The sequence below is a fragment of the Emydura macquarii genome, unplaced genomic scaffold (genome assembly GCF_026122565.2).
Source record: "Emydura macquarii macquarii isolate MOO-44397 ecotype Brisbane River unplaced genomic scaffold, CSIRO-AGI_Emac_v2 contig_2994, whole genome shotgun sequence".
Lineage (NCBI taxonomy): Eukaryota > Metazoa > Chordata > Testudines > Chelidae > Emydura > Emydura macquarii.
The window spans coordinates 4,086,009-4,213,622 of record NW_027133131.1 but is presented as its reverse complement, the minus strand read 5'-3'; the positions used below and the strand labels follow the sequence as shown (position 1 = coordinate 4,213,622).

General features: G+C 44.2%; 6 protein-coding genes across 6 annotated transcripts; all 6 read left to right on the top strand.

Annotated features, from left to right (window-relative positions):
- Nucleotides 1–10,513: 10,513 nt before the first annotated feature.
- On the top strand, nucleotides 10,514–17,782 carry LOC137141087 (keratin, type II cytoskeletal 4-like). Its single transcript, XM_067529924.1, has 9 exons — nucleotides 10,514–10,996; nucleotides 12,925–13,139; nucleotides 13,414–13,474; nucleotides 14,142–14,237; nucleotides 14,748–14,912; nucleotides 14,992–15,117; nucleotides 16,558–16,778; nucleotides 17,057–17,085; nucleotides 17,190–17,782. The coding sequence occupies exons 1-9, from the start codon at nucleotides 10,514–10,516 to the stop codon at nucleotides 17,780–17,782; spliced, it is 1,989 nt and encodes a 662-aa protein (XP_067386025.1).
- A 15,516-nt stretch (nucleotides 17,783–33,298) lies between these two features.
- Nucleotides 33,299–42,008, top strand: LOC137140997 (keratin, type II cytoskeletal 4-like). The gene is made up of 10 exons (XM_067529771.1): nucleotides 33,299–33,874; nucleotides 35,236–35,447; nucleotides 36,521–36,581; nucleotides 37,643–37,738; nucleotides 38,690–38,854; nucleotides 39,389–39,514; nucleotides 40,258–40,478; nucleotides 41,027–41,055; nucleotides 41,161–41,757; nucleotides 41,890–42,008. The coding sequence occupies exons 1-10, from the start codon at nucleotides 33,299–33,301 to the stop codon at nucleotides 42,006–42,008; spliced, it is 2,202 nt and encodes a 733-aa protein (XP_067385872.1).
- A 5,749-nt stretch (nucleotides 42,009–47,757) lies between these two features.
- Nucleotides 47,758–56,795, top strand: LOC137140841 (keratin, type II cytoskeletal cochleal-like). Its single transcript, XM_067529493.1, has 10 exons — nucleotides 47,758–48,025; nucleotides 48,065–48,330; nucleotides 49,397–49,617; nucleotides 50,979–51,039; nucleotides 51,622–51,717; nucleotides 52,581–52,745; nucleotides 52,932–53,057; nucleotides 54,497–54,717; nucleotides 56,069–56,103; nucleotides 56,503–56,795. The coding sequence occupies exons 1-10, from the start codon at nucleotides 47,758–47,760 to the stop codon at nucleotides 56,793–56,795; spliced, it is 1,752 nt and encodes a 583-aa protein (XP_067385594.1).
- Nucleotides 56,796–64,892: 8,097 nt separating this feature from the next.
- On the top strand, nucleotides 64,893–95,229 carry LOC137140887 (uncharacterized). The gene is made up of 20 exons (XM_067529574.1): nucleotides 64,893–65,492; nucleotides 66,172–66,386; nucleotides 68,189–68,249; nucleotides 69,450–69,545; nucleotides 70,430–70,594; nucleotides 71,286–71,411; nucleotides 73,127–73,347; nucleotides 74,668–74,702; nucleotides 74,804–75,137; nucleotides 79,100–79,236; nucleotides 79,382–79,455; nucleotides 89,609–90,157; nucleotides 91,180–91,394; nucleotides 92,061–92,121; nucleotides 92,526–92,621; nucleotides 92,855–93,019; nucleotides 93,249–93,374; nucleotides 94,004–94,224; nucleotides 94,746–94,780; nucleotides 94,892–95,229. The coding sequence occupies exons 1-20, from the start codon at nucleotides 64,893–64,895 to the stop codon at nucleotides 95,227–95,229; spliced, it is 3,870 nt and encodes a 1,289-aa protein (XP_067385675.1).
- A 7,458-nt stretch (nucleotides 95,230–102,687) lies between these two features.
- On the top strand, nucleotides 102,688–112,711 carry LOC137140965 (keratin, type II cytoskeletal 5-like). Its single transcript, XM_067529722.1, has 9 exons — nucleotides 102,688–103,152; nucleotides 104,262–104,470; nucleotides 106,357–106,417; nucleotides 107,365–107,460; nucleotides 107,726–107,890; nucleotides 108,982–109,107; nucleotides 109,890–110,110; nucleotides 111,175–111,209; nucleotides 112,473–112,711. The coding sequence occupies exons 1-9, from the start codon at nucleotides 102,688–102,690 to the stop codon at nucleotides 112,709–112,711; spliced, it is 1,617 nt and encodes a 538-aa protein (XP_067385823.1).
- A 4,313-nt stretch (nucleotides 112,712–117,024) lies between these two features.
- Nucleotides 117,025–125,180, top strand: LOC137140973 (keratin, type II cytoskeletal cochleal-like). Its single transcript, XM_067529732.1, has 9 exons — nucleotides 117,025–117,486; nucleotides 118,410–118,618; nucleotides 118,879–118,939; nucleotides 119,959–120,054; nucleotides 121,254–121,418; nucleotides 122,239–122,364; nucleotides 123,578–123,798; nucleotides 124,767–124,801; nucleotides 124,912–125,180. Exons 1-9 carry the CDS (start codon nucleotides 117,025–117,027, stop codon nucleotides 125,178–125,180), a joined length of 1,644 nt encoding a protein of 547 aa, XP_067385833.1.
- The last annotated feature ends 2,434 nt before the right edge of the window (nucleotides 125,181–127,614 follow it).

The window sequence follows — 127,614 nt, the reverse complement described above, 5'->3', positions numbered from 1 at the left end:
TTCATAAAATGTAACACCGTTGCCTTATTCTTTGCTCGTTGATAAAGGATCTGCGGCTTCTCACTCTGTGTATCACCAATAAACTGCATTGTGTTATTAATGTCATATGGCTGAGTTTTTAAACTAGGTCGTTCCATGAAACTGCTTGATGGGCTAGCCTTTTATTGCACTGGGGTAACTGAGAAGTAGGCTCACATTCTTTATGTACTAAGTTACACAGTCTTTGGCTGAACTTCCATTGTACTTCGCAGGTATTATTTTTGGCTTCTGTATGCACTAAAAACATATTGAGATAGATGTAAATAAATAGTCATAGAACCACAGGATTAGAAGGGACTGCAAGGGGGCATCCAATGTAACTCCCTGCCAAGATGCAGGATATGTTGTGTCTAAAAATGGATGATAGATTATTAACTAGAGCTGGGGGAAAAACATTTCCGAAACGTTTTTCTGAGGAAAATGTCAATTTTGGTGACACCATCACATTTTGCAAGTATGTGTTGGTTTCACCAAATTGTTTTGGTAACTACAAAGCTAAAATCCTTTTCCTTCTGACATTTTGGAAGCCAAACCTAGCACAACTAGCCTCTAGGTGTTTGTGTAATATAAATAATAATTAAAGACACGCTATGTTAATGTGGTCCACTGCTGACAGTACGTGTCAAGGCCATACCTATGCTTGATCCACAGAGGAGATAAGTTTGATATAGAAAGCTGCAGGCACTTATCTCTCTACCTCCAGAGGTCTCTGGTTTAATCCAACGGAGCAGCCTTGTATTAACAAGGCACAACTTTTTCAAAACAGGGGACCCAATTTCTCCTTTTGTGGCAGAACCATGCAGCAAAGCATCAGTGAGAAGGAGGTGCTCTGGGTGGATTGCATTAGAGTTAGAAGGCACAACGGTTAGGGATTTCAAAGTGGACGGGGCAATTCAGTCACACAACGCCCCCTGAAATCCCTTATTCGGCACTGAAAATCTCAGCCAGCATCTCAAGACAGAATGAGTGGGCTGTGACTCTGCATGGTGCACAGCCAATCCACACTTACTAGCTGGTGGGCCAGACCGCCCTGGCTTTCTCTCATGCTTTTCTTGAGCAGATTTGCTTTGTTAGCTTCAATGATTCATTTGTTTTGTGCCCATGTTGGCGCTGCCTCTAAATAAACATCGCCATCTAGTGCTTTCAGCTAGCTCTTGATTGTGGCTGGGTCTCTGGTTTGAGTTCTCTGGGTTGGTAGAGTTGAGTAAGGCGTGCAGGTCCGTGCATTGAAATTGCACTTGGAGGCAGGGTGTCGGCCCAGGAGCTCACCTCTTCACAAGCGCTGGAGGCGCCACGTGCCACGCATACCGCCGACTGGAGACGACTGGTTTTGTTGCCAGCAAACCGATGACAACACAAACAAAGCCAATACCCATCCCTACGAAACAGCTCAGCTATGCTTCAGCTAGCACCACCTGGTGGAGAAAGGGGAACTTGTGCAGTAGTGGCCAAAATGGAAGATCTGGAGGTGCTTATCTCTTCCCTAAGAAATGCAGATGAAAATGATTCCCTTCTGCGCCCTCGATCTTTCTCCTGGGCCTCTTTCCAAAACTCCTGACTTTAACGAGGAAGAATTCAGCAGAGACGATGATCTTTGCAGCCAAAACAATAAAAAAACAAAAACGGAGAGCTTGCTCAGGCATGTAAACAAAACTTTTCATCAGCTGAATACAAATAGATGGAGAAGATCGGGTGTGTTTAAATGCTAGAGAAACGATCCCCAGTATTAAACAGCACACGAAAAGAAGCTGGTTCTTGATCTATGTCTGGGGAGCCCTTGGGAGGGCAAAGTCACTCCAAGATGCCATACAGTTTAGGGCCAGAAGGGACCTCTGACTCATTCTTATGATTCCTTCATGCTCCCCTAATCTATGGCCTCTTCTGTGCCAAGATGGGCATCCACACCTACCACAGTGCAATTAAGAGCAGCCTCCGGGTGTCATCATTTGGTTGTGGCTCCAAGGAACCATCTGGGCAGCTCGTGTGTATCGGGGCATAGAGACTGCCCGCCCACACCTTTCTTTCCTTCACCACTGTATCTGAGTGTAATTTCCCGCAGCCTTGCCCGCTGAGCTGGCTGCCAATGTGGATGTGAGTTAGGACTTGCTGTGATTGCTCCACACCCGCAACTGCTCTGCACAAGAATCTGGATCTACTGGCTTTGTGACAGCGATGTCTCAGTGTAGCTGAGGAATCAGCACCGATTTTTAGCTGTGGTCGAGGAACACCCAGCTCATTTGAGGTGGGGAATAAGCCTTTATTTTCCTTCTGGGTTGTGAGCATTTAAGGTGCACATGACTCATGTTTTCAAGGTTTTACTCCACAATTATAAAGGCTAGAAATATACTTTAAAAAAAGGGAGTGAGAGATGAGTTTCTCATATGTTCACATAACTCCAGAAACTTTTAGGAAGGATTTAGGACAAACACCAGCTATCTCAAGACTCACAATAAAAGCCACAAGAGCTGGCCAGGCTGACGTCTACAGAAATCTCTGGAGTTACTCTGGACTGATAAAGACGTGACCGAGGTCAGAATCCAGCTCTCTTTTTTTCTGATTCCAATGCACAGCAGGTTCAACCGCCTTGGTAAGGGAGTCTGGTTTGTTTTCTACTCTTTGTACCCAGAGCCGTGCATTCTTCCCACGCCAGTTTTTAGATACGTCTCCTCCAAATATTTTTTTCATATTAACGTGATGTGTCAAAAATGCCAACCTCTGTCTCGGTTGCGTCAGTGAAGACAGAAGAGGCGTTTGTTCCTTCTGTTCACATGCATATTGTCAAGGCTGGATTTACACCTTATGCACCCCTAGGCACATCTTCAGCGCCCACCCCCCGCCCACAGCTGACAGGAATGAGTCCAAAGAGGAGAAAAGGCAGCTAAGTACCTCATTAGCACCTCATTAGCATGGTACATAAGCTCATCCAATTTACCCATTCACAATCCACACCACACACTTGCTCTCTTCTAGTGAGCCAGAGAGAGGGCGGAGGGTATGCAATGTATTCTATTCCCTCTAAGGTATGTCTACACTGCAATCAGTGCTGCACTTGCGGCCTGGGCTGGCACACTCACGCTAGCACAGCTAAAAAGAGCAACAGCCCGGGCTGGCGACGCGAGTGCATAGCCAGGGTCTCTGGCCTGTGTACACGGCCTGTGGTGTAGTCAAGCCTCCAAGTGCAGTGTGTGAAGACCATCCATGCTCAGCATTACTTATGCCCCCGGCCTAGCTTGCACTTGTTCTTCCAGCAGAGCACAGCCACCACCTTTCATATCCCGGGAAACACTTTGCAAGGGTTGCCAAGATGAGGACTTAAGACTGTGGAGCTATGGGTCAGGGTCTGTGTTGCGTGGGTAAAAGTTGCTTCAGTGCGGGCTCAAAATGTGTTGCTAAGTCCCTTAGAAGAAACTTAGGTGAGACTCTCAAGTGGCCAGCTCACCTGTGATGAGCTCGCTGAGCCCCAGCCCAGCTGCAGGCCCTCGTTGCTAACAATCAGTCTATTGATGTGTGTGGTCAGGTCTCCCACATGTGGGGAAATGGGTACACTTTACTGGGGCACGGAGGCCCTGGGGGTCCCAGCCCAGGCTACAGCATGAGGACAAAATTGAGGCTAAATTGTAGATCACGCCTGAGGATATTTATAGAAACTTTTTTCCCTGTATCTATGTATCTATTGTCCAAATCTTGTGAGATTTGCTGGAGCCGGGTGTGGAGCCAGTGCTGCTGCTTCTTCTGGTGGGATTTGCAGGCCCAAAATATATGTGAGTGTCTAAGTCACTGACAGTCACACACCCACCCCATACTGCCATGTCTGGTGGTGACATGTAAATACAAATTAGGCAGCCAGAAACGTAAGGATGTAAAAGAAAGGGACCTAAAAGAAGCTAAGGGACTAGCCCAGTGAGATGGAAGATTATAACCAATAAGATAAACTGTTCACTCCACTCTCAGTCAGACACACGCTGGAGTCCACGTGCTGATGCTCTCCGTCCACTCACAAAGCATCTTCCAGGTATTGTGGAAGCACTGGAATGTGCTCTTGAATTAAACATGACACGTGAAGCTCAATCACAAGTAGAAGCACTGGAAAGGTACTTCAGCTCTTTTTTAGGCCTTTTGATGGCTAGCATTTGGTACAAAGTTCTTTCAAGTATTAAGGACAGAAACAAGTTTTTACAAGCCGGAGGAATCTCTCTTGAATCAGAGGTAGCTCTCATTGCTGATACAATTGAAGAAATAAAACTCCCTTGATTTATTCCAATTCTGTATCATAGCATCATAGAAGATTAGGGTTGGAAGGGACCTCAGGAGGTCATCTATTCCAATGGTTCCCAACCCAGGGGACAGGACCCCCTTGAGGTGGCGCCAAAGATTCCAGGGGGTCCATGAGGCTTCAGTAATATTGAGATCATGTAGCCCCCTGAACTCCGCACGGGTCGTAGCAGCCTTGAGCTCCACGCCAGTCAGAGCGGAGGAGCAGCCCCTCCCACTCCCGCACCAATCAGGCACCTGGCCGGAGAGGAGCAGCCCCGTGATGGTGGGGGGCTGGAGCAGCCCACCTCCAATACCCTCAGTCCATGAGGGATGGGAAAAGGCGGGGCCACACGGGGCGTGCGGTGGCGGCTGCGCCAGAGAAGGTTGAGCTTCTTGGTTCTGACTTCTTTCTCTTCCTATTGCACCATGGGAAATGTTTCAGGAAGTGATGTAATTAACTCTCTGGGCCTGATTCTCCTGCCACTTTCACCGATGTCAATCAGAAGTAACTCTTCTGCAAATCAACGGAATTACACCACCGTGAAACTGGTGCAATGGGGATCAGAGTCGGCCCTGTAGGAATTGAATTTCTAGATCCTTTTTCGGTTGCCTTTGAGCAGTTCAGATATTCATCCCATAACGAGGGGAGCGAGTCATAAAAGTCTCATAAAACTGGTTAAAACATATTTCACTCTGTGTAATCGTCAGTGAGTATTTAATGCTGCTTCAGTGTAGCAAAGTATTCCTGACTGCATTCTTGCCGTGTTCTGCATGGCAGAGGCTGTGCTTTCTTATACATAAAATGTATCGCCATTGACTGTGCGTTGATGATTATCCAAAGTTTGACGCTTTCTTTACTGTAGCTCCAGAAAAATGCATGAAGAATGAATGTGTTACAAACTCAGTTGTCACTGAGTTTGTAACATTGCATGAGAGCACAAGAATATCTCAGTGCTAGCTTATGCAACCAGGCATGGGTTATCTCTATAGTGTTCAGAACTATCTGCTCAGCAGAGCTCATAATGCAGGAATAGGCAAAGATTTCAATCCTGTTCAGAGAACATGATATGAATCGGATCCTCAGCTCTGGTGCAAATTAGTATTGTTCCATTGAAGACCGTCGAGGTACACTGACTGATTTATACCAGTCAAGGATCTTGCCTGTGGTATTTAATGGATGTTTTAAGACTCACAAAGAGACTATTATAATCCAGTCTCTCAAGGTTTGTATATTACATCCGTCATGATGGTATGAGAGCGCCTGAGGCATACTATTGTATGAGTTAAAAGTTGACTGCAAAAAGGGTTCTGATGAAAATAAATTGGAAATACGATTGCTTGGTTATGTCACTGTGGTGTTGGAAATCCTGTGAAGGATAGTTCAGAATCTCAAAGCCGATCAAAGGGAGTGGGAGTAATTTTATTGTGTGCTTGAATGGATAAAAACAAATTGGCAGCAACACAAAGAGCTCATGTGGCTTGAGATTAAGTTGATAAGAACCAACTTGAACAGCAAAGAAATAAATCAAATCATATAGAACCTAGGAGGTGGCTTAAGTAGAGGAAGAATGTTTTTCAAGAAGGGAAGAAGGGATGCTTGACTCAGAAGGAAGATCTCCTTAAAGTTTGGAATATGCTGCAGGTCGTTACTGACTGTCTTCTGGACTACATTGACGGTATAACCAATTGTCACATATTCTGCTCTTTAGGGGCCTAATTCTTCCACATTTACTCAGGTTGCGTAGCCTCTTATCTGCTAAGTCGCCCCATTGATCTCAATGAAAATACTCCTGTAGCAAAGTATTACACCATGGCCAACATTTTCAAAAATGGCAGGGTGTGACTCTGGGTGCCTCCACTGCGGGGGACCCAACCGTGAACTCTTGAAAATGCCTGACTTTCCTACCGGCTGAAAATCAAGTCCCTTTAAGAGGTCTCAAGTTGGATATCCAAAAGTGAGGCACCACAAGCCACTAGTTCCTTGGCCAGCGTGAGTTAGAGGAGCAGAATCCAGCCCTAAAGCTTGGCAACAGTCTTAAATGGTCACAATAGGAAGTGTTTTTGAAGATAGTATTTGAGAAATGAAGGCCTGATTTGAACATCTAATGCACTGCTTCCTAGTAATTCATTTTACACTGAGAGCCTGAACCCTCAGTTATGCTAAGGTCTATTTGCATTACTCTGGCCGTGCAAATGGACATAAGCTATATTGACACCCACTTTAAGGCCACTTTACACAGTCAGGGTAGTTAAAGCAATCTTAGGGTATTTCTACACTGCAATCAGGGGCAGTCACACCTAGATGTACCCAAACTAGCTTGGATCTAGCTGTCTTGACTACCAATAGCAGGGAAGCCATAGCAGCACAAGCTATGTCTACACCTGCTGCAGTCACACCTGTCCCTGCGGTGTTGACATACCTTAAGTATAGCGGAGAATCATGTCGTAAGTGTCTATATCAGATAGTGTCTGAACACAGAGATACAACTGAAGATCTGCTTGCGTGGTAGTTAACGAGGAAACCACTTCCCGAGTGATAACATTTCCACATTAACTATAATAGCAGCCTTCGGCCTAATAAGGTGTTGATTTTCGAAATATGGAAAAATGATTTGCAAATAACTTCTTCCCATGATAAGAGTAAACAACTTTACTCTCACTTCACATGTAAACAATAGAAAAACAAGCTCCACCCTTAACGAAGAAAGCCATATAAGGAATATGACTCAGTATATAATTGAAAAGAGTAATTAAGCAATCATGATATGCTCATCTGGAGGTGTATGTGTGTCTCAGTTGAGAATGTCGTGTTGCCGTACAGTGGGGAAGGTGCTGCCACCTGTTACACAAAAGCGGAATAGCAGGGAATTGACAAAGAGTTTGTGGTTTCTTCCATTTCTAGGCTCTGATTCAACAGGACAGTTATGCATGTACTTAACTTTAAAGACTTGATTAGTCCTATGAAGGTCAATATCTTATGAAACAGTCAGCAGTCGCACCAATAAATCATAAAAATACAAAAGTAACATTAAAAGTAAGTGTAGGCGTCCATTTATTTCCTGCAATCCCAGCCAAAGGGAGAGCACAAACTTTGTCATTTGAACATACTCTGCACCAGGAACCAGTTGCAATGCCACTTTGACTTTTCTTTTTTGCAATGAAAAGACAAAATGTTCTGTGGAAATAAATATTAATTTTTCCAGGCAGCTTTAGCGCCTTCCCAACAGCCACCATTAAACAGTGAGGCATTGATTCAGAACTTGTGTACACCAGGATTCCAGTAGCATAGAACCTGTGTAAATGAGATTAGGAAAATCTGGAGCAGGTAAGCAGTGGACTACAGTGCTCAGATACAGACTTTAGTTCCTAAAGGATAGAGGAAGGATGGATACAGTTCTGGCAGTATCTAAGCCCTAGCTATATTTTAGAACTCTGATAATCCTGAACTGCAAATCAAGTGAGTCAGGGGTGTGATATAGTCATAATGAATCAATATTGAGATTACAATTTAGCAGTCCACCTATCACACTGGAGAAATTTAAGAATGCTCTTCTCCTAGAGAATCAGTTCTATTGTGGCACCAGCATTTTATGATCTCTCTTTGGCCTGCCTTTGTATATCATGTTTCGAACTATTACTCCAGATTTATATGGGTTTAAGCAAGACCTAGATGTGTTCACTAGTGTTTCTGTTTATGAAGGCTTTGATTTGTAGGTACTTTTACAGCCATGGATATAATATCTTAATCCAGTATTTGTGAGTCCCATAAAGCCACACATTTATTACCACTGTAGTTCTGTAGGGGGAAGGACAGCGTCTTGTGTAAGATCAAAGTACTCTTCTGCTTTGCTCTGGCATCACATTTACATGCTAATTACTATACACAGGTACATCATGTACACATCAGCTACTTTGCTTGTCTAACTTCATAGTGTGTGTGGGTGCATGTGTGTTTGTGTGCAGACTTTACACTGGGAATCACTAATTTTGTGTTCAGAATTTGAGATTCAAGCAATGTGAAACTAAGAATTGAACACAGGACTGGAAGACACCTTCTGGGTGGTTGAGTCCTGTCCTCTGTTATAAGTTGAAGAAATGAATCCCTTGAGAAATAATGAACTATGAAGAGCTTTGAGAAGTTTCCATGTTATGAGCAACTCACTCAGAAGACCTATGCACTAGTTAAGTCCCAACCGAAGCCCACTTTTGAGGATTGAACATGAAAGAAGTTAATATTTTAAGGCGTGCTTGATGGTTTCCCATTGTCTTTGTGAGTTGCGTGGTGGAAGATTCCCCTCAATGTCTCTTGGAAAATTTCTTCACAAAGGTTTAGCATGGTGAACACAATTGAAACCGGCCTATTTGAAAGACCACATCTCTCCAAATGCCATAGTGTCACAGCTGGGATAAGTCCCTTTATTACAAAGGGAGACAAGCTCAAGGGGTGAAAGCAGCTCGCAGGGTATTCGGTGAACTAGTTCATTTCTTTTGGAATGCCCGCCGAGGTCTGAAATAGCCATTTTTGTGTAACCTTCTGCCTATACTTGAAAACCCATCAGTCTAAGCAGACACTGAGAGAGGCTCAAAGCAGCAGAGAAAGTGGAGAGGAGTCATTTAGCTGGTGATTAAATGATGTGTTGGGGAGAGAAAGAAATGTTGCTGTTCTGCCGATTGCTCCTTCATTGTATCTCCTATGCTCCTGTGTTTTCAAATGTTTAGATGGGTATGTTTTGGTGTTGGGCGTTTGTATCTGACCAAAATCTAACTAAACAGCTGTACGGTTACATATTAACACGAGTGAGGAGTCTGAAATGGAATCTTGAGTTTGCCACTCTACTTCTCCGAGTTCTCAGTGTTCATCATGCCACAGGAGAAAGGAAAGATTTCTTGTGACAATGCAGCAGAGGTTCTTGCCAAGACACATTGGGAGAATGATGGCCTGAAGGGAACTTAGCTGTTGTCCATTTAGATGACAAGACGATACAGAACTTGTTAAAGCTGTAAGCCAGGTGACGCTTCTTCAAAAAGAAGGGAGGTACCCTGTTGACATCCTGCTCCCAATCTAGTTTCAATGTCAACACCTGAAAGTCTTCTGTAACGATGTCCCAAAAGCCAAGCAGAAAATGAAATTATATCTGAGTTTTCTCCTTTCAAGTTACTGGTGTCTTGTTCAGCTACTTAAGATTGGCTGGGGCTGCAGAAGCCAAACAACCTTTTTGAAGAGAATTTACTCATTAATTAACTTCATCACAAGAGCTAAGAGATAGGAACACTCTCCTCATTACCTGCATGGAGCACAGAAATGCTATGAACATGATGGTTTTACTGGGGGCTTGTCTTCACTACGCGGCCAGGTTGATGTAAGGTACACAAGTTACGTTACGTAAGTAACGTATCTGAAGTCAACATACCCTACGTCAAGTAGTCAAACTGTCTTCACTACACTATGTCGACGGGAGACGCTCTCAGGGAAATCACTGCGGAATGAAAAATAAAGTGTAGAATGTCTCATCTCAGCTTTTTCTTTCAGATTCTCTTTGCCTTCTTTTATTTGAGCTGTGATTTTTATAACGGATAGTACGTTTAATCCCAGTTAGTCACTGGCTCAGATGTGCAAAATTTGTCGTTATCACCTACAAAATGTTTCCTTGTTTGGTTTTGTCATGTGCATGTTTCCTTTCAAATGCATTGGTCACTCTTCTGTGTAAAGCACCCAACGTGAGCCCAACACGCTGACGAGAGGAGAAAGGACAGATCTTGAAACGACATCCTTAAAATGCAAATCTGCAGAATGTACTCTACTTATAAATCCCAAGGGACAGAATTAAAAAAACCCAACGTAACTGCAAACAAACCATGAAGACTCGCATGAATAAATGTGCTAGGCTATAATTAGTATAAAATGAGAATACTTTAAAGGAGAAGATCTTCTGAGCAAAGCTTGCAAGCAAAGCACTTTAAATACATTGTCATTTCATAAGCGGTTAGTGTTTACTATGAAGCATTGCACATTGCAAAGCGTTTACTGCTGCCAGGCAAACCAAACCCCTGAAAACTCGATATTAATTTTCTGACCCAACCAAGCCCAGCTTAACTATCATATATATATAAGGGGCAGTGTCAAGATGTCACATCAGTGGAGTCCTTTCTCCTTCACTTTTGTGCTGCTGTCCCGCATCGCAGCTCCCCTGACACTTATTACCACTTTAAATACGCTGTCATGAACAGACAGACGTTTTTTGCAAGGTCCTCCGTTGGACGAAAGGGCTTCAGTTCAGCTTCCGACGTCTGTGGTCTAAACCACCATAGGGCTTGTGCAGCCTCTGCAGGCCCACCTGCTGGAAGATGTGGAGTTGTTGGTTATGGCAGCAGAAGTGTCTGCCAACAGGGTGGAAGCACAAGAATTTCCTCTGCCGCAGGCTGCCCTAGTGGCGGCTTTGGTGCTGGATGCTACAGAGATTATGGCTGGGGTGGCGCAGGTTATGGCAGCTCTGGAGGTTTTAGCGGCAGGGTAGGTCTTTGTGGACCAAGAGGCTATGGAACTTTTGGCGCTTATGCTGATGGTATCCAAGGGGTGAGCGTCAATCAGAGTCTCCTGAAGCCTCTCTGCGTGGGAGTTGACCCTCAAGAACAACAGGCACGAGAACACGAGAGGGAGCAGATGAAGACCCTGAACGACCAATTTGCCTGCTTCATTGACAAGGTGAGAGCACAGATGTTTTCTATATTATTTGAATGAAACAAAGAGCATTAAAGGTCTAGAAAACGTGACCTATGAGGCAAGACTGAAAGAACTGGTCTTTGTTTAGCCTGGAGAAGAGAAGACTGAGAGGGGACATGAGAACAGTTTTCAAGTACATAAAAGATTGTTACAAGGAGGAGGGAGAAAAATTGTTCATCTTAAGCTCTGAGGACAGGACAAGAAGCAATGTGCTTAAACTGCAGTGAGGGAGGTTTAGGTTAGACATTAGGAAAAACTTCCTAACTATCAGGGTGGTTAATCACTGGAATAAATTGCCTAAGGAGTTTATGAAATCTCCATCATTGGAGATTTTTAAGAGCAGGTTAGACAAACACCTGTCAGGGGTGGTCTAGATATTACTTAGTCCTCTCGAGGTCCCTTCCAGCCCTATGATTCTATGTATTTCTAATCCAGAGCTGAATCCAGATCCAAATGTCCCCAAGTTCAGACTGTGACATTTGGAACAAGAACAACAGATTGGCCTTGGATTGGGGCCCAGTCAAATCCCTACTGAAATCAGTGGAAAGACACCCAAACTGACTTAACTGGAGTTGGATTATGCCCAGAAACAGAGCCACTGCTGTACTAAACCTTCGGAAAGCCTCCTTCACTTGAAGGCTTTAAATCAAGACCAGTTGACTTTCTAAAAGATCTGCTCTGTTGCAGCCAGTTGTCCTGGGTTTGATGCAGGAACTGTTGGGTGAAATTCTATGGCCTGTTAGGTCAGATCAGACTAGATGATTGTAGTGGTTCCTCTTGCCTTAACATCGACAAAGCTATTAAATAAATAATATGAAAGACAAAATATGCCTGGGCTATGGTCGTCTGCAGTCCCCCTTCAAGTCCGTTGTTTTCACATTCTCCAGGGAGGCCTACATTAAAGTTCTACTGCTTTTGTGAATGTTCTGTGCTAAGTGGAACAGAAACAACGTTGCTGTTATTTGCATGGAAGAATGGGGAAAGGTAGAGGCTTGGAGTCATTATTTAGTTTATTGAAAGGAATACAACTGATTCAATTTGCGCTGATTTAATTCACAAATATAAATTAAGAACAACTATAGTGAAGCCAATGGAACAATATGGGTATGAAAAGAATGTCAACCTTCTCGACTTGCTGTGCACTACATTGGCCATCACCACTCAACGACACTGAATGAGTTTGTGATGTTCTTTACTTTACATTCGGCATTACTGTAGTTCCAAACCCTTGGGATGAGGAGACATAGGCTGTGTCTACACTACCACAGACATGGTAGCAAATCTTATGCCGCTTGAGGTGTGAAAAAAACCACTCCCCTGAGTGACATAAGTTTTGTAGGCATTTGTGGTAGTGTGCGTAGCTACTGCCACTCATGGAAAAGGTTTTATTATGTCCCCAGGAGAGCTCTCTCCCATCAGCATAGAGCAGCTACACGAGCAACCTTCCAGCCACACAGATGCATCGGTTCAGTTGTGCTGCTGTTCGCTTGCTAGTGTAGACATGGCCACAGAGAGAGCTATAGACATAAATGTATTTCCTTGGCCTTTTGATGTTTATGTTTGACACTTAAAGAGATATCAGTGTTATTACTGGGCATTTCAATACCATGGTGACATGTGTAATATGAGGGTGAATGGAATACAGTATTTGTTAGTTTAACAAAGTGTATTCAATGATTGATGTATATTTATGGTTACTCAGAGGAGGGAGGAATTACTATTAAGTATCATTACCCAACTATCTGCTTCCTTTGGCCTTCCAATTGCCAAATATCCTATTCTTGTCTCTGGAATAACAAAGATAGTTCCTGAATCAAAGAGGACAATTTAACTAGGGTCCTGATTTATTTCTTTCAGTTCTTTGGTGGCAACTTTAGGGGATTTAAAAATTGCTGAATTTTGGTTTACAGGTTCGACACCTGGAGCAGCAGAACAAGGTGCTAGAGACCAAATGGAACCTCTTGCAGCAGTGTGTTCCCCCAGCCCCGAGGAAAAATCTTGAGCAGTGCTTTGAGAATTATATCTGCAGTCTGAAGAAGCAGCTTGAGGTTTTGTTAAGTGACAAGGAAGAACTGGCCTGTGAAGAGACTGCTTCAAGAAACCTCGTGGATGAATTCAAATGCAAGTAAGGGATGATCCATTATTTGTTTTCTTCTTTCTCTGCTCTATTTCTTGTGGTCTCCTTTAGCTACCATGGAAAATGAAAAGAACTGGCGTTTGATTCGCCACTAAATTACTCCAGACTACCTCTATTTAAATGGAATTTCGCGATTAGAAAACAAACCCAACATTTATTTCAAGTTGAAAGAGAAAAATATTGTCCGTCTGTGTTATGGCTGTTGCATAGGCTGACAAAAACAAGCACTAACCCCACCACACTCTCTTCTCTTTCTCCACAGGTATGAAGAGGAAATCAGCAGGCGCACAGCTGCGGAGACTGAGTTTGTGGTGGTCAAGAAGGTGAGTAACTTAGGTGGCTAAAAGTTGAAACATGGATCTGTAAATATAGCTATCCCCGTTTTGCATGGTCACTGAAGCAGTAGGAAGTTATTAGAAGGTATCTGATGATGGTGAAAAGGAACATCTTTGCACACATACGGGACAATGTGGAAAGAGGATATCAATGTGAATGGGAGAAAAAATTGAATAGTGTTAAAGCACCATTAGCTTTAAACCACAAGCGAAGTTGCTGTTCACGTCATAATTTATAAGTGAGGCCTGGTGGATAAAACAAAAAATGTTGTAACAGGACAACAATGGAATAGTAAAGACCCACTAGCACTGATATTTTAATCATTTAAAGAGGGGCATCTTAATTTTTCTTCCTTGCTAGATCCTTTGTATGTTGATCTCAGAAAATGAGAAATCCAACACTGAATACTTGGAGTTCATATTTAAATATTAATTAGTCAATACTGAGTTTTCCAACAAGTCCTAAGTAATGAATAGGACTTTTCCTTCCCATCAACTTTGAGGTTGTTTGATTTTTTCCTCTGGGAGACACTGGAGCACCTTGAGGAAGTTTCGCAAATTGAGAGATTTTGCTCTACAAGCCTGATTGAACCAGATGGCAGGCTTTGCCTCTGTCGCTAGTTTTTCAGTGTTTGGCCTGTGGCCTTTTTTTCAGGACGCAGACTGTGTATTGCTGCACAAGGAAGATCAAGAGGTGAATGTGAATTTGCTGAAGCGGAAGCTGGAATTTCTGAGATGTGTTTTTGAAGAGGTATGGATTCTTCCCATCCTATCTACATGGAAATTCAGTACCATGCGTCTCCTTGAAATCACTGTCCTTTTGCACATTCAAAATTCCTACAGGCAACAAGAACTCCATAGCTAGAAAATCCACTTGGGCAATTGCCTCTAAGAAACATGTACTAATCAACTCCTAAACAGGGGATTATGAAGCCTATATAATGTTACACCATAATGTATGAATCTTCACCATGGATCCATCTGGTGACAAACCAATATGTGTGGGAACAATGAGACCTGTCTTTCCCTCCCCAAATCGGGCAGTAATTAGACATGTTCTATCTACCTGGGTGCCATTCTTTCTTAAGAAAAGAGGAGAGAATTCTGTATTTCTCACCGGCAAAACCTTTACATTGGCCTTTAGTTGAAGGATCAGAATTAGCTCAGTGAAGAGAGCCCCTTTGTCCTTGAGTGAAACATCTTGGGTGTGTGGATAAGGGAGGAAGCTTTAAATGATAACTAAGACTTTATGCAATTGCAGGAGAGAGCTCAATTGGATGGACAGTTCTGTGACACCGCAGTTGTTGTGAAGATGGACAATAACAGAGACCTGGACACGGACTGCATAATCAAGAATGTCGAATGCTGGTATAAAGAGATTGCTCAGAGGAGCAAAGAAGAAGTTGATGCTTTGTACGAAACCAGGGTGAGTAGAAAACAACACAGGAAACGACACATTGCATGATGCAGGTGAAATTAACAGTCAACTTGTTTCTGGCTACCAGTTCCAGGAACTTCAGGACAAAAGGGGCAGATACTGTGACGATCTAGAGAGAAACAAGCATGAGATTGCAGAGCTAACCCGGCTGATCCAGAAGCTGCAGTATGAGACGGACCATGTAAAGAAACAGGTAGGAGTGGTTTTGATGTTTTGATTTTCTGGTGGATGTGCCATGTTTGGTGTATTTAGTATGGACTATATCTTTGAATACAATATGGCTGGGAACTATGCTCTGGCTCTGATTGATGCCTTGTGTTTGTGGCGTTAATGAAGACTGATCGGAGGTGGTTGCTAAGTTAGAATGAACAAAGCCAAGTGTTTAAAAAAAACCAAGACCACAATTTGAAGAATTATAGAAGATAGGGTTGCCAAACCCCCAGGATTATCCAGGAGTCTCCAGGAATTAAAGATTAATCTTTAATTAAAGATGATGTCATGTGATGTATACATCCAACCAAGATTGGCCACTCTGAAAGAAGATGGCTACAACAATGCTGGGTCCATCATCTGCCACAATTTAGCATCTGCTAGACGTAGTGAGAGAAATGTGCAAAGCAGCACCCATAGTTCTCTTTAAAAATAAAGATGTTCGGCCAATCAGAGCCCAGCAGGCTAGGATAAAAGTTGCTACAGGGCCTGAGCAGGTCTGTTCCAGGCTGGGACCAGATGAGTGAAGAAGGGGGCTGCTCTCTGGCCAAAGGAGCTCGGCATTTAGCCAGAGGTTATATCTGAACTTACATGATTGGGATTGCAGAGGGGGAAGAACCTAAGTACACTGGTCCTGAGGTAGAGCTGAATATAAAAGTGCCAGTAGGAAGAGGCTCAGGGAGTGTGGTAGGATTGAGGTAAGCAATACATGACTGCTGTGTAGGGTCCCTAGGTGGGAACCCCAGGTAATGGGCAGGCCCAGGTTTCCCTACTGGACACAAGTAAAGTGGAGTCAACCCCACAAAGGGGTCAGGACTCAGTTGGGAGCTCCCGAAAAAGAGCTGTATTTAAAGGGGCCCAGAGCCAGGACTGAAGGCCCTAGGAAGGGCAAATAGATTATTTATTTATCAGACTGTGTAGTACTCCGGAACGGGTTCATTTGAACTTGGTGTCTCAGCCAGAGGGCCAACCTGTTGAAGTCCCACCAAACCTGAAGGGGGCACCAGAGGTGAGAAAGGGACTGTGGTACCACACCCAGCCACTAAGAGATGCCCAAGAAGTGAATGTCCCAATAACAGAGACCTAAGGATATACCATATCATATTGGATAACTGGCCCATCAGGCCCAATAGCTGCCAATACTTCACATACTTGACAGACGTGCCAAAATTGTGCCATATGAATAAGTAATGTCTTCTGTCTTAAAAACAGGTAGACCTGATTACAGACATTTGGAATACCTTGAAAGAAGGCTATGGAACGAGGAATACAGTTTCCAAGATGTTAGGTTTTCCTCAGCCATGTCTCCATGCTTCTGAATTTGGAACTGAAAGATGCAAAGTGAATCGATAGGCGGATTGCTCAGAACTGCGGTAAAGACACAGAGGATGTCAGTAATGCATTCCATTTTCTCCCTTGACAGATTGCCTGTCTGCAAACAGCCATTTCTGACGCTGAGCAGCGCGGTGACTGTGCTCTTAAAGATGCTCGTGGGAAACATGTGGAACTTCAGAATGCTCTCCAGAAGGCCAAGGATGAGCTGGCCTGCATGCTACGTGATTACCAGCAGCTACTGAATGTCAAGCTGGCCCTGGATATTGAGATCACGACCTACAAGACACTGCTGGAAGGAGAAGAAAGCAGGTGGGTGCAAAATACCACAGAGCTCAACTATGGGACGATCGCTAAGTGAGTTTCCAGTGATGAAGATGAGTGACTAGGAAATCCAACCAGCTTTGAGAGCTCTATTGCACGAGATGATGTATTAGCAAGAGAGAGAATCTGTTCTAGACAGGATGCAATGGAAGGGATGGAGTGAGTTGGTTGGTAGGCGGAGGTGACAATAAAATTAACTTCAAGGTCCTAGAAGTAGAGCTAGTTGATGGGATAAAGTACTCATCTTTCTTTTCTTTCCCCAACAGGATATGTTCAGGGACCCCTGTGAGTGTATGTAAGTAATCTGAGGAGTCGCAGTTGGGATATTCCAAATGTTTGGCTTTTCTGTGAGAGTTCCGGCTTTCTGCTCAACTTACTGGGCCTTTGTTTTTCTTGCAGCTGTGGTCACCAACTCCTCCAATATAGCAGAAGACTGTGGTCCAGTGGTTGGAGTTGGAAATGGATGTGGTTACGGCTCTTTAGGTGGAGGCTACAGCTCAGGGCATGGAAGATTCAGCTCCCAAAGTGGAGGATTCAGCTACAAAAGTGTAGGAATCTGCCCTAGAAGTGTAGTCAGCGTTGCAGGTAGCCAAGGCATCCCGGAAGGTGCAGACTGCTGTCCACCTGCAGGGTTCAGCTCCAGAAGTGATGGTTGTAGCCATCACCTTCCTGGAGGTGTGCATTGGTGCCCACCTGGAGGGGTCATCTCCGGAGGTGGGGATTGCAGTTCTAAAGTTGTGACCAGCTCTGTAGGCCCAGGACAAGTCCCTGGAGGTGTAGCCTGCTGCCCAGGTGGAGGGTACACCACCATTGATGGATATCCTGGAAATGGCGTTTGCACCGTTGAAGCCGGAGGATTTGTCATCCAGTATTTAGGGAGCACTCCAATTGGCAGTCCCAGCACTGGAGCTATAGTGAGCTCTGGAGCCGGGTCATGCAACCCGGGAGTTCCGGGAAGTTGTGCAGTTGTGAGAGAAACCTGCGTAGCATAGGTGGATGTTACTCGGATCTGTAGCAGCACAGCCAGGAATACCACAGCACAAAGCGAAGCACAAAGCCACCCATTCCAAAATGATGTAAAACAAATTCTCCACCAGCAACACAAATTGCAAAATCCATGACTGACTATAAGTATTCATTAGAATAAGAGAGATGTCTCATGGAAGTTATATTTTCAGTAATCTCCTCATTCTGAATGTCCGTTCCTTGGAAGCTTTACTAACAGGTGTTCAAAACAATATTTCTTCCTTCAGCTCAGACTGTCTTTGTATTTCAGTGAGTCGCTGCGTCTAGGTATTTTTTATGCTGCTGAATCACCCTTTCGTGGTCCTGTTAATTTGTTCTCCGTTCTCTGGGTTTTCCTGCAACTGGCAGCTTTATGAATCATGCTATTTGTACATGGAAACATATTCTTCTGACAGCACCTTCCAAAGTGTATCGGGAAGTAGACCAATGATTCAACTTTCCCAGATGGTGTTGAAGAGAGCGTTTTTCTCTCTGTAAAATGAGGAACTTAGTTTCTGGAGCAGGTAATGATGTGTTTTCCAAAAAAGAAATGTCAAATTTTAATAAAAGAAATCTTAATTTCCAAAGCACATTTTGTTTACAGTAAAACAAAGTGTGTTTAATACTGCTTGCTTGCAGCTATATAGGTATCATCCTTATTTGCCTCTGTTGGTTGTGCCCTGGCAAGTAAAGACTGCTTTTCCTGGGCTTGATTTTCCAAAGTGGTCAGCACTAGAACTGGATTGAATAATTGATTTTTCAATTTGGTGCCTGACGTGAAAAATCAGAAAAAAAAATGGTTTCATTTTGAACAGAGACTGAATTTTTTGGGGTTTTTTCCTCACCAAAATGAAAACCCGGAAAACATTTCATTGAAGTCGAAACGACATGTTTTGAATGTCAGCCTGAAATTCCGTTTTCAAGACACAGTTGAATTGAACTGACGTTTTCTAACTGTAACGTGGAATCAAAATGACACTTTCAAATTGGTTAGTTTCGATTTTTTTTTCTAACTGAATCATTTCAACGTTTCTGAAATTTTTACGTAAAGGTTTTTTTTTTTTTCAGCTGATCCTGCCAAATTCAACCTAAATTCACGAATAGTTTTGGTGTCCTGAAAAATGCATTTTTGCTCAAATTTACTCTTTGCCAAAATTTTTTTCCCAAGATCTGTTCAGCACCTATGCCTCCCAGTGAAGTCTCAGGGGGCTATTGGTGCCTAATATCTCTGAGTATGATGCCCGGTTGTATTTGTATTAAACTGTAATGCTGGTGCGTTAGCTGTTGCTGATTGTCAAAGTTCTCTATTTTCCATCAATAAACTACACAGACAATCCATGTTATGTCACTTAGCTTTTAATCAACAACATTTCATGAAATTACAAGACAGATCAGTAATATCTCATTCCCACATTCTATATCAACTAATGGGCATCTTATGTAGTTTTGAGGGGTATCTGCCACTAAAATTCATAAGGAAGAAACAGGCTGAGGCTTCAATCTGCATTAGACAATATGATGCATAATGGAAGTCTTAAATTTGAGCAGAACATAAAGGTATTCAGGTTCTTATACTGTTCCCACCTCCAAGGGAGTGCCTGAGACACACTTTACCAGAGTTAAATGCTTATTGCTAATAGAGTCTGTGCAAAAATAAATCAGAATACACTTATCCGGGCTGTATTCCCATGATTTTGGAATATCTAGTGAATAGTATTTCAGAATTTCAGTATAGGTCAGAGGGAAAAATACAAGGATTAATTAATTGCATGTCTTGATGGGTTAAAACAACAACAACAAAACAATAATAAAAAAACACCCAACTCCCCCCCACCAGCAAATTGCAAATTCAGTCACAAAGACATAATGTGACTTCAGCTTGGGTCAGATCCATCCATCCAGAACTCAGTAATTAAGGGTATAGAAACAGAAATAGAAGGAAAAGGAAGAAAAGAAATTTGGAAGACAGATCTCCTTTAAGTGCACACTGTGAAGTAGATTGACCACCCTCGGAAATTCATTCGGCATATAGCTGAGAGATTTGATTTTGCTCCTTTGAATTTTCTGGAAAGGATATACAGTAACAGTATGTTCAAGGAAAGCATGTGAAGAATGAAGTTCTGATCTAAGAATGGACTCTCACTATCTCCTGCTCATTCATATTATATAAACAGTCCATATCAGAGAACATATGAATACAGCACTAAAACTGGATGAGTGTGTGCATGGTTGGTTAACCAAGAGATGACTTCGAGAAGAATGGAATGTTGATATTGACTTTAATGACTCTTAGCTGGGTTTAAATTAAAAAAAAAAAAAAAAACTCAAATCATTTCGGGAAATCCAAAACATTGTCTGAGGTTCACAAAGCTTCGAATTCCATGAAGTTTGCCAATTTTTAGTTGCATGCACGACTCATATACTATGTAGTAAAAAGACACATGGTCATGTGCTACACCTGTGCCAAAGAACTCTAGCAATAACAAATCGTCACTATTGCCATCGTCCTGGCCAAATGGTCTGATGGTCCCTATGAATTGGTGATTCATGCTGCCCTTTTTCCGGTTATAATTGTAGATTGTATAAACAAAACCCAGGTTTAGAGAGGAATAAATGTGAGGCCCTCCCCACACGCAATGGGATTATATGACAGCATTGCCTGATCAAGTGCCAGGACTTTGTTGACCCAGAAGGCTTCTTTCAGTCCTATATTCCTATGTCCCTAACTCAAACCATAAAAAGCAAGGAAATAAATTACAGGAGACCATACATCAAGACCCATACTATATGTTGCCCATGACAGGGACAGATTTTGTGTCATCACAAAGAACTTCCTTTTGCCTCCAACAGGTGGGGAATCACATGACATACACCATACGATAATGCAAAACTTTAGGCCTGGTCTACACTACAGAGTTAGCTGCCTTACGTCAACCTAACTCTGTAAGTGTCTACACTACAGTGTTGCTCCCAGAGCCCAAGCATCATTTTTTTTCAGGCCCAATACAAACTTGTAATAGGGGCCCCCCTCCCACACATACCACAGTCCCTCATCCCAGACATACAATCTCATGAGCCATGAAAATTTTTTCCTCATGGTAGTGTGGGTTGCAACCTGGGCCCTGGTAAAGTGTACCCTTTTTCCTCTCACACGTGGGGGCTCTGGTTGCTCCCACTGATGTAATTCGCCCACTACACTGATTTAATTACTCCACCTCCATGAAGCCTGCTCTACACTGCTGGTGAAATTCAGCCCAGGTTAAACCTACTTTTCCACAGACTTCTTGTGTAACCTTGGGCAGCCCAGTCAAGCACCTAAATAGCTTTTAAATCCCCTCATTAGAGTCTCCATCTCTCAACTCCCCCATCTGTAAAAGGGGATAATAGCACTTTCCTATTTCACAGGTGTGTTGCAAGGATAAACACATTAAAGATTCGGAGTTGCTTAGATACTATAGTAATCAGGGCCATGAAAGTACCTTAGATAGAGAGTTATATTAGCTCCTATTACTCTCCAAAGGCAACTGGAATGGGGTGTGCTGTTGCCAAGTTTCCACTCCTGGTCCCACTGCAAGTGCGCAGGGTCTCAGTTTCCACTCCCAGACACAGAAGGACAGACACCCCATCTCAAGCCTGGCTGGTTGCTTTTCCTCAGGCAGTCACTTTATTGTCCAATGGCAAAAACAAAGCAACCTTAAGTAGGCCTTTACCACCTCAAAGTTCCCCCCTTCACTCAGGGCTTGTGCTATAAATTGGCTCACTTTTTTCCCATATCTTTTGGAAGAGGCCTATCAAAATGTTGACTGTGTTCTTCAAGTCTGGCTTAAGACCGCCATTGAGATGTTGGCTGGACCTGATGTCTTTCCACTCTTTAACTGATTGACTGCCCTCTCTACTTCTGCTCTAGTGATAGGTCCTAGATCAATGCTCAGATCTTCTTCTTCCTGTGTGGAGTGGGGGGGGGGAGGGGAAGAGGTAGGTGTCTAAAGTACTGCCTCCATGTATTTAATTGTTCTGATGTCTAAGAGTTCCTCATTGTCTTGGAGTTTGTTTTGCTTCCTGACAAGAGTCTAGTGAAGTTGTACAGTGATAGGCCTCTTACAAAAGATATGGGAAGAAGAAAAAATACCAAACAAGTGGGGAAATGGTCATATTGCGACGTTACTAAAGGAAGGAGACTTCAGTCAGTGCAAAAATTGAAGGGGCATTCAATTGCTGTCCATCCCAAGGAAAGTACTTACACATGTGATCCCTCGGCAGAATAAAGAAAGCAGTACGTTCAAGGCTATGACAAGAACAGGCATGGATCAGGCAGGCGAAATCATACATGGATCAAATAATAACCCTGTATATCATCCCAGAACTGTTTATCGAATGCAGTCACATATCTTGGCAGCACTGTAAGCAAAACAGGGGGAACATACAAAGACATTAAAGCCAGAATAGCAAAAGCCAGACATGCCTTCATAACCCTAAAGCTGGCCTGGAAAATAGAGAAACCTTGCCCTCCAAACTAAACTTTGAATATTTAACCCCATTGCAAAGTCTAACTATACAGTGCTGAAACTTGGGCCTGGTCTACACTGCCACCGGTGGTAGACAGGAGATACGCAAGCTACATAATGTGGCTTGCGTATCTCCCATCAACTTACTTACGTTGTCGTACTGGGGCTTCTCCACTGCATTGTGTCGATGCCTCACCCACCTTGTCTCTCCAAGTCACAAAGCTGAAATTCCAGAATTTCTTGGACAGCTGACAGCATGTAGAACTGTAAATATTCCTACATATTAAAACAATGAGAACCAGAAACTGAAACTCAGGATTGGCACCTTCCTGTTTTGACAGGAGTTAGGGGTGTCATGCATTGAAGACGGCATTACGTAAGCCAGTGTTTTTTCATTTGTGGAACCCTAAAAAATTTCAAACAGAGGTGTGGACCCCTTTGGAAATCTTAGACATAGTCTGCAGACCCCAGGTTGAAAACCATTGGTCTATGGTAATGACAACGTTCTGTGGACCCCTTAGAAATAGTCTGAGAACCCCAAGGAGTCTGTGGAACACAGGCAGAAAATCACTGATGTGTAAACCAAGAAAGCAGAGACCTCTGCCAAGTTAAAATGGGATAATGGTATCCTAACCTGTCCTCCTCTCAGGGTTCCTCTACATGGCCCAGTAATGTTTACTGGAGGAATGTGAATTCTAAAGTGCTCAGCGTTCTGGCGCACTAACTGGACCCTGTTGGTGTGCTTTAAAATTCACATCCCTCTAGTGTGGATTGCAGTGCCATATAAACAAGCCCTTAGAGCTGAGGTTTTTCAAACTGTGGGATGTGCTTTCCTAGGGGAGCATCAAGGACTGTTTGAAGGGGGTGAGTGGTGACGCCAGGCAGCTCATGGGGGGCAGCCACACACGGTGGGGCCTGGGACAGCCTCCATGGGGGGCAGGGAGGGAGCGACACCTCCATCCCCTGGCTCACCTCAGCAAGCCACCACACCTGTGGTCAGTGTCAACATCTGCCATGGCTGCGCCGATTTCCACTCCCAGCAGCCTCCGCACTCAGTGCTGGATCTGCCCTCAGAGATCATCTCACGGGCATTCCCCTACCCTGAAAACCTGTGGGGGCAGGGGCAGAGGGGCAGGTAATGGCCCTGCCATAGCAGTGCAGCCTGACTGCAATGCAGATGTGGCACACTGCTGAGGAAGGCGTGGCTGGACCATTGGGAAGTGTCTGTGTATTTGAAATGTTCAGGTGGGTTAAGGTCTCTGTTAGGTTTATCAAGCACGCTTTTGCACATGTCTATTTTTGTCTGAGTTGGGGGGAAAAGGGGTGCAATGAAAAATTGTAACTAAAAGGAAGGGCTCAGCTAAAAAAACTTGAAAACCGCAGCCTTACATGATAGACTGATACAGTGTTTCTTACAGGAAAAAGACAGATTATGCTTCTGTTTCAAAACAAAGGTGGTACCATTTTTAAATGCTGTCCTCAGTCTAGTTTCAAAGTCAACACCCAAAAGGAACTTGGCAGCGATTACAGCAAACCCAAGCAGAAAGAAAAAATTATGCCTGCACTTTCCCCCTATTATTACCGACGAGTGAATTAGCTCTTAAAAGTGTGATAACATATGCAAAGCACCTTTATGAAGTGTATTTCCAACCATTAATTAGCCTTGTATCAGAAGATCTAAGACATTGAAAAACATCTCATTAGCTGAATGGGACATACAAATTACAGCTGGGTTAGATGGGAACCAGTTTTATTGTCCATCAAAAACTTTTGAGATGTCAAAAAAAGTTTTCCTGTCCTAAATTCAGATGAAAAGTCAAAATCTGAAAACATTTTGAGAACTGACAATCCTAAACATTCTTTTGCTTGAGGTCAATCAAAAACATTTTGTTTTGAACATTTCAAAATGTCTCATTTCAATGTCAATCATTTTTATTCATTAATTCTTTTTTTTTTTAATTACTATAATTAGCTTTGAAATGAAAAGTGGCTTAAACCGGAAAACGGGAATTTAGCATTCTGGAAATGTCAAAATGAAATGTTTAATTTAGTAACTTTTCTCGAAAAGAGGCACTATGCTAATACAATAAATAATAATAATAAAGTACAATGCATCCACCAAACTTCTAGAGCCTAAGCCAAAATTCACTGAAGTCAATGAGCAGATTCTATTGACTTCAATGCCGCATCGGATCAAGAGCCTATTGAGCAAGTTGCATGGCTAATTTTTCTGATTGTCCTGTTTTTTGTTTGGTGTTTCAGACTACACAGTACACAGACGATGGGAGAAGCAAAATATTTGCAATGTCTCATCTGTGATATATAGTTGGAATTTCTTTTGTCCTCTCATAGTCTGTAAGAGCCCATCTATTCATGGGCTCAGAAGATATGCACAGTTTGGCACCATCCAACCCACACTCAAACTTAGTGTGTGATGTATACTACACTGTAAGTGAGATGTGAACGTATGGATTGCTCACTTCATGGGATGGAAGAATCCGCTCCGAAATATTGTCCTGTTGCTTCTAGAGTGGGTATTTTCCTTTATCACATTACCCAGGCTTCTGTGCAAACTAAATAAGAAAAGAAACCAGTATATTGGCATCATAAAGAAGGAGAGTTTCTGAAACTACATCTTTAAAGTGCAATTCTGCAGAATGTGCTCTCACATTTCAAAACTGGAGAGATGGTAAAAAAAACACAGCACTCCGATCATGAACCACACTGGGATAAACATTCTAAACCATAAATATCATGAGTAGAATACATTAAAAACAAAGTATCTTCTTGCAAACTACGCATTTTTTTATTTGCTTATTATTTCTGAAGTGTTTGATATTTGTGTTTCTCATGTTGAAAGGCATTAACTGCTAACAGACAAACCCAGCCCTTGAAAACGTTAAGTTATTTCTCTGATCCAACTCAGCCCAACTTCTCAAACACATGTAAGGGGTAGATTCAAGGTATCACATCAAGGGGGATTCTTCTCAATCTGCTCTTCTCCCACAGCACCGTGTTCTTGATACTCTCCTGGCCCCACTTTGAAGAAGCCACAATGACCTGACTTATGTCCACTCAAGTCTATCAGTGGACAAAGAATCTTCACTTCTGCTTCTTCTGTTTTTGGTCTAGGCAGACCTAGAACCTATGCAGCCTCTGAATATCAGTCTTTCGGGAGAAGAGGTGGAACAGGTGGCTATGGCAGCAGAAGTCTTTATAATACGAGTGGAAGTAGGAGAATTTCCTATGACTAGGCTACCACTGTGGGGACTATGGAAGCTTTAGTGTTGGGCCCTGTGTCTATGGTGGTTCGTTAGGTTATGGTAACTATGGTGGCTTTTGTGGCAGGGTACGTCTTTCTGGCTTTAGAAGACATGGTACTTTTGATTGTCTTGGTGGCCTTGGTGGTTACGGAAAGCTTCATGCTTATGGCAAGTTTGGAGCTTTTTGTATGCCTGGAGTTTATGGTACTCTTGGAAGCTCTACTGAGTGCAGAAGTAATGATATCCGATGGGTGAGCCTCCTGCATCCCATCTGTATGGGAGCTGACCCAGAGGACAATCAAGTACTAGCAGAGGAGAAGGAGCAAATGAAGAAACTCAGCAATTTGCCTCCTTCGTTGCATAAAGTTGAGAGCCAGATTTGGATCCAGGTCTGAATTTCCCCAAGTTCATGGTGTTCTGATCCATGATTTCTCAGGTCCATGCGCTTTCCAATGACAAGTGAGCAAGGCTGAGATCCTGTTTGTGAAAAAGTATCAGCTAATAACAAATACATTTTCCAACCTTCTCTGACAAAGACCTCAAGGACCCAATCAGACTCCAGTGATATCAATGGAAAGGCTCCTGTTAACTGCAGTAGAGTTGAAATGAAATATTTCTGAATATTTCATTCATGAAAAATTCTGAGATTTTGAGTTTTTCTCTCAAATTGGGATGAAATCAAATTTTGAAATCTCAGAATTTCCTCAGGGATGGAAATTTGTTTTTGGAAAGCTATAAGTAAGAACATTTATTTTAACTGAAAGGGAAAAAAATGCAGTGTATTTTTTGTCTAGAATGGGTTAAAATAATTATTTTTAGATACACAGCTATGTTTGCTTAAAGATATACAAACCTGGGCCTGATTCTTCCAACCCTCTTATTCTATGAAAACCGCAGCTGTCGAATTTGTCTAGTAGTTAGATGAATTTCTAAATAAATTAGCTCTTTTCTAACGCAGCTCCTTAGTAACATAGTTGGTTTATGGGATAATTTGTTTCTTTCTTTCCCCCAACAGGATACGTTCAAGGAGCACCATAAGTGTAGGTCTGTAAACTGATGATTTACAATTGGGATTGTTTTCTTTTTTCTGCTAGAACTCCAGCTTTCTGCTCGAGATACTGAGCATGTGTGATCACCAACCCCTGCACTGTTGAAGATTTGTGATACAATCAAAACTGGGAGTGATTATGGCTCTTTAGGTAAAGGATACAACTCCGGATATGGGAAATACGGTTCCTTAAGTGGGGGAATCAGCTCCAGAAGTTTAGGAGTCTGCCTCAGAAGTGTTGTCAGCTATGTAGGTAGACATTACATCCCCGTAGGTGCAAACTGGTCTCCCCTCAGCTCCAGAATTTAGCTCCAGAAGTGGGAGTTACAGAGCCAGAGGTAGAATCAGCCCTGAACTTGATTAAAGCTAGTGCAGGTAAGTCTACCCGAGCTGCCATCACACGTGTGATTGCAGTGTAGATATACCCTGAGTCTGTTGCTGTCTATATAGGCATTGTCTGTGCTATTGAACCCCCTTCCTGTGGGCCTGCCGGGGATGACTCGTTGTCTCCGGGTTTTCTTACACTAGCAAGTTTATAGATCAATCTCTTTATATCAGGAAACTTCCCTTTCTTATAACACCTTCCCAAGCATTTTGGAAAGCGAAGCAATGTGGTGGAGATGGGATGGGATCGTGAAGAGCATCTCTCTCTTTGCTGATGTCACACTAGGAACATAGGTCTTTATCCTTAAAAGTATATAGACACCTAACCCCCTTTGATTTCTATGGAAATTAGGCGCCTAAATACTTTTGAGGATCTGGACCCTTGTTACTAAAGTTGTTTAAGATCTGTTTACCATACAAGGTGTAATAAGGGAAAAAGACCTCAACTATCCAGCCACATTTTGGTTATACCAATCTAACCAAAGAGTGCTTACTGTGGCTTCCTCGGTGTGAAACACCTCATTCTGTTGTCCCTCACTGTGTGTTGTATTTAATTTTTTTATGCATACAATTGGATTGTCATTTCGCTGGTTTTTAAAAGTTCCAAACTGCTGCTGTGCCTCCAATAAACTGCATGTATAATTTGTGCTTTGTCTCTGATTTTGTTTTTATCTGAACTTCTCAGAAGATTTCAAGATGATGTCCCTCATATCTACTCCCCAGACTTAAAAAGCTGCCATGACTGGTCTTTGTATGTGCTGTAAGGTTTTCAAAAGCACCTAAAGAAGTTAGGTATCCAACTCCCACTGAAATCCAGTGGCTGGACTACATCTCCCATGAAGCACCACGGTCTCTCCTGTTAAGGAGCTACAGCAGTGCATCATGGAAATCTCTGGATGTAATGCATTTTGGGAGAGGCAGTCCAGCTATGGAACTTTCTCCATAGAGGAGAAGAGGAAAGAAGCAGTCAAACTGTAAATTCACAGGTTCATAGATTACAAGGCCAGAAGGGACCATTGTGATCATTTAATCTGACCTCCTGTATAACACAGGCCAGAGAACTTCTCGAAATAATTCTTAGAGCAGATCTCGTAGAAAAACATCCAATCTTGATTGAAAATTTGTCATTGATGGAGTGGGTAAATTGTTCCAATGACTGATTACTCTCATCGTTAAAAATGTACACCTTCTTTCCAGTCTGAATTTATCTAGCTTCAATTTGCAGCCATTGGATCATGTTCTACCGTTCTCTGCTAAATTGAAGAGGCCGTCATTATTTGTTCCCCATGTGGATACTTATAGACGTGGATACTTATATAGTTCCCATGATGCACTGTTGCAGCATTTCCAAATTGAAATTTCTCAGGTTTTGGGTATGTTATGAAGAAAAGTTGACATTTTCCCCCAAAAAACAATATTGATGGAAAAGTCTTACCCAGCCCTAGCTGTGTGGTGGGTAACATTTCAAACTCCATGAGATTTTCTCATCTCTAAGTGCAACCTGCATTGCTATTCTTTGTATGGTTCTCTCCCATCTTGGCGCTAGCACGCAAATGCCATATGGTCACTTGGTAAACACTAGATAAAGCAGACAATGGATGTAGGCCTTGACCTGACCAAATGAGCCAAAAGGACCTTTCAAATTTCTGTGCACAAAAAGAACTCTGACAAAGAGAATGGAAGAATGAGTTCATTAATGGGGGCACTGTTTCAGAAAAATTTTGGGGGAGGTGGGGCAAAGTTGTGTCAGCATATAGAATATTATATGTTGTTAAGTTATATTCTGAAGTGGAAGATGTAATGGAATATACAATCCTTTGAAAAGTAGGAGAAGAGAGCAACAAACCAAGATCTGGAGGGGCAACTGCCCCCAGCACCCCACAGTAAATGATGTCCCGCTCATTAATATAAACTCAATTTACCTTGGGCAAAAAATAAAGGTAAATGACAACTAAAGATGGGTGCTTCTCTGTTTTGCTTTTGAGAAAATGATGTCATATTGTTGACTACATGGAGATTAAGTATCCAATTCTAAATCACTTTTGTCTTGTATCAAAGAGACTGGCACCTCCATCCAGAGCTGGGTGAATAACTGATTTGGCAGTGTGGTAGCAGCGCTGAAGAAATGAAAAAAAATGTTCAGGTTGAAATGAATCTGAGATTATTAGTGAATTGAGAAGGTCTGTTTCAGAGTGAGGTTTCGAACCTGGGTTTCTCACCTGCCAGCAAAGGATACTAATCAGTGGAGTAAGGGAAATAAGGGATCGTAGTAGTAGTACCAGTAGTTGTATCGCCACCACCATCTCTTCCCACTTCTCTGGTTTGGACTACATGAAACTGTTCGTGTCAAATTTGCAAATAGTTTCAGGTCAACCAAAACTTCATTTTTCGTTGAATAAACTATTTGTCCAAAATTTTTTGCCCACTCTACCTGCATATACTGTAGTCAGCGTGTCCTGAAAACACCTGAGAGTCATATAAGGGGACAGATTTTATTCAACACAGATTCTTATACTGCCATCCAAGTAACGCATTAAGCAACGTGACTAAGATCTGTCACATGTAGTTCGTTCTTGGGGTTAGTTCTCCCTTGGGGATAATTGTGTGGTTTTGGTCTGGCAGAGGTTGGTTTGATAGATCTCTGAAATGAGAAGATTGACAAGTTATGGGGCTTTGATGGGGAGATGAGATGGATTTGAGTCAGAGCTATTTAGTGCAAAGCAATCTTTGAAGCTGTGGCCTTCAGATTACTGATCATCAAATTAAGTAGGGGAGGACCAAAGGTTGCATTTCACAGAGACTTTGTATGACAATGTAATGGAAACTTTCTGTTCTCTTTCCAAAGGAACTGCTGAATCTGCCTTGCTTCAAAGCAGTGAGTGTTGCTCCAGAACCGCTGCATAGCAATAATATTAGTCAAGAAATGGCTGAGAATTCCTGAAGTAATATTTTTGGGGAGACGGTCACAACTGAAAAGGATTTTAATATTGGCATTCATAATATCTCGATTTATACCACTTACTTTGGTATGACTTACATCACTCATGGGTGTGAATAATCCACCCCCTCACACCCGTGAGAGACATAACTTACACTGACCTAAGTGTTGGTGTGGACAGCGCTATGTCGGCAGGAGAAAATCTCCCACCGACACAGCTACCATATCTTGAGGAGGTAGAGTTATAATGCCAATGGGAGAGCTCTCTCCTGTCAGCGTAAAGCGTCTTCTCCTGATGTGCTACAGCGGCACATCCCTCAGTGGGAATAATATTTAGGCTCCAATTCCGCAAAGCAAGTAGAGCATTTTCCAAATGTTAAGCAAATTCTTGAGTCCATCTCTATACAGACTTAAGCAAATATATATATCTCTATACAACACTTAAGCAAATGGCTTAACTCCTGTGGAAATCAATGTGACTCAAGCGCATGCCTTAAGTTGAGCATGTACTTAATTGTTTTGCTGAATAAAGATGGACTTAAGTAAATGCTTAAAAGCTTTGCTGAATCCAGACCAGTCTTACAGCCTGGCATTCACATCTCACCAGTGAGAGAAAAAGATCATACATGTAGTGTTGTTCTTCAAAGATGCTAGTCAGCAAGCATGGAAAACACACGGAAGCAAATCAGAAAGTACATTAAAGAAAAATTTGGCTTCTGAATTTTACTAGTTCTGTGAATGGGTGGAGGATAAATAAATAGATTAAAAAAACCTATTCATATATGGCATTTAAAAAAATGACTTTGCATAAACTTCAAAGGAGTAAATATTTCAAACAGTGCTCAGGGCTTGGATTACATAACTTGAAGATGACTTTTATGAGAAAGCAGTTAAAATCCAGAAGCGCTTCCTCCAAATGTTTCCTGTCATTCCAGCAGAGCAATCTAAAATCAGAGTCACTTGTTTAGCAAATGAGAAAGGAATCAAATGTTGAACTACATGCTTTGCACTTTCAGGTCAGAGTGCAAAATGTTACACGTGGAGGAAAACTATAACGAGGCTTGGAAGGATTCGATATTTATATCGGTAAATGTCAGTAAAGATTAATTTCACTGCATGCACGCAAACACGGACCAAAAATATTTCCATCAATAATAATGAAAATATACAGATAGGCGAGATGTTTGAGAACTTAGTAGAGTTTGATTTAAGGATCTTTACTTGGTATATTTTAACATGTGATGTTGACAGTTTGTGTTTTAACAGTTTATAAAGCATTAAGGTTTTGAATCTGTGGCTACGCTTATACTGACGGCGGCAAAATCACCACTGCCAGATCGATCTTTCTGGATCGAATGAGCGGTCAGTGAGACCCGCTCAATCGATCAGGAAGTCGACTGAATAAGTCCATCCCCTCAAGTAGCGTAGCGCTATGTCGACGGGACCGCTGTTCCCGTTGGCTCAGCACAGTGTGAACAGCGCGCAGAAAAGAAGCGGAGCAGTCAACATCAGTTATGCAAACTACTCTGCGTAGTTTGCGTAACTCCCGTCGACTGCCGCCGAATCGCACGGTCAGTGTGAACCAGCCCTCTGTCTACTGTCATTAAATAATTATTGACTGACCCCACCATTGTCAGGGCCTCCTCTTAATTTCCCACACTTCTGAACATTTAAATTGATAAAACTAGAAAAAAATGCTTAAAATCCATGTTTCACTCAACTGTGAAAATTTAAATTGATAAAAATCTGAAAAGGCTTAAAAACAAACATCCGATATTATCTGTTGAAATTATTAAAACCATAAAAATGGATTCTGCCAAGCCTAGATATGAGTTATGGTAGCAGACATCCCAGCTCACTGAAGGTAGGGAATTGTCTTCCAAAGGGAGCTGTTTTATCATTTCAGGTCAGTTTGATGGCATGATATAGAGCTTGTCAGAGATAAAGTCCAAATGATGTTTTGGATTTAAAACAAGGGTAGTACCAGTTCTACCTACTGCACTCAAGCTGTTTTCATTGTCAACACCCAAAAGTTCTCTGCAAAGATTGTGTCAAAACTCTAGTAAGAAAAACAAAGGTGTTTCTGATTTTTTCCCTTTCAAGTTACTGACCTGAGCTTCAGCTACTTAGGAATTCCCTTGATTATAATTACATACAATACTTTTGAAGTTAGTTTCATCTAGCTGATTAAGTTTATATAGTGAGATCTACAGGACTGGAGTAATAATTACCTAGATAGTCTGTACAAACATTCTGAGCATGGTTTTTCCTTAATAGTATGTCTTTGTTACCTATACACACGCCCATCGAAATGTTAAGAAAATTCAAAGTTCCTTTAAGGATTTTAATTTAATATACAAACCCTCTCATTAAAGAACCCACAATAATTTAATATCAAATGGGTGGGGGACACAGAGCAGAGCAAGGGGGGAAATTTAGTTTCAGATACAATTTTTCAACAAGTTGAAAACTTTTAATTCCATTTGTTTATAGAACTTCTTCAGAAATTACTTACTTGAATGCTAGGAGTGTGCCAGCCTAATTACACACAGTTATTGAGAATAGAAAGGCACAATTTCTCCCTTATTACTGCCACCCTTTCATGTAGTTTGACTACACATGCTTCACTGTGTCTGCCCAAGAATTTTTCACAAGCATCCTGTATTGCATCCATAGATGTGTAAAAGCATGCACACTTGGACAAATCCATTCAATACCTCCCACTACACTGCTTTGGTATGGATGTGCTCCTTCTCCCATGAGTTGATCATTGTTATGTGCCTACCAACAGAATCCAGCTGTTTGAGAGATCCGGAAAAATGGACCAGTAACATGGACCAGAACTCTGTTGTGGCAGCCACTGCATTTGTAGAGCACTTAGCACAATGGGGTCTTGGTCCATGACTGTGGCTCCTGAGAACTATAAAAACAAATAATAACGAGAACATTCTGCAGTGTGTTCTCGTATATAATTAAAAAAATAAAACCGTGGTGAAATTCAGTTGTAAACGAGGAGTCCCTTGATTTGTTGTGCTAAACTATAATTAGACTTTAAGGAAGCAGAATAATTAATTAAAATGTAAGTTCTGCAAGGGAAGCTTGCAAGCAAAGCATATATTTTAATTTCACATTATTTCATGTGTAATAGAATGTTTGCTCCGTTTAGCCCTTGTGGAAGCCATTTCTTGCTGCCAGGCAAACCAAACCCACAATATAATTTTATGCATCCCATGCAGCTCCTGAAACATATATAAGGAGAACTTCCTTAACTCAGTTCAAAGGAAAGCTCTTTCCTTCAGTCTTTGCTCTGCTCTTGCACCACTGCTTTGCTGATCCTGTTTCGGTCTCGCTTCAAACAAGCCACCATGAATCGAATGTGTTTCTCGTCTGGTTCGCTTGGCGGAAGAAGGGGTTTCTCTTCGGCTTCTGCTGTTTGCGACTTCAGCGGAAGTAGAGGCAGCTCAGGCTCCATGAGCTGGCCTGCTGGAAGAAGTGAAAGTGGTGGCTTTGGCAGCACAAGTCTCTTTGAGCTGGGTAGAAGCCCAAGAATTTCCTATGGTGGGGGCTATGGCATTGGACACTGTGGTGCATATGGTGCTGGGGGGTATGGTTATGGTTCAGGTTATGGCAGCGGTGCCGGCTTTGGCAGCCATTTTGGTGGCGGTGCAGGTTATGGTAGCTGTGTAGGCTTCAGCAGTGGCGGCTATAGAGGTTCCTCTGGCTTTGGAGGCTACTCCCCCTACCATTTCGGGAGCAGTGGACGTTATGGCGTCGGACATGCTGGCAGTGGAAGTGGCTTTGGTATCCAAGGGGTGTGCTTCCATCCCGAACTCCTGAAGCCCCTCTCTGTGGGGGTGGACCCAGAAGAACATAAAATACGAGCCCATGAGAAGGAGCAGATAAAATGTCTCAATGACCAGTTCGCCTGCTTCATTGACAAGGTGAGAGTATAAAGTTCCTCTCTTTTTCTTTGCTATAAAAAGGGAGAGAGAGAAGACAGAGCTTCGTTTAGGAGAGCCAAACTTAACTCATCCTCAGCTCGGATGGCCCATGAGGTGCAGGAAAAGTTGTTATTAGTTTGATAGGTTAATTTAGTTGATATTCCTTTCCCTCCTAGACACAAGAATGTCCAGGAAGCACCAGTGTCTCTTAATGGCTCTCCGCTGAGAAAGAATCCATATTAAAAAATGGAGATAGTGAACACCACTCAGACACTGTGGCGATGGGTAGCAGTATAAAATCCTAAAATAGAATAGGACCACTAGCAATTTCTATCAAAGTGCAGTATTTGATGGTTTCTAACTAGCCAATAGTTCTCGCAGACACTGGAGGCATTTTGTGCTCTTAAATAGCACACGGGCTATAATATATGGAAATACGCAGAGATTTAACTAAAACGAAGAGGTTCTTTTTCAACTTCTGTGACTCTCACCTCCCTTAAAGTGGATTTAATGTCGTTCTTTTGTGATTGGATACATTGCAAATTTCATATGCAATATTATTATTAAGGATAAAATCCGCTGTATTCAAGTAATTTGAAAAGGAGCAACTACAAAAAGGATTTGTGCCTTTTTGCTTCTTTGGGACATATGGAGAAGGCGGCCTGGGTTGTTGTGTTTGTCGCCTTCTTTTCTTTTCCACGATGAATGTCAAGTCTTCTCTTCACTGGGGTATTTCTGGAGCACTTTTTGAATGGCTCAGCAAAGGGTTAGAGGAGCTTCCTTGTTCCTATCATTGAAAATTGAGAGGTGACTCGATCACGGTTTATGAGAATCTTCACAGGGAGAAAATAATCTAGCAGAGAAAGGCCAAACAATAACCTATGGCTAGATGCTGACACCAGTCAAATTCAGATTAGGAATAAGGCACCAATTTTTAACAGCCAGGGTGGTTAACCTTTCGGGCAAACTAGCAGGGGGACATGGTGGATTCTCCATCTCTTGAGGTCTTTAAATCAAGACCAGTGTAGACAGCATTATGTTGGCAGGACAGTTTTTTCCATTGCCATAGCTACTGCCTCTCACGGAGGTGGATTAATTATGCTGATGGCAGGAGAAGGTCTCCCATTGACGTAGCACTTTAGCACTACAGTGGTGCAGCTGCATCGGTTTTAAGTGTAGACCTGCCCTCAGTTACCAAGTTTTAATCTGTGTCGTCATAATCCACCCATAGAGATTTCTAAGTGAAAGAGGGTTGCCGAAGACTTAAATTTCTAATGCTAAAGAAGAAGAAGCAAGGAAAAATAAAAGCTTTGATGGAGGCTGGATAAGAGTTAAAACAATATTGCATATTTGGCTTTCAGGTCCGATATCTTGAGCAGCAGAACAAGGTGCTGGCAACCAAATGGGATCTCTTGCAACAGCACGTTGTACCAGCAAAGAAAGACCTTGTACCTATTTTTGAGAATTACATCTGCAACCTGAAGAAACAGCTGGAAAGTTTGTTACATGACAGGGCAAGACTGGAAGATGAAGAGAAGGCTGTCCAGGATTTGGTCCATGACTACAAAAGCAAGTAAGTGAGACAGTAAAGTGGATGACAGCTGCATACAAGGGCTAACCGTAGGGCATGGACAAGGAGAGCTGCTCACCCAGGTTTCGGTCAAGAAAATATAAATCCCAAACCCTCCTTTCCTGTCATGTTTATGCATTCATCAGCTATTCTCCCGTATCAGATCTATGAGTTCAGCGATGTCCATCTCATCTTTAGATCTTTCACCAGGTTCTTAAAGTCATTCATGACTTGAACTTTCACGGCTGCGGTCAACCCCACAAAAACTTCAGCCTATGTAATTTCCCCAGTATGCCTTCCTCCTCCTTGTCACATCATTCATCTTGCCTCCTTCCTCCTTCATCATTCATCTTGCAGGTATCTAGGTTGCAGGTATTATTGTTATTGTTCTGGAGCTGTGTAGGAGTCCCAGGCCCCTATTGTGCTAGGTGCTGTACAACACAAAACAAAAAGATGGCTGCTGCCCCCCAGAGCTTACCATTGAGGTGTCTCAGCTCTAGTTGCTCGCTGCTGAGACAACAGTAAGGAACGCTAGGCTCTTTGACTTGTTTTGTGATAGTTCTTTTAGTCTTTGCTTCTCGGTCATTATGGGTGAAAATCACCCCTGTGCTAGCACAAACCCTGCATGTGATTTATATCTTGTTTAAGGCTGGGATTTTCAAAGAGGATTAAGGGGGTTAGGTCTTTGGAAATCCAATTTCAGTGCTCCCACTAAAATGTAAATGGAATTACCAGTAAAAACGTACATGGAAGTAGAAAGATAAAGAGACGCTCAAACCCATGACAGTGTGGGAGACTGCCTCACAGATTTATACAGCTTTCCATTTGTAAATGCTGGGCCTGATTCACCTCGGTGTCACTCTGGTTTTACATCATTGTAACTCCACTGAAATTAGACTATTGCGAAACTGTAGGGACATAATGAAGCAGGATCAGTATTTTGAGCAGAAACAAGAATATAAAAATATAGCAGGGTACAAAATTAATAGGGAAAGATTTTGTTTGTATTGCACTTCTTGTCTTTGCGAATTGCTTAGATGGTGTAGACAAACTTTGACTCTCTTTTCTTCTAATAGATATGAAGAGGAAATCAACAAACGCACGCATGCGGAGAATGAGTTTGTGGTGCTCAAGAAGGTACGTGAGGCTATGGAAGCATGAAAGAAAACAATGAGCTGTTGTGGGCATTTCACTTTAAACTCAGTTCTAGACCAGATTCTCCGCTAGAATTTGTTGTCTTTCAACTGAGTAACTGATCTGCAGTACTGAATGGAAAAGCTTTTTAAATCATTATACTTTAGGAAATGAATGGGCAAACCTTGCCTTAATGATCTCTTCTGAGCTTTGCTCACATTTCCATTTGATTTAGATTTTTGGAGAACAGTTGTAGCTTGGGTAAAAAAGGAAGCCAATTTTAACCAGAAAACTATTCGTTTTTCTTGCCTGCTTCCACTTTGGAATCAGCAGATGAAAAATCGTATTTCCAGCATTCGTTTTGGAGAATTGCTAGTCAGCATTGGGTTTCCATGTGATAGAGCTGGACTCTGGCCTTAAGTGGGTGACAGAGATTCCTCTTGAGGAGGGAAGCTCTTTGCTGCCATACATTCAGAGTAGGGAGCTTCTGTGTCACCTGTTCCCTCCCCACATCCTGGCATGAGGGCATGATGGGGGCAAGAAGACGGGGGTGGTAGAGCAGAACTGAAGTAGATAGATTCTCCCACAGTGGTGAATGCTGCAGCAATCAACAGGCTGTCTGTCCCACATGATGCAGTTTCGGGCGTCAGATAATCAGGTGCCATAACAACCCTCCGGTGGCATCCCTTGAGGAACTCAAATGCACGGAAGAAGACAGCCTGTAGAGCCGGGTTCTCATGTACACCAAAGACCCTTTACACCACTCTAAGAGTGTAAAAGGGCCAATTACATTTACACGCGCTATACGACCCCTTTATATTGACACTTTAGGCTAAAATGGCCTTCATGTGACCAGGCCAATACTGTTTGTAAAAGAAAAAATGCTACCATCTTTCCATTGATATGGAAGCAATTTCGTTTTTCCCCCATAAGACTCCAGAGGGTCTTGAGGAACTCTCACATCCTGCTCCAAAAGCCTGACAAGAAAAAGACTTTGCTACTGTTGCTATTTTTCTCACTGTTTGCATCTATACAATGTCTGATTGCCGGCGTCTCCTTTTCAGGATGTGGATTGTGTCTTTATGACCAAAGAGGAACTGGAGGCCAAATTGCTGCAGCTGCGGCAGCACTTCGAATTCCTGAAATGCGTCTTTGTTGAGGTAGGAATTCTGCCTCTTCTAGCCACTTGGATATTGGTCTGAAGGGAATATTAATCAATTACTTTTCTGAAGCCTCATTCAGAGTTGTTACAATCAATTATAATTTTCTTTGTACATTTTCTGCGGCCCCTCCTAGAAAACATTATAAATCTCTCTATAGACAAGATATTTATATAAAAAATGCTTTCAGACAAGCCTGGGGACAATGGGACAGACTGTCTTGCATACGTCGGGAAATCGGGTTTGTTTTTGCATGGAAAATTGTGACTTTTCATGAAAACAGTGAAAACCAGACCATGAAATGTTTTCAGCCAAAAACAGTCAAACAGAAAATGTTTTGCAAAAAAACTTCCAAAAACTTTCAGATTTTCAGTTTTCCAACAAATAGATGAGGAAAACAGCTACTTTCCGCTAAAGATGTTTGTTGAGCCGGAAACCCAGTTTTCCGTCAGAAAAACGTGTCGCCTAAAAATGTTCAACCAGCCCCAGTCTTGGACTTTTGGTCTTCATTTACCCTTGTGCATAGTGAGTTTGAATCATAAGGATATCATTTTACACCCAGTTTCCATTAATTTCAACTAAATGATGACATGGGGTGAGAGGTAGCAGAGTTTCAGGCCCAATGTCTCTGCCTCCCAGTCTAAAGAATGGCAAAATATATGGTACTCTAGAGTAGCAAAATTGTATTGTAGGGCTCTACAATTACCTCCTTCATTAGAAAGTCACATCGTGGCAAACAAGTTCTATCCACCAGTCCTCACACAGTGCAGTATCCTTCCTTCCGGGTTAAGGAGAAAACTCTTTTCTTTGCGGCTTTACTTGCAGGTTCTGAATTTGGCCAAATAAATCAGTGGCGTGCTTTTGGACAGAACGTGTGAGCATGCAGGTGAAGGCATCTGCATGAAGGGGCTCTAGCATTAATACTTGACTGAGACTTTATGCAATTTGCAGGAGCACGCTCAGCTGGACGGCATGCTCTGCGATACCGCTGTCGTCTTGGAAATGGACAACAGCCGACATCTGGACCTCAGTGGCATTATCCAGAGTGTTAAATGCTGTTACGAGGAGATCGCTCAAAAGAGCAAAGGAGAAGCTGAGGCTTTCTACCAAACTAGAGTGAGTAACCAGAAAGCTATCGCAAGCCATACTTTTATCACTCTAATTCTTCCACAAAATCATGAGCACAGGACAATTTCTCGCTCCTGAATGCATGCTGTACGCTGAAAACATCTTCACTCTGTTACACTGCAGTGACACATCTTCTGAAGATGTGATTCACACCGAACACCCTCCTTCTCCACAAGCTGCTTAATAGCTAGAAGTGGAATACTTATGAAAAATAATCCACAGCATCTATCATTTTAGTACAAAGCCGTGATGGATAATTAGGATGCTATTTCCCAACCTTGCTATATCATTCATTATTATTATTAGGTCCCAATTATGGATCAAGATAAAATAATCCCAGTCTTGAAGAGTTTACAGTCTAAGTAACTTAACTTTCCATATGATGTCCTGGCTTGCTTACAGTGATATCACAGCTGTGTATCTCTCCATGAGAAGATGTTTCTATGAGAGTCAAAACAACTGCCCCCTGAATTGGAATGGATTACATTAATTTCTAGCAATGATCTTGTTTCTGGGTATTAGCTAGAGGAGCTGAGCAGCAACCGAGGCAGATTCTGCGATGACCTGAAAAATGTCCAAGGTGAAATAACGGAGCTGAAACGGATGATCCACAAACTGCAAGGCGAGAGTGATAAAGTGAAGAAAGAGGTAGGACAGATGTGTATTTGTTTTGCTGGGCTCCTGGATTGATTGCTCTTGCCTGGGTGTAAAATTCACAGCTGTTCAGAGGAACAGCACAAGATCTACAGGCCAGTTAAGTGCCCGTTCAGACCTGAGTGGTGAATAACCCCTGATGGTTGGCTCTCTGCACAGGAGTGATTTTCAACTTTGGCAAGTCTATATGGGGCCGGTCATCACTAGCATAGATCAGCATCGCTCCATTGACGTTAGTGGAGTTAAACCCATTGACATGAGCAGAGGGTCTGTCCCATGCACCCTGGTCTCAAATTCAATAGCGATATGACTGGTGTACACTCACCTGCTCTGTTAGCTATTTGAAACCTGAGCTTTGACATTTACTGGTGATAGGTCAAGAGAATACACTGGGTGTTGTTTATTATTGGGATCTCAGAGGTGCCTAATTGGGACACCATTGTTTCAGGCAGTGTGCTTAGCATCTTCAAGTTTCTGGTGCTAATGCTCACAGAATGTGAACTTAAAGCCTGCTTGGCAGGAATGCTCAAGTTTGCAAGTTTAACATTTTCATTCATTGCTAGTAAAACTTGACCTCGCAAGAGTCTGCGGCAGACAGACAGACAGGCTGTGGAAGCCCATCTGCAATGGATCTATTTTAATATCCAAATGGGTATTTGGAGATGTTTGCAGTATTTTCTTAGCTCTGAGGAAGAGCTGCACCGTGACCCTTTGGTTTTTTTCCCTCCCCATTCAAGATCGCCTGTCTGCAGACAGCCATTGCTGATGCGGAGCAGCGTGGCGACTGCGCCCTAAAAGATGCTAGGGCGAAGCACATTGATTTGCAGAGCGCCTTGCAGAAGGCCAAGGATAAACTGGCATGCATGCTGCGGGATTACCACGAACTGCTGAATGTCAAGCTGGCTTTGGATATTGAGATAGCTACATACAGAACAATGCTGGAGGGAGAAGAAACCAGGTAAGTGCATAATATGCATTGTAGTATTGCAACAGGTCAAGTAGCCCCATTAATTGATGGGGACAAAATTAATATAATAAATAAGAAAGAAGTAATAATATTGAACCGCCAAATTCAGGACACTAATTGGTTTTTGAAGGAGGAGTTTATCTAATGGCAGGAGATGAGTTCCTTAAAGGTATTAGAGATAAATTTTCAAAAGCACCTACATGATTTAGAAGTTTCAGTCCCATTTTCAAAAGTGAGGTAGGCACTTACGCATCTCAGTCCCACTGACTTTCAGTGAATCTAAGGCTCATAAGGCTGGAATTTTCAAAGGATCTTAAAAGACTCAAGGCACCCAAATCCCATTGAATTTCAATGGGATTTTGGTGCCTAAATACCTTGAAGTCCTTTGAAAATCCCAATCTAGGTCATTTTTGAAAATAGGATTTAGGATTCCCAAATCATATAGGCGTGTTTGAAAATTTATCAGAGGTCTCCTTGGCTACAGGTTTCTATGTGACATATGGGACCGTTTATCTGTATTGTTTTTCTTTCCTTAACAGGATATGTACAGGGAACCCTACGAATGTAGGTAAGTAAACTAAGGATTTGCTTTGGTTTTGCAGAAGTCACGTAAGATTTCTTTAAGAGCTTAGAGGCTGCTCTTCAAGTTACTGAACATCTCTTTTTCTCACAGCTGTGTTCAGTGGTGGCCATACTATTGGGGATTGCAGAGTCGGATTTGGAAATCCTTGTGGACCACTAAGGGGAGGATTCCACCCAGGAATTGGAGTATTTTCTTCCAGTGAAGGATTCAGCTCCAGAAGTGCAGAAGGCATCCCCAGAATTGGAGGGGGCTACGGCACAAGAAGTGTAGTCAGCTCTTCGGGGAGGGTACATAGTTCTGGAGGAATGGGGAGCGGTGGAATTGGGTACAGCTTGGGAGGATTCAGTTCTGGAAGTGGGGGATACAGTTACAGACGTGTGCTCAGCTCCGGTTTTGCGAGTTCCGGGAGTGGGGGCAGCCACAGGGTTGGAGCTAGCAGCTCTGGGAGTGCAGTCACCGGAGGAGATGTGGGGTACCACTCCACAGGTGGAGTGTGCAGCTCTGGAGATGTAGCTTCCTCTGGAGATGCAGGAGGCAGCTCCGGAGGTTCCAACGTCCTTGCAAGTGGAGTTCATTCGTCAGGGGAACATTATAGCAGTGGAGGTGTAGGCAGCTCCAGTGGTGGTGTTTATAGCAGTGGAGGTGTAGGCAGCTCCAGTGGTGGTGTTTATAGCAGTGGAGGTGTAGGCAGCTCTGGTGGTGTAGGTAGCTCCAGTGGTGGTGTTTATAGCAGTGGAGGTGTGGGCAGCTCTGGTGGCGTAGGCAGTTCCAGTGGTGGTGTTTATAGCAGTGGAGGTGTAGGCAGCTCTGGTGGCGTAGGCAGCTCCAGTGGTGGTGTTTATAGCAGCGGAGGTATCAGCAGCAGTGGGCCAGGAGGAGCATACAGCTCAGGTATGCGCATGGTATCAATGAGCTCTTCCAGAAGGATCATCCGATAAAGTCCAAACACAAAGTCGCCGTTGGGGGAATGAAAAATATTTCCTGCCTTCTGACAGCCACGTGAATCGCAAAATCTCCTCCTGCCAATAACCCTCCATTAGAGAAACAGCTTTGCCCAATGCAATCCGTATGATCATAAACCACCCTCTCAGAGGAGCTTTGTACCCAGGTTCGCAAACCAGCCTCAATCCTAGTGTTTATACTATATTTTTAGTTCAGTGAGTCTCTGGCTGTCTATAGGTATTATCTTGGCTATTAAACCAGTCTCCTTTGCCTGATAATTTTGCCCTTCTAACCCTGGGTTTTCTTGCATTAGCTACACTTGGGATCACATAGCGTTAGGACCCAGAATTTTCTGCATCCTATGGTGCCTTGTGAAGCATTTCAGACAGGGAAGCGGTGCGTTAGCTATTCAAGATCGGACTGCAGATATCATTTCGCTTCTCTTATGACACCAGGAATCTGATTTTTGTGATGTCTAGCTGGTTTTGATCACTTTGCATAATCACTGCCATTATATTTGCTGCATCAACTCCATGAAATTTGCTAAAACCCATTTTAATTACACCAAAGGTGAACATTTCCATGGGGTTTATCTGCAGTGAAACGTATGCATTATTATTCCTGTGTGTGTACTGAATGGAAAGGGCGGGTGCTTTTTCTGTATATACAGTTGAAACCATTGAATATCCTTTGCTTGTTATTGAGAACCCTAAACTTTTTGCTGTCTCTCTAATAAACTGAATGCATAATTCAAACTTTGTTTCTCAAGGGTTGTTTTTTTCCTTCTGGAGGTTTCAAAATATGTTAATAGCTTCTCCTGGCCAAACAGGAAAACCTAAATTGATAGTTCTGTGACGAGGGGATAACATTTTCAGAAACTCCGATATCACGAAGGAGCGTGACTTTCAATGAGACTTTGGAGAAGATTTTCAAAGACACAAATGGAAGTTGGGTGCCCAACACTCATAAAAAGCTAATGGGAGTTAGATGCCAACTGCCATTTTTCCCTTAGAAAAATCTCTCCTGGGATCCTAAGGCCCAGATCCACAAAGGGACTTGGACATTGCAACATTGAGCATTGTAATGCCTAACTTTTAGGTGTCCAGAAAATCACTGGGCCAACGTGATCTCACAAAGCCTGAGTGATTGAGGTGCCCAGGCTTCCCTATCCATTGAATGAGATAGGCGCCTCATGGGAGCCAGAAAAGCCAGCACGCTGGGCAGGGTGTTGCCTAAACTGGCCAATGAGAGATGCCAACCAGAGGGATATGTCTCTCCGAGATAGGCATCTATGGACATGGATATGGACAAATTGGAAAGCATCCAGTGCAGGGCAATGAAAACCGATGAGGGGTCTGGGGCACATGACTTATGAGGAGAGGCTGAAGGAACTGGGCTTGTTTAGTCTGCAGAAGAGAAGAATAAGGGGGGATTTGATAGCAGCCTTTAACTAGCTGAAGGGAGGTTCCAGGGAGGATGGAGCTAGGCTGTTCTCAGTGGTGGCAGATGACAGAACAAGGAGCAATGCTCTCAAGTTGCAGTGGAGATATTAGGAAAAGCTTTTTCCCTAGGAGGGTGGTGAAGCACTGGAATGGGTTCCCTAGGGAGGTGATGGAATCTCCCTCCTTAGAGGTTTGTAAGGCCTGACTTGACAAAGCCCTGGCTGGGATGATTTAGTTGGGGTTGGCCCTGCTTTGAGCAGGATGTTGGACTAGATGATCTCCCCTCTCCTGCCTGATGAGGAGAAGGGTTTTGAGGCTAGATCTACTGCCTTTGAGATAGGCTAGGCTTCGGGATCTGGCCCCATACACATGGTGCACATTGAGAGCCAAATTCTGTTCTTCAGCACTCTGGATTCACACCCATAGTCATTCCATTGAATCCAACAGTGCAGGTCCAGATTGACAGAGGTGTGACCGAGAGCTGAATTTGGCCCTGGGTGGGCAGTTTGCTGTGTGGCCCATTCATAGCTGCCTCCTCTCCACACAGATGAACCAAATGAGGGACAGTCAAGGAAAGGAATCATGCTTTATTCCCAGCCCTTGCATTACCTGCATACCTCATGCACAAAAAGACTGAACGAGGGATAGTGTGGGAGCCTGAACCGAGAGTTTCCTCGCTTTTGTTGGGCCAAGTCACACCCTTAATCTCATTATATTTGTTCATATTTAACATCCGAGCTTGTTCATCTGCATTAAGGTAATTTGCCTTCACCGGGGTCAAGACATCATGAAAATGATCTGCCGCTCCCAGCGTTCTCGATTGTTGCATTTCTTATATTACCTCAACTAATCAATATGTTCAAGGTTTAGGAAGTTTTGGGCAAGACTTCAGGTGGCATAAATCTGGGCCCAAATTCCTTCAATGGACTTTTACATCAGCTGGGAATCCGGCTCTGCGACTAAAAGCTAGATTACTACAATCAAACTTTTGCTGTCCTAATTTGACTGACAGTTTTGGCGAGAATTTGTTCGCTGTACTTTATGCGGCTTCAAACCAGCAGTCCATCTACATTCAGCAAAGCGCTTAAGTATTGTATACGCTTACCTTTAAGCATGTATCTCCCATTGGTTTGAATAGGACTTAAGCATGCAGTTAAGTGCTTTTTCTGCATCCAGGCCTGCCAGAGAAACCAGATCAATGTGCATTTAGGCGCCAATCCTGCAAATACTTATGCAGAGACTTAACTTTCAGCACATGAAAAATGCCACTAACTTTGGTGGAACACTCACGTGCTTAACACTAAACACCCCCGTAAGTGCTTGTAGGATCAAGGCTTTAAAGATCAGCTTACTCAAAAGGAGATTTAAAATAGTATAGAGTTGGGGGGGTGAATCTTGTAAAAAAAAAAAAAGTTTGTGAAAATATGTTTGAATAAAAACAGCACATTCACAATGTCGATATGCACACGCCCCACCCCCTTTGATTTTTTTTTGTGTGGCACATTTTTGTGGGAGCAAAATATTGTTCACATAGAATCATAGAAAAGCAGGGCTGGAAGAGTCCTGAAGAAGTCATCTAGTCCATCCCCATTCTGTTTCTCAGTTTGTAAAATACTTTATATCGTTGTCAGAGTGAGGACAGATTCTCAGGTTACATCTTTGTTTTAAAATGCTGCAGCCGGTTCTCTCCCTGTGAAAAAACGAAGTTGGTGAGCCAGCTTTGGCGAACATGGGAATAATGTGAATGATTTCTATTTGCTGTAGAGAAGCTGGTCAGAAAGACAATTCGATGTCAGCTGAGTGAAACTCTGGAAAGCATTATTAAATAGGTGTGCCGCGTTTGTCATTGTTTAGCAGATTATAAAGAATGTCTCACATTGCTCTCAGGCAGACCAAACCCATCAAAGCACTCCGTTCACCTGTGGTTTCCCATGTAAACACAAAGGGCCCAGTGGATCCTTGGTGTCACTTTACTGAGCTCAACGGGCTGAACTGGGTCCATAGGGTATGTCTACACTGCATCTAGGAGCAAACCTTCCAGGCCAGGCCCACAGATTTGTTCTAGCTGGGCTTGTGGTAGCAGACTAAAAAATACCTGTGTAGACACTGCAACGTGGACTGGAGCTCAGGATCTCAGGCCCATCTCCCTTGCAGTCGTGATGTCAAAGCAGTGTCTATACGGGTATTTTTGGTGTGCTAGCGCAAGCCCTGCTAGAACAAGTCTGTGGACCCAGGCTGGGAGGTTCAGTCCCAGATGCAATGTAGACACACACAGAGTGCAAAGGGAAGGAGGCAGTTCTCACAGTCAGTCTGCTTAGATCTCTGCTTGTCTCCTGCCTCAGATCTTTGATGGTACTTATTTCCTCTCTGAACAAGTCACGTGGTCATGCAATTGCTCCATGCATGGAAGACAGAGGGGACTCTTAGTTTTCATTGGTCCTGATGAAACCGATCCAAACATCCACTCTCTTCATTGGCCAGTTCTACGCATGGAGCAATTGTGGGACCATGTGACCTGTTCAAAGGTGAAATAAAGAAAAAATATCAAACCTCCAGCCCAGAAGAAGAGCAGAGAGTTGCAGAAGTTGGCTCAGCGAGACTGTTGCATACACAAGCACTGCAGACTTTGGTAATTCTGTTTTATCAGGTGCTCACGTAAGAAAGATGCCCACAAACTAGATGTAGAACTGGTTGGAATATTTTTCCCTATGGAAAATTTCAGCTAGAACAAAAATGTCTGTTTCCATTGAAATTTTCCAGAGGAAAGTTTCAATTTTTGTCAAAAAAATGAAAACCCCAAACCTGAAAATTTTAGTCTGATGGACAACTTTTTTATTATTGTTATTTATCACCGTTATTACTTTATTTGATCATTACCATCTCTTAAAACTAATGTAAAGTCACATAGGGCTGATCAAAAAAATTTCCAACACAATTCTTTTTCAGTGGAAAATGCTTTTTAGAGCACACTGAATCATTTTCACAAAAAATTGCCATTTGGAAATTTTTCCAGAAAAAATGTTTCATTTCTTTTAAGTGGGGAAGAAAATGCCTATCAGATATTTACTTTCATGGGGGAAAAAATGTGTGGGGGAGAGGGTGGGGAGGGTAGGATCTTTTTGTTTTGTTTTTTTCTACTGAAGTGAAATTTTTCACTGAAAAATGAAAAATGTTGAGTCAAATTTCAAATGTTCATTTCTTTCTGACCTTTTCATGAACCAGGGGTGCTGCCAGGTCTTTACAAATTCTGAACTTAGAGAACTAAACTGTGATCCGATTAGGAGTTTGTATAAGCAAGTACTCAGTACCAAAAGAATAAGGGTTTCAGGATCTGGACCAAATGTTTCCCTTCACTGTATCGATGTTTATTTATTTATTTAATTAATTTATACTGCTGTAGTATCTAGGAAGCCCAGTCATAGACCAGGGACCCATTGCGCTAGGTGCTGTACAAACCCACAATCAAAAGACAGTCCCTTCCTCAAACAGCTTATCACCAGAGTATGAATGTAATAACAATGCCTCGCTTTCATACAGTGCTTTTCTTCAAAGTGCTTTGCAAAGGAGATCACTGTCATTATCCACATTTATTTTTACAACTGGGGAAACTGAGGCACGGAGCAGTGAAGTAACTTGGCCAAGGTCACCCAGCTGGCCAGTGGCCAAGCCAGGAATAGAATCCAGGCCTCCTGAGTGCCAATCTGGTGCTCTGACCATTAAGCCACACTACCGTAGGAGCAATCAGGATGAAGACTGCCCAAATCATGGTCCTAAAATAGACCTGCCCTTGTCAATGGATCATGCCAGGGCAGCAGTCAAACAGAGGCATAAGAGAAACCAATGTGCAACCGTAGCTCACTCAGATGTGAGTGCAAATTGGTTGTGAAATTGGTTCTCAAAACCTGGCTTATAGTTCGGCGGGGACCTCATATCGAAGCAGTAGGAAAATCAAATGGTTCGCCTCTGAAAGCAAAGTGCGTGAGCCGCGGCTGAGCGTTCGCTGCTGGAAAACGAGGCGTTAGATAACCGTGTTGTTGGGTCGAAGCCCAGGAGCGATACAGACTCACACCAGTTCCACAGGCGGTGTTTGAGTTCAGTGAGCGTCTAATGAGTTCATTTTGACACCTGGCGGCCAGGAATGTCAAAACCATTAAGGCACTAAACTGATCGCTTCACTTCCAGGCAACCAAGCCCAGATCCCCGAAAGGATAAAAGGGGCAAGATTCCCGTGGTGTGTTTGTCAGAGGACAACCCTCTCCAACTCCGCTCCTTCCCTGCACCCACGCTGATATCTCCCGCCACGATGAGCTGGCAATCCGGCAGCATCCGGACCGGAGGTGGAAGCAAGGGTTTCAGCACAGTCTCGGCTGTGGTTCCAAGTGGCAACAGAGCTGGTTTCAGTTCAGTTGCCGTATCAAGAGCTGGTGGTGGTTTTGGAAGGCTTGGAGGAAGCTTGGGCAGCAGGAGCCTCTATAACCTTGGCGGTACTAAGAGAATTTCCATTAGTGGCGGCAGCAGCACCCTCCGTCGTGGATCTGGGGGCGGCGCTGGAGGAGGCTTCAATCTTGGTAGTGGATTTAGCTTTGGTGGGGGAGCTGGTGGTGGCGGAGCTGCTGGCAGCGGGTTTGGCTTTGGTAGCGCTGGGCTTGGTTTTGGTGGCGGCGCGGTTGGTGGCGGGGGAGTAGGGGGCAGAAGTCTGGCAGGGTTTGGCGGCAGCAATGCCCCTGGCATTGGTACCATCCAAGAAGTGACCGTCAATCAAAGTCTCCTAGCGCCGTTGAACCTGGAGATCGACCCCAACATCCAACAGGTGCGAAAAGACGAGAAGGAGCAGATCAAGACTCTCAACAACAGATTCGCTTCGTTCATTGACAAGGTGAGACTTAATCAGAAACTGCGGTGGTGGGAGAGGTGGAAGAAGGTTGGTAGATGGAAAGGAGAAGGCGTATTTTCACGTCGACATCTACCAAAACATGAATTAATGCGTCTCTCCGGCAAATGTTTCCTATTTGCATGCATTGATTCAACTCTTCCAGTGAACGGATGTGCTTCTAAATAGCTACTAGAATCATGTTTTCTCAGGGTATGTCTATACTGACGGCGGCCCAGATCGATCTTTCTGGATCGATAGAGCGGTCAGTGTAGACCCGCTCAATCGATCAGGAAGTCGACTGCGTAAAACCACCCCCTCAAGTAGCGTAGCACTCTGCGTAGTTTGCGTAACTCCCGTCGACTGCTGCCGAATCCACAGGTAAGTGTAGACCCAGGGCTCAGTGGTTAATGCTGGAAACTGAATACATAGGGACTCTATTTGCTCTGTCCCACCATAAACATACACACAAAGAGGGGGAGGAGGAAATATGAAAACATATTGAAAAATTGTGATCATCTCTAATTGGGAAATCTCCTCTAACTCTTGCCTCTCTGCTAACTCTTGCCCAAATGCAGAGGTCTCCTATCAGTTTTCTCTCTGTCCCTATTTTGGTACAACTCCATTTTTTCGTACTGAAGTCCATACTTGGGTTCACTTAGGAAAATACCCTTAAATGGAGTATGCCTGAGTAAAGACTGAGCCCAAATGAAGGAAAAAATGGAGTGAACCACTGCTCAGCTACAAAGGAAGTTAAATATCATTACGATGGGGAAACTGAGGCACAGAAGTCACGCAGCAGGTCAGAGATAGGAATAAAACCCAGATCTCTTGAGTCCCAGTCTATTGTCCCAGCCTGCCTCAGAAATTGGTCTAGTCAATGGGAGATTTGCTTGGCTGAAGACTACGTTAATGTGAGACCCTGAGGATTTGGCCCATTGTTTTTGAGAAAATGTAAGGATTAATTTAATATTTCTTCTCTTGCCCCCTCAACCCCCAGTTTACTGAATCTCAGATGCCAGCACGTTTGTGAATATCTTCCATTAAATATCTTTTGCCTGTTGGGTTTCAGGTCCGCTTCCTGGAGCAGGAGAACAAGGTGCTTGAGACCAAGTGGACCCTGTTGCAGGAACAGGGTCAGAAAACCAATTCCAACAAGAATAACTTTGACCCCCTCTTTGAGACTTACATCAACAACCTGAGGAAGCAGCTGAGCAGCCTGTTAAATGAAAGAGGGCGGTTAGAGGGCGAGCTGAAGAACATGCAGGACCTGGTAGAGGATTTTAAGAACAAGTAAGTGACACAAGGACATTGGACTGATTGGAGCTGAAATATACACTATGCAATCGTTCCGTTTTAGAATGTGGGTGTCAGGTTCTTGGAAAAAAAAACAGATGGAACAGTTTTCTGCTGGAAAATGCAGTTTTGTTAAAGTCAAACAGTTTCATGGGAACACGTGATTTCAAGCATTCAAATGAATTGTTTCGGCTCACGTTTCATTCTGATAATGTGAAAATGTTTCATTTTAACGTTACTCTTTTGTTTCATTTCGTTTTGACTTTGATGGGATCGTATTAATTTTAATGAAGTATTTAAAATTTTACAGACACATATTTAATATCATATTATAATATTTTTACGTTATCCAAACAAAACAATCTGATATTACCGGAACATGACATTTCAATGTTTCAAATGAACGTTTTTCAGAAGTTCCATTCTGAGAAAAATGTCAAAATTTCAACTTTTTGTTCTGCGTCAGAAAGACAACGAATGTTGAGATGTCTGAATTTCCCCCGGGGGGAAATTCTGTTCTCCAACCAGCTCTAGTTGTGATATATTTTTTCATCCTTAAAACAGGCATTACCAATGTATATGGGCCAAATCTTAAGCCTGCACATGTGAATATGTTAATAGCAAAACAGCACGTTTGCTGAGCAGATGGGGACTTATATAGATCATCATGTGGGTCTAGTGGCTGGTGTACATAGAATGTTTTGAGTTTTCTACTGCTCCAAACAAACGCATGTGTTCCTTTAGTTTAATCAGCAGAGACTCATGCTTTAAGATTCAGGGTTCAATCCTTGCACATAATCCTCCAACAGAGTCTCTGCTATTGGAAGGGAAATTAAAACTTCCTGCAAGCTTTTACACAGCAGCTTTGCACAGTGGACTGCGGAAAGGGAGAGGAGGTGAGACCAGCACAGATGGAGCAGCCTCCAGATGTGAATCTGAGTTCTGTAGCTGGCTGCACCTTGGAAGTAGGGCATGCACCCCCAAATTTTAGAAAGGTTGAAAATATGGATCAGGTTGCGAAGCTGAATTTGAAGCAAAAGCCAATGGATAGCCTAGACTGCAGCTAATGAAGATAGTGGCTGGGAAGATTTCTCTTTTCTAAATCCTGTTTTGAAACCAAAAAGTTAAGTAGGACGAAGAATCAGCATGTCCAAAAGGAGTGCAATTTGTAAAAAGTATTACCCTAAATTTCAGTGGGAGAGATAATCATGCAACAAGAAAGGTTGCCAGATTAATCTTAGAAGCAGGGAGTTGCAAAGGTGAGCTCAGCCGAGAAATTCTTGCATTCCTGACTCTCCGATGTGTACTAATCCATTCCATTAACAAGATCCACTGACGCCTTCCCTCCATCCCTACAGATACGAAGATGAAATCAACCGACGCACAGCTGCGGAGAATGAGTTTGTGGTGCTCAAGAAGGTGAGCCAGGCAGAAAGTGACACGGATGCTAAGATCAATTAACATTTTCATAGTATTTTCAGTAGCGAAGACTGTGATTTTCAAAGGCACCTCAGAGATTTTGGTGCCCAAATCCCATTGAAATGCCTCAATTTCAGTTGTCCCACTAGATCTTCCAAGGGGGCTGGAGGTAGCATCTTTTCCCCATTCTCACCCCCTGACATATAGGGGGAACTGGCAGAACACCAGCATTTCTGAAGGCTAAGGGGGGTGGGGGGTGGATTTTGAGCCCAGCTGATAAAAGTGCACCCAGGACTTTACGCTCTCCCTAACTTTGGCCCATGAACAAACAGAATGCTTCAGAGCAACACCCGTATATGCTCTATGCACCCCTTAGGTGAGCTTTATAGGAGAGACAGGAAAGTCTGGCCTTTAAAAGCCAGCAACGCATGCAGCATCTAGATCAACTTCCCCAGCCCACGCAGAGGTGGAAAGGCAGCTTGAGTCTCACACCCAGTCAAAGCTGGGCTTCTTTTCTGAGTCGGCCAAGGAGAGAGACAATGCCACGGGGCTGCTGTTGTGACTGTGCTTGCTGTTTCTCAGGACGTGGATGTCGCCTACATGAACAAGGTAGAGCTGGAGGCCAAGACAGATGCCTTGATGGATGAGATCAGCTTCCTCAGAGCCCTCTACGATGCGGTATGGAGTCTTCTCATGGAGTCTTCTCTAGGAAATTAAATACAGCCTTTGTTCATGAATAGGTTTAATACGGGATGGAATCAAGAGAACCACAGGAGGCAGCTTGTCCAGGAGATGGGCAGTGGACTGGTAGACCAAGGTTCTGTTCCTAGCCACTTACCTGCTGTGTGATCTTCATTTCATTGCTGTTTTGTCTACTTATACCATAAGATCTTCGGGGCTGGGTCTATCTCATTATATGTTTATACGGTGCCCGATCCAATGGGGCCCTGATCTTGGCTGACACCTCTCCCTGCTATTGCAATATAAACAAAATATATGCCTTTTTATCTTGCATGAGAATAATCTTTAGGATTTCTAAATACATAACTACTGTATTGCTCAAGGTTACTGCAGTGGCTCCGTACTACTCAGATTTACCCTTCTCGAACTGCTAGACTATCAGAATTCACATCCCTTGAGTGTTTTCGAATAATACCCTCTTTCTAATGTGCTCCTGTCTCTGTGTTTGGCTTAAATAAAAATGCTAGAGGCCAGATTCTGATATCAGCTATCCCTTTGTAAATCTGGAGTAACCTCATGGACTTCTGTGGAGTCACTCTGGATTTATGCAGGTGTGGAGTCACTCTGGATTTACACAACCCTGGAATCTGGACCTAAAATTCTTCTAAAGATAGTGGATTAGATTTTGATCTGCTACACCGGTGTCAATCCAGAGTAGCTCCACTGACACAAATGGATTTTCTCCTGATTTGCACATGTGCACTTGAAAGGGAATCCGGTCCAACATTTTTAAAGGCAGGTGCCGGCTCTCAGGGCATTCCTGCAATAGAGGTGACTCAGACGCCCACGTATTTCTGCAGGAGTTGGCCCAGCTGAATGCCCAAGTGTCTGACACCTCTGTCATCCTGTCAATGGACAACAACCGAGACCTAGACCTTAGCAGCATTGTGACTGAAGTCAAAGCTCAGTACGAGGACATTGCTAACAGGAGCCGAGCGGAGTCTGAGTCCTGGTATCAGACCAAGGTGAGTGGATCTATAAACGGAGGAACCCCGGATGCTTCTGTTTTGCTCCTCTGGGTGTTCCATTCCTTTTAAACCGAGCGATGCAGTTATTCCCACACCACTGGGGTGCTGCCTAGTTTTAAAGTGCCTGGCTGGGCATTACTTTCTTTTCTTTTTTTTTTTTTTGCTCTTGTTTCTGAATATCAGTTCGAAGAGCTGCGCACCACTGCCGGGAAACACGGCGATGACCTGCGCAACACAAAAGGAGAAATCTCAGAGCTCAACCGGCTGATCCAGAGGTTACGGGCCGAGATCGAGAATGCAAGGAGCCAGGTAATGGCTCTCACAGGCACTAGAGAGGGGAGAACACAGAACTGCAGCCTCCTGCCTCGCCCCCCATCCCCCCAACTCTGTTCCCTGCAGCACTGTGATGACGTCTGGCCACACCAGCTGCAGTCAGCAGAGGGCGACAGGGAACACTTGACTAGTTTCATTCCGCCCAGCAGGGGCAATGGTGTGCACGCGTGCACACGCCCCTGCACCCCCATATCAATCTTCTCTGCATGCACTAAATCAGGGGTTCCCAACCTTTTTGGCTCGAGGGCCTTGAATATAATTTTTACAACCCTAAAGAGACCACCAGTCTCCACCAGCAGCCCCCCATCCCACCCCCAACTGCAGCCAGAGGGAAGGAGTTCACGGAGGAGGATCTCCGTCCCCCTGGCTGCAGCAGGGAAACGATGAGCCCCACCTGGGGCCCTAGGCTCCCCTCCCTCTGGCTTCAGCAGGGACCCAGCGCCTAGGGACCCAGGCGGAGCGCTTTGCCATGCTCCCTGCTACAGCCAAGGGGAGGGAGGCGCTGATCTCCCGTCCCCTGGGCTGCAGCAAGGAGCCTGCACCGGCAACGTGCTTCACCCGGGTACTTGGGCAGCCGCTCCCTTCTGCAGCCAGCGGGAGGGGAGCCGCGGGCCTCTCTGAAAGACTCGGCGGGCTGGGAACCACTGCGCTAAATCACTCTTGCTAAACCAGAGACTCAGCCCTCACAATAGTTTGTCTGCTGCTGAGATGGCTATAACTCAGAAGCCTCCAGCACAAGACTCATCAGCCGTAAATAGTACACCAGTCAATTCATTAAAACACTGGGCATTTTGTTCCTATTCCTTGTATTGGTTTCACAGGCAGCGGAGGGTTGAAAGAGCTCTCTGCCAGCACCCGCTGGGCCCTGTCCTCTCTTTTCCCTTCTTTACCGTTACCTGGGTGCAAAAGAGAGCCCAAGATGCACCTTCCTATAGTGTGCAGCGCTGCTTCAGGCGTGTGTCTCCTTGATGAACAATGCCTCCCAGAGCTCCCGTGGTCGGAGAGGAGCTACGCTGCCCTCTGACTGAATATTGTGCCGCAGGAGCATGTCCTGGGTTAGTGGTGATGATGATAATGATGCAGACAAATAGCTGTGATGACTAAATCCCCACAGAAATGCACAGGCCAGTCACACACACACACACTCTCCCCACCACCGGTGTTAATAGCAGCAAGGACAGATAGGAGCCAGCTCTCTGTCTGTGAATTCTGCACGGAGCTGTCTGGAGCAGAGCACCGGTAAATATTTTCAACCCCCCTGGAGTTTTTGTAGCATGTTGGGAGGGAGGGGGCAGAGGGCCTCCGGGAAATACTCTATGAGAATTTGAGCCCTGTACACAGCTAAAGGAGAGAGGAAAAACACACAGAGAGAAATGCCTGGCCAGTAAAAGGGTGCCAACTCCCTTCCCCTGCAGTGCGCCAACCTGGAGGCGGCCATCGCGGACTCCGAGGAGCGCGGCGAGCTGGCGGTCAAAGATGCTAGGATGAAGATTGCTGATCTGGAGGAGGCCCTGAATAAAGCCAAGCAGGACATGGCGCACCAGCTGCGGGAGCACCAGGAGCTGATGAACGTCAAGCTGGCCCTGGATATCGAGATCGCCACCTACAGGAAGCTGCTGGAGGGAGAGGAGGACAGGTGGGTGCAAGATATTCAGAGTGATAGTAATGCTTCTTATTCACTGAGACATAGCACCCTTCATCTCCAGCTCTCAAGGCACTTTACAATGGGGCAGGGGGGGAGTAAGTATCCTTATCCCTAGTCTACAGACAGGGAAACTGAGGCACCAAGAATTAAATTGAGGTACACATAGTGATGAGTCTAGTATAAATTCCTAGATAGATAGATGGGTATGTTGGGAGACGGATGGATAGATGTGCATGGGGATGAATGGATGATGGGATGGATGGATTGATAGCAATGTATGCACATAGAAAGAGAGAAAGTTATACATGCATATTGAGAGCAATTCAGCGTAAAGTAGACAGATAGAGCTGTGTATTTGGAGATTAGGTAGGTAGGTAGGTATGTGGATATCTAGATACTACCTTTCCCAAGGTTACACAGCCAGCCCATGGCAGAGACAGAACAGAACCCAAGTCACGGGATTACTTTTATTGAAGTCACACCTCGAGGCTCCAGTCAGTGACCAGGAGGCCATTGTGCTAGCTGGTGTACAGCCCCTGTCTCAAAGAGCTTACAAAGTCCCTGCATCGGAGAGGAGACGAGAGGTGGATACGACAAACACATGGGGGAGGGACCAGAGGGAGCAGCATCTCCTGACTCTCAGCCCAGCACCCTGGGCAGCTAATCTTTTGGAAAATGGCTGGGACTCTGTTGGGGGAAGGGTCCCCTATTCAGCTAGGAAGGATGGCACAGTGGTTTGTCGACTGGCCTGCAATTGAGGAGAACCAGGTCTGGTTCCCTGCTTCGCTGCACCCTTCCCCTGGGAGGGTGAGCAACTCACTTAGGGCCACATTTTTAAAGGTATTTAGGTTCCTAAAGATGAAGATTGGCACCTAGTGGGGTTTTCATCGGTGCCTAGGTGCTTAATCCCACTTGGTGCATACTTGGATCTCTAGGCGCTGAAATACCTTTTAAAACCTGGCCCTTGGTGTCTTTGTGCCTCAGTTCTCCATCTGTATAAAGGGGATAATAGCATTCCTTATCCCAAAGGATTGCTGCCTGTGCGGTTAAAGTTATCGGGTACCACGGTAATTGGGGCCATCTAAGTGACACAAACACTTAGATACAGAATAACCGTCTAGGAAAACATGAAAACTGATGGTCTTGATGGACTAGATGATCATGATGGTCCCCTCTGGCCTTAAAGTCTAGGAGTCTTTGAAGATCTTAGCACTGCAAGGTTGCGAACATGCTGGGAAAAGCAGCCGTGATAAACTCCATCACCTGTTCACAGCAGGTTGATCTGAAAAGCCTGACTGCTCCATTTGACTTTTATCTTCCTTTGGTCTGCCTTCCCCAACAGGCTGAGTGGAGACAGCATCACCCCCATCAACTACTGTGAGTATCTTGGGCATTTCCATCTCTCTCTCACTGGGGGCAGTGTCTGTGCTCACGGCACCCCTGCTAGGCGAGGGTGGGGATCTGCTCCCTCTATGACTGGCCCATGTTAACATTCATGGGTCTGCTCCGCTAGCTAGCTACAGGGCCAAGCCCCAGCGTCTCATTTACACACCTACCCTCGCTTGATTTCAATGGGAGTTGGGCACCTGAGTGGGAGTTCAGGCTTTGAGGCCTAGTCTTTTATCCCCAGTGCCAGAGGCCCAGGCTTTTGGTGCCAGAGGTCCCAAGTTCAATACCCAGCTGTGGGCCCAGTACCGCCAGTTTTGAGTCAGTGCTTCACTGGAACTTACCGCCTGATACCACAGGGCTCCTGACCATGCTGTGATTTTCTTGCAGCTGTGGTCAGCTCTAGCGCTGGAGTTGGTGGCGGAGCGGGTTTCGGAGGAGGATTTAGTGGATTCAGCCTAGGAGGAGGCGGTGGCGGCGGCGGCGGCGGCAGCGGAGGATTCAGCTATGGAGGCGGAAGTGGCTATGCCTTTGGAGGAGGCAGTGGCCTAGGCTATGGAGGTGGAAGCGGGCTGAGTGGGAATTTCAGCTCTGGAAGTGGAAAAGGCACCAGGGTGGGAACCAGCCAGGGCGTGAGAATTGTCGCCAAAACCTCTTCCAGCAAGAAGACCATAAAAAGTTAAAGCTTGAGGAATTCACCACAGCTCGAGTAATAGACACACACCCACACATGCCCACACATGATTGCCTCTTGATACTAGCCCCTGCTGCAAAAATCCATCACTCTGCCAAGAAACTCCCTGTAGTAAAACAGGTGCATCTTTAATTATTTCAGCCACCCCTTTTATAAGTCTAGTGTGAATGACATTGCATGCACTCATGTGATTGTTTCTTTGGCTTCCGGCATAGTAGTTCTTAAGCGCTTGGGTCCTAGTTCAGGAAAGTCGTTAAGCATGTGCTTAAGTGTTTTCTCAAAGGAACGTAAGCCCACATTTAAAAGTTAAGTACCTGTATAAGTGAACAAGGGCCTTTGTTGCATTTCTGTGTGGCCTGACAGGTTGCTGACATTTTGAAACTTGGCACCCAAACCTAAGAACCGAAGGGAGAAATTTTTGAAAGAGCTTAATGGATTTAGACTCATGAGTCCCACTGAAAGTCATTAGGACTCGTGCTCCTAAATCTCTTTAGCGCCTTAGACGATCTCTTCCAAAATCCATATTTAGGCTCCTAATATTCACAGGTGTTGAGCTGCTGCAACTGTTGCTGAAGTCAATGAAGCTGTGAGTGCTCAGCACCTGTGAAAATATCTCCACCTGGCCAGAAGTTTAATCTAAATTAAGGAAGATAAGTAAAGTCGTAAAACTGTCACTAGATAACTGTTTAAAGATGCTAGCTACAGTCACACTGACTAGAGTTACAAATGGCTTCTCAATTGCTAATCCTCCTGTTCTTTTATTGAAAGGGAAATTTACCCCATTATGATACATTTTCAAAAGTAAACCAAAGGCAAACATGAGATTTGCCACTGCTGTTTACATGTAGTCTTGTGGTATCAAAGTCTAGAAGTACAACTGATCAAATCTGGTTTTGTAAGAGCTCAGGTTTTGATTTACTGGGATTAAAAAAAAATGTAATCAGGGCACGGCTTAGTTTCCAAAAGAACAATTATTATTTACATTGGTGAAAGGCTCCAGTTACACTCAGTCCTGCCTTGTGCTAGGCACTGTGGATAACATTTTAAAAAGCGCCAGAGTGATTTGGGAGCCTAAGTCCTCATGGCTTTCCATGAGAATTAGGGCTTCTAAGTGATTAAGGTGCTTTTGACAAATGTAACCTGTATAGACATGTAAGACAAGGGTTGGGATTTTAAAAAGCTCCTAACTCGTTTAGGAGGCCAGGGTAAAATTTTCAAAAATGCCTAAGTGACTTAGGCATCTTCGTGAGATTTTCAAAAGTTATCTAAACATTTAGGGTCCAGATCCTCAAAGGCATGTAGGTGTCTAACGCCCATGGAAATCTATGGGAGTTAGGTGCCTAAATAAATACCTTTGAAGATCTGGTTTTAGGAGCCAATGCCTCAGTGAAAGTCAACGGCATGTAAGCTCCTAAATTCCTACGTCACTTTTTGAAATGGGACCCAGGCACCAGATTTTTAAGGGATTTAGGCACCTACAGATGCTCTTAGTGAGATTTTCAAAAATGTCTAAGTGCTTAACTGCCTATGGAGTTAGGCACTTTTGAAAATCTCATTTGGTGCTTAAATACGTTTAAGAATCTGGCTCCAATTCCTAACTCCCACAGGTGTCTTGAAAATGTTACCTGAAATCTCTGCCCCAGAGATTTTATAATGTTGAAAGAGAAATAGGAAAGTGGATTTGTGTTAAAAAATACCTTTAAGAACAGTTAAATTTTCAGGCAGGGCAATTTTAAGTCTCATTAATTTGATATTAAGAATGAATTAATGAAACTATAGTACAATTCTTAAAATGTTTATGTGGAAAATTCAAGCAATATATACAGCAGATCAGAAGAATATCTTTGTCCAAGGGAGTTAGACTCTGATGTAAATCACACTGATGTAAACCTTGAATATGTCTTTTGGTCTCAATAGAGTTACTCCATCTTTGTAACTGAAATTTGAATCAAGCCCAGAAGTGCTAGATAATTATATTTTATATTGCACTTCTTGTGAGTATATTCATCAGTAGCGATGGCACAGCACAAATCTCCAGAACTGTGTTCTATCAAAAATTAATCTGAACAAATTGTTTTCGTGTGCTATCCAGTTTATAAATGACAGGTCTGAAATTCCTTCATATTATTTTTATGAGTACACCACTAAAAAAGGTTAATTTTATACCTGTCTTCAGTAATAATGACAAACAATAATTATTCTATGTTTTACTCCCCTTGACTTCTTGGTATGTGTCCAATAAAACTGGATTGTAATTTATGACGTGTTACTGCCTATTTTTACCCAAGAGATGAGTTGATAGAACAAAATATTTCTGCACCTTCTTTCACAGTAGAGGGATGTTTTACTAACAAGGGAAATGGGATTTTTCTCATGGAAAATGCTTAATTCTTGTCAAAAACATGAAAATTTAAAGACTGAAGATTTGGGTGGAGGTGACTTTTTCTTTCTTTCTTTCTTTCTTTCTTTCTTTCTTTCTTTTTTCTTTTTGGCCAAATGTTTTCAGTTTTTGGCAACTGAAAGACAAAACATTTCAGCTGAAAATGGAAACAATTTTTGACTGAAAGCTGAAAAAAAAGTGGGTTTTCAGGTTTTTGGTTGTCTGATCAAAAATAAAAAATTGTCAAGGACAGCAGATACTTTCTATAAACCTTTGTATTCAGTTGAAAAACCACATTCCATCAAAACAGAGTGTGGACCTGCTCCGTGAACTAGCACAAATAATTTAGCTGAATTATTTCTGAGAAGGTCTATGACCTGATCACAGTGGCCCCTTATGACCTTGGAAACTGCAGATCTACTTTTCTATTTCTGCATTTCTTAAGGAGCAAAATCAGAAAGATACATTCACTGAGCTTTTTGGTAGATTTTTGGGACAATATCTTGAATTCAAGTTGTGCTGCAGTGGGGTCTTTTACTGGAACTGAGCATAAAGCAACTAGATGTGTTGGTAGACATAAAGGGTGGAATATTCTAGGGAACCTAAACCAAGTTCTTAATCCCAGATTTACACAACCTCATAATGTAGGGTTTTAAATGATAGCATTGTTAGAGTGCTTCATGAAGCAAGAAAACACATGCTTATAAAACTATTTTAGAAATGTTTCCTAATAACCATTCGCTGCCAGTTACAGAATGGATTGATGTTGCCCAATGTTATTTTAGGCTTATGTTAAAAGAAGCTCTTGCCTTTATTCGTTGATTTTCCTACTTAATTGTAATCATAACGATGAGAGTTTTAATCTTAGTCCCTTGGACTGGCGTGGCTTGAAGATGACGTGGATTAAGGACTGACTCAGTTTCAGTCTAATTGAAAACTGATCATTACCAAAATCACTGGTGTCAGGTGCTAATCTCAGTGACATCCATGTACATAAAATGTAACCTTATTATGATTTCAGTAGTTATCATGATCATTACAGTATGATGAGAGATCCCAGCTGAGTTCAGGGCTCCATTGTAATAGACCACACTATACAAACATAAAAGACAACAAGTCAGAGAGTAAACATAAGCAGAAAAATGGAAAGCAAAAGCCCAGGGCCACACAGCAGGTTTGTGGCAGCAAGAAGAATAAAACCAAGATCTCCTGGGTCCCAGTTCAATGCCCCTAGTTATTAAATCACAGTATCTCTTAACGATCCGGACCAAAGTCTTCCTGTCAATCGAGAAATCCTTATATTGGGCCAAATTCATCTCTGGTTTACACCAGTGCAAATCCAGATTAACTCATCTGAAATCAGTGCAACTGCTCCAGATTTAAACTGGTGACAGAAGCTGTCCCGTGATCCGGTGAATACACAATGTTGCGAGAACGCAGCAATGTTCGGAAGCAAAGAAGACAAGTTCACTCTGTGTACAGCCCCTTTGCAAAACAAGCTGCTTCTTTTGGGAAGAAATCATCTTGACATACAATAACAGTGAGAGAAGCCTGTATCCCAGCAGCACAAAAACCCCGCAGGGCTGGGAGATGCTGGAATTCACTTTCTTTCCAGGAGTGCTTTTCTCTGAACGTGGTGAGCAAGATCTCAGGCTGGGAGGAAATTCTACTGCAGCAGAAACCTGATCTGAACAACTGCATTTGGATGTTACAATGTTACAGAGGAAAAACCCCAGTCATTTTGCTCAGCCCAGAAATCTGAAAGGTAAGAAACCCCGCTGAGCATAGACAAAGTCTGAGATGTATTTGCATATAGAGGGGCTGCAGCATGAGACAAACAGAAAAGGACAAGGAGTTGGGAGTATGGTATGCCAGGATTCCAAAGCTCAACTGCCATTTCTTTGCCATATAGGGCAGGGCAGGGCACAACTGTGACGTGCCTCAGTTTCCCCACATGTAAAATGAAGATAACGATCCTGTACTTTGCAGAGGTGTGGCAAGGATTTCATTCCAGTTGTTAACATGTCCAGCCCTGACAGGCGCAGAGTATTTTTATCTCCCTTTATAGCTAACGGGCCAAAAACAAACAGTCACCTCCACCAAATCTTCAGTATTTAAGTTTTCACGTTTTTTTGTAAAGTGCTTTGTGGTCTGTAAACTTGGAAGGATTAGATTTTTATCAGGAAATGCCAGTAAAAGTTGAGTTCGTTGTGTACACACACCAACCGCCAAAACAATATTTTGATTGATAATAATCAGAATTTACAGATAGACGAAGTAAGAAACATGCTACTTGAGAACTTATTAGAGTTTGCTATAGGAATATTTGCTTTGCATATTTAACCATTGTAAAGCTTTAACTTTTTGAATCACAATGTCTACTGTCATGAAATAATTATTGTCACACCCTGACCACTGTCTGACCCCCATACAACTTCCCTCAGTTGTGAACATTTAAATAGATACACATTTAAAAAATGCTTAAAACCCATAATTTGGGGCAACTGAAAATTTAAATTGATACCAAAAAAATTAAAAATGCCTAAAAATAAATATCGATAACGGTCACATTTATAAAAAAAGAAATAAAGATCAAATTCTGCCAAGCCTAGCCATATAGAAGCTAGGTATTAGTAGTAGTGTTATGAGGCAAACAGACATTTTTCATCAATTGGTATCAATATGGTATCAATTTATGCGAATCAGCCTTGCTCATGAGAATGCAGATGATGGAAAGTGCGCCAAAGTTGACTGGACAAATCATGTTGGAAGGAAGGGTCCTACACTGTGTTCTTTGCTCATGCAAATTTCCCACGGCTGGGCCACACCCAACTCATGCTGGCAACCCAATTTACTTCAACAGGATTACCCACGAAAGTAAAAGAGAAGAGTTAGCCCTAAATCCATAAAAAATATTGCACGAGTGAGTACTCAATAGACATTAGTGTCTCATACCACCATTTTCTTTATATTTTGATGCTCTTCGTAACGGTCCAGTAAATGAACATCATTTGGGGCTACACCTATACATAGTTCCAGTGAAAGTCATTCATTCGTTAAAATAAAATATTAACATTTTTTACTTTTTAATTAAAATTCCACTGGAGTTAATGAGGCCAGATTCCCACCTGGTGCAAATTGATGCATCTCCACTGAAGTCAGTAGATGTATGTCAATTTACACCTGCTGAAAATGTGTCCCTTGCAGTTCTGGGAAGATTAAGTATCTATTAATCTAAGGTGCTTTTGGCTTGGTTCTCCTCTCACTTGCACCCAGCTCGTACATCGGTGTAGCTTCACTAACTGCAGTAGACTCCTGACTTGTGTTGGTGTCAACGAGAGGCGAATCAAAGATCTTGATATCTTCCATAAAGTCCAGGCATGTTGGATTGGACGACGGTGCTTTGTATAGCAATTTCTGGACAGATCACATGGGAGCTGATGTCATTTTCTTTGTCTTTGATAATGTTAACATTTCAAACGTACCCTCCAGAGATGTGAGCACCCAAGCTCACTCTAAACTCTACAATCCCGTGACTAGAGCACCCCCTTGCTACAACTCAGACATATCCCTACAACTGGAGGTTTAATTAAAACATCACTTCTAATCATTCATTTCCTGATTTCTTACCTGACTGAGCTTGGGGTGCTAATGACTCACATTTTTGGCAAGAAGTGGCAACAGGAATGCTTGGGGAACAGAATTAGTGCAAACATCAGGTTTTCTGAGTGCAATAAAAAAAATCAGTTTTGATTCAGGTTCCTTCAAGTTCTGAGGCAAAGGAAACACGTTTTGGAAACTTATCAACAGAGAACAAGCTACGATATGATGATGACGATGCCCTTAAGCCTCTAATTTTGGATTCAGTATCTGTGCTAGTTGCTCATGCACCCACCTCTGCAAAAATCCAGCTCGAGGCAGGGTCTGATCTGCCTGCTTTCCTCATACGGAGTAGTAGCTTACTTTGCAAGTAATCCCATTGAAGCCAATGGAACTAATTGGGCAATGAAATACCATTCAAGATGGACACAGTTGGCAGAATCTGGTGTATGAGTAATTCCCCTGGCCAAGATTTTTGAAAGCTTCTAGTGATTTTGTGGGGATTTAGTGAGACACCTTCAAGGGGACTGATTTTCAGAAACTGCGGAGCAACTGCACTCTGAGAATCAGACCCCCATTAAACTGTCTCAAGGTGGGCACCCAAAAACCAAGGTGACCAAAATCACTACTTCCTTTTGGAAATCTTGACCAGTGAGGTAATCCCAGTGAGATTATTTACTGCCCGAGTGAGGTTGTGCTGCCCTGGACCTAACACCAGAACTCTGTGATCTCCACCAGAGAGACAGCAGAATGTCGCCACTCTTCATTGATGACTTGGAAACCCACCGTTGAAAAATCATAACATTGCAGATCTGCAGGTGGAAAAGTAAGCACGATAAAAAATACAGCCTCACTCATTTACTTTAGAATGGACCCTGACTGAGAAGTCCAATAGAATGGAATAGGAAATGCTACCTTTTCTATAGGGAATTTTTAAAACCATCCTATAGAATTTAATAGATAACTCCATCCCTCTTGTAAAATTCCATAGTAGAGCTCAAACAGAGTGTAGAAATCTCATTGTGTACTGAATTCCATAGACCAGATCATCAAGTGGTGTGGCTCCATTGACTTCAAGACTGAAGATTCTTTTTGACTCTATAGAACTTGAGTAATTTCTATAGACCCCTGCTGATTTCTTTCCAGTTCAAATCTATAGTGTTTTTCCTTACAGGACAGTTGAGTCTGATAATGCTCCCTAACGTAATACAGAAATTTTTGGGAACAACAATATTCATAGAGATAAGCAGCCTCTACACAATTTTGCAATCAAGTCTGGCTTGAAATGTGGGGCTACGCTGATTTTCTTTTGGTGGCAGGATGAGCTGGCAGCTGTGTTTGCCATAGCTGAAAAAAAATGAATTAAAAATAAAAAAGCTTTCGGCTATGGTTTTCAAAGTTGCCTGGAGGATTTGCACACCCAACCGCCACTAAAATGACCAAGAGTTGGTCATATAAATTCCCAAGGAAATCTCTCTCCCATATACGCAGAGCAGTGCTTTAATAGTTTTCTAAGCAGATCGTGTATCATGTCCTCTGCCATAAGAACTTGTAGCCTCTTTGCAAAGTCAGACCCATGAGCCCAGCCCTGCAAAGACTGGGCATGGAAGTAACTTTACTGGTTCAAGTCGATTGTATTCATGAGAGTAGAGCAGCTCGTGTGGTCTTTTACAGATGCTGGCTCTGGAACAGTGACTGATCCAGCTGCTAGTCCTGACACACACGAGTAGCCACTGCGTGCCAAATCTCATGAGTCAGTGTTTCAGAATCAGGGCCACGATCTTGTTTAATTACAAAAAAAACCACCCTCCTGTGAAAGGAGGAGTTCGCTCCCTCCGTTACTTTCTTGCCTACAAACAATGCATTTTTCCTATCCAGGGTATCGCCTGGGTGTGTTTGACAAGGCAAGTTGCTGCAAGGTACGTCAAGCCCGCGAACGCAGCAAATCAGCCCAGCATCTCATGCCAAGTCCTCCAAGCAGATAAAAGAGGAGGCTCTCCGCTCTCCCATCAGAGGGGTTCCGTCTCCTTCACTCTCTGCTCTTCTCCTGCTTCTCGTCCTGCACTTTTCTCCCCACACTTTTTGTTTCTGATGGAACGAGCCAGCATGAGTCGGGTCTCGCTCAGCAAATCAACCGGCGGTGGGAGCAAGCGGTTCAGCTCAGGTTCCGCTGTTCTCGGGGGAGGTTTCGGTGGTGGCGGTGGCAGAAGCAGCTTCAGCTCGGTCTCTGTCTCTCGGGTCGGAGGAGGAAGAGCTGGTGGCTTTGGAGGCGGCGGCGGCGGCGGTGGCGGCTTTGGCAGCAGAAGTCTGTATAGCCTAGGTGGAAATAAAAGAATTTCCGTCACTGCCGGCGGCGGAGGTCTCCGGAGTGGATTTGGTGGTGGAGGATACGGTTTTGGTGGAGGAGCAGGCGGTGGTTTTGGTTACGGTGGTGGAGCAGGCGGTGGTTTTGCTCTCGGTGGAGCTGGTGGCTATGGCTTGGGTGGCGCTGGCGGTGGCTATGGCTTGGGTGGCCCTGGGTTTGGCGGAAGGGGTGGCCCCGGGTTTCCTGTTTGTCCACCCGGCGGCATCCACGAAGTGACCGTTAACCAGAGCCTCTTGGCCCCGCTTCACCTGGAGATCGACCCCGAGGTCCAGAAAGTGAAAGTGCACGAGCGGGAGCAGATCAAGACCCTCAACAATAAATTTGCCTCCTTCATCGATAAGGTGAGCGCCTGTCCTGAATCCGCAGGCTGCATCATATCTTCTCGGGCTTGTTCAGTGTCTTCAAGAAAAAAAAAATGTAATGGGATCCTGCTCCATGAGCAGGTGTTGTCTGAGCAATGTCTGTGTTCATCAGGTTTAAGCCACAGGTGGCAGATGAGGCGAAATCACTCATTAAAAGCCAGGAATTTGTCTTAAATTTCCTTTTCACATACACACGCTGGGGGGTGATGAATGGCTTTTTGAAACCCTTCTTGACATTTCGCTTGATAATAAACCCTCAGTTAGTGGAAGTCGCTGGAGCTCCATTGACCTCAATGGGGTTACATTGCTTTAAAGGAATTGTGGATCTGGGGGCTAGGTTTCCAAAGATATTTACACACGTAAATGCAGACACCTAGTGGGCTTTGTAAATGTACCCAAATAGGTAGGCGCCTAACCTTCTGCAGTGCTTTTGAAAATGCCACTTGGCAGCTACCTGCATCTTTAATTGCCTAAATGCCATTGAAAATCTGGCACTTGATCCCAAAATTTCTATATAAAAAGTACCTGTCATATCCTCCCTACCCCCATCTCTCTCTCTCTCTCTCTGCCCTGAACTGAACCATCAATCTCGTTCTTGGTTTTGTGGACAGTGTGAATGGGTTTAAGCACTGGCCTGTTGGTTGTGTTTTTTTCCCAGGTCCGATTCTTGGAGCAACAGAACAAAGTACTGGAGACCAAATGGACTCTGTTGCAAGAACAGGGTCAGACTACTATCAGACAGAATCTTGAACCTCTTTTTGATGCCTACATTAACAACCTCAGGAGGCAGTTTGATAGCCTTCTGGGGGAGAAAGGACGGCTAGACACAGAATTGAGAAACATGCAAGACATGGTGGAGGATTTTAAGAACAAGTAAGAAATTAAGTATTAAAATCTAGGCTATTGGTATGCATGAAAATCCAGGACAGGGATTGAATACTGTATTGAAGTCAGTGGAGTCGCCCTCGCGTAACTGAGATCGGAATTTGACCCACTGCCTTGTTAAAAATAAACCAGGTGAGGATTTAAAAATTCATGGTCCCAAGTGTAGCTGTTGTGCATGTTAGAAAAAAAGGCGCCCCTGAAACACGGATTGCAAAAGTTTCAAAAGCACCAAAGTGACTTAGGAGCTTACGTCCCATTTTCAAAAAGTGACCCAGCACTTAGGACGAAATCCCATTGACTTGTGTGTTCCAAAAGTGACAGTTACTTAGGCACCTGAATTCTATTGGCTTTCAGTGGGACTTAGGCGCTTTCGAACATTTTACCCCATATCTCAAATGCTGTCCCTCCATCCCTCATATTTTCAAGACAGTCTTAATCCTTGCATCCCATAAAGCATTAGAGCGCCGGGCTTGCAAAGTGCGGATCTGAAAAAATGACACTTGAGGATCAGAAAAGTTTAGATGTGTTCTTAGGAGTCTGCACGTGACATTGGCGTGGTGGTGTGGCATGAATTAGCTTCTAGTATTCGTTTGGGTTGCTTGTATTTGTGTATTTCATTAGCTTTCTTTAATGCCTTATAGAGGTACATATGGTCCAAAATAATATATGATCCGTTTTACTCACTATACTATGGCTCCTGGAGGATGTAAATACTGCATGGGAAACAGACCTTGTTTTATTTCACAGCCATGTAGGAAGCTCCCCGTTCATTGCCTCTTTTATCTCACCCCCATGCCAAAATCAGGCTCAGAGCTGGCAAAAACGGTCTGCAGACATCCAGATCCCCATTGCCACAGCACAGCCAATATAACGCTTCCTTTCTCCTAACTTGCCACTGCCCATCCTGCCTATTTGATTTTAGCCCTAAGCCATGAACTGTCACAGGAGCATATTTTTAACATGATGAGGTGCTTTCGCAAAACTCCAGCTAAAAGATCCTTGGAATAAATGTTACAGTTCATTAGTCTGACTGATTTCTTGTGTATTTACAGACATGTGCAGGGCAGGGGCATCTAAAGCAGTTAGTGCCTCTTGAGAATGGGTCCTGATCCTGCAAAGATTTTATCGGCATGTTTAACCAACCAGTAGCCGCCCTTGTATCTGGGGCTAGATTAGCACGCCCATGAAGGGGGGCAGTGCTTGTACCCCTTGTTAAAGATGGGGAATTGAGAGACCGAGCCATGAAGGGCAGCATTTTCCAGAGCTCCTGAGTGATTTAGGACCTGAAATCACATTAGTCCTTTTAAAATTGACACCAGAGGTGACGCCGTCAAAGTCACATGGGAAGTTTGTAGTACAGCAAGGATTTGAACGTGGGTTTCACCACTCACGTGCTGGACCATTGACCTATCAGGCAATTGCAGGTGAAATGCTGCCATTAGTCACTCCGCTATGTGGCTTCTGCTATCACAAGGCCTGATACCACTAGCTAAGCTTGGTGGTGAGATGTTCAAAGCCACAAGGCAGATCTAAGCACCCACCTCCTGTTGATTTTCAGTGGGAATTGGGCTCCTAAGTGCTTTGCCTTTGAAAATCTCCCCCGACGGTCACTGTAGTTTGGAACAGGAGCAGCTTGCATCATGGAAACGTAGGATGGGAAGGGACCTCTACAGGTCGTCTAGTGCAGTCACCCGCACGCAGGGCAGCATCCCTGCCTGCCTCTGCCTTCTCCGCTAGTCACTCGCGCTGACGGGTCCAGATCTAGCCCTCTCTCTCCTTTCTCCCCACAGATATGAAGATGAAATCAACCGGCGCACAGCTGCCGAGAATGACTTTGTGGTGCTCAAGAAGGTGAGTAGCGCAGCATCCCAGGGCTGAGTCCATGAAGAAGGGCAATCCAGCCCAAGCCAGGGGGAGTCGGGGACGCCCAGCCCCCGCCTGCTCCGGGCCTGGGTGAAAACCACAGCTCGATCTGGCTCTGGAATGCCTAGGAATGAATTGTGGGCGGGATTCTCAGCTGGAGTAAATTGGCGGAGCGTCATTCCCTTTGGAAATGAAATCGCCTCGGGGCTGGAAGGAAGAAGGCTTCCTCCGCATTAGTTGCATGCTTGTTACATGGAAAACAATGGCCGGTGGATATGCCTACTGGTAAATGCAGTAGCCCCACCCTTAGCCTCTTGCACCCTAAACCTTTGCCACCCCCCCCCAAATCCAGGGGCAGCAGAACCAGGGGTGCGGAGAGATCCAGCACCCCCACAGTGGAGATATTGGAGAGGCACAGCTGCGTTTCCGCCCTCGCAATGTTTTATGCCCCCACCATTCTCACCTCGGGAACTGGCAGTGTTCCCCACGCACACGCACGCCGGGGGGGGGACCCGGAGGAGGGGCTGGAGTGGCCATGGCAGCGCAGAAATCATGTTGGCCACCACGGAGCTGGCAGGATTCCCCAGCCAAGCCTGGTCCTACTTCCCAGCCACTGCAGGTCCTGGCAGAGACACCCTCCCCAGAGGAAGCGCAGGAGCTCATGTGCCAGTCACCAGGGTCTGGCAGGGGCCAAAACAGGGCACTGGCCCCGTAGCACGGAGCAGTGACACACAGAGTGGCCGCAGCAGAGAAGGGCTGGCACAAGGCACCTGGCACCAGCCGCCCAGCAACTGCTGGAACAACTACCAGGATGCCCCTTCCCAGCCTGAGAGCTGGCGGCCCCATCCCAGAAGCTCCCCTGACTTGCCCTCCTCTGCCTCCGCCCTCTGTCCCGTCCCAAGCATCACTGTGCCAATTGGAAAACCACCGTCCCTCCCGCACGAAGCGGTACCGCTTCAGTTTTGCTCCCGTACGGCCTTCCTTGGCCAGAGAAGGCAGCAAAGGACTTGCCCTTTGATGACCCATTTTAAAAGAACTTGGACAGAGCGACAGAGCGACAGCTTAGACGATCACACTCTGCTAAGACTGACGACAGCCGACGGGTGTTTTTGCTGTTGCCGTCAGGGCCTTTTGGCTGACTTCTGTAGCTCATCTTGCTGTCCATGACCTTTGCCTTCTTTCCTTTAGGATGTGGATGGCTCCTACATGAACAAGGTTGAGTTGCAGGCCAAAGCAGACTCCCTGTCAGATGAAATTAATTTCCTGAGAGCTCTGTATGAAGCGGTAAGCAGCTGTCCCCACTGGTTTAGAAACGTAGCGTGTTCCCCGCCCTACTGCACTGATGACTGGGAGGCATCAATTGATGGTATTTTTATGGTCCTCTTTAAAATGGTGTATGAGCATCTCATGATCTTCAGTGTATTCATCCTCCCAACAGCCCGGGAAGGTAGGGAAGTGCTATCACCCTCATTTTACAGAGGGGAAACCGAGGCACAGAGAAACAAAAATATGCCCAAGATCACACAGAGCAGAGAATTAAAATTTCCAACCGAAATGAAAACCTTTTTTTGTTTGTTTCTTTGTTCCATTTTGCTTTTCGGGTTCGGTTTTTTTGAAAAGTCCCAAAAAGAAATGATTTTTTTCCCCCCCAATTCAAATGAAATCAAAACAAAAAAATGTGGCTTTCTTACTTTTTGAAATTCTCCACATCCCCTCTCCCCCAAAATCAAAACATTTTGAATGAAAAATTGTTGCTCACCATTTTTCTTGGAGGACAAGAGTCAGTGTTATGATCAGGTCTATTATTATTTATTAGATGTGTTACGGTAACACATAGGAGTCTCAATAGGGATCAGGACCCAATTGTACTAGGTGCTGTATGTTATTTATTAGTGTACAGTAGCACCTAGGAGCCCCAAGTCACAGACCAGGATCCAATTGTGCTAGGTGCTGTACAAATGCAGAACAAAAAAACAGTCCCTTCCCCAGAAAACTTGCAATCTAAGTATCAGACAAATGGTGAATACTGACAGACAGACATAGGAGCCCAAGGAAATAATGAAACACAAGTGGTCAGCGGGGTGGGCAGGGATCTCAGGACCCCAGTGGTTTCCCGGCTGTCAGCTCTCCGTACAACGCAAATGACTCAGGCTTGGCGTGTTTTGTAGGAACTGAACCAGATGCAGCAACAGGTCTCCGACACTTCCGTCGTCCTGTCTATGGACAACAACCGAAGCCTGGACCTGGACAGCATCATCCGGGAGGTCAAAGCACAGTATGAGGACATCGCCAACAGGAGCCGAACTGAGGCGGAGTCTTGGTACCAGACCAAGGTGAGTAACCGGGATCGTAAGTGGGACTGACAGCCAATGAGGTTCTAGGCTTTTTTATTCCTCTTATCTGCTGCATGCAATGCAGTTCCTTACGCTGCACCATGGAAGCCTTATAGGCACTTTATCTTTGACTTCAACGGGGATAGAATCGCATTTCAGACTAACCAAATTACACCACACATGAACCGGGCTCATTGCACAGAGTGATAATAACAGTAAACTACTACACGGAGACTTTCAGCCCTAGACCGCAAAATGCTCACAGGGGTGGGTAAGTATCATTTTCAATGGGGGGAAACTCAGGCAGGGACCGTTTATGTGACTTGACACTGGTTGCCCAACGTGTCAGAGCCAGCATTAGAACCCAGGTTATGTGACACCCACACATTACTGTTTTAACCACTAGGCCATGGTGTCTACAGCCTTCCAGGTGCTAGGTCATATATGCTTTCTATGATGGGGTAATGACCCGTGTGTCTTTTGCTCCATGCACAACATTACAAAGAGGTGGAGACACATTTATGTCAAATACTGGGATGACTAACGCTAGACAGACACACAAGGTCTATGTATGTTAGTGTCTGTTGGCTTGTGCAGGCCAAGACGTAGGGCTCCCAAACTATTTAAATGGATACTATCCAGTCCATCAATAAGTAATGGGTCGTGTTCTCCCTTATGGCTGAATATTTAGTTCGAGGAGCTGCAGATGTCCGCTGGGCGGCACGGGGACGACCTGCGCAACACGAAGGTCGAAATTTCAGAGATGAACCGGATGATCCAGAGACTGCGGAACGAGATCGACAGCGTGAAAAAGCAGGTAGGGTGAAGCCTCTCATTACCTGGGCAGGCGGGGGGAGCTTATGTGCTGAATAACAGTTTGGCCGATGGGTTGGGAGCCGGGAGGGTGGTTGAGGGTCTTCTCGCTTTGTCAGAGACGGGGAGGCCAGCGTGAGGGAAGCTGTCCAAACCCTGGCTTGCATGAGTCACTGGGCATTGCATACAAAGAGCTCATGCTTGCATAGCATTCAGTACCATAGTATCTCTCCTGCTCCTCAGTGTGCATTTATACAGTGCCCCTGGGATGTAGGGAAGGGCTCTCATACCCATTTTACAGGTGGGCAAACTGAGGCACCGAGCGAGACTGAGGGCATGTTTACACTGCGATCAGAGGCGCGCCTGCAGACATACCAGAGCTAGCTCAGATCTAGCCAGCTTGACTTGCACCGGCAGTAAAGTCACAGCAGCATGGGCTGAGACCTGGGCAGGTCCATGCAGCGAGCTAGCGAGCCCATGTTCATCGACACGTGCTGCATACACACCTCTGATTACAGTGGAGACATACCTCAAGTGACTGGCCAACGGTCACACAGGAAGTCTATAGCAGAGCAGGGAGGCCAAGCTATGTGCCCCAGCTCATGTGAATCTATGCACCATAAATCCTTACACGGCCTCCATCACAGTAGCAACACAGCACCTAACAATCTTCAGTGTATTCAGCCTCAAGACCTCTCCAAGGAGTAAGGCAGTACTGTTAGCCCCATTTCACAGATGGGGATCTAAGGAACAGAAAATCAAAGGGCTTTGCCCAAGGTCACACAGGAAGTCTGTAGCAGAGTAGGGACTGGCACCCAGGTTTCCCCAGTCCTAGATTCGTTCTTTAGTCACTAGGCCATCCTTCCCCTCTGCTCCTCAATGGAGCTGCTCTGGTTTACACCAGATGAGGATCCAGCCATATCATTGCCGGAGGAATTCTACCTAAGAAGCCATACACACCGCAGATAAGCTTGAGAACCACAGAGATTGTGTCAATATATCTGTTTGCCCCTTAATTACATTAATGTGATTCACTCAATGGTGTTACTGCTGATTTACACCATGCGAGTGAAAGGAGTCTTGCACCCATTCCATTCAGTGAAGTTACTCCCGTTTTACAATACAGCAAGCAAAAGGGAAACGATACCCATTGGTTTCAATGGAGTGTCTCCCAATTTACAATGGTGCGTGCAAAAGAGACTCATGTCCACTGATTTCAGTGGAGTGACTCCTGATTTGCACCTGTTCAGAAGAGACTCATAGAACCATAGAAGATGAAGGTTGGAAGGGACCTCAGGAGGTATCTAGTCCAACCCCCTGCTCAAAGCAGGACCGACCCCAACTAAATCATTCCAGCCAGGGCTTTGACAAGCTGGGCCTTACAGACCTCTAAGGATGGAGATTCCACCACCTCCCTAGGTAACCCATTCCAGTGCTTCACCACCCTCCTGGTGAAAAAGTTTTTTCTAATATCCAACCTAGACCTCCCCCACTGCAACTTGAGACCATTGCTCCTAGTTCTGTCATCTGCCACCACTGAGAACATACACATCGACTTCAGTGGGGTGACTACTGATTTGCCGCGTTATAAGTCAAAGGGGATTCATGCTAATCGCTTCAATGATCTAATTACCACTCTGGGGCTAGAGAGGACGGCCATGCCCAGGGTGAGCTTTCGGTCGCCCCATTAAATAACACTTCAATGTTCCTGGATTGCAGTGCGCCAGCCTGCAAGCGGCCATTGCTGAGGCCGAGGATCGTGGCGAGCTGGCCCTCAAGGATGCCCGAGCAAAACTGGCTGACCTGGAGGATGCCCTGCAGAAGGCCAAGGCAGACTTGGCGCGCCAGCTGCGGGAGTACCAGGAGCTGATGAATGTCAAGCTGGCCCTGGATATCGAGATCGCCACCTACAGGAAGCTGCTGGAAGGAGAGGAGAGCAGGTGGGTGCGGGAGGCAATGCTATTGCAGCTTTTAGGCAAGTGAGCAACCCCATTGCTCCCCTGAGGGCAGGATGCGAGTTTGGAACCCTAAGCCATATAATTCAGGGCATGTCTGTGTACAGGGACGATGTGACTGCAGCACCTGTGCCAGCTCTGATTGAGCTAATCTGCTAAAAATAACCGTGAAGTCTTGGCACATGGGCAGTCTGAGTCCATACCCAAGCTTGGACTCCAGTCGCTAGTCTGTACTGCCACAGCTTCACTGCTATTTTTAGTGCACTGGATTGATCAGAGCCGTCTTGGGTACGTCTACACACGCTGCAATGACACCCAATGAGGAATAGAATACAGGGCCCATTTTAGCATGAGCGCTCTGGAGCAAAAAGGTGGCTTCCTTCATGTACGCACAGTTCCTAGCGCATTGTAGGTGATACCGGAAATATGTCCCAGTAGTTAGAAGGTAAAATGCTGCTGCGGTTGGAGCAGAGATGCGATAAGGTATTGCAAATGCAATTCCAAGGTGATGAGTACAATTAGCTAGATTAGATCAGGCGGATGTGCGATGTTTGACATTCAGAGTTTAAAGATGGGAATCCTAGCGCCAGAAGCCTTCATAAGGTCAAAAAATCCGGCTGAAAAAACTATATGTGGGAGGAGGGCTGGTGGCTATTCCCTCCCTTCCCATTGTTTTCGTCACAATTCTACATTTTTACCTACAAATTTCATCTGGACTTTGAACAAATTTCAACTGGCTCTGTAGCTGGCTGAAAAATGGGAAGGGAAAAATTCACCTACATTCAGAAAATTTCCCGTCTCCCCTTTTTAATTTTCCATGTTCTTAGAAAAGATTTTCACTGCTTTTTCCAATCCTGAAAAATACCTGTCGGCTCTAATAAGCAACAGAGCTCACGGCTGGAATTTTCAAAGGGTATCCACACCTCATTGAAAGCCCATGGGAATTGGGCGCTTAACTCCTCTCAGCCCTTTTGAAAATTCCAGCCTTTGTTCCTAAAACAATTCAGACTAGAAATAAGGTGCAATTTACCTGGTGACAGGGTAGATTCTCCACCACTGTGCATCTTTAAATCAAGACTGGGGGTCTTCCTAAAAGATGTGCTCTGGCTCCACCAGGAGTGATGGATGCAGGAATCCCTATGTGAGGTTCTCACTCCTGGGTTATTTAGGTGATCAGACTAGATGACCACAATGGTCCCTTCTGGCCTTAGTATCTACGAATCTATCTGTGTTGGTGATTGGTTATCTACGTTACTCAAGGCGTCACTTACATCCTTTCCTTCCTGTCTCTCTCTTCCATAACAGGCTGGCAGGAGAGGGCGTTGGACCCGTGAGCATCTGTAAGTGTCTCGATTTCTGACCGATCATTGGCATTTCCAAAGGGTTGGGTTTCCCTCTGGAAACCTCCGAGATCTCAATTGTCGTGGTTGTTGTTTTGCAGCTGTGGTCAGTTCCTCATCTGCCGCTGGCTACGGAGGTGGAAGTGGCCTGGGAGGAGGATTCGGAGGCGGCCTGGGCCTAGGAGGTGGCGGAGGAGGCGGCGGCTACGGTCTCAGCCTGGGAGGTGGCGGAGGAGGCGGCGGCGGCTACGGTCTCAGCCTTGGCGGTGGCGGCGGTGGCGGCGGCAGCGGATATGGCTATGGAAGCGGGATTAGCATGGGAGGTGGCAGTAGCTTCAGCACCGGAAGCGGGAGAGGTCTGGGTGGAGGCCTGAGCTCCGGAGGGTCCGGCAGCTCCAGCGTGAAAATCGTCTCGAAGACCACAACCAGCAAAAAAACCATCAGATAAAGAGGAAGACGCCAACGCTCCCCGCATGAATGAAAACACGTTTCCTACCTGCTGAAAGCAAGTGCAGCCCTTGAAATCCATTGTGTAAATAGCCGCTCTAATCCGCTCATGCTTGTCCTTTCACCTTTTTCCCTGCGGATTGGGTGCAGGCCAGGATCTTCCCATGGAATCTGGAATGTTGCTGGCCAAGGCAAACCATTTCCTAAGAATTTGTTGCAATCTCCTGCATGTGTGGGGGTCTGAAGAACACAGAGGCCAGATTTTGCTCCTGATTCAGCAGGTGCTTTCACTTTAATTCCCATTGGAATCGTGTACTGAAAGATAAGCTGAAGCGCTTTGCCGAATCGGGACCTGTCTGATCACCACTGCCAGTTAAATCCAGCACTTCAGCTGATGGGAAGAAGATATTTCCATGTGCATGCTGTGCGAACTTGCCTAGATACAGGTTGTCTGAAATCCTGTCCTGTTTGAGCACGCTCACTTAATTGACAGCAAAAAAAAAGAAAATTAGAGCAACAGCCCCATGAAATTTCAAATCCCCGCGTTCTAGCCAAAGAAAATAACAAGGAGATGAGATCTGTGCCCCAACCTGTGTTTTAAGCTGCAGGCGTCCTGCTGGCCACTAAAAATATCTTCAGCTCCGTCTTTTTTGTGAATGATCCAGTGGAGAAGGTGATTTGCTTGTTTGATGCATGAACTCGCAGCACTGATTTCTAATTCTTTGTCCTCACGGCTACAGCCCCTTGACTTTCAGGCGTATGGTACTGTATGTCTAATAAACCGCATTTGTCATTTTTAAACCTGCTGTTTTGCTATGTTTTTTCCTCCCCCAAAACATTATGTTGTGTATTAGCGTACACCAAGAGAACCCCCATTGAGATCAGGTCCCTGTTGCACTAGGTGCTCTACGAACACCTAGCAAGAGACAGTCCCTGCCTTGAAGAGCTTACAGACTATAGGTCTGCACTGCAGCTGGGAGGTGAAATTTGCAGACTGGCTAGAACTTGAAACAAGATTGTGAACTAAAAACAGGAGCACGGACAGCGGTGCAAGATAGCCGCCCCAGGACAATCCTGGTCGAGATCCTAGTTACATACTCGGGTGGCTAGGCCTACCCGTTGCCCATGTTGCTGTGGCTATGCAGAAATCTTTAGTGCACTAGCACGCTATGGCTACCCAAGCTGGTAGCTCTTCTCAGCTTCATTGTAGATGTCCCCATGTTGTAAAGAGATTAAAGGTGGGAGAAAGGAAGAGGCGTTAGCCCCATTTTACAGATGAGGAGCTGAGGCACAGAGAGATTCCATGAGCTGCCCAAGGTCTCACACAAAACCTGGGGGAGAGCTAAGAACACAACCTAGGCCTCCTAAATCTCAGTCTAGGAAGCTAACAAAAGAAAAAAAAATCCTCCTTTTCCCCTGAAGGGGCCCGTATTTGAAGAAGTGAACAAGGAGGAGAGGGGTGGGTAGGACATCCCAAATGTTAAGCAAGGTTTCGTGCGTTAATGTTTATTCGCAATGTCCAAAGCACTATAACTCTCCCTCCCTAAAGAAAACCCCTTAGTTAACAGTGCAAATGCTGACGTAACCCGAAATACATGAATGCAATTCAGTGCCTTCAGAGTAAGAATTTGTGGAATACAGTGGGAACGGGGGACATCCCCAAACTGGCCCTACCATAGCAGATACATGCAATAGATACTGTGGATGGCCCTTCACAGTGACTACAACCCAGCCCTTACCTTTCTGTAGTTTAACTTTGTTTTTAACGAAGGCTGAGATCTTCAAAGGGTCTTAGAGAAATTGGATGCCTGATTCCTATCCACATCCCCGAGGTGACCAAACATCTCAGCTAAAAAAGCTAGAACATGGCTTTACAAACATCTTTGTCCCCACGTTCCCTCTAATGGTGACTGTTCAGGATTTCTCTCCACTCTTCCCTCTAGCTCGCTCATGCTCCAGAGAGACAGTTTTTCTTTTCATGTTGCTGGGTGGTGCTAATGAGACCCACCCAGTCTGAGTCCCAGGTCGAGTCAGCAAAATAGCACAGCACCTTTGTATGGGGCTTTACAATGTGACTCCTGGTGACAACCAGAGAAGTAACAGTAGGAGAGGGTGTCTGTTAGGAAAGAAACACTGGCCGTATTTCATGCAGGTCACTGCACAAATGATCCAATGCAGGGTAATTCCAACCGGGTTGTTTGTGATCAGATACCGTAGCCAACAACATGACTGTGGGACAGACCCAAGGGGAAATTCCAAATTCACTAGCACCAGTTTACATTTGCCAGGGTGTTTTCCAACAGCTTGGGTTCCAGGGCTTTGTTTTATTAAGCAGGAGCAGAGAATTACCCTCCACCCAGGAGGAAAGAAGCGATGTTAGACTATTGATTAAATAAGTGTTGCAAGAGCATACATTCTACCTTGCATTGAAACCAGATCTCTTAGTCCTGTCCATGCCCCTGATAAATTAAGGTAGGGCAGTTTCTAACGGGGCCTACAATGGAAGCTGGGTGCGTAATAGCCCATAGGTTTCTTTGGAAATCTCAGTCGACACATATAACACATCCCACGTAGCTTCTTGCTTCGCCAACACCCCTGCTAAATAGCAGGAGAGGTTGAACTGGGGTGGGGGGGAAGGGGAACAGAAGGAGCTAGTGCCCTGCAATGGAAATATTGTGAAGGCTCTGCCCCCATGTATACACACACATGCTGGGGAGAGGGGAAGGAGGTGACAGTGGGACCTAGCTGGTCTGGAGAGGCCGCTGTGGGGCCCAGAGGTTTCAGGATGGGCCTGAGAGCAGATAGGGACTCTCCAGGACCTGCCTGGAGCTGGCTGCCTCCCTCCGCCCACTGATGTTCTAGTTTGGTGAACTGGATTAGTGGTTAACCCATTAACCACCCCTTGACGCCCACTAGATGGGGGATGGACCAGTTGCAGTTCGTGGTATCGACTATAATTATTGACACGTTTGATCTCATAAGGCAATAGAGCTCCTTTGGAAAGTGGAACCAAATAAGAGTTTCCTTCTGGATGACACACAGGGTCAAACACAGCAAAGAGCCCCTTAGGGGCAAATTCTAGACGCTTAGGGCCTGATCCTTCACTGTCCTGCTCCTTGCGCAGTGATTTACGGCAGCATGAAGTGCATGCAATAACTGCAGTGAGACCCAGATTGCACACTTCCCTGCTGAGCCCCCTCGCCTGCAAACCTGACCAGGAAAACCCTGGGGGGTTTAAAGAGACGGCTTCGAATTTTCAGTACAGTTTTCAATACGCCACATAAATGACTGGAGAATGTGCTCTGCAGCTGGGAATCACGCCCTTAGAGTCAAAGAGGTTGTATGCAGAATACGATAATGAGAGCACTCAGATAATCCCTCCACAGGTTGAGAGGTGCACAGATTCCAAGGTCCAAAGGGACCACTGTGATCCTCTAGTCTGACCTCCTGCATAACACAGACCAGAGAACTTCCCCCAAATAATTCCTAGAGAGGATCAAAGGCTGTGATTCAAAGGAGCCTTTGAAACGCTACACTCTCCGAAGGAGGATCTGAGACTGCAGATCTGCAGTAGGGGGGGGGTCATTTATAAAAACTGTGGTTATTGAGCAGGACGAAGAGACGGAGGAGAAGTTACCCCTTCCTCCCCATAGAACTCTACGCTACAGCGAAGGTTACTGCCTCGGGAAAAGACGTCCAGGAGAGAGCAGATCACACTTACACTTCAAAGCAACCTAAGCGTGTAAGTGAGTGGCCGCCAGGTACCACTGGCAGGCGGGAACATGCTAGCAAAGGACTGGATCTTCCTGTCCCATGATAATGCCCTTGTGGAGTTCATCCCAATTTGTTCCTTCTGGGAATGAGGTTTTTTCCCCCTATGCCCCTCTGAGGTCATGTTCATGTCCACCAATTGTTCAGGACCTTGTCCCCCGACTCCTGCTCCCTGGCAGTGTGAATGTCTTGGAGACCTGCCATCCTGCCATGATTGTCTCTGCCCTGGCCACTATCATCCTTAAAGGGCTCTTCCCCATTAAAAAGGAGATCCCCCAGGCTGTATTATCTTCACCTCCTAACTTCTACATGGAAAGTAGGTGAGGACAATGTGCAGCTCATTGCCCAAAGTCAGCCCACCCACTCTTCCATCTCCCACCCAATCTGTGCAACCCTGACCTCAAGGTCTGAGTCAGAGGGAGGTTGTGCTGTGAAATTGTCTGACCTCCCCTTCCCTGCAGGAGAGGTGAGATCCATGCTCGGAGGAACTGATCCTTATCTGGATATTGGAGGCGTGATCTGTCCTGGAGCAAAGGTAGCGTCTCACTGACAGACTTGATCTCTGAGCTGCTGTGATGCAGAGGAACAGAAGGCAAGACTGACGCGCACTCTTATGGCAACTGAAAGTAATTTAGTCATTGACCCATCTCTGCTGTCACTATAAAGTTCCTGAGTAAGGCTAGGTGTGGTCTCTGACTGAGATCTGCCTTACATCAATGATTTTTGCTTTGATCTTCTCTTGCGTGTCTAATAACGGTTGATTCATTGAAGATTTTCTTTTTTTTTAAAGAACTGGTTGGGAAATGACATTTTCATCAATGTTTTTCATGAAGAAATGAAAAAATAATTTCCCAGCCAAATCTATATAAAAAAAATCTTTAATGAAGCAAAACTCATTAGAAACTTTTTGTCATTTTCTTTGGAAACCCCCTAACCTCACATTGTTTGGTTTTTGAGGAAAACAGGACATTTTTCTAGGAAAACTGAACATTTTTTTATGGAAATTTTCATTACAGTGAAAAAGTATTTTCTATCCAAAAATATTTAAATGGAAAATTTTCACTAGTTCTAATTTTTTCATCTTAATCTGCTCTGGAGATAGTCACTCTGGTCTGTCCTCAAAGGCTAAGACAACAAATTTCTTCTCAGTGTCAACAGGAGAAAAGGACACTAATAGTCCTTGACTCTAGATAGTTGGTCCAAAATATTGCCCATTCCCCAAAAAGTGCTTGCTTTAGCCAATGAGAAGCCAGGAAAGACTAGTTGAGTTTGAGAGATGGGAATAAGGCGGCACGAAACCTCTTTCACTGCATGACTCATCTATGTCCTCACAGCAGGAATGAACTTTCTCTGGGGTAACCCGCAGGAAAATGCATTTCAAAGGGGGACTGGACTATAAAGTGAGGGGCAAAAACACCTTAAGGTCTCTCTCCCTATCCATCTCTCCTTCACCTAAGATAACAAAAGAAACAGACTTTGGGAGCAGATTCTGCCCTGAAAATTTGGTCAGCAGTATTACTGGAAACATGTGGTAAGGGATTTCACCTTGAACCAAGCCTAGTTTCCCAAAACTTATTTTTATTTCTCTTGTAACCATTTCTGACTTTAATGCCTTATACTCACTCACTTAAAAATTTCTTTGTAGTTAAATACTATAAGGGGTTCCTCTGTTGCAGCCCCTCTGCTTCAGTTCCTCTCTGGCCAACAAAGGACTCAAAACCCCTTTGGTTTGCAGTCACCAGTGCTTTTAATTACAAGGTGTACGTGAATTCCAAGCACCTTAAAATGTCTTGCTTCAGCCAGCAGTCTCTGCGGCTGTTCAGGGAGACAGGCAAAGACTCCACACTCCCTTCCCCTCTCTCTGTCTGCCTCTTCTCATCCCTTCTGAGCCGGCATATAAACCCTGTTGGGTCAGCGGGGCAGCTACTGCCCATTGCCTGATCAAGCCTGAGCAACTTCTCAGCCTGCGTAGGCTGCCATCTGCCTCCGCTCAGGTAATCAGACCACAGCCCAGCTAATCAGCTCTGCTGCCCCTCTGCTATAACGACTGGAGTGACAGGGGGCTGGCCAGGAGGTCACCCCCAGCACCCTGTTACAAATACCCTTGTTCTATTCTTTAATCAAACTCATCCAGTGCTGTGCTTCAGCTGAATTGTGTTTAAACTGAATTGTGCAGGTGACTCTATTTAAAGTAGTAAACTGTTGGCTATGGATCCCCCTAGAGGGGAAATGGACCTAAAATATCTGAACTGTCCAGGAGAGGACTGGACAGAGCAGAACAATGTTTTGGAGGAAAGTTTGGGACTGGGAGTGTGTTGGGGTCACCCTGCATGTGGTAACCAAGGCTGGTGGATACCAGAGTGTGGCTGGTATGTAGCTGGCAGGCTGCAGCAATACACGGACACTCAGGGTATGACCTGCGTGCTGTTTGGCTGTGTGTGAGGGGCCCAGGTGGGGAGCTACAGCCGCAAAGCATTGTGAGGCACCACAGGTTGCAGGGCCACGGTGAAGGAGCCCCTCACTGGTCTGGATCACACTCTGGAATGTCATAGCATCTGGGACAAAACCTCTGATATCCACTAGCAATTCAAATTACAATCCAATAAATAAAGGGGTAGGTCTTCCACCGGGCCACAGCTGCATGGAGAGAGACACTTGTATTTCTCAGTGTCAGTAGATTGGCCTTCTAAGTAAACTGATTGCACAGTTTGGAAACAGAGAGCTATAAAGGCCCTCCTTAACTTGTTATTGGAGAAATGGTCTAAATATCTGGCATATCAAGAGGCTTTTTAACAAGCAGGAACCAGGGTAACATATTTGTAGCAGAAAAAGCTGCTTATTAATTTCCCCTCATCTCTATCTGGTTATGGATTTCACATTTTTAAACTTAAATCTGATCATTTCCATTTCTGAGAGGCCTAGAGAATTCAGAGAATTTTGAATGTACTCTAATCAAGGAAATTTATATGGAAAAAAACCCCACTGATCCATTCCTTTAAGGCACGTAGCTTTGGAAAACATTGTGGATACCTACTATGAATGCAAAGCCAAACATTGTGATGACAGCATTGGTCTTTGAAAAGAACAGAATTCACGCCAGCCTCAGCTCTGAGACGAGCAGCTCGGGTATTGTTTGGGAGATCCAAAATCTTCCTAAGAAATTTGGTTTGGATCACCTCCAGTCCAAGAGTTTAAGTGATTTAGGGGCTCAAGTCTCATTGAAAGTTAGTAAGACTTGAGGTTCTAAATCCTTTAGGTATTTTAGAAAAATGTTGCCCCTAAATCCTATTGTAAATTCATTAGGGATCGGGCCTCTAACTCCTTTAATGATCTTTTGAAAATCCTGGCTGAGCAGCCAAGATCTGCACCCTATGACCGTGGGTGAGCATTTTGCCTACATCTTTTCTTCCAACTCCCACCATTCTAAGGTAGAGACGGGGGCGGGTAGCCTAACCTTTATTAAGAAAGAAACTACTGAGCTTGGATATTACTGAATGAGTCGTTCATGGGCCAGCAGGAATGAGAATGCTTCTTTGATCTAGCAATTTTGGGCCAAATTGCTTCTCCCACTTACCCTAGTTTTAAACCTGTGTTTGGCCTCATCAGCATTTAATTCACTGCTGTAAATCTGAAATAAATTCCATTAGAGGCAGGGGAGTTACTCTGGATTTGCCCCCAGACAAATGAGAGCAGAATCTGGCCTCATTGACTTCAGTGTAGTAGTTCCTCCAGAATTATGAATGAGGCCAGTCATACTTCGGTGCTTTTAGTCAGTAGGCCTGAAGCACAGCATTGGTCTCTTGTTTCACAAGAACACGCCCTTAATGCTATTGACACACTCTGCGAGGGCCTGGGATAAGGAAACCCTTTCGAGTTTGCCCAAGGATGACCTTAGCCGGCATAGCGGGGATTGAACCGGGAACCCACTAGAGCTATATACGTTGAGCAGCTGCACCTTGCGCTGAAGAACCAGCTTCCTGACCAGCATGGTGTCACTGACTAACAGGCGCTGGGGCTGGCACAACAAGGTGGGCCCATAAACATTCATTGACCACGGGCTAACTAACGCCCAGTTCAGATGTTGACTTTTGGCTGTGTAACTGCAAGGGACCCCTTGGAGGAGCGGTCTGGCACACTGATGGGGTTCCTCCAAGAGACAGTTTAAAAGTTGAGGCCCGGCACAGATCCTGCAGCTCTTTGACATGCACACAAGACTATATTGACCTTGGTATATCCATGCCCTGCCCCCCCTGCATTCGCAACCATGACAGCCTTGCACAGTCCGCTCTGCTCCATACAACAACCTGCCGGATCAGCATAGCGCTCTGGTTTCACTCCTCCGCCAGGCCTGAGAGGCAAAAGTGGTGGAGAAAACAGCATAGCCAGTGCTTAGCGTTCCCCCATGTAAAAGGAATTCTCAGCTGGTGGGATCAGGCCGGTCTCTGCTCCCTTTTCAGGACTGGATTGGGACTCGGGTTCCGTCTACACCTGGAATTAGGGATGTGATTCTCAGCTCGCCTAGGCTTCGGTCTAGTTCTCATTGAGTTAGCATGCTAAAAATAGTACGCTAGCTGCCCCAAATACGTACCCAAGGGGTCCAGGTGGGTTTGCACTCAGGGCAGCCACTCCCCGCTCAGCATGCTACCACAGCTACATTACTATTTTCAGCACACCAGCTTGAAGAGAGCTTGCGCGAGCGTGTGCGCGCAAGCGGGGAATCACGCTCCTAGCTCCAAATGAAGTTGTAGCCACGGAGATTGGAGCAGGCCAGGTGAGGGTGAGAAGACCCTGACCTTAAGATCAGATGACTTTTCAATGCCAAAAAAGTCGTCTGCCTCTGAAAGGCACATTCGTTCACAGGCCCAGGAGCCCATGGTGTGCGTAATAAATTCCTCCAGCTGGTATTAAGAACACGATGTTTCGACAACAGTCTTGGGTGGGGGCTGCATTGTCATGATCAGTCACCCCAGGCTTGTAGCTGCAGCTCCTTGCACATTACTTCTGCCTTTTGTCAGTGGCTTCTCCTGGGAATTCCTTTCTGATGAACGACCGTCTCACCGTCCCCGCCCTCTGGGAAACGCTGAATGGAAAGTTTAGTTTATTTTCATTTCCTTTTAAGCTGGTCAGAAGAGTTTTTTCTTTGCAGCAATCTGCGCCGCGCCTAGTGTGTGCTTGGGCTAGAAAGACAGGTTGCAAAAGTAAAAAGGGTCACCGGTGGGCATGGCAGTGCGGCTTCGTATCCAGGGCTGTGATTTGCAAAGAAATCTATAACAAGAACAACGAGAGTTCTGTGGCACTTTAAAGACTAACAAATTTAATTTCAGCAGACATAAGCTTTCGTGAGCGTCAGCTCCCTTCCTCAGATGCAGTAGGTAGAAATGATACAGCAAATAGGTAACATATAGGGGGCATCATATGCATATACAAGTGCATAGAGAACAATGGGGTAGGTGGATAAAAGCCAGGTACTTGAGGTCTAATGACAACCATTGAGTAGGAGGGATTTCAGTAGGTGATTGGCATATGCATGGGTGCAGGGGGATCGAATGCAGTCATAAACTACTTCTGGCTCCTTAGTTTTCACCCATCAGGAAACCATTTCAACCTGAGGTCTTCATTTGTCACCGTTGTGTGGTTAGTGTGGTCATTTGCAGTTGTGCAAAGTGAACACAACGAGGGGCCAATAGGCTGTCCCCAGCATACGTGAACAGAGAACTGATCTGGTGTCACTGCAGATCTGCCGTGTGTCTACTGCTGCCTTTGCCGATGCACTGGAAACCTACAGAGCTAAAAGGATGAGCGGTGGCAGCTTGCTCTAAAGCACACAAGTTGCTGTGATAACAGACTCATAGCCTTTGTGGATCAAGCAAAGAGGGGACCTCTAACACGTTCACCAGTGGGTTACATATGCACAGGTGCAAAAGATGACCCAAGAGCAAGTTGGTTGAGACTCAGGCCCTGAATATCAAATATCCTCTGGACTTGATCCTGCAGTCTCTTACTTATGGGACTATCCCTTACTCATGCAGATAGTCTGCTTTCTGAGCCTGCTTGCATGAATAAATCTACTCCCACGAGGAAAGGTTTGCAGGACTGGACCTCAGATCTACAACGTGTAATCTAGCCACCTGTATTGCTACCCGAACCTACTCACTTGAGACATTAGCCCAAGGCAAGTCTGTGTGATAACTAACCAAGATGAGATCTTGTCTACACGGAGACTCAGTGCATGGCAAGTTGGGGCGTCAATCTGCAGCGTGAGAGTTTGCCACGCACTAACTGACCATGTGTACCCTGCTACTATGCACTGAAAGTTCTGTGGTGTGCTTTGACCAACTGGTGTGTTCAGGATCTGGGCTAAGGGAATAATAACGCTGGGGCCATGTCCTGCAATCTTCCCGGACGCTAATGAGTCTGATTCTCTTCTCACAACAGTTTTACATGGCAGTCTCTCCCCTGGCTGCAGCTGAATTACTTCTGGAACAAAGAGGCCGATGTAAACTGGTGTCACACCACTTACAACAATGGGCCAGACCCCCAATCTGGGTAAATCGGTGTGGTACCACTGAAATCAGTGGATAACTTCAGTGGAGTTAAACTGGCATAGCTCTACTGAAATCAATGGAGCTATGGTGAGTTGTCCCAGCTGCCCACCTGGGCATGTAAATGGAGAATGGTTGCGATAATGTTGCTGAAACAGCCCTGAGTTTTGAGGCACCCAGTTGTGTGTCTAATCTCCTGGGACCCACATGGCAACAACTATGCTGAGTTTTGAGCATCTGATCTCGCACCTTGGCCATTCCATTCAAGATATTTTGTATGAATTTAGGCTGAGATTTTCACAGCTGCCAGTGAAATCAATGGAAACTGGGTGCACACATCTCCTGGCTTGCTTTTAAATAGCTTGATCTTAATTTCTTTAGAAGCAACAAAGAAGGAGAAGGAATTCTCCTGGCAGTTGACGTTGCTTAGACCCGCTGCTGGCTCCGTGGAAGTTGAAAACTCTTTTATCCGCTGCTGTTCTCATTGCATGGTTTATAAACCTGCTGGATTTTCCAGAAGAACTTGGAAACTCTTTAAATCAGGTGCTATGCACACAGATGATTGATTCTGCGTGAAGTTGACTGACCACTTTCATCTTCCATTGACTTTAATGGCAGTTGTGTATAGTCAGCACCTTGCAGGTTCGGGCCATGACTTCCTATGTCTATGTGTTAAGTGCATCTGAATTGCATTGCTCACCTGTCAAGTTAAGGAAATCTTTTACTGAGTGTGTTCAATAAGGCATTTTCAAACAGTCAGATCTTTGTTAAAGTAAAACCATTACCCCGCCACCCAATCAATCGAAGGCACTAGTCCTTAATTAGGACACCGGCCTTTACTAATTTTGCCGTTCAAACTGCAGCCAGGTTTCCTGTAGCCTGGCCTGACTAGGTGTGACTCGAATTTTTTTAATCTCAAAAACCAGCCGAAGACTTTTATGTCAAATTTTCTGGGATCTAGGGTGGAGAGTCACGGTGCAGCAGAAAACAAAAGAGGGCTAATTTTGCAAGGTTCTGCATGCTTGTGAAGACAAGGGGGGTCAGAACTGAAATTAGTTTGCAACATTAGACTGCAGCCTGCTGGATTTTTTGTACCTGTGAAGAGTCAATTTTTACAAATTCTCTTCAGCTCTTCTAATCTAGATTATCAGTGCACATTGCAAGGAGGTTTAGCATCGTCAAATATCTTTCTTGGCTTTTTTTCTCAAGGCTCATCTTCCTGCAAACCACCTGCGTTGCTTTCAGAGTCACTGTGGATTCAAATGGTACATTAAAAACTAGATAATCTGGGTTTTGTCCAGTTTCACTGTGAGGTTTGTGTGGGAGGATGGTTTTGTGCATCCCAACTAATTCAAGAATGACCTGATTCATGCTGAATCTGTATACACAGGCAGAGTGATGTCACAAGCACTTACCCCTGGGAAAACCTCCAATCCTATTGTTAACATGTGTAAGTATCTGCAGATTGTAATAATGGGATGGTGCAATATTTAGGGATGAGTCCTGAGTGGCAATGAACACCCTGACACCCCCCGCCCTGCCCTCCACTAACTTGCAGTCTAATGGGGACATAATTGTACTCCCAGAAAAATGTGGTGTTCTGTACTGATGTGAGTTCATATTTGTGTCTCTGAAACATATCGAGTGACATCATGACATTCTAAATGTCTGGTTTTTGAGAGAGACAAGGCAGGTGAGGTAATATCTTTGATTGGACCGACTTCTTTTGGTGCAAGAGATAATCCTTTGAGCTACACAGAGCTCTTCTACAAGTCTGGCAAAGGTAATCAGAGTCTCACAGCTCTGACAAGGTGGAACAGATTGTTAAGCATAAGGAGTTAATACATGTTGCAAAAAACCATTCAAGATTGAATTGGGCAATTAACACCTCTGCAGCCACAGGGCAAAGAAGACTTAATGGATTTTAGATCATCGTAAGGAGATATAAAATCAGTGACTTTACTGAGTCCAGGCCTTTCGGTATTGTGTTGTCGGTCAAGATCAAACATGTGGTAATGTCCCTTTTTCACAGTTTCGAAAAGAAATGTTTCAGGGATTTTCCTTTCAAAATTTAACTTAACTTCTACTAAAAAAAGGTTTTAAAAAAGAGAGGGAAAATGTCAAAACCAAAACAAAAAGATTCAGAATTTTCAAATAAAATGTTTCAATTGACCTGAATTGTTCCCGTCCCGCCGCCCCCTCCCAGTTTGTTTGTTTTTTTCACAATAATTTGGGAGATGTTGACTTTTTGTTTCGATTTAGGAAGAGAAAATGTTTCAAAATCTAGAAAATGTTTATGGTATTGAAAAAACCAGCCCTCATGGTAGGTGAATAGCATTGATGCAATGTTAAGAGTGCTAAATCAAGCAACTGAAAACAGAAGGTAATCCCATTCTAGCAATGATAACTCAGCGTTACAGTATAGGTTATAATATGCATTAAAAACAAAGACCAGTACATTAAAGGGCTGTGGTTCTCAATCTTTTCCATGAGGTTTTTTTTCCAGAACTTCCTCCCTTGTAGCACGGATCAAACCAGGACCTCTCTCCCATTTACAAATACAGGGATAGGATGGCTGCAGCCCTTGACACATGTTTGGGATCTCCCTGGAAGTTATGACCTCCCCCACTTTCCCAGGTTGAGAGCCGCTGCATTACATTATTTCTCTGATGTGGAAAAAAGAAACAGAAAAGAACAGATTTAAAATATTGATTAACGTTAATGTTAAAATGATCAAATACAGAGTTTAAAGAAAGAGTTTCTATACATCTGGGTATAATGCATAAATATCCAAAAGTACAAAGTTTGGTGTTAAAAGTCATAAAATACAAAGAGTACATAATATACAACATCCCAAATTAACGCTAATCAATTTAACAATACTGTTAAAATATTAGCATCCAAATATTCAGGTATCTCATGCATAAAAAATCATACTAAGAGTAGCTTGTAGAAAGCAAATGTAGCAATGAGTGTAGCTTGTCCCTCAGTGATTGAGAATTTGAGGATAGATTGTCCCTCAGTAAATACAGTCCATCAAAAAGTATTTCAGTTACTTTCCTGGCTTCGCTTCTCAATGGCACTCTGATGAATCTTTTTGTTTTGGTTATGATTTTTCTTTTCAAACCTTATTTTTTTAGTAGAAGTTAAGTTAAATTTTGAAAAGAAAATCCCCGAAACTTTTATTTTTGAAACTGTCAAAAAGGGACATTACTACACTTTTGAAACTATTTTTTTTTTAAGGGTATTTTTCATGTTGGGAAATTTGTCCAAAACTATCCCACAAATGGTTTTGGTTTTGATGAATTTGCAATTTTTATCATGAAACCTTTCTGCGAAAAATTCTCCATCAGCGCTACTTACGGTGTCTACCCTTCTCCCCTGTCTCTTTGTTTTAGTTTTTACATATGGACACGTTTTGAAAAGTGCCCAGCATGTAGGATTTTGGAAATCAGACTCTTTTTTTCGATCCTCACTGGGAGCTGTGTTCTTTTGAAAATGTAGTCCAACAGTGCCAAGTGCCATGGCAATAGGTACGTGTCACATAAAATGAAAGTTTAAAAAAATCTAGAACAAAACCTTTTATTTTCTCTCTGTGTTGCAGTGAATGGGGTAAATCAATGTTTGCATATGAACAGGATTTATTTCTCTTATAAAATGCTAGATTTGTGCATTGAATAATACAGGTGACCTTGCTTTTAGGGTTGAAGCAGGGAAGAGGGTTGGAAATGGCAAAGCATAAGGGCTGAGCAAGACATTTTATAGTAAGACATTTCAGCAGTTTGTTCTTTGGGCACAAAATGATTAGCACATGGCTTGAACTCTTTAACACTGCATTTCTTATTGCCTACACAGCGGCCAAAAGTCAACAGTTATTTCCAAATGATAGGAGTGTTGCTTAAAAACGCAAGTCTTTCTCATTGCACAGGGGTGTGGAGGTGGGATGAGCTCACTGTTCAGACCGCTGCAGGGCATACCAAACCCAATTAATCAGGATGATAATCCACATCACTAAGCCAATCCCAGTTCCCCAAACAAATAAAAGAGGCAATCTCAGCCCTTGAAGAACAGAGGTTCATCCTTCTCTTCTTTGCACTGCTCTTGTCTTCAGAATCCTCACTCCTTTCTTCCTTCCATTTTACCCAGCCGGCTACAATGTCTCGCCAATCCACCGTAACATTCCAGAGTGCAAAAAGGGGCTTCGGTGCCTCTTCTGCCATCATCCCAAACAGCTGCCGCACCAGCTACAGCTCACGCTCTGTATCCCGGGCCGGAGCTTGCGGTGCTGGTACTGGAGCTGGCTTTGGAAGGGTCGTTGGTGGTGGTAATGGCTTTGGCAGCAGAAGTCTCTACGGTCTAGGTGGATCTAAGAGAATCTCCATGGCTGGAAGCAGTGGTGGCTTTCTGTGTGGTGCTCCAGGGCCAGTTGGTTTTGCTGGTGGCTCTGGCTGTGGATTCGGTTTCGGTGGCGGAGCAGGCAGTGGCTATGGGTTAGCTGGAGCTGGGTTTGCGGGTGGAAGAGTTGGCCCTGGGTTCCCTGTTTGCCCGCCTGGTGGGATCCAAGAAGTCACCATCAACCAGAACCTTCTAACACCTCTCAACCTGGAGATTGACCCCACCATCCAGAGGGTGCGGAAAGAGGAGAAGGAGCAAATCAAGACCCTCAACAACCAATTCGCCTCCTTCATCGACAAGGTGAGACATAGGATTTTATAGATACCTTGCCCTGATTGTTTAGTGGGGAGGAAGAACAACTGCATTTCCTTATCAGCATCGTCTGGTCATCCACAAACAGAGCAAGGGGTGGGATGTGAATCTGGTATAGCTCCACTCATGTGGGGCAGATCTATCAGTCCACTGCAGTTCAGATCAGCATCTGACCTGTAGAGGGTGTTACTGAATATCATCTTGTGTTATTAATCAATTAGCTATAAAATAGCCAGTCAACTCATTGACACTAGCAGGGAACCAGACCTCCAGACTTGAAGTTTCTTATTAAGCTGAAAAGAGAACATTGAAACTGCTATTACATTAGGTGGTTCTTTTAGAGTCAAGGACTTACCTACCTGACAGCACCCAGTTCATCTCTTTGTTGATTGCATCGGATTTGAAAGAAGAAGAAGAAGATGAGCATACCAAAAGCCGTTACATTCTTGTTGAGCAATCGGCATTCATTTGTTGTCAAAGCAAATGTTAAATTGTCTGGTGGACATTTTATACTCAGCCCAGTTAAGGGGGATAATAACTATTTTAGATTTATTTTCCATTTAAGGGATTAATTTCCCCCTGCCTTGTTCCATGTGTATTCATTTGCACCTATGCAAAATGTGTGCAAAATACAACCAATCTGTCTTGGTAGCATTTTAAAATTCACTCAGGTGTAAAGGGTGACATGAGGTATAAGGAAGAGGGAACTCAACCTCTAATTAAACTGCAATATGGGCAAGATCCTTGATGTCAAATTTGCTACACCCATTTACACCAGCTGAGGATCTGGCCCTGACTATATTTCTTGCGACTGCCTGTCTTTACTCGCTAGCTCTTAAGAGATCAGTGAGAGTTGAGGGCCCTCGGCCTCTGTCAGGAAGTGCTCAGCACCATGCAGGATTGGACCCTACACCTGCATGAGAGTTAATCTGAAGGATCCATATTAATTTAATACTTTTATGGACTTTTTGGAACTATTTAAGCATTTTCTGGATCCTTGTGCTTTTCAGGTCCGTTTCCTCGAACAAGAAAATAAGGTGCTGGAAACCAAATGGAGCCTGCTGCAAGAACAGGGACAGAAAACGGTGACAAACAACGTTGAACCCCTCTTTGAAAATTATATCAGTAATCTCAGGAGGCAGCTGAACAACCTGTTGAATGACAGGGAAAGACTTGAAGGGGAACTGAACAACACACAAAACCTTGTTGAGGATTTCAAGAACAAGTAAGTCCATCTCTCTATCTGCTCTCCATCACCACAGCATCAGAGGTGCTTAAATAAAGAAATAATACATCTGCACTATAATATCTGTCATAAACGGAAGGGATAAGACTAACAAATCACCAGTTGCAAGTTTACTGAGGGAGATGCATCTTATAATGTATGGATTATGTCACTTTCCCGTGGTTATATTGAGAGTTAAAAAATCTCCCTGTATAGTGAAGGGAGAAGAGATCCAGGTATAACAATATTTTGTGGTTGACAAGTTAGGGCCAGAATGTGCAAAGATTTATGAATACAATTATTGATATGAATACAATAACTACATTATATGCATAGTAATGTGCATTAGACTTTCAGAGTTTGCATCCTTAAACTGTCAGGGAAGAAGAAGTGAGAATGACTGACTGCCAGGAAGAGAGAAAAAAAAAACAGCAAGTTTTTATCTAGAGTACTTTTCTATAGACATCCGTTTGCATGTTTTAACTGGTTTAGCTTAGACGCACGGATCATTGCCTGAGTTATCCTGAAAGCTAAAATTCAAATCCTGGTGACAGTAGAGATTAGCACACGCACAAAATGCTCTTGGGGAAGTTTATTCTAGCAGGCTGCAATTATCTTGGTCAATTACTTGCGTACACAAACGCTCCCTCTACTCCATTCCATTAGGTACGAAGATGAAATCAACAAGCGCACAACTGCCGAGAATGACTTTGTGACACTCAAGAAGGTGAGTGTTATTTGTATAATGCGATTCTTGTTATTATTTGTCTTTAAACGACACCTAGAGATCAGGGCACCATTGTGCTAGGTGCTGTACGGACACAGAGGAAGAAGCAGATCATGCCCCAAAGAGCTTACAATAGAGAAGGACAGAGAAAGGGTGGGAGAAAGAGAGGGTTATTAGCCATATTGTACAAATGAGGAACTGCGGCACAGACAGATCTAAGGGACTTGTCCAACACTACACAGGGAATAACCACAAGACCTCTCAAAGCACCCGTTCAGCTACAACACTATTAATGGTCATAAGAAAATCCTTTACATTTATTCTCCTCTAGTAAATGAGCCAGTCATGTTCCTGGCCTGCTAATAAAAGTGATTGGCTCATTGCAACCCATTTCCATCTTTCAGGATGTGGACATTGCCTACATGAACAAGGTGGAGCTAGGTATCAACGTGGAGTCCCTGATGGATGAGATCAATTTCATGAGAGCCCTGTTCGAAGCAGTAAGTACTAGCCTTCTGAGGTCTCTTTCTGCAGGTTTCAAATTAGTTGTCCCAGTGATGTGCGAAATGCTGAAGCTTTTTTTGTTTTTGCAATGACACTGACTTTCTTTACTATTCCTGACCGTTCTTGGCTATAGCCTCTGCTTATGATACACAGTGAAAAGTTAAGTTTTCTACACGTGCGAAAAAGTCTCTTGACTCATAGTTTACCCGAATATTTGCATGAATTGCAGGAACTGGCTCAGATGCAGACCCAAATCGCCAACACCTCTGTCGTTTTATCTATGGACAACAACCGAGTCTTGGATCTGGACGGCATCATTGCTGAAGTCAAAGCCCAGTATGAGGAAATTGCTAACAGGAGCCGAGCGGAGGCCGAATCTTGGTACCAAACTAAGGTGAGTCACCATGCAGCAACAGAGGGTTGAGTGCAAATTAGTCGCACGTCCAATTGTATGTCACTATTTTTATTGCTTATTTATTTGTGTTACTGAGCATTCAGAGGTACCAATTCGGGTGAAGTAGCAACCAATGATGCTACACACCATGCATATGTAAAAATATGCGATGCCTGCCCCAAAGAGTATGGCCTTTAACATGATTTGTGTCCCCCTTTGCGTACAACAGTATGAGGAGCTGCAGGTTAGCGCTGGCAGACACGGGGATGACCTCCGCAACACCAAGCATGAGATCTCAGAGCTGAACCGCGTCATCCAGAGACTGCGGACTGACATTGACGGTGTGAAAAGACAGGTAGGGCACCACGGAAAACAGAGGAGGATATTTTCTGTGCTCGTGCTTCACTGTCTCCGTTCTAAGCCTTAACCCCTAAGATGGATGCAAATGCAACCTTGTTCATTTCTGCTGCACCAGGGCTGAGTTTGGCTCCTTTGGTCTCAGAGTAAAAAATGCCAGTAAGATAAATTTAACCTGACATTTCTGCCTAGAAATAAAATGAATACATAATATAGGGCAGAACCAATTGGCATGTAAATGAGCGTAGCTCCTGTAAAGTCAACCCAGCACATTGACTTCAGCGGCACAGTGTAGCAGTTGGCGATCTGGACACCAAACGGTTAAGCGGCAGGATCCTATCCCGAAAGTTTTCTCCATTGCAACCAGAATCTGTCAATTATTGCAAACATGTTAGACAATAACTCAGACAGCCGAATTTTCAGTGGTGTAAATCAGTCAAGTTCTGCTGAAGTTAATGGAGCTAGGAATATTTATACCAGCTGATGATCTGGCCAAACTGTAGAAAAATTAATGAGAAAAGATTAAATGCCTGGAGCTTAATCCCTTTTACCTGCACGCCGGCCAGATCAGACAACTTCATACTAGGGAGAAAGAATAGTGCGATACCGGTTCTTTTTCTTCCCTAGTGCGCCAACCTGCAAGCAGCCATTGCTGAGGCCGAAGAGCGCGGCGAACTGGCCCTCAAGGATGCCCAGGCAAAACTGGCCGAGTTGGAGGAAGCCCTGCAGAAGGCCAAGCAGGACATGGCGTGCCAGCTACGGGACTACCAGGAGCTGATGAACGTCAAGCTGGCGCTGGATATCGAGATCGCCACCTACAGGAAGCTGCTGGAAGGAGAGGAGAGCAGGTGCGTGAAATGCAACCCTTTTATGTTCGGATTTTAATTGGTGCTGGGCACCCAATTGTCCAAATGAGATCAATAGGAATAGCAGGTGCTCAGCCTTCCTGAAAATTCCTCCCGTACGCAACTTCTCTTTCTGCTGGAATCAAATGTTAATGAAAAGTCGGGTCGAAAAGTTTTAAAATTTGGATGAAATATATTTGCAATTTTATTGTATTCATTTTTTTGGGTGGGGAATATCTCACAATATTTGTCAAGCAGTGTGTAGAGAGGTTACAATTTTTTTTTTAAATGTCAAAAAAACAACCTGAAGGCTGGTCTAAATTTCCATCAAAAGTTTATTTGGTTTTTTTTGTTGGACAATTGGGGTTTTGATTAACTGAAAATTTTATTGAAAAGTGGCTGTTTTCTGCACAAAAATTCAACTACTTGAAAAAAAATCCTGGAAATGTTTCTGCGTTTTTCAACCAGCAATGTCAATGGACTTCACTTGCATTCTTACTTTTCTCTCTTCTGTTCCCTAACAGGCTGTGTGGAGATAATGTTGGTGCAATGAATATTTGTAAGTCACTTGCATGCATATATTTTACAAACTACTTTGCTTTACTCTCCATCTGCCACTCAGTGGCCACCAATCAGTGAGATCTAAACACCCGGTGCTTTCTTTTTGCAGCTGTGGTCACCTCAAATGTTGGAGGTGGGTACGGAAGCGGAAGCGGTCTCGGCATGGGAGGTGGAAGTGGCATCTGCTTTGGAGGAGGAAGCGGTGTCGGCATGGGAGGTGGAAGTGGCGTCTGCTTTGGAGGAGGAAGCGGTGTCGGCATGGGAGGTGGAAGTGGCGTCTGCCGTGGAAGTGGTCTCAGCGTCGGAGGTGGGCTCAGTGTTGGAGGAAGCAGTTTCAGCTCTGGCAGTGGAAGAGGCATCTGTGGGTTGAGCCTTGGAGGTGGAAGTGGCTCTAGTGTGAAATTCGTCTCAACTACCTCTTCGACCAAAAGAAGCTACAAAAGTTAAAGTTCAAAATTCCAAGTCCTCACTTGCTGAATGAAAAATCTCCACGGTTTCCTGGTGCCGGCACATTACTGACCTACGAACGGGACGACCATAATGAACACGGGCAACATTTTCTAACCTTGAGTTTAAGACCCAAGCTTAAAAAATGTTGGCCTACATCTGAATTTTCCAAACATTGCCTTGAATCAGTTCTTTTTTTCAATCTCACTATCTCTTGTCTCTCATATAGAAAGCTATCCCCTGTCCAACAAGAAGAGAAAGTACCTATTTCTCTAAACAGCAGAACATGTGTGCTTTCCTCGAAAGCGGTGAGTTTTTCACTGGAAAACCGAAAGCTGAAAAGATAAACATTTTTGACAAACCCAAACGTTTCTGTTAATTTTCAGCCTTTTTTTTTTCTGCCAAACATGCCAAAATCTTCCTCAAAATGCTGAAAAGTGTCTACAGATTTCGGTTTCCTTTAAAAACTTTCAGTTTAGGAACTACCTTTTTTTCCAGTGAAATACTGAAATTTCCCCCAAATTCCAAACACATCAAGTATACAATCTGTACAATTCCAGCTAATAACACCACCCGCCTTTCCCCATGTATTTTCCTTTTTCTCCATACTAAGGAGTAACTCATTGATTTAGATAGTTTTAGTGCCAAAGCTCAATAGTGTAAGTTTTAGAATAGCAAGAGAATCATTATGTTAAGCTCAACCTGAATAATGTTAGAACCAGAGCTCTGATCATACATTTCTTGTGCAGACCTAGTGTAAATTTCAAAATGAAGTCTCTGTATCCATTATAGGACACAATGCCCATGGCTCTCTCTCTCCAGAGCTTGGACACCTATTTATATCATCCAGGTGGTTTCATTATTCAGTTAAACAAATGGTTGCTTGTCTAGAAATTTACATTACAATGTGCTTTATCTCATCCAAATTGTACTGGGTTCTATGTGCAACGGACATTCCCAACGTGATCACGTTTGCATCTGATATTCCACATACTTTCTACTGTTTTATTTCCAATGGACTTGGAATTTAAAATGATCTGGCCTTATGTGTATATAAAACGTGTTCCACTGTTGTTTGTTCTGCGAGCTGATGAGCTCATGTTGTTAGAAGCTTCCTGTCACTTTCCAGTGTTTGTCTAATAAAATGCATTTGTAATTTATGCTGGGGTCCAGTCCTTTTCATTAAAGATATTTAAGAGAAATGGATACACATTTGTAAGGCAGTTTTCCATGGGTCATACAGATGAGGGGGCAAATTTTTCTCTCCACTTCCACTCCGTGAAACTCCTCTGACATCAACTGTAATGTGCAGTAATAGAGTAATATCCCTTTAAGTGTTTTGTGAGCCTTCTAGAGGTACTCATTGTGTTCTGTGGTTTTTAGGCCACCTAAAACTGGTTAGGAAAGAAGGCAAGGACCAGCATGAATGTAACTGATGGCGTAGCCTTTTATTTTATTTAAAGTGAATTTAGTAATGATGTATTATATCACTGTAGATTCAGCTCTGGTGGTTACAGTTTCAAGCTCAACAGAGTGAAAGTCACCTCTGAGACCTCTTTCAGATTTAGAGCCTCCAGGAACACATGAAGACCAAGGCTAGGGACCACACAGACATTCACAAGTGCAATGTCTAGTCTGTTTTTATCAATTTTATTAACGTTACAATTACAGTTATGATTACCCGTGTGTATAGAAATCATATGTGCAAGTTACAAATCTGGTTCTACTCACATCCTTAACGATATTCTTAAGGTCTGAGGGATGCCTTGCCAACTGATCATTGGCAGAGGGATGGTTCCTGCTGGAGTTTTCCATCGAGCCGTCTGGCCTCGCCTTTCCAATATCTCTAAGTAATAAGAAAGACTTACAATGCTGGAAGTCCAGCCCTCAGCCTCCTCAGATTTGTGTGTATTCTTTGCAGGCGCGGACCCCTGTCTGCATGCGAATGCTTGCACATGCTCCTCAAATAGCTGAACATCGTTGGCTATAGGTAGTGCCGCGTGGCAAAAATATCTGAGACGGGGTGGGTTTTCAATCTTGCCAAGAAAGGTGTAACAAGATCCAAAGGTCGGAAGCTGGAGTCGGGCAAATTAAACCTTTAACAAACAAGCAATGTGCTAGCAGGGAGGGTAATTAAATGTCAGAACAGCTGACCCGGGGAGGTGGAGAGCCCACCATCACTTGGCATCTTTAAGCTAAGTTCCATGGCCTGGTTTTGCGGGGCGTCAGGCTGGATGGTCGTAATGGTCCTATCTGGCTTTGGAATCTGCCAGTCCCTCAGTTTGTCCCTTCCTTTGTGGGCCACAGGGAGGACAGGATTGCCTACATTGTTGGTGGGGCAGGGCAGTTCACCTTGCTCTGAAGTATCGGAGGTTGGCCACTGCTGCAGACGGGGCACTGGTTGGGGTGAGACGATAGATATGTATCCTCCTCTCCTACCCACTCCCTCTTCCCCCGAGGCCCCTGCCGCTAGCACTGTCCGCCGCTCCGCTGAGCCGAGGGGTGGAGCACGTGAGCGGCGGAAGGCCTCAGGGTGTGGAGGAAAGAAGGATGCATAAAAATGTGGTGGAGATGTTCCATCATGGGCTGGAGCCCAAGCTCTGGGATGCTGTAAGGCGGGAGGGTCCCAGAGTACAGGCTCCAGCCCAGGCCTGAATTTTACCTCAATTTTACCTCAATTTACCTCAGTTTTACCTCAATTTTACAGCCCTGCATCCCGGGCCCCTGAGTTAGCTGACATGGGCCAACAGCGGGTGTTTCACTGCAATGTAGACATAGTCTTAAATGTTGATGAAAGACTTGGTTGCAAAATATTGAAATTTCAGTTAATTATATTTGCAAATGGGGGAGGGGGATTTTCACAAAGTTATTTTTCTGTTTGTCAGCCAGTGTAAAAGACAGCATATGATTGATTGAAATGTCAAACTAAAACTGAAGACTGGTCTAAACCATTTCTGTCAAAACCCTTTTTTGTTGGACAGTTGGGGGTTTGAAGAACTGAAAATTTTAATGGAAAGTATCTGTTTTCTGCACAACGGTTGACTACTTGATTTAAAAAATCCTGAAAATGTTTCTGTTTTTTTCAACCGTCAATGTCGACCAACTTCACTTGAATTCTTACTTTCCTCTCCTTTGATTCCTAACAGACTGTGTGGAGATGGTGTTGGTGCAGTGAAAATTTGTAAGTCACTTGAATGCATATATTTTACAAACTGCCTTGTTTTAGTCGCCATTTGCCATTCAGTGGCCACCACTCGATGAGATCTGAATGCCCAGTGCTTTTGTTTTGCAGCTGCAGTCACCTCAACTGTTGGAGGTGGGCATGGAAAGCGGTCTCTGCATCGGAGGTGATCTCAGTGTTGGAGAAAGCCGCTTCAGATCTGGGAGTGGAAAAGGCATCAGTGAGCTGAGCCTTGGAGGCAGAAGCAGCCAAAAATGATTAAAAGTGTCAAATTTCCATTTTCAGTTAAAAAAAACTTTTACATTTGGGGGCTATGGAGGATGAAGCTAGGCTGTCTTCAAAGGTGGCAGATGACAGAACAGGGAGAAACTGTCTCAAGTTGCAGGGGGGAGATCTAGGTTGGATATTATGAAAACCATTTTCACGAGGAGGGTGGAGAAGCACTGGAGTGGGTTACCTAGGGAGGTGGTGGAATCTTTTAAAAGCCCGGCTTGACAAAGCCCTGGCTCGGATGATTTAGTCGGGGTTGATCCTGCTTTGAGCAGGGTGTTGGACTAGATACCTCCTGAGATCACATCCAACCCTAATCTTCTATGATTCTATGATTCTTTGATTCTAGAATTCTCACTGGTTTATTTGCAATGGACTTGGAATTAAAGTTCTTTGTCCTTATTTTGTTTATAAAACATATACAAAAAATGTTTTGGTGGTTCTTTGGACTCGTACTCATGCTGTTGGAAGCCTCTCGTCACTTTCCAGTGTTTGTCTCATAAAATGCACATGTCACTTCTTTTACTGTCTGGTCCTTTTAATTAATGTTTAAGGGGAATGGACGTGAATTTGTAAGGCAGTTTGCCAAGGTGCATACAGATAAGGGCCAGATTTTGGTCTCCATTTACACTCTGAAATTGCATTGACGCTGGTTGTGGTGTAGAGCAATAGATGCTTTTAAATACTTTGAAAGCCCTCTAGTGGCTCACTGTATTCTGTGGTTTTTAAGCCACCTGAAACAGGATAACAAAGGAGACAACCGGTGGAGCAGCATGAATGTAATGGAGGGTGATTTGGTTCAAACAGGTGGGCGTGGAGGAAACTAAGGATTTGAAAGGAAAAAGAATTTTGAGTTTCTACTGTACGAAAGTGAGTTCCCTGCCCTGGAGGGCTTTACTTGGCTTAGCTTGGATACAAATCTCTGTCAGCACTGGTGCTATATTCAGTGATCTCCAAATCCTGCCAGATGCTGGGTAAAATCTTGGCCTCATTGAAGTCAAGGGAGTTTTGCTACTCACTTCAATGGGTCCAGGATTCCTCCCATTGCATATTATGTAGTTTGAAGGTGAAAGGCTTGGATTGCAAAGGAAGAGCCAGGGGCCAGGTTGGTAAAGACATTTAAGATTTACACTTTACTTTGCACTTTACAAAGGAGGTCAGGATCATCACCCCTGCTTTTCAGATGGGGAAACTGAGGCACAGGAAGGCAATGATCGTTGTGAAAAGTCACAGCTGGCCAGGAATAGAACAGAGGGCCCCTGAGCCCCTGTCTATCTATGCTATCTACTGGGCCACATTGCAAAGACAAGCTAGGGTGCTTCTGGAGCTAAATTTATATCTCATGGTTTAAAGAATTTTTTTGCCAGAAAACTTTCTCTGTATATGGACATGATCTAGCCCTAGGCAGAATTAATGCAGCTTAGTCGCTTACAGATTTTTTTAATTTTTCAAGTACTGCATTTTGGAACAATTTGCAAACAGAGAAATAGGGATTATTTTGGCAAATCAAATAATGCAATCAGCTCTGTTGACTAATCAAAAGCAGCCCATTCAGGCAATAGAGTTATCATTACGACACATTGAATATTGATGACCAACATTCAGGATTAATGTCACTGAGCCACTTAAACTTATGTAACTGACTTAAAGATTCTGGTGGAGATTTTACAAACGTTAAGAGGATTTGGAGGTTCAATTCCCATTTAAACTAGTGGGAATTGGTCACCAAAATTCCCTTAGATGGTTGAAAATACCAACCTCTTCTAGTCTAATCAGCTGGAGAAAATATCTCTCTAGATTTTTACACTGTGGCATTTCAGTGCCTATCACCATCTCAACAATACACCGTGCTTTATTGCTTCAGTTTTCAAAATAGTATAATCTTTACAGATTGTATGTGATGAGTAACCTAGGGATATAAATCTAGTTGCCTCATGCAAACAGATTTTATGGTTCCCCCTATAGTGTAGATGTAATAGCTTCAGGGGTTAGTAAAAATGCAGTGCGCTAACAACATAGTAATTAGAAATGGAATAGCCCTATTAAAACACTGTTCCCAGCCTCTTGCAAAGGAAGAACAGAGTCCCCTGATGGAGGCTGTGTGAAATATTCATAGAGTCCAAGATCTGAAAGCTTGAAGGCAGCATTGTGGTCACCCAGTCTGATCTCCTGTATAATGCAGGCCAGAGAATTTCATCCAGGAATTCTCTCATCAAGCGCATATTAAAAACTGATTTTTACATTAGGGACACCTTAGCAGATCATGCTGGTTATGGGCTCAGTCTTGGTTAAGGCTCCAGTTCATTCAAAACACTAAAATATGCACTTAAATCTCTCAGTAGGACTTAAGCATATGCTTAAAGCTAAGCACATTAAGAGAAGACACCATTTAAACTAATGCCCCACATTTGAATGAAATAACACGCTGAACTGAATTAAAGGCCAAGAACTGAAATAATACTCCTTGTTTTCCACCTCTATTTCTTCTCCATTTAGCAACCGAGGGCCAAATTCTGTTGTGATGTAAAGTCAAGGACCAAACCCCAAGAAACCAGGATTCGGCCCTTAAAGAAAACCCAGGAACTCAGAATTTCACACTTATTTACAACCTAGTTAAACACCAGTTACCGGCAGGCAGCAGGGCTCTGGGAATGGCACACACTGCTTGGAATCAGGTGATTTAGTTTCTGTACCCCAGCTCCGGCTGCGCGACCTCGCACAAGTTGCAGACTCTCTGTCCTTTATCTGACCCTCCCCCCCCCCCCCTTCCGAAAACCAGGCAGAATATCAAGACTTTTGAAACATATTGATGAAAAATGCCACGTAAGTACCATCAGTTATCATTCCCGCTATCTGAACGGGCTCACCAGGAAGCAGAATGACTGACACTTCCCCTCTGGCATAGCCACGGTCGTTATTATTTAGGATTATTAAGCTTTATGGATGCTCAGTATAAACAGGCTAAATTGGTTCCCTGGGAGATTTCCCTAAAATACAGACATCCCATTTAAGTGCACTGTAGTTAAGAGGAGTGCAAGGTACTACGAAGGAGAATTGACGTGTGTGGGAAGCGAGGGTCCTTGCTTCTGTAAAGGCTTTAGATGTCCTTTCACTTTGTCGCATGAGGGCGTTTGCTGGCAAGAAACCTTTATCAGAAGAGAAGGCTGTGACAGCTGTGCTCTGAGAGTGGTTGAGGAACAGGTGGTGCAATATCAAACCGAGACAGCTCCTTAACAAAATTTCCAAGTGAAGTTCTACGGCCTGTGTTACGCAGGATGTCAGGTTAGATTTCTGCCGTGGCCTCTTCGGCCCTTAGCATCTCCGAAGCTATGAGCTGTCGAATCCATTGGAGTTGCTTCTGATTTGCACCCAGGTGTGAACGGGGTCCGAATCTGGTTCAAAGCAAGTGTTATTAAAAGCTCCTCTTTCAAGGCTCAGAACGCCATTCATCTGATCCCACTCAGGCACAACTTGACGTCACACTAGTGGTTGTGCCTAAGTATGGAGCAAGGATGGTCACCCCTGGAAGCAGAAGGGTGGGAAAGCAGATTGGTTCTGAAGCAAAAAATGCCAAGGGTGTTGTCTCAGCAGCTAAAACTTCCCTCCTTAATTCCCCTCAGCTTGGAAAATGAAAGGCTGTTGGTACAAAGTTAAAAGCAAACCCCGAGGGAGCCTCTGGAATTTTTTTTTTTTAATGATCTCTGCTCTGAAAAGTACAGGATGGAAAATTCTGGTTAGCTTGATGAGTTTACAGGTTGCCAGGTTATTATGTTAGGTGATGTTCCAGGTCTGCCCAGTGATTAGCGGGTTGGGAAAGATGAGCCACTGCCAGGCATACCAAACCGATTATTTCAGCCAAATAATCTGTGATCTTCTGTGACCAAGCCCAGCTCGTCAAACGGATAAAAAGGGGCACACTCCAGACCCGAGCTCAGAAGGAACTCTCTCCTCCTTTGCGTTTCAGCAATCTCGTCCCACCAGCTCCTCCGACCTTGCGATTGGAAGCCATGGCTCAGAAAACCGTCAGTATTAGGTCAGGTGGCACCACTAGGAATTTTAGTGCTTCATCCGCCGTTATCCCAGGAAGCCGAACCAGCTTCAGCTCCATCTCTGTTTCCCGGGGAGGTGGTGGAGGCTTGGGACGACTCAGTGGCGGTGGATTCAGCAGCAGAAGCTTCCACGGTCTAGGTGGAAGCAAAAGAATTTCCGTTAGCGGAGGCTATTGTGCGGGTAGATCTGGATACGGTTATGGGTTAGGTCATAGCGGGGTGGGGTATAGGATTGGCGGAGCTGGGTATGGGTTCGGTGGCGGATTCGCTCCCGGAGCTGGTGGCATTCATGAGGTCACCGTCAACCAGAACCTCCTGGAACCCCTCAACCTGGAGATCGACCCCACCATCCAGAAGGTGCGGAAGGAGGAGAAGGAGCAGATCAAGACCCTCAACAATAAATTCGCCTCCTTCATTGACAAGGTAAGGCATGATTAGCTTTGCCTGTGAAGCATCTCCTGGCATGCATGCCATTGGCTAGTTGAGATACATTAAATGTTCTATGATTCATACTGTTCTGTTATGAATGACAAAATTTTCATAGTCCAGATCTGGGTTTTGTGCACCCTGGATAGATTCAGGGCATTAGTTCAATCTGCTACACCGATAAAGTCCAGCCATGAAATATGAATTTCAATCCTTCACCCCCCATCTTTCAGAGTTCTGTAGCATTTGCATATAAAGTAGGAGATTCTTGACATTTTCCACTCGCACACTTAGCTGGGGAAAGTAATTTTGTTCTTTAAAACCGACATGCAAAATAGCATTACCATCTTGTGTCAGATTTTGTGTCTGGGCTGATCAATTTTCCTTATAAGTTTGCAAGGCTGCACATCTCTCTTAGCCTGTTTCCTTGCAAACAAGGAATGCCGAAAATACATTGTCTAATAATTTGACCGAACACGACATTTAAAACAAATTGTACTGCCTCTCTTTTTAATCTCACTTAAAATAGCATCCATTTATTATTTATTGAGCCCTCAAAAATGTGAATAAGACACAAAGGAAGATATGGTCCAGGTCCCAAGAGCTTAAAGTGTTTACAGACACTGCCCATATTGTTGTAGTCGTGTCAGTTCCAGGACATTGGAGAGACAAGATGGGTGAGGTAATATATTTTATTGGACCGACTTCTGTAGGTGAGAGAGACAAGCTTTTTAGCTTACACTAAGCTCTTCTTCAGTTGACATGAAGAGCTCTGTGTAGCTCAAAAGCTTGTCTCTCTCATCAATAGAAGTTGGTCCAATACGAGTAATTACCTCTCCCACCTTCTCTCTCTAGTGATACTACAAAATACACTCATTTATCTAGATGGATAGAAACAATTGACAGTTAGCCCCCATTTTTCTGACTTGTGTTCTTGTGTATTGGAGGTACCTGTCCATTTAAAGCCGTAATGCACATCTAACAAAGTCCCTGCGCAGAAGACCTTCAAGTCTAGTTCATACGAAGTGTGGTTGGGGTTTTGTCTTTTTCTTTTAAGTTGATGAGGCTACTTCAAATGCTTCAATGTTTTGTCTGGTGGCATTTAGGTCCGGTTCCTGGAGCAGCAGAACAAGGTGCTGGAGACCAAATGGTGCCTCTTGCAGGAGCAAAAAACCACAAAAAGTAATATTGAACCCATGTTTGAGGTTTACATCAATAACTTGAGGGGGCAGCTGGAAGCTCTTGGAGGTGAAAGACTTCGGCTGGATGCAGAGTTGAAGAACATGCAGGACACTGTAGAAGATTTCAGGATCAGGTAAGCAGGACAAGAAGGAATTCTATTCTGTACGCTATTGTTCTCAAATTCTTGTGTCATACCTAAAAACAAAGGCCAGCTCTACACTACAAAGTCATATAGGCATAACTACAGTTGCTCAGGGGTGTGCAAAATGCACACCCATAAGTGACGTAGCTATACCGACCTCCCCAGTGTAGACAGTGCTAAGTCGACAGGAGAGCTTCTCCCATTGACCTCGCTACTGCCTCTCAGAGAGGTGGATTAATGATGCCAATGGGAGAAGCCCTTCCGTCGGCGTAGGAGCGACTTCCCTGAAGTGTGACAGCGATGCAGCTGCACCGGTGCAGTACATGACAACAAGCCCAAAGGAACGAAAATGACACAACGTACAGGGATCCCACCATTGCTATCATGGCTAGCGGTGCATTGGTAGTTGGAGATTGTAAGAAGCGATGTCTAGAGTAGACACTGTCTGCAACAGAGCAGCAATGAATGCTAGTTCAGTTAAGGAGGGCCCTTGGGTCCATTATGAAGTCTGCTGGGGTCAGTGCAGGAATTACTGTGTGAAATGTGATGGTTTGTGTGATTTGGGAAGTTGGACTAAATAACCACCATGATCCCTTCTGGTCTTAACATCTAGGAATCTCTGGGTATGTTTCCAGGGATGGTTTGCACAGCCACGGGGGTTCACTCTAGACTCGATTCTGGAAGGCATGTAAGCACATGCTTAAAGTTAAGCATGGGTATAAGTGCTCTGCTTAATAGGGATGAATTGGAGGCCCTGTCTTGAAATTATCACCCAGATTTCCTGGCTAATGGAAAAGGCTGTGGCTTGATTCACGGGTGTGCACAGAGGTGGGAGTGAAAGGAGCATGGGAGATAATTGCTCTCCTTGTCCATTTTATTTTAGTGAGTTTTGGGGGTTTCTTCTGTTGGTGTTTTTTTGTCCCACAGCAAGAAATACATTTTCAGTTTGGCTTTTACAAAACTAGGCAATTGCTGAATTAATTTCCCTTGCGTAGCAGCTAAGATCCAGACTACAACTATGTTCAGGCATTACGCGGTCTAATGGGTGTTGTATTCCCACGGCGGGGGAGCCTGAAATCTTTCCTTTCGCGAGGAGTCAGGCCTGCCTGACTTGTTTTCTTGGCTGCACGTAATCTCTCTTTGAATTGTAGCCATTTATCTCCCCCCAATTCATTATTAACTTCTTATGGGCTGGGCTAGCGTCACTACTCCGCCAAGGGCTCAGTGGGATCGCTATGTACTACCAAGCAGGAAAGCCAAATCCTGGACTCAGGCTCTGGGTTCTTCACGTGCCAGAGACTTGCATTGGGCCAGAGTCTGCCCTCTCGCCCCCTGCATTTGCAGCTGCACTGAAGTCAAACGGACAATGTGCATCAATGCAGAATCCAGGCTGTTCTGACTAACCCAGGTGTGGCACGAATGAGCTCAAAGAGGACTCGACCCACCCCTTCCAGCCTGCGAAATGTTACAGGGATTACAAGGCTTCTTTTCATACAGGATGGAAAATTAGAGGAGGTTAAAACATGCCTTGAATGAAGGCGTGCAGGTTCTCTGGATGGCATCCTTCCATTGTCTGGTCCCCAGGGTACTGTAAGTGCAACGGGGCTGGTCAGATATGCCTGCCATGATACAGGCAGAAGATGTACATCAGCTCGTTCTTCCTGCTGCTCCTTCTGCTATCTAAGAAGGCCTGTGCCCAGCTGGTAAACAAACTATCGGAAGAGGCTCTGTTCATTTAATTGATAGCCACTGTAAATATCTTGGCCATGAGGAGCAACAGCCCAGGAAATGCAAGGAAAAGCGTGTGGCTAGGGCTCTCCGAGTGCAGGCGATGGATACTAAATGGTTATCCTGTCTCCCCTTCTTCTTCCCACCAGGTACGAAGATGAGATCAACAAGCGCACAGCTGCAGAGAATGAGTTTGTGATGCTCAAGAAGGCAAGTGATCCTGATTTTAAAAAAAGGAACAGGGCACTTCTTTTTTTTCCAAAAAAAAAAAAAAATAATAATAATTTGTGTTTGTTTTACCCTTTCAATCCAAAACACCGAGAGATCTCAGGGTGCAGCACTGCCACCCGTCCTCACTGGAACCCTTCCTTTAGGTACAGCTGGCACTCCGGTCTGCCTCTCCTTCTCTGCCCAGCCAGGATGCTGATGGGCTTCTTGGTCAGCCAGCAGCACCAGATCTTCCTCTCCTAGGGCCTGACCCAAAACACACTAGAGTCGGTGGATCACAACAGCTAATGCCTTTTGTGCATTCAGGCCTCAGTGTCTCTTGTGCCTCAGTTCTCCAGCTCTGATTCGGGGATACACATCCCCCATCTCATAGGGATGTTGTAAAGATAACTCTATTAAGAGACTCTGAGGCGCTCAGTAACCTTGGTAATGGTGGCAATGTACGTACGTTAGATCTGAAGAATCCAGGAGGCAACAGACATTGGTGGGCACTTTCAAAGGTGTAAGGGAGCCCAGTGCCCAGCTCCAGCTGAATTTCAGTGGGATTTGGGTGTCTAACTCCTTAGATTGCTTCGGAAATGCCATTGAACAGTTACAGATCAGCTCACTTATGGGAGGGGGGCTCTGGGGAAGAGACGGTTTAAATCCAGAGCTGGTCAACATTTTTTCCACCGGAAGCTTTTTCCTCCAAAATTGGGGGTTCATAAAAAACGAGGAAAAAAATGTGAAAAAAAACCCTTAATTTTTTTTGACAAAATCCCCCAAATTTTTCACAGGGAAAACAAAACTAACTAAGTAAATCCTTTCCCGGCCAGTTCTACTTAAAACCACAGAGCTCAGAAATCCCATAAATCTTGTTAAAGCTATGCCGGCCCTCACACACGGCTGTGCAGTGTTTGGCTAGACAATCTCCACTTCTACGTTTTCAGGATGTGGACGCTGCCTATATGAACAAGGTGGAACTGGAGGCCAAGATGGATGCCCTGACTGATGAGATCAACTTCCTGCGAGCTCTCTATGAAGCAGTAAGGACACGTCTAATTTTCCTATGTCTCCCCGGGGTAACTATAATGCTATTTTTCACCCTCCCCCCATTCCAGAAGCCAATCTACATCAGAGAGAATCAAAGCACTCAGAGATACATGCTTATAGCCACGTGCGGAGCTTATAGGGCTGTGGTTCCCTTTATGTTGGTGTTTTACCATGCAAAGTTTCTGTGAAGATGCAAAACAAAGGAGGCGTGAGGAAGAGAGATCTTGACCCTGAATGTCATTTTTGTTTGCTTTTCAGGAATTAGCTCAGTTACAGTCACAAATCTCTGACACCTCCGTCGTCCTTTCAATGGACAACAACCGAAACCTGGACCTGGACAGCATCATCACAGAGGTCAAAGCACAGTACGAGGACATCGCCAACCGGAGCCGAGCTGAGGCAGAGTCTTGGTACCAAACCAAGGTGCGTGGCAGTAGAGTTCTGAGGGCCTGGACTATGATATTCATCCCTGGAATCAGGGGGGAAACGTTCGTTGAGCCAGTTTTCTGTTGAGAAGTGTCGCTTCAACAAAAGCGAAAATTTTCATACAATCGTCATGATCTGAACGGCAATTTTTTTTAAAAGAATCGGCGAAAAACGGCTCAACATTTTCAGAGAAAGTTTGGATCTTTTTGGTTTCGAAATGATGGCTTGTTTCAAAATTGACTTTTTTTTTATCTTAAAAAAAAAAAAAAACATAGAAAAGGGCCAAAACTGAAACGAAACATCAGATTCATCGAAGCTGGCCCGAGACACAATTTGGGGGGGGGGGAATTTCATTTTGTGAACATTTTTGAAATTTTGATTTTTTTTTTTTTTTGGTCCCAATTTTGGACAGTTTTGTTCTGATTGTTTTTAATTTCAAAAGTTTTTGCAGGATGGAAAAGTACGCCCCAGCTTCATACCTAGGGTTTCAGACAGGCTGTACTCCTGGCGGCTATCCCAGCCCGTCTTTCACACTATTGCCACTATACTGATATTTTGAGTATGCTAACTTGATCACAGCTAGAGCCGGTGTGTCTACGCGAGCTGGAAATTACACCTTCACTGTAGACACACCCTTAGAAACCCATCTCACCTTGCCATATGGACCTTGACTTTCTTACTGGGGCAAGGCAATGGTGGAATACATTAAAGTTTCTAAGCAGGAGCTGAATTTGAGGATGCATCTATAGCTGGAGCTGGGGGTGTGATTCCCAAGCTCACACAGACACACTAACCCGCCTGGAACCTGTGGGTACATACTCAGGGCAGCTGGTTTATACCACCATTGCCACTGCCCAGGCTCCCACGGCTACACTACTATTTTGGCACACTGGCTCAATGAGAATTAGTGCAAGCTGGGAATCACACCCCTAGCTCCGCGTGTCAATGTAGCTATGCACAAAGGAAGAGGAGGAAGAAATCACTTCCCTTTCGTAGCTTCTGGTGACTCCCTATGATCCCCCTCAGATGCCGAGTTCACCCTCCTCTCTCTGTCTGACTGTGCCACCTTTCTCCCCCCTCTACCACAGTACGAGGAGCTGCAGCTGACCGCTGGCAGACACGGGGATGACCTGCGCAACACCAAGATCGAGATCTCCGAGATGAACCGTACGATTCAGAGGCTCCACGCTGAAATTGACAACATAAAGAAACAGGCACGTCCTCATGGTGGTTATATTCTGGGACACGGGTGAAGGGGAAGGAGGGAGGAGGAGGGATCTTGGAATTTCAGGACAGGAAGAGACCCAGATGAGGGAAATCCCACGCCACACAGGAATTCACGACTGGCTTAGCGGCAGCTCCATGCTATCAGTGGTGTGAGAGGAGATGGTCTGGAGCATGCTGTACTTCAGCTATAACTGGCAATGTGGTATTGGAGAGATGGGGCTCAGGAGAGATGGGCTCAAACTTTGGCTCTGCCACTGATCTGCTGGTGACTTCGGGCAAATCACATAATCTTTCTGCCTCAGTTTCCCCTTCAGTAAGATGGAGATAATAACACTGACCTCCTTTGTAAAGGGCTTTGAGAACTATCAATAAAAAGCACAATATAAAAGCTAGGAAATATTGTTATGATAGTGCCAAGGGGGCTGTTACAAAACAGAATAATTTACACAGTCCTGAGGTTGTTCTAAGGGGGCCAGGGTTCAAGGGAGTGTCGTACCCATCTCTGGCAGCCCTAGAGATCTAGAGAGTGAAGAGATGGCTTAAAGGCACCAAATGGAGGTCTGAGCTAATCTCTATAAGCCTGAGTTTCATACGGAGTCAAGAGAGACGTACACACAGTTCAGTGATATGGGCGATAACCTTGCAACCTTTCTGCAAGCATCCCTGTCATCCCTGAATGTTCCCACTGAAATGAGCAGGCGGGTAGGTTGCAAATTCACACACGCTCCAAATGAGATTAATTCCCCATCTACATTTCCTCCTTTCGCAGTGCGCCAGCCTGCAGACAGCCATTGCCGATGCAGAGCAGCGCGGCGAACTAGCCCTTAAAGACGCCCGGGCAAAACTAGCTGAGTTGGAGGAAGCCCTGCAGAAGGCCAAGGCAGACATGGCGCGCCAGCTGCGGGAGTACCAGGAGCTGATGAACGTCAAGCTGGCCCTGGATATCGAGATCGCCACCTACAGGAAGCTGCTGGAAGGAGAGGAGAGCCGGTGGGTGGCGAAAACATTAGAGCTGGCTGAAAAAATTTCATTAAAATATTTTTGGACAGAAAATGGTTAAAGGAAAATTCCTGCCCCCCCCCAAAATTCAGTTTTTGTCAAAAAACCAACTGTGCAAAGCCCAAACATTTGAATTGCAGAGAAGGCAATATTTTCACATTCCCACTGAAAACTCAAAAAAATAAAATTTGATGGGAGTCAGGGGGGAGGAAGATTGCTCGGGGGAAGAAGGGGGGGAGCACGTTAAATGAAAGCCTGAAATTTCAAAGGCATTTTTTGATACAATGGGAAAAGGTTGGTTTTTTCCAAATATTTTGCGGGGCGTGGGGGGGAACCTATCTCCCAAGAACCAGATCTAAAATTCAGCCCTACAGTCCGCAACAGGAAGAGGAGATATTAAGGCCTGTGACACAATTGGGACACAATTCGATGCTCTGAGGATGAAATTGAACCCAGATCCGAAGGCCAAAAATATTGCCTGTGCACCACTTAAGACACTCAGAGTATGTCTACACAGCAACTAGACACCCGTGGCTGGCCAGGGCTCTAGGATCCTGCGAGGGTTGGGGGTGGTTCCCAAACCTTGAGCTGCAGCCTGCGCCTAGAAGTCTACGCTGAAACGAAACAGCCCCGCACACCCGAGTCAGCTGGCATGGGCCAGACGTAAGTTGTTCTTTGCTGTGTAGACATGCCCTTAAGTGTTGCATAGGTCTTTTGCACTGGCCCTCTGCAGAGTGGGGAGTTTCAGTACCCTAGAGACAGCCCCTGAGCTGCAGTAAATATTGGTATCTCTCCACTGCAATCAACGGGGCTAGGCTAGCGTCCAGCAGCTGAGATTCTGGGCCGACGACCTTATTTCTCATTCCAACCATAGACTGAATTGATCTTCCTGCAAGTTGAAGGACATCGTTTCAATTTTGCGTCTGAGCTTCACGATGGGTCTTCCTGAGAAGCTAAATCTTTTTAGACTGTTAAGTTACTCACATTACTGGGTACCAAATTGCTTATAACAATCATAATAACACCTTCTTCTCCTCCCTCCTGACCCCCAACAGGTTAGCTGGAGAAGGCGTTGGTGCAGTGAACGTTTGTAAGTATTCTGGCTCTCAAATGCTAGCTGCCCAATGAGATGGCAACGCATGGAGCGTAGCTATTCCAAGGGAGAGCAAGGGTTTGCTGATAGCGCAGCGCTACTGAAACATAAAGGGATAGTGATCAATTGTTCCCCATGTCCACTGAAAGTGCGACAAAGACGTAACAGGCTTAATCTGCTGCAAGAGAGATTTAGGTGAGATATTAGGCAAATCTTTCTGATTCTAAGGGGAGTTAAGTTCTGGAATAGGCTTCCAAGGAAGGTTGTGAATTCCCCACCATTGGAAGGATTTAAGAACAGGTTGGACAAACACCTGTCAGGGATGATCTAGGATTACTTGGTCCTGCCTCAGCGCAGGGGGCTGGATTTGATGACCTCTCGAGATACCTTCCAGCCTGACATTTTTATGCTTCTATATCAGGCTGCAGTAAGTTACAGCAGCCGAAATGTAATGCATGCCGGGTTTCACAGCTCCATAGGGCACGGTTGAGACAGCAGCACCTGGAATATTTCTCTTAGGTCAAAGTCATGAACCTGAGAACTTCTCGTCACGTATCTGGGGTGCAATTCACTGTCGTGCAAAGGGGCAAGCACCAGGCACATGAACCTCGTAAGCCCCACAAAATGGATGCAGAATCCGTGTGCTGGAATCTGAACAATAGAGATTTCCACCCTTGGGCCTAGGGAAGGCTGTGAGAATAGTCACATGATGCAGGGCTGCAGCCAGTGGAACAGAATGCGCCTTTCGTTACCAGAAACACATCAAAGAATCTCGAATTGACCAAAGGGCTGGAGGGTAGAAATTGAAAGACCTAAATGGGTCCTGTTCTGCTCTCAGTTACAGCAGGAGTAACTCCGCTGAGGTTTGCGCACTACATAGTTTGGCCAAACAATTGGTCAGGAGACAAAGCAGGGGAAGCATCTGGGTCCATCTCTGAGATACAGGTACTCGTAGACCAGGAAAGGAGAAGGGTTAAAGGAAATGAGAAAAGAGGAAACTTCAAAGGAAAGCAAAAGTAGGAAGCCTGTTTTCAATGGGATTTAGTAACATGCACTCTGCAGGGGGAGGATAGGGACTCCGTGTGAATCTTAAGGAATTGCATAGTGATGAAATCTGATAGGCAGTGGTAGGCTCTCCAAGGGGACTGGTAGAAACCCCCCCAGTTTTAGCTACTTGAAACAAAAGATTGGACTTTCCTTCTGTGACTGGCAGGCCGCTGCTTCACGCAGGCTAAACCTCTGCTTCCTTCTGCTTTGCAGCTGTGGTCACCTCCGCTGGTGGAAGCAGCTACGGTACCGGGAGTGGGCTGGGCCTGGGGGCAGGGCTCGGAAATGCAGCCGGGTTCGGCTATGCCTCTGGGCTCGGCGTCGGAGGAAGCAGTTTCAGCGCCAGCAGCGGGAGAGGTCTGGTAGGAGGATTCGGCTCTGCAGGGGGAAGCAGCTCCAGCCTGAAAATTGTCTCAAAAACCACCTCGACCAAAAAAAGCATCCGCAGCTAAAGTGCCGACAAAGCCCCGAGAGTAGAAAAGAAGAAATAGGACACTGCCTCCTAGTGGCTGAAGAACCCAAACCATCTCCAATACACAGGCTTGCAGGGGAGAGAAAAAAAAATCCCACTAAAAATCATTTACGAGCTGCATGAGTCACATTCCCATGAGGTGAGGCAACTCCTCGCACCCAGCAGTGTTTATTGGCTTGAGGAGGATGAGCCATTTTTCCATTCCGCTTAACTCACAAATGGAACGCATCCCAACCCAGCCGGCGTGTTAACGGCTGAATGCGAGTTCTGCATGAATACCTGGCCATTCTGGCTAACACGTTCAGGGGTTACCGAACTGGGCTCATAGAAATTAACGGGTTTTTATCATCGTCCTGCTCTTCCTTGTGTCTGTGTAAATCTGGAGTGACGCCAAATCCAGATTTACGGCAGTGTAACTGAGAGCCAAATCTGACCCTGGGCATGCTATATGTAAATGTTTTTTCTCCAAGTAAACATCAGGCTTGCCTAGCGAGTCATGTTTCCATCTTGGTGTTTCATATTAATCAACCAACAGAGGCCTCTCTCTCCTTCTGCCTCTTGGGAGATGCAATTGCTCTTTTTCATGGGTTTGGCGAATGGGCGTGTGACATCCAATAAGAGGCAGTCTCGATATTTCTGAGTTCATCTTTCTCCTACCACATCCCCTTTCTCCTTGGGGGATTTTTCTCACACTTCCTGCATCATATAATATAGTCTTTGTTTCCACTGGTTTGTCTTTTACACGAGACTATAGCATACTTAATAGTCAGTGGATTCGCTACTCAGCTCCTGTAACTCATGCCTGTCCAACGGGGCATTGGCACCAACCCAGTCACGATTTTCTAGATCCTGTGCAAACCTCAGAATTAAACCCAGCTCTTCTCTGTCATCCAGGAGAGCATGACCATGAAGTAGAGATGACACAGGAACTCTGCTTTATATGTGCACAGCAACAAATATGCAGAAACTAAGAGGTGAACATTATGCTTTGGTGACCGTTACGTATTACGTGTAAACAATGTCTGTATCTCATTGCCTGTGTTCTTCGCTTGCATTTTTATGGGTGGGAGAAACAGTTCCAAGCTTTTATGTACCATGAGCCCCATTATCACAGTTCCCATTACTTTATGCTTGTGTTGAAGTAGCCTGATTTCATGAAACTTCTTCAATAAACGGCAATCAACCTATCCGTCTGCAATGTGGCTTTATGCTCTATTAGGCAATTTACCTATTTTCCTCCTAGCTAGTGCAGTCTGAGAGGTAAAGTTCAGCCTAGTACCTCATTTAAATATTCGGTGGGAATTTTCACTCCCTGCATATGATGCCTTTTCTGCTTCTCAATTCGAGGCCACTGAAGCTGTTTGCTTTTTTCTTTGTTTTTTTTTTTTTAACAGTTCCGTTAAATTCACGTTGAACCACTTTTAGCAATGATCGTCTTTGCTCCCCTACTGTGTTCAACTTCATGAATGTTCTGATCAGCATAAGAGTTAATTACCCGGAAGGACTCCAGCGGCAAAGATGGAGAGCCTGATTGTTATCTCACACCAGTTCAATATCAGTCTAACACCACTGACTTCAATAGAGTTATTCCTGAGTCAAACTAGTGTCAAGTAGCAGTGTCACTCCGCTGACTTTCATGGAGTCACGCCTGGTTTACGCTCGTGTAAATGGGCAATGACTTCACTGGAGTTACTCTTGATTTACACTAGTGTAAACAAGTTCAGTAGCAGGACTCACTACTTGTGCACAAATGGGAAACATGGGTTGTGTGGTTAACACACAGAGCAAAACCAACTGATGTTACAGTGCGGTCTGGGGATTGTGGTGTTACAACACACTCCATGCCTTGATACAAACTTCTGGGTAGATGGTCCCTCTTTAGGTTCACTCATTTGTGAAGGAGAGGAAATGAGAGCATACAAGAAAAATGGAAGAAAGCAGGAGCGGTGGGGGGGGGAGGACTTACAAATAAGAAAGAAATAGGGATGAGGAGAGAGAAATCTGCAGCTGTAAATAGATGTGGCCCCCACGGCCCCTGATGGGGTAAAAGGAGGGCATGAAGAGATTGGGGAGCCATTTTAAACACTGCATAAATGAGACAAAAGACACCTAACGCTCTTGGTCCTATGTCCTAGATGGACTGATCTGAAAAGTATTAATCAGAGCTCTGCAGAGGATGGAAATTCCATTTCGGGGAGGATTTCACGCTTTTGCACTTTGTTCCGGTTAATAACGAAACCCCCAAAATTTCTAAATTCTCCACTAAAGAAAGATTCAGGGTGGGAGTTTTGGATGGATCAAAAGATTTCCACATTTTAATTTGATGTCAGAGAGTAGAGTGCCAATGTGTGTACATTTCAGAAGAAGAAGTCGTTAAAAAACTAAAAAAATCAAAACATTTCCCTTTGTACATGTCAAAACAGGGCAATTGCAGTGTTGTCTCCGGAGCCCAGGATCTGGAATACCCTATCCCGTTGGTCAAGTTCAATCTAGTTTCCAAACCTCACTGCTGAACAGAGCAAGTTTGAAAACCTCCAGATTTGGGAAACATGACTCTAGATCTGACCAGCTCCATAGCTTGTGCTAAGCACTAACGTCCACGTAGCATTTTCCTCTTTATGGCTCAAGTCCAAAGATCTGGACTCTGCATCAACCTGTGTCAATGGAGCTGTCAGACCATGCTGGGCAGGCTCATGCTGGCAGGTGACATCCTAGCACCATTATGATGCCAAGTCTGTTAAAAACAGAGCTTACAAGTTTGTGTTGATTTATTTGGGTTGGTCCTGCTTTGAGCAGGGGGCTGGACTAGATGACCTCCTGAGGTCCCTTCCAACCTTAATCTTCTATGATCTTCTATGATTCTAAGATTCAGCAGACTTGAAGAAGGCTAGTTCAGACAAGCTGATTATCCTGAGCTCTTTCCATGTCTACAATTATAAACCTGATAAAGATGGAACAAAAGAAAGAAGCTAATTTCATGTCTTTAGTTTTACAGCAGATGCCAACTGACTAATACGTGTCTCAGATGCTTCTCAGTGTCTTGGGTCCAATCCTGAGAGATGCTGAGCTCCCACTATTTCTGTTGGGCTAAATCACAAGAGGTGTTAAGCACATGTAATTCCCGTTCAACTTCATGCCGCCAAGGCGCTGAGTAGGAATGAGTGGAACAGCTCCCTAGTTTGTGCACGTCAATTTCAGGAGTCAAAACTGTGATCCTGTCTGCCAGTAATTGAGGCCCCTGGTGAACATCAGAAGAATCAGGCAAGGGTTGAACCAGCAACTGCACAAACATAAAAACCTGAGACATTCCTGGCCAGAGCCTCAGATGGTGTGAATCAAACTAACTCCACTGAAGTCAATGGAGCTGTGTTAATTTTTTCCTGCTGACAATCTAGCCTGGTCCGTACTGAAACAAAAACCCAACCCCAAAAGATGCATCTATTTTTCATGTGAAGATTTTACCCAATTTTCTTGTTCCCTCACACTCCTGAATCCAGATCCCATTGCAGGCCAGCACTCCAAAGCACAAGGAGGATTCAAAATTTCATTTTACAAAGATTATTTTAAGAAATCCATCAGCAAGCAAATTATGGGTCTGATTCTCTTTCTCACTCACCCCAGTTTTACACTGGTGTGATCTCATTGGGCCTGAATTTGCTCCCTCTTACTAATAGTGTAAATCACCAGCTGCTACATAGATACCAAGGGAATTAACAGCCCTATAAAAACAGTGTAACGGAGAGTACAGTCAGGCCCACCAGTGGCGTTACACTAGGTCTAACTGAGACCAGAATCGACTATATGATTGAATCACCAGGGTGTTCCCAGCATGTGCAAGCGACTTAATGAACAAGATACATTTTTCCCACATGTAAAATAAGACAATTATCCCTTTCCTAATTCATAATCCGCTGAGCCCATCAAAGGATGGTTTTTGCTTTTCTCTTTAATCCTTACTATAAAAAGAGGGAGTTTTGCAAATGCAGTTTTTATAGGGCTAAGTTTCCCTGCAATGAAATTAGACTGTCTCCCATAACCTATGATAGGTGTGTTTAAGTATAGCTCAAGTTGCTGCTCAGCGAAATGTGCGGTAGGGCTAACACCCTACGCTCATAAACAGCACCAAAAATGGGCATTTGGGCTGATTATCCAGCCAAGACCCATTCTCCGACCAGATAAAAAGGTGAAAGCTTCAGTTCTGATTTCAGACGGATCCATGCTTTGACGCTGCTACTCTGCTCCAGAATTTCTTAACTTCGCCGTCTGCCTTCATTCCTCCTCTAATCAGCCACAATGTCTTGCCGATCCTATCGCATTAGCTCGAGCGGTGGTGGAGTCAGGAGTTTCAGTTCTTGCTCGGCTGTCATACCAAGAAGCCTAAAGCAATACAGCGTGAGCACTGTCTCATCCCGGGGAGGCAATGGCTTGGGCTACAGAGGACTAGGATATTTTGGCAGCAGAAGCCTTAGCGGCGTAGCCTCCGGCAAACCCAGAATGGCCGTTGGTAGCTGTCGTTCTGTGAGATACGGGTACGGGAATGCCGGTTTTCCATACGGCTGTGGCAGTGCTGGCTTTGGCTACCGAGTGGGTGGCATCTGTGGTCCTTGTCCGCCAACTATCACCCCTGTCCAAGTCAACCCACACCTGCTCCAACCTCTCCACTTGGATATCGACCCCAATGTTCAGTCGGTGAAATATCAGGAGAAGGAGCAGATCAAGTGCCTCAACAACAAATTTGCCTCTTTCATTGACAAGGTGAGAGGGGAGATCACAGGCTTCGCTAGCGGTTTGCCATAGGAAAGTAAGAAACAACCTGCATAGACATTTCAAAGATTAAGCCTGAGATTTTCGAAAGTTTTTAGATATCCAAAGTATCTAAGGGATTTGGAGTTCTAGGGTGACCAGATAGCAAGTGTGAAAAATCAGGACAGGGAGTGGGGGGTAATAGGCGCATATATAAGAAAAAGCCCCAACACCTGGTCACCCTATGGAGTTCCCAAATCTCAGCCTAAAATTACAGTGAGGGTCTCTAAGGCCACTCCAGTGGTGCAAATGGGCCTTAAAAAGGGGATGTGAATACACGACCAGAGTGGGGTAAAGTGATCATAATGTTAATGAGACTCAGGCTACAAATTTCTAATGTTATATTCAGAAATCCCTGGATTTTCCACCCACACCAGTTTCACACCAGCCTCGCACTGTTGATTTCAGTGGCGTTGCTTCTGATTTACATTGGTGTAAGAGGCTGTCTAGGATCTGTGCTGGTTCAACAAGAAATAGTCTAAACCAGAGGTACGCGTCACTTTCTCTGTAACCGATTGCTCCATTTCTCATGCCTAACAGTATGTTTCTGAATAACCTTGTTATAAAGAGATGAACTTAGAATTTTAAATTTCTGTTATCTCCATTCTTCTGAAAACACATACATGACTAATGTATTTCGTTTCTCATCTTGCTGATTCTGGGAAACCATTTTGGCAGTAATTTAATAGATTTAATAGATTATAAAACCAGACAGGACCATTGCAGTCATCTAGCTTGACCTCTGTACAATCCACGCCATAGGCCTTCCATGGATTAATTCCTATTTAAACTATTCGCTCCTATTTGTTCCCAGTCTAACACACCAGCATGTTTTGAAAGCTTCAAAGTGAATTTTCTTCCTCTTGGGATTTCAGGTCCGATTCCTGGAGCAGCAGAACAAGGTGCTGGAGACCAAATGGAGTCTCTTGCAAGAACAAAAACCCTGCAGAAATAACATTGAGCCCATGTTTGAAGCTTATATCGGTAACTTAAAGAGGCAGCTGGAGGGCCTGGGATGTGATCGAGCTAAGCTGGAGACAGACCTGAACAACATGCAGGACATTTTGGAAGATTACAAGAGAAAGTAAGTGTGAAAGACGTAGTTTAATAATAAGTTGTTAAACTAAATGTCTCCAAACATGGAGATAGCCGCATGCACTGTTTTTAGAACACTGCTTCTCCTCTATTCAAGAGGGTGGAGAAGCTTCTAACTATAGGTATGCAATGTCAGATATATTTTTTCACTGTTAGACACCTAAATAACTGCCCAGCTTTTCAAAGATGCAGAATGTTTTCTCAGATGAGTAACTAAACCAAAAATTATCCCCTCTGTTTGCCCCTCAGGTTCGAAGAGGAATGCAATCGTCGAACATGTGCCGAGAACGAGTTTGTAATACTTAAGAAGGTGAGCAACGCGCAGATAGGTTACAACCTCATCAACCCCTGTTGCCCAGATTTTAATAAGAACAGTGAGGACCTATATGGATTTTTAACTCATCTGAAAGAAAAACAATGAGAAGCTCACGCTTCCAAAAACTAGAGCCGGTTGAAATTTCAAATCATTTCAAGCATTTTTTCCCTGAAAAAGTGACAAAAATGTTTCACTTTATTTTGCCATTTTTTAACCACCTGAAATAATAGTTCTTGAAATGATGGTTAGAGCGAAAAATATTGAAAATGGATCTGTGACTTTGGAGACAAAGACCGATATTTTTAAAGGTATCTAGGCACTTAACTCCCATGGTGTTGCTCCCATCAAACTAACCTAGGTGCTTTTGAAGATCCCAGTAGGCTTGCATCTGCATCTCCAGGCATCTCTATGCCTTTGTAACTCCAGCCCTTAGTTTCACCGAAAGTCAGTAGGATTTAAATTCGTAAGTGTCAGTTTCACCCATCTCTATTTGCACTTTGGGAAACCTGGGCACTCCATTTAGCTGTTAAACAGGAGCTGAGTTCTTTTGGAAATCAGGTCACTTTTGAAAACCCTCTAAAGCCCCTGGGAGCTGTGGGTGTTCACCAACCTTTGCAAATTAAACCATTTATGTAGGAGCCCAAACTATGGATTTAGGAGGAGATTTTCAAAGGTGTTGGATCCCCAACTTCCAATGGGAGTAAGATGTCCTTTGAGCCTTTGAAAATCTCCCACTAGCTGCCTAGCATTGCCCTCGTTTGGTCATTCTGGCTATTGATACAATAAATTGACCAATAGTTTGCTCTAGTGATGTGACCTATTTATCCTCCTTTCTACTGAATATTGATTTTTATTGCCTGTAAAAATATAAAGATGGAAAGAATGAAATAATATGGAAAAATTAAACTGCTTAGAAATGACAATCCAGGTGATTGAGTTCCTACCCCAATTTTGTTCTAGCATTAACAGAAATGTCTTATAAAAGTTCTCGCTATCTTTCCAATCTTCTGTAGGATGTGGACTGCGCTTACTTAAACAAGGCTGAACTGGAAGCCAAGGTGGAATCCCTCATAAATGAGATCACCTTCCTGAGAAGCATGTACGAAGAGGTAACGATATTTCCTACTCCATTCAGTCCACCAAGTGTCTTTCATGAGGAGAAGAAAACAATGAATGCTGGTATTTTCCAAATGAATTTAGGGGGGTTAGGCACCTACTACCACTGAAGTAATTCCTTGGGAGTTTGGTGCCAGATTCCCTTAGTCTAAGAGTCAGAGAGTTTACAGCCAGATGAACGACCAGATCATCTAGTCAGACCTTCTGTGGAGCACAGGCCACTAAACTCCACCCACTTTCCCTGTATTGAGCCCAATAACCTGGATAAGGATAAATTATTACAGCCGTGAGGAGACTAAACTATCGTGTGCCACCAACAGGGGATGTGGGGGGGACTAAGATGCACCCGTGTCTGAGACCCCTGCAATGGCAGGGAATTGAAATTTGAAAATCTCTTGGAAAATCCCATCTGAAGGGAATAATAATGGCTGGCAGATGATCTCTGGGAGGAAGGAAAGGGCCGAAGGCGTAGTTGGTGTAAATGGGCACATTTGAGCCTGATTTCCATTTACGCTATGGCCTAGCTTACACCTTTCTTACACTGCTCTGGCAGTGTAAAGGGGCCGACAGCAATTTACATGGTGCGCCATTTGCACTCAGCTTAAGACTTCTTTGCAACGCTGAGAACTTAGGGCTTGTTTTCCTAAGTCCCTCCTCGTTTGCACAAGTGAAAGAGGGAGGAGTCTACCCAGGGTGACCACATGTCCTGATTTTATAGGGACAGTCCCGATATTTGGGGCTTTTTCTTAGATAGGTGCCGATTACCCCCCCACCTCCAGTCCTGATTTTTCACACTACTTTATCTGGTCACCCTAAGCCTACCTCCGGCCTGGTCTACACTTAAAATTTAGGCTGACATAGCTACAGCGTTTGGGGATGTGAAAACCCACACCCCTGCAACTACCGCCTGTTGTAGACGCACAGGTCGATGGAAGAAAGCTTCCATCATGCTCTGGTGTTGTAGCACCACCAATGTAGACATGGCCTCAATCAACCTGCCGGAAAAAAGAGTTTAATGGACAGATTTCACTGAAAAACGGGTACATTCAAATCAAAAATCCATCTCCTCCATTTTGGATTAAACCTGCAACTGCAAAATATGTAGAAAGTATCTTGTTACCTGTGAACAGAGGAACAAGGAAAGGAAAGCTCCCGAGAAGCAAACGACTGATGAATGTATTGTCTCCTGCAGGAAATCGCTTACCTCCAAGCGTCCATTTTGGACACCTCCGTTATTGTGCAAATGGACAACAGCCGAGGCCTGAACATGGATGACATCATCGCTGATGTCAAAGCTCAATACGAGGACATCGCCAACAGGAGCCGAGCTGAGGCAGAGTCCTGGTATCAGAGCAAGGTGGGTCAGCACAGAGAGAAAGGGAGTACGGATGGCTCTGACTCTGATCTCATCAAAGAAATTGTCCTGTTCACATGCATGAGAGGGCATGCATACAGGAAACTGGCTCTGTGTAATTTATGAAATGACAGACAGTATATGAAATGTATATTATCTCCCTCAACTGTGTTAGGATTTAGTTGCCGTGAAAAATGATCAAGATATAGGCTATATCATCAGCTGTGCACACTTAACGTCATTGGAGTTACACCAGTTTATATCTGCTGAGGATCTGGTTTTACGGAAATAGTATATCTTCCCATTCAGACTTAACTCACTTTTTAAAACTTGGGACTCTTCTCTTAATAATAATAATACCAAGTTCTTCTATAGCATAGCAATTTCTTCAATAGATCTCAAAAGTGTTTTACAAAGGGGATCAGTAGCATTACCCTATTTGACAGATGGGGAAATAGAGGCACAGGAGAGGAAGTGAGTTGCCCAACGTCACCCAGCAAAGCAGTGGCAGAGCCAAAAATTGAAGTTTTCCTGATGCCCAGTCCAGTGCCTGCTCCAAGGCCAGTCTTGTCCAGACAAGAATGCCATGAAACATGTTTTCACAAGCTGTGTTGCACCTTCAGCTATTATCCTCATAGAGGATAATAGTCTACTACTGCTGCCCTCTAAAGGAGTTCCTCCTTTCAGTTCAAGCAGTAGAGGTCTGTGCTCAAGATATAGCCTTCAAACCCTGCCAGAGATCCATCATAGTTACACTGCAGCTCTTGGTACTTTTTAACTGGTCTGTAAATTTACTATAATTGCATCTTCCTTCTCACCGAAGTATGAGGAGCTGAAGGTAACCGCTGGCAAACACTGCGACAACCTGCTCAGCACAAAGAATGAAATTATGGAGCTGAACCGGGTGATTCAGAGACTGCACGGAGAACTTGAACATGTTAAAGCCCAGGTGAGTATGACACACTGGCACAGAGTGTATAATGTCTCAATAATAACACACAAATGCTATGTAAAGGTTCCAATTAGTTAGTTAGTCGCCCGTTATGCCTCTGGCATTTAGGGCAGCAACGAAGTTCCTCCACTCCTGTCTGTTTCTGGCAAGTCTTTCAATGGCTGTGCCCCAGATTTTTCAGCTCAGCTTCCACAGCTCTTCACCATGTTGTTTTTGGGCAGCCTTGTTCTTGCTTGCCTCAGGTGTCCATCTTATTGCTATTCTGATGACAGAATCAACTTCCATCCGGAACACTTGCCCAATCCATTTCCAACACCTTCTGGTAATGATGGTGCTCATATCTTCTTGGCTACACTGTATGAAGAGATCTCGATTTGAGATTGTCCTGGGCCAAAAGATACGGAGGATTTTTCTGAGGCAGGTTGTATGAAATGAAGACAGCTTGGACATCTCAGACTTTGCCATTCCCCAGCATTCTACTTTACACTGTAAATTAGTCTCAAAAGTGCACAACTCTGATAGATCTTGGGTTTAGTTTTGATGTTATATTTTGTTGATTTCCAGACTGTATTTAAGCTCCTAAGGGTGTTCCTGGCTTTACTGGTTCTGTACTTTTGACACTAACAGAGTTATTCCATTAGTCAAGGGGTAGAGACCTGTGTGGTGAAGCTGACAGACTCAGCTGAAGTCCAAAGTTAGGCAAAATGAACCCTCCTCCAATAAAGAGTTTTGGCTGTAAAACCAAATTAAAATAGATAAATAAAAGACCCTAGTGGAGTCAATGGCTGGGTTTTTCAAAGCCCATTCAAATTTTAATGGAAGTTGTGTGTCTAAATCTTCTAGTCAGCTCTGAAACTGTCAGCCGATGGCCCTATCTCCGGTCAGCCTTTTATAAAGCAAAGAAATATAGCTAGACTATCATCGGGGGTCCATATCCTGGGTGCTAGTCTGTAAGATCTAAATCTAGGGACCCAGTGTCCCAGGCTGTGTGCTGGGTTCCTCAATGGTAAGGCTGAGGAGAGAGAAATCCTCCATCCCTCAGATGGCAAAGTGGTCGTGAAGTTACTCCAAGAAGCATACCTCAGCCTGATCAGTTTTTTAGACAGAATCCAGAATGTGAGCATTTAATTTGTAACAAATGAGAGACCCATCAAAAAAGAGTCTCTGAAAGTGAGTCACGTGGAAATGCATCTATATCCTGCCCCTGCAGCGTTGCAAACTGGAAGGAGCCCTAGCAGAAGCTGAGGAACGGGGAGAGATGGCGCTCAAAGATGCCAAGTGCAAACTGACCGAACTGGAGGCTGCCCTGATGAAAGCCAAACAGGACATGGCTTGCCAGCTGCGGGAATACCAAGAGTTGATGAACGTCAAGCTGGCACTGGATATCGAGATCGCCACCTACAGGAAGCTGCTGGAAGGAGAGGAGAACAGGTGGGCTCATAACACAATCCTGCAAATCACTGGTCAGGGAAGAATAAAGATTTATTTTAAAAGGCCTATCAAAACAAAGGGCCCGTTCCTGCAGCCCTTTCTCCAAGTACAGTCCATGCACTAATCTCACTGAGAATAGTGGGTAAAATTATGAGAAGGACATCAGTGACTTAAAAGGAGAGCTGGGTGAAATTCAGCTGGAACTTTGAAAAATGCGGATTCAGGTCGATTGAAACATTTTGTGAATTCAGACTGAATTCGCCAAATTATTACAGTTCAAAAAACCCCAATAGACCAAAAATGAAAAGTTTAATGTTGACATCTTTAAAAGGAAATGGTTTGATTTTTTTCCCGTCTTAGATGACTTTTCGCTTCAAGATTTGGTGTTTTCATTTTAAAAAATCTTTCAAAAATTAAATGAAAACAAAACAAAACGAATGAAACTAAACATTTCATTTCAAGACCAATGAGATATTTTGCTCCACGTAAAAGGATATTTTTCCCCTGATTTTTTTGTTTGTTTGTTTGTTTTTTGTTCTCTGAAAAAAATTTTCAGGTGGATCCAAAATAAATTTTTTCCTTTATTATTTTTCAGTTTGGTCATCGAACCAGAAGATCTGTTATTTGCGTAGCTCTACTTATGAGATTAAATCTCTTTTGAAGTCAATAGCACTTAAGCTTCTGATGCACTTAAGTACTTTGGATAAATTTACCCAATAGGTCTGTTTGCATGAGTAAGAGATGCCCATGTGCAGGACTGGGTCTTATGGAAAAAAGAAATGAATAATGTTTGTGTGTGTAGGAGAGTCAAATCAAATATTTCCAAACCACTGAGCTAATCTGCTGCAAGGACCATCTGACCTCGAGGCTTACAGCTAATTAATTATATAGATCGTGATAATGAGCAGGTAGCTAAAAAACCCTGTTTCTTACATTTTAAACCTTTCTTATTTTTCCCCTCCTAATAGGTTGTGTGGAGAAGGCATTTTCCCTGTCAACATTTGTAAGTACCAGGAGTGTTCTTCTTCTTAGAAGTCTTACATGATTAATCTTTTGCAGCAAAAGTAATAAACTAAACTACAACCTCTTGCTTTTTTTGTTTTGTTTTTGCAGCCATGTGCAGATCCCAGGGTGGGGTTGTGTGTGACAGCGACCCCTGCTTTGGAGGCAACTATACGTCCAGCAGCAGAACATTACTCAAAACAGGAGGTGTTGTTAGCAGCGGAGGTGTATGCGACACTCGGATTGGAAGAGGCATCGTTGCAAACTCGGAAGACGTATGTGCACCTTGCGTTCTTACCGGCGGATATAGCACTGGCAGTGGAAGGAGCTCTAAAGTCAAAATTGTATCAACTTCCAGCTCCTACAGAACGAAATATTAAACGAGCGTTCTGGAAGACCTCACTTAAGTGCCTAGTGACGGCAATACCTGTTACCGGCACTAATGCATGCCATTCTACATTGCTTGCTGCATGAAGCATTTTTAGTTTCTGGGGCGGTTGCTGTTATAAGGCAGTTGCCTGTGCTTAAGTTTTACAAAGCCGCTCTTCTGAAATTTTCCTTTGCCTCCTGAGTTATTGAGGTCTATCGTGTCTAGCATTGTAACACAATGCGACTAGAGAGAATATTGTTAGTAGGCTCTATGTACCAAGGAATCGAATCATTTGTGAAGATAAGTGGCTCAAAGAAAGCTCTCAATGATACGGGGAAGATCACAGAGTCTCACTGTTCAGTGCCTTTCTTCACCAACTACGAATGTAAAGATCTATTGCTTTTGAGCTCCTACAGTGTAGTCTGCATGATTAACTAACTGCACCAGTTCACCCCTACGTGATTGTTTGTGAAGAGTGAACCACTGATGTGCAGATTGTATCTTGTTCATAATTTCCTGCCGCCATGCCTATCATTTCCTTTTATCTTGGTTTTATTCTGTTTTTCCAATAAACTGACATAGCAGATCAAAGAGTGCAGTCGCATGATTTCCAGTGTTGAAGTCTTAATTGGATAACAAGGAACATCTCCTTATCAAGACACTTAAAAATCAGTTCTCATGAACTGGTCGCTCACAAAATTCACTGAAATTCACTGGCCTTCTGAAAATGGAAGGGTAATCTTCTAATATCAGAAAGAAAAGATGCGAAGACCCATCCAGTGCAGAGAAGCGCACTGATAGATAGCACCTTGATAAGTGCCTGATAAATACCAGAGATCCCTAGATAGATAGATAGATCATGAACAATGAAATCGTCCAGAGACAGCAAACGTGAAACTGGATCCAGTACATAGCAGTGGATAAAAATGATAGTTACAGGTGTTCTGAGAGAGGGGTTCTCAAATATTTTACTATCAGCCCCCTCTTTTGTCCAAGCACATGTACTCAGGCCTGTCCATCCCTTGCACAGGTAGCATTTCCAGCTACTAATGAAATACCATAATAGGGTGAAGTATAGGCAATTACAGTCATTGCCTTACCATGATGTCCCAGGGATCTTGTTTCTGCACACTCCTGGCTTATCCAGTCAGGAAAAGGCTGAAGCAAACTGCAACACGGTGGCCTGCCAGTACCCCGAGTGTGGGAAAGGGTCTCCAAAGGTGGTGGGTGTTCAGGGGAGGAGCAGGCGCTCAAAGGGAGGGAGGGGACAGGAGTCCCAGAGAGAACAGACTGAAGGGGCATGAAGGGGGAGGTTGGCTGGGGAGAGTGGGACCCCTGTGCCCCCAGTTCTGAGAGGGAAAAGGGGAAGGTGATGGGGAAACAGAACGGAGGGATCAGGTACTAAAGGGAGGACAGGCTGGAGAGACAGAATGGGGGGACAAGGGCTGGGGAGGCATTATAGGTCCAAGGGGAAATAGGTTTGGGGGGACAGAATTGGGTAGCAAGGTTCAAAGGGAAACAGGGGCTCAGGGGCGAAGAAGGGAGTACCAGCCTCCCCCATTGCACCCCCTCAGCCTCTTGTCCCTGGAGCACTCCGTCCTTTTCTGCAGAACTGCTGCCTAGCCAGTCTTACCCGCCGCAGAGAAATGTTTGACACCCCTGGCCTAAGGTATTGACTCAGGAAAACTCCAGTGCACTTTGCTCCACTACCACCAAACTTTTAACCCATCACAACAATGCCAGCATACTACAACTGTCCTTGGGATGCCTCGATTTCACTGCTTAGCATTACAGCTGGTTGAAAAATTTCCGATGGAAGATTTTTGCATCAGAAATCCTATTTCATCAAAGCCGCAACTTTCCATGCGAATGTGTCAATTTCAATGACATTTTTTTTCCAGAAAAAAATTGAAACGAATCATTCCGCGTTCAACTTCAATTCGTCATTTCGAAACGGCTTTTTCTTTCAAACCCTCTCTTCTTTTGTATGATAAATTATAATACAATATACAAAGTTTTAAAAGTTCGATTCAGGAGAAGACATTTTGATTTTAACAAAATGGAATGCTTTGTCTCACCTGCAGTGAAATATTTTGAAAATTTCATTTCATGGGAAAATTCAATTGTTCAATTTTTGTTTGTTTTCATTCCAATTCAGAATGAGGACAAATGTCAATGTCAGCATTTCCCACATAATGGCAAATCTGAGTTTCAACCTGCTGTAAGCCTGTTCTTGGGATACCTCAATTTGGGATACCTCAATTTAATTCCTTAGCATACGTACAGGAAGCTAAATGTGGGTTCCTTAATAACTTGTCCAAACCTCACATTCCCATTTTTGTGCCAATGATAATGTAACAGTTAACTAGTCTAACAATGTCACTTGGTTAGATGGGTCACTGTTATAAGGAAGCCAATAATAAAGTAATCAAGTCAAGAATGAA

Bases quoted from the DNA above. Each gene is read 5' to 3' on its own strand.
- LOC137140997 (XM_067529771.1), top strand. From the start codon at position 33,299: ATGAATCGAATGTGTTTCTCGTCTGGTTCGCTTGGCGGAAGAAGGGGT. The intron at 35,448-36,520 runs GTAAGTGAGACA...TTCTTCTAATAG, and splicing joins GTCCATGACTACAAAAGCAA to ATATGAAGAGGAAATCAACA. The intron at 38,855-39,388 runs GTGAGTAACCAG...TCTGGGTATTAG, and splicing joins AGGCTTTCTACCAAACTAGA to CTAGAGGAGCTGAGCAGCAA.
- LOC137140965 (XM_067529722.1), top strand. From the start codon at position 102,688: ATGGCTCAGAAAACCGTCAGTATTAGGTCAGGTGGCACCACTAGGAAT. The intron at 103,153-104,261 runs GTAAGGCATGAT...GGTGGCATTTAG, and splicing joins TCGCCTCCTTCATTGACAAG to GTCCGGTTCCTGGAGCAGCA. The intron at 107,461-107,725 runs GTAAGGACACGT...TTTGCTTTTCAG, and splicing joins TGCGAGCTCTCTATGAAGCA to GAATTAGCTCAGTTACAGTC.
- LOC137140973 (XM_067529732.1), top strand. From the start codon at position 117,025: ATGTCTTGCCGATCCTATCGCATTAGCTCGAGCGGTGGTGGAGTCAGG. The intron at 118,619-118,878 runs GTAAGTGTGAAA...TTTGCCCCTCAG, and splicing joins TTGGAAGATTACAAGAGAAA to GTTCGAAGAGGAATGCAATC. The intron at 122,365-123,577 runs GTGAGTATGACA...CTGCCCCTGCAG, and splicing joins TTGAACATGTTAAAGCCCAG to CGTTGCAAACTGGAAGGAGC.
- LOC137140887 (XM_067529574.1), top strand. From the start codon at position 64,893: ATGAGTCGGGTCTCGCTCAGCAAATCAACCGGCGGTGGGAGCAAGCGG. The intron at 65,493-66,171 runs GTGAGCGCCTGT...TTTTTTTCCCAG, and splicing joins TTGCCTCCTTCATCGATAAG to GTCCGATTCTTGGAGCAACA. The intron at 73,348-74,667 runs GTGGGTGCGGGA...CTTCCATAACAG, and splicing joins CTGGAAGGAGAGGAGAGCAG to GCTGGCAGGAGAGGGCGTTG.
- LOC137140841 (XM_067529493.1), top strand. From the start codon at position 47,758: ATGAGCTGGCAATCCGGCAGCATCCGGACCGGAGGTGGAAGCAAGGGT. The intron at 51,718-52,580 runs GTATGGAGTCTT...GTATTTCTGCAG, and splicing joins TCAGAGCCCTCTACGATGCG to GAGTTGGCCCAGCTGAATGC. The intron at 53,058-54,496 runs GTAATGGCTCTC...CTTCCCCTGCAG, and splicing joins TCGAGAATGCAAGGAGCCAG to TGCGCCAACCTGGAGGCGGC.
- LOC137141087 (XM_067529924.1), top strand. From the start codon at position 10,514: ATGAACAGACAGACGTTTTTTGCAAGGTCCTCCGTTGGACGAAAGGGC. The intron at 10,997-12,924 runs GTGAGAGCACAG...TTTGGTTTACAG, and splicing joins TTGCCTGCTTCATTGACAAG to GTTCGACACCTGGAGCAGCA. The intron at 14,238-14,747 runs GTATGGATTCTT...ATGCAATTGCAG, and splicing joins TGAGATGTGTTTTTGAAGAG to GAGAGAGCTCAATTGGATGG.